Source organism: Staurois parvus, unplaced genomic scaffold (genome assembly GCF_062004578.1).
Source record: "Staurois parvus isolate SC_StPar_1 unplaced genomic scaffold, SC_StPar_1.0 ptg000698l, whole genome shotgun sequence".
Taxonomy (NCBI): Eukaryota; Metazoa; Chordata; class Amphibia; order Anura; family Ranidae; genus Staurois; species Staurois parvus.
The window spans coordinates 1,016,244-1,160,422 of NW_028318494.1; positions in this window are offsets into that span (position 1 = coordinate 1,016,244).

Genomic DNA, 144,179 nt, shown 5'->3' on the forward strand with positions numbered 1-144,179 from the left:
GCATAGATGCTTATACATCAATAGCAACAGCCACCGTACTGAGAAGAGCTGCATTTTCAAACATCTGCATATTCAATTACATTTATGAGGGTTGTACTGAATGAATCAACTAATGGAAAGTGGGCATAACTTTTTTACTAACTTACATAAGTTGTTCAAATTCTACATGTTGGTAGAGTAACTCTTCCTCTATGGTAACTCTGCTTTTTCTATTTCATTGCAGGTAAATAATGGATTCCAAGCAGAAGCAACATGTCCTCATTGAGTTCTTGATGAAGGAGGGGGTGCAGGCTGTCCAACATCCACAGAAGTCTACAGAATGTTTACGGAGATGATATTATTGACAAGAGTCACCATTGACAAGATATTGCTCCTGTCAATGGTGCCGTCTCTGTAAACATTCTGTAGCCTTCTGTGGATATCAGACAGCCTGCACCCCTCCTTCATCAAGAACTAAATGATGGCACGTTGCTTTTGCTTGGAATTCATTATTTACCTGCAATAAAAAAGAAGAAGTAGAGTTACTATAGAGGAAGAGCTATTCTACCAATGTGAATCTATGTAAAATTTAAACAACTTTGTAAACATGTAACTTCAGTGCATCTCACAAGTATAGCAAAGCAGTCTCATTTGTCTGCCTGTGGTTTGTAAGTGACGAAATACAGAAAGGAGCTCCAGTCCATAACCAATGAAAGAGTCCGAAATCATTTTGATTGTTGGTTACAAAAATATATGTAAACATGCAACGTGTTTCAGGAGCAACAACACTTTCCCTTCATCTGGGCTACTGTTCCTCTCATTGATGCAAAGCACTACTTTCACTGACACCAACAATGAGGCATTATGCTTTCCTCTAACACCAACTGTAGGGTATAATAACTCCTAATGAAAACAACAATGGAGCAGTATTCTTCTCACTGAAAACAATGATGGGGCAGTATTCTTCTCACTGAAACCAATGAAGGGGCAGTATTCTTCCCACTGAAACCAATGATGGGGCAGTATTCTTCTCACTGAAACCAATGAAGGGGCACTATTCCTCCCAACAATACCAATGATGGGGCACTATTCCTCCCAACAATACCAATGATGAGGCACTATTCCTCCCAACAATACCAATGATAGGGCACTATTCCTCTCAACAATACCAATGATGAGGCACTATTCCTCCCACCAATACCAATGATAGCATACTATTCCTCCCAACAATACCAATGTTGAGACACTATTCCTCCCAACAATACCAATGATAGCATACTATTCCTCCCAACAATACCAATGATGGGGCACTATTCCTCCCAACAATACCAATGATGGGGCACTATTCCTCCCAACGATGTCAATAATGAGGCACAATTCCTCCCAACAATACCAATGATGGGGCACTGTTCCTCCCAACAATACCAATGAAGGGACACTATTCCTCCCAACAATACCAATGAAGGGACACTATTCATCCCAACAATACCAATGATGAAGCACTATTCCTCCCAACAATACCAATGATGGGGCACTATTCCTCCCAACAATACCAAAGAAGGGGCACTATTCCTGCCATTGATACCAATGATGGGGCACTATTCCTCCCAACAATACCAAAGAAGGGGCACTATTCCTCCCATTGATACCAATGATGGGGCACTATTCCTCTCAACAATACCAATGAAGGGGCACTATTCCTCCCATTGATACCAATGATGGGGCACTATTCCTCCCAACAATACCAACTGACCACCATGCCTGAGGCATTGCTTCCACTGATGCTGGGGCATTTTCTACTCTCACTGGTCTCAGTCAGTCTGACGAAAGTAAACTGGCCCTTTGTTTAGAAAGATCTGATCTAGAATATAACGTAATAACAAACACTTGTCACATAAACTACCTACTACTACTACTACTCTCTTGACTGAATTAAAGAACGTTAAAACATACAAGAGATATATGTTGAAACATCAAATAAATAAAGTACATAATTTAAAAAAAATTTATATTTAATTGCATCAAAGGGAAAATATTCAAAACATACTGAAAAATCACATACAAATCAAGCTGCTAAAATAGAAATAATTCATTTGGTTTTGATCTGGCATTCCTTTCTGTATCTTTATGGTCAGAGCTACCGTTGGGTGCCCATTAAGGTAAGCCTTTCAGTGTGGGAGCAACCTCACCAGAGCTATAGAGTTTTTTCCTTCCCATGACTACACTTGCAAGACTAAAAGTTCCCAGTGCTTGTTTTAATATGGTGTTCTGTTTTGATGCATGGCTGACATTCACTTTTTCTCATTTTCCTTTAAAGGAGAACTAGAGGCATTTTTTTTTTCATTTTGGACAGACTAAGGGAGTGTTGTAACCAGGGGCGGACTAACCATTTGGAAACTCGGGCACTGCCTGAGGGCCCGGGGTCAGTAGGGGGCCCCATGAGATGTCCCTGGTACCTTTTTCATAGGCTTTTTTGAGTTTGGGCAAGGACACAGGAGCCCCATGATCCCCTATTGCCCAGGGACCCCATGAGTTGTCAGTCCGCCCCTGGTTGTAACTTGTGAGGTTTCTTTGCCATCTTTGTCCCATTTTGGAGATTTACCTTCATTTCTTGTCCCATAGCCAAAACAAGAAATAAGAGGAAATCCCTCCTAAGTGAGGGAATACTGGTTATCACCAGTATTACCAGAACTAGTGTCCCCATTGGAAGATTTCCCCTCTATTCCTAGTCAGGGAACAAACCAAAATGTGGTATTTTCTTTCACGCTTGATGATATTAGTGAACATGACAAATAGAGAGGGTGAAGCTTCCTGACAAGGACACAACAAAAACTTGACAGGTGTTCTAATCCATCTCCACTCTATCCAAAACTAAAAAAAAAGGTTGACCTTTATATTTTAAGCGTGCCTTTCTGACATAGATAGCAGGATATCCAATAAGGTGGACCTTTCTTGAAGGGCAATAGAATAACAGTAATGAGGTTGATTTACTAAATGGAGAGTGCAAAATCTGGTGCAGCTGTGCATGGTAGCCAATCAGCTTCTAACTTCAGCTTGTTTAGTTAAGCTTTGACAATAAAAATTGGAAACTGATTGGTTTCTATGCAGAGCTGCACCAGAATTAGCATTCTCCAGTTTTAGTAAATCAACCCCAATATCTCATTGTTGGTCTCCAGGTCCAAGGTGAAGATAGTATTGAAGCCACAGAGTTTACCCCAATTCTCTTACCAAAACACACCTTACAACATTTTCACCTGGAGTCAGGACACAGGTCTAGATCTGTAGATGGGTCAAAAAGGGTGATATTTTTGGGAAGTTAATAGGGGCCTTTGCTATGATTTTTCACAAAAAACATTGCTAAAAATACACTTCATGAAACTATGTGGAGTTTTCCTCCGAAAATTGTATTGATTGTTGGTATTTATACAGAGCCAACAATTTACGCAGCGGTCTCTCCCCATATATATATATATATATATATAAAATATATATTATGATGTCCTGAGGATCGCTGCTGATCTCAGATCATTAGTGGTTAAGGAAACAGAGATGATCTCCACTGATCATCTCAGCAAACAGATGGCCAGTGTATGAAGGAGCGATGTCAGCCCTTCACTGGCGATCTGTGTTCTCCATCCAGATTCTCCAGCCTGGAGGTGGAGAATTGGGGGAACCACAAAAGAAGCTGCTTGAGCTGCTTTCTAGCGCTCAAAGCATTTGTAGATCGCTTCTCTCATCATTAGGAGAAGCGATCTACACCAGGGGCGGACTGACCATTTGGGAATTTGGGCACTGCCTGAGGGCCCGGGGTCAGTAGGGGGCCCCATGAGATGCCCCTGCTACCTTTCATAGGCTTTTTTAGGTGTGGTTTGAGTGTGGGCAAGGACACAGGGGCCCCATGATCCCCTATTGCCCGGGGGCCCCATGAGTTGTCAGCCCGCCCCTGATCTACACTGCTTCATAAAAAAGCCTTCAGAGGAGAGCTGTCTCCTCTGAAAATGCCAGAGCACTGAGCAGCGGTCATTTACCACTGCTTGATAAAAGGACACCTATATGTACTGTACATTCACATCAGTCCTTGCCCTCGAAGAGCTTACAGTCTAAGACCCCAAACTCAGATTCATACATCCACATACTAGGGACGATTTAGACTGGAGTCAATTACCCTACCAGCGTGTCTTTGGAGTGTGGGAGGAAACCAAGCTACCAGAGAAAACCCACGCAGGCACAAGTCGACCATGCAAACTCCATGCAGGTAGCGTCATGGTTGGGATTCAAACCAATGACCCCCCGTAAATGATCCTAGAGGCAGACTGGACAGCTCACCAGTGAAACAGTTCATCCTTTCCTTTTCATTAAATCACAGCTCTTTTATACTAATCAGTTCTCCAAACTTAGTGTAATTAACAATTAACCCTTTAAAGCAAGCAAGCTATTTAATATGTGCACCTGACTGTGAACTGGTTAACTGATCAATTAACCTAACTGTAATTGTCACTAAAACAAGTTAGGTAGGTGTGTTGCCCTGGAAACCTGACCAGTCGGTCACCCTCACGGACAGGAGCAGAGATGCCTTGTTTGATAATTATACACACTAGTTTGCATGCTAGACAGAGAATCGCAACCCTTGGCTCTAGTCTGGTAACATGATGGAATGCTACAGCATTGACAGGGGCCACGGTTTAATTTGTAAAGAGCTGTAACTGTGCTATGGAGCACTTGAGTTCAAGGCTTCCCTTCAGCAACACTAGCTTTCTGCATTATTTACCTGCCTGATTATCAACAGCCTCAAGGATACCAGCAGACCGTATTTTTTAAAGAAACTCTTTTAATACACAGTGCCACTAAATTTAAAGTGTATGTAAAGACAAATGCTATTTTTCAATATGTTTGGCATTATGTCTCACTGTACACAGTTTTCCTAAAGAAGAATTGAAGGCTAAACTTTGTTTTTCATTTTGGATAGAGTAAGTGAGGGTTACAACCCCTGTAAAAAAATGTAAAAAATGTGATTGTGCTGAAAATGCGATAAACTATAGCTGTGAGCATACCAACAAATACAAATAAATCATTTAAAAAAAAGGGCTGCGCTTCAACACACACACACACATATATATATATATATATATATATATATATATATATATACAGGGTGCAGCAACATAACTTCCTTTTTTGAAATGCGTGCCATTCAGGCTGTAGCGGCCATAGCGGGACGGGAGTGGTCTCAGGCGACAGGCGTAGTTCTAAAGTTTTTGTTCTCTTCCAGGTCAGTCATCATCATGCATTGGAACAGTGAGCAGCGTGCGTTTGCCGTAGAGGCCTACTTTTCGAACGGATTTTCTGTGATCGCAACCCAACGCGCCTTCCGACATCGCTTCAATGTAGCCCGTTGGGCCGTGTCCCGGACCAGAAATCAATTGTTACGTGGGTCACTACGTTCAGACAAACCGCGAGTACGACAAAACGAAGAGCTGGAGTCCCTCGACCCATCAGATCACCTGAGAACACCTGAGAGCTTACAAGCTAAGAGTTGCATTTCAACTCAACTATATATATATATTTTATTATTATACAGGATTTATATAGCGCCAACAGTTTGCTCAGCGCTGTACATTATAATGGGAGACAGTACAGTAACAATACAATTCAATACACAAGGGGTTCGAGGGCCCTGCTCCTTGGAGCTTACAATCTAGGAGATATATATATATATATAAATTAAAGGAACACTTTGGGCCGTGTCCCGGACCGGAAATCAATTGTTACGTGGGTCACTACGTTCAGACAAACCACGAGTACGACAAGACGAAGAGCTGGAGTCCCTCGACCCATCAGATCACCTGAGAACATCGAAGCAGTGAGAGCTTCAATCTTGCGATTCCCGCAGCGTTCTGCGCGCAGGGACCCTACAAGACCTGAAGGCCAACATCCGCGCAGAAATTGCCAACATACCCGCTGCTATGCTGGTAAGGGTCATGAAAAATGCCAGAAATCGGCTTATTCAGTGTATGGACAATGGGGGGCGTCACCTACCTGATATGATTTTCAAAACTGTGTAAAACAGAACTTTAGATATGTACCTACATTATTAAAGACAATAAAAACAATTCTGATTCATAAAATGGGTTTTATTGCGTTTTGAAAAAAGGAAGTTATGTTGCCGCACCCTGTATATATATATATATATATATATATATATGTACACACACAAATAAATAGAAATATATATAAAAAACAAAACACATATGCTGGTTGTGGCCGCTCCCAGGAACAGGGTGGGCAACTACCGGGCTCCGAGAGTGTGATGATGTCACAAAACAAAGCCTCCTTCCTACGCATTTCATCACAAATGACATTCTCCGATTGTGCTGAAAGTGCGATAAAATATGCAAGCACGCCAACAGATACAAATTGGCCAAATAAATCATATAAAAAAGTGCTGCATTTAATATTATTATTATTATATGGGATTTATATAGCTCCAACAGTTTGCTCAGCATTTTACAAAATAACGGGAGACAATAGAGCAACAATACAGTTCAATACAAGACGGTTAGGAGGGCCTGATCCTGGGAGCTTCCAATCTAAGAGTTGCATTTCAACTCAACTGTATATATATATTTTATTATTATACAGGATTTATATAGCGCCAACAGTTTGCTCAGCACTGTACATTATAATGGGAGACAGTAAACGAGACAGTACAGTAACAATACAATTCAATACACGAGGGGTTTGAGGGCCCTGCTCCTTGGAGCTTACAATCTAGGAGATATATATATACAGTATATACTGCTCAAAAAAATTAAAGGAACACTTTGAAAACACATCAGATCTCAATGGGCAAAAATATCTTGCTGGATATCTATACTGATATTGACTTGGTAATGTGTTAGGAACGTAAGGATGCCTCTTTGTTTGATGGAAATGAAAATTATCAACCTACAGAGGACTGAATTCAAAGACACATCAAAAATCAAAGTGAAAAAATTATGCAGCAGGCGAGTCCATTTTGCTGAAATTTCATTACAGCAACTCAGAATGATCCTCAGTAGTTTGTATGGCCCCCAAGTGCTTGTATGCATGCATGACAACGTCGAGGCATGCTCCTATTGTGACAACAAATGGTATCCTTGGGTATTTCCTCCCAGATCTGGACAAGGGCATCAGTGAGCTCCTGGACAGTCTGAGGTGCAACCTGGCGTCGACTAAAACATGATATCCTAGAGGTGTTCTATTGGATTTAGGTCAGGCGAGCATGGGGGCCATTCAATGGTAGCAGTTCCTTCATCCTCCAGGAACTTCCTGCATACTCTTGCCACATGAAGCCAAGTATTATCATGCACCAAGAGGGACCCAGGACCCACTGCACCAGCGTTGGGTCTGACAATGGGTCCAAGGATTTAATCCGGGTACCTAATGGAAGTCAGGGTGCCATTGTCTAGCCTGTAGAGGTCTGTGCGTCCCTCCATAGATATGTCTCCCCATTCCATCACTGACCCACCACCAAAATGGTCATGTTTAAGGATGTTACAGGAAGCAAAACATTCTTTATGGCTTCTCTAGACCCTTTCACGTCTGTCACATGTGCTCAGGGTGAACCTGCTCTCATCTGTGAAAAGCACAGGGCGCCAGTGGTGGACCTGCCAATTCTGGTGTTCAAAAGCAAATGCCAATCGAGCTCTATGGTGCCGGGCAATGAGCACAGAGCCCACTAGAGAACGTCGGGCCCTCAGGCTACCCTCTGGAAGTCTGTTTCTGATTGTTTGGTCAGACACATTCACACCAGTGGCCTGCTGGAGGTCATTTTGTAGGGCTCTGGCAGTGCTCATCCTGTTCCTCCTTACACAAAGGAGCAGATATCGGTCCTGCTGATGAGTTAAGGACCTTCTATGTCCCTGTCCAGCTCTCCTAGAATAACTGCCTGTCTCCTGGAATCTCCTCCATGCTCTTGAAACTGTGCTGGGAGACACAGCAAACCTTCTGGTTATGTCACGTATTGATGTGCCATCCTGGAGAAATTGGACTGCCTGTGCAACCTCTGTAGGGTCCAGGTATCACCTCATGCTACCAGTAGTGACACTGATCCTAGCCAAATGCAACACTAGTGAAAAACAGTCAGAAAAGATTAATAGGGAAAAAAATGTCAGTGGCCTCCACCTGTAAAACCATTCCTGTTTTGGGGGTCATCTCATTGTTGCCCATCTAGTGCCCCTAAAGCTAAAACTGATTAACAACCCCTTCTGCTACTTAACTGACCAGATCAATATCCTAGGAGTTTAATTGACTTGATGCCATACTCTGAATAAAATATGTTCCTGCATTTGAATATCTACACTTTTGCACCTGGCACTTTATTGGAGAGATAAAGTGTTTGGACGGTCTATATAATTTCTTTGGCGGACTTTTCTCCCATTGGACTGTATTTTTTTGTTGCAGATATTATTACTTATTTGTATGTATATATATAACATCTATATGTGAAATTTCCGACCTATAAATGTGCTAAAAATAAAAAGCAACACAACGTGTAATTGAAATATATCAAGGCAGCTGCCCCTTTTAAGTGCACCCTCTACTTATACTCTGTAAAAAAATATTGGAAAGAAGGCGCTTAAATATGTGTGCAAATATATATGATTACTGTATATATAAAACACGAATTACTAAATCTAGTGTTCCCATTGGAAAGTTTCCCCTATATTGCTTTTCTGGACTCCATTCAAAATTTGCGATTTTCCTTCAATTTCACTTAATATTATTATATTATTATACAGGATTTTTAAAGCACCAACAGATACACAGCGCTTTACAATATAAAGGGAAACAGTTCAATACAGAATGAATAGAAGGGTCTGCTTATGGAGCTTACAATCTAAAAAATCTGTCCCTATTGTACAGCGCTGAGCAAACCCTTTGGCGCTATATAAACTCGTAGTAATAATAATAATAATAACAGGAGGGGGAAATTATATAAAAAGTAATAGCTGTGGGGGGTCTGATGGAGATGGCCAAAGTACAGTTTTTAGAAGATGGGGTAGGCTTCCCGAAAAATGAGTTTTTAAGAATTGCCTGAAGGCAGAGAGGGTAGTAGCTGACCGGACATACTGTTTAAGGGAGTTGTAGAGGACGGGAGAGGTTCTGGAGAAGTCCTGGAGGCCAGCATGGGAGGAGGTGTATTGGGTTGAGCGGAGTGGGTGATTTGGCAATATCTCAAGATGAGGTTGGTGATGTAGCTGGGGGCAACCTTGCGGATGGCTTTGTATGTTGTAGTTAGTATTTTGAATCTTATACTTTGGGCTAGTGGAAGCCAGTGAAGGGGGAAAGGGGCAGCTGCTATGGATAACAGTTATCAGCACATACAGAGAGGGTTGAATCTTCCTAACAGGGACACAGACAGTAATAAATCCCTGCAACATGCTCTACTCCCTCTCTACTCTAAAATGAAGACAAACAAATTTTCTTTCAGTTGTACTTTAAACAAATCTTTTTTGTGAATCCGTTACAAACTATCTTACCGGGAGATCCTGCCAGCAGAAGTACTATTTCAGGCTGAAAATGACTGTCCACTGCCTAGCAATTAGCAACAGCATTGTCAGCCTTGCATGTATTCTCCTACAATTGGCCATTGCATTGCCTATCAGATCTAACATCTAAATAAAGAAGTTTGCATGACTACAGCTTATGCAGGCCATAGACGGGTCGAACATTGGCCGATTTTTCGAACGATAAACGAAATGTCGGTCGTTCGTTCATTCGGCTGACGTTACCACCAACGAATAAAAAAATCATCTGACTAAATCATAAAGTTCACAGCTCATGCGCAGATTTTTTATTGTAAAACAATTGTCCGATGTGGCCATCATTGCTGGGAAAATCAGCCGATCGTCCAAATCGGCCACAAATTTCCCAAGATAACCGATAATCTGAAAGTGCAAAATACACGAAAAATGGCCGACGAACTAATCCACTAACGGTACAAAAATCGGCCGATTTTTCTTTCGGATGAAAAATCGGACGATTAACAACCCATCTATGGCCTGCATTAGAGTTGTCATCCTGCAACTGAAGGTTAGAAACTTTGCAACAGATTCACAAAAAATTATTTGCTTAACCACTTATCTACCATCGTATGTTCATAATGGCGAAATGGTGGACACTTATTTCTGCAGCGCCCAGGAGCAGACTGACAATTCATGGGGCCCCTGGGCAATAGGGGATCATTGTGTCCTTGCCCAAACTCAGAAAAGCCTATGAAAAAGGTACCAAGGGGCATCTCATGGTGCCCCCTACTGACCCTGGGTCCTCAGGCAGTGCCCGAGTTTCCAAATGGTCAGTCCGCCCCTGGCAGCGCCGCTTATTAACAACAGAAATCAGATGCAAAATGTGTTGGTAGGGGGTAGTGTCCCTTTACGTTTTTCCCTTCTTGCAGTGATATCATTGGTGAAGTTAGTGTCCATATGCACTCACCAGCCACTTTATTAGGTACACCTGTTCAATTGCTTGGTAACACAATTTGCAAATCAGCCAATCACATGGCAGCAAATCAATGCATTTAGGCATATAGGCGTGATGGAGATGACTTGCTGAAGTTCAAAGCATCGGAATGGGGAAGAAATGGGATTTAAGTGACTTTGAACGTGGCATGGTTGTTGGTGCCAGACGGGCTGGTCTGAGTATTTCAAAAACTGCTGATCTACTGGGATTTTCACACACATCCATCTCTATGGTTTACAGAGAATGGTCCAAAAAGAGAAAATAATTTGTGTGCGGCAGTTGTATAAACAAAAAATGCCTTGTTGATGTCAGAGGTCAGAGGAGAATGGGCAGACTGATTGCTGCAACATTCAGATGGTAGGGTCAAAATTTGGCAAAAACAACATGAAAGCATGGATCCATCCTGCCTTGTATCAATGGTTCAGGCTGGTGGTGGTGGTGTCATGGTGTGGTGGATCCATCCTGCCTTGTATCAACAGTTCGGGTTGGTGGTGGTGGTGCAATGGTGTGGAGGATATTTTTTGCCACTAGCAAGGTGTACCTAATAAAGTGGCCGGTGAGTGTAAATGTTATCTGTGTGTGAGGCCAGAGAGAGTGTGGTATGGGAACAGAACACCTCTGTACAGCACCTATCCAGAAATAATGAGAGTGCCTGGCTGGGAAGGACTGTGAGTTTGACATCTTGAGAGTAGGCAGAAGGCCAAAGGTGAGCCCTTGCTACACCTGACTCTGAGCTGCGAGTTTGTGGCTTGGTATGGAAGGGCCTTGAGGCCCAGGATTGAGCTTCCCTAGGGTGAGCTGATCCATTTCGGTGATGCTTCCTAGAAGGAAGATGGCTGCAAGTAGGTATCTAGTGCTCTGCACTGTCTCAGACTGCTGTTAGGGTGTTACACTATACCACCAAGTGTTCTGCACTGCAAGATCCTATCAGTATGTCAAGTGTGATGTATGTCAGAAGAGTTTACTGAATGCAATAAAGTTTTGAAAACACAAATGGAGTGGACATTCCTTTATTTTGAGTATTTGTCCTCTGACCGGGAATGTACATTTTAGTGAGTGGGCTTATGGGTGGGAGAAATGTGTACAATATGGTGGACCAAAGACAAGTATGTTGTTGTTCTATCCCAAGACGAGGGGTAGAACTAGAGATAGGAAGGCCTGGAAAAAAACACTGAAAAACTGTAAAACAAACAGGTTTTTTGTTCCCAAAACCATTTTAGTTTCTTTTCCTGGGAAAACTGGGAAAGTTAAAAAAAGAGTGCAGAATATGTTCTTTTAAAATGATAACTAATATATCTATGACATGGTATTTAAACTATGTACCATGAAGACCAATGAAAGATTTCTGAGACTTTATGCAAAGTTTTCTCAACTGAAGACAAGCAAATCCTGGAATACAATTCAAGTAACACTGTACTTCTCAATGCAGGTCTCATAAAAGAGAAATCTGCATTTCTGCCACTAGGGGGCACTGCAGAGGAAAGGCTCCAATTTAGTTTGCATGTGGGCTTCATCTTGTACCTCCTACAGTTGGGTGATGGTTGGGATACAGTAGATGATGGTTTTATCCTCCTTTCATGCCTTAATTGACTGGTAAGACAAATTAGTTTATCCTTACAACCTTTAAAACATCATATTGATGTTCTCCTCCATCACAGCATAATTTTTACCCATAGTCTGGTCAGTAAATTGTTTTTTCTTTTCCTCCTCTCAGGAAAATGGTGAAACCCACATCTAGAGCAGCATTTCTCAACCTGGGTTCCACCACGATTTGCCCGTCCATCACAAGCAGAAGACAGGTACATACTGCTCTGTTTCAGGAAATAAAATAATTTTTTTTAGATTTTGGTATTTTTTTATTTTAAAACATAAAAAAAATCAGTGGTTTTTAATCTCCACGCATTTTTTATTTTTTGCTATACAAACGAAAAAAGAAGTCCACCTGGAACAGCAGTGCTCCTGCTCGGCCATCATTTGTGTGTAGGCTGGGCGGGAAGCAGTTAAATGCCACCAAAAGAAAGTTCTATCTGTCTAAAAAATGGTATAAAATTAATCTGGATAAAGCCTTGCATGATTCAGTGTGATTGTCAGACAAACCATCACAACATGAAAAAAATAATAATAAATGGGTATTACAGGCTACTATTGAAGTGGTTAAGATAAACGTATAGTCTGAAGCATCATGCCACATATTAGAAATACTTACACCAGGGAGCTCTCTGCCATCACAGAGATGATAGCAGGTTATAGAAGACAGAGAACTGTGAAGGACACACCGTTGAACCTCATCTGTGAAAACTGTAGTAAACACCAATTAAACCTTTCAACCACACCCATTCATATTACCACACATAACATTTCAAATTATTAAATACTTGTAATATATTTGCATACATTTTAATAATTTAGAAGGTGTTAAAAGATGACTAAAATATTGAGCTATCATAACAAGTCACACTTCCATGATCCCTTCCCTTTAGACAACTGTCAAGTACATTTGACTCTCAGGGTCCAAGTCCTACAGTATGAGGAAAGACAAAACAGAGGGCGCACAGGTCTAGTGCATTACCATAAAAAATGTTTAATAAAAAATAAAGTAGGTGTTGTACTCACAAACGAGAATATAGTCAAGGCACATCATAAAGAACAGCTGGATCAACACCGCGCTGAGTAACAGTCCGCAATAGGGAGTTTAGACATCCAAAAGGCTGACGTGTTTCGAGGACTTGCCTCTTCCTCAGAGCTATCATAACAAGTCACACTTCCATGATCCCTTCCCTTTAGACAACTGTCAAGTACATTTGACTCTCAGGGTCCAAGTCCTACAGTGTCCTCTAGAACTGCTGGTTGCAGTGGCGTCACTTGGGAGGTGCGGAGGGTGTGGGCTGCACCAGGTGACACCATCACAGGGGATGACACCAAAAGGAAAAGAAGAGCTGTCAGTGGCTGTCATCCATCCAGTAGGAGTGTCCCCTGTCCTCTCCCCGGGTATCGGGCTCCTCATCCCTCCTGCAGCCTCAGGAACAGCCATGCCATGCAGGGGGTGAGATGTTCGGTCCCGACGGGGGGGGGGGGGGGGTTGGTGTCCGATCCCCGGGAGGCCAATTCACACCCAGGCTGTCCCCTGTACACCGAAGTGGAGCCAGTCCTCTGCATAACACATCACTGGCCGGTCCCTGCACAGATTATCCTTCCATCTCCCAACACAGAGCCCAGGACCTGGGTGACACCATGTGTTACCACACCGGTTGACACCAAACCTAGTGATGCCTCTGGCCGGTTGGCTTTAAGTAAAGAGCAGATCACCAGCTTCACCTCATTTGCAAAAGAGGGGTTTCCAAAAAGAGCTAATACTTCTAACATCATTTTTGCAGAAGTACGGCTCCATTTATGTCCATAGGGCATATCTATAGAAGAAGTTTTAGTGGAACTTGATGTGCTTTACATCCCGTGCATCTAACCCACTGGATAAGAAAATATAAATGTAAACCTTTATTGTATGATTTTAAAGCTTTTTGTTCTTGCAATTTTTTGGTTTCTTGTATTTTTTTTTATTTCTCAATAAGCCGCTTTTCTACACCTAGGTGTACCATAACAAGATGGTTGTGTTGTATACTATTTCTCATACCTTTCTCTCTGAGCTATGCCTCCTCTCTTTTCTCAGTCTTGTCTGTGTTGGCTTCCTAATACTGTCTGTAGAATGGACCTAGTAGCTATTCGTCTTTGTTGACTGCGCTCTGTCTTTTTCTACCTTTCTGTTGAACAGCTTGTTGCATGCTGTCTTCTGTCTTAATATTGTTCAGTAGCCTACTAGGATACATTTATTCTTGGATCTACTACATCATAGAATCTTGGAGCCTTCTGTCTCATTGCTACCGATTTATACTATTTTGTCTTTCTTATACTGTTGTAACTAGCTGACTACAGTTCTGTCATCCTCCTATTCACTCAAACCTTACATTGCTAGAGTACACCCTTTTTAATCATTTTAGGGTGCACTAGTGCATAGTGCTCATTCCATAAAAGCGCAATGTGCTCCACCAGACAGACTCGACGTCAGACCCCAACCACTTTCACCAACTTATGACAAATGGCTGGTCAAAAATTACAAAAATGTTTTAAGAATGAAAATGTATAACAGGGCCCTGGTTCTGTGCCTTCAGCAGAGTCCAATCAAACTCATTCTATTAGGAAGAGGGATGCCTGTTAAGCTTCTTGCTTCTCTTATGACTGCCCATGGTCTGAAATGTATATTGGGTTTGATTCTGCGAATCCTATCAAAGTATTGCTGAGGGCGTTAAAATGCAGCTAAAAGCTTGGAGACTATATACACTCTCTGGCCACTTTATTGGGTACACCTTGCAATTGCCAAGAAAATCTCCCCCACACCATGACACCACCACCACCAGCCTGAACCAATGATACAAGGAAGGATGGATCCACCACACCATGACACCACCACCAGCCTGAACCAATGATACAAGGCAGGATGGATCCAACACACCATGACACCACCACCACCACCAGCCTGAACCAATGTTACAAGGCAGGATGGATCCACCACATTATGACACCACCACCACTAGCCTGAACCAATGATACAAGGCAGGATGGATCCACCACACCATGGCATCACCACCACTAGCCTGAACCAGGGGCAGACTGACCATTTGGAAACTTGGGCACTGCCCAAGGGCCCGGGGTCAGTAGTGGGCCCCATTAGATGCCCCTGGTATGTTTTTCATAAGCTTTTTTGAGTTTGGGCAAGGACACAGGGGCCCCATGATCCCCTATTGCCCGGGGGCCCCATAAGTTGTCAGTCCGCCCCTGGCCTGAACCATTGATACAAGGCAGGATGGATCCACCACACCATGACACCACAAGCCAGAACCAATGATACAAGGCAGGATGGATCCACCACACCATGACACCACCACCACCAGCCTGAACCAATGATACAAGGCAGGATGGATCCATGCTTTCATGTTGTTTACGTCAATTCTGACCCTACCATCTGAATGTTGCAGCAACCAGTCTGCCCATTCTCCTCTGACCTCTGACATCAACAAGGCACTTTCATCCACACAATGGCAGATCACTGGATATTTTTTCTTTTCCTGAGCATTCTCTGTAAATCCAAGAGATGGCTGTGCATGAAAATCCCAGTCACGGCACCCCAGTATTCTGTAGTTCCTAACTCTCCAATTTTAAGAGCCCCCATAGTAGAGGCACACGTATTTAATGGATAGACCAAGGGCAGATAGACCTGTGGGAGCCCAGACCAAGGGCAGATAGACCTGTGGGAGCCCACCCTCCCTAAAGGTACAGGAGTGCAATGGACACCCAGCATGTAGCACAATGGCAGCTAAGGTGTCCAGTGCGCCCCCTCGACCAACAATTCAACAGTACAAAGAATGGCCTCTACCCCAGTCCATAACTGGCCTTCATAGCAAGGAGCACATGGAAGGGTGATGCATGTCAAACTACAAAAGAGAAACGTTCCCAGCTCTAACCTACCAGCCAGCCTGCAAACAAACCAAATTAACTTAACAGAATGCGATAAAAACGGGTTTAGCTAGCACACATTTGCAAATACATGCGTAAGCTACAGAGCCTCATCACGGCACCCCGATATTCTGTAGTTCCTAACTCTCCAATTTTAAAAGCCCCCATAGTAGAGGAACATGCATTTAATGGATAGACCAGGGGCAGATGGACATGCTGGGTGTCCAGTGCACTCCTGTACCTGGGATGGGCTCCCTCAGGTCCATCTGCCCTTGAAATGAGTTGAAGCTCTGCTGATTTCTTTCATCCAATCATGTGCAAGCAAAACTCCTGTTTTTTTTTAATTTTCCTTACATGTTCCCCTCAGATCTAGAACAAATGCACTTTCAGTGCACTTGCAGTGTACTTGGAGTGCACTTGCAGTGCACAGCCTATTTCCCTTTAGTAAATCAAACCCATAGGCTAACATGGAGGGGCATTTAGAGGCTGAAAATACAAATGGCGTTTATGAGCTTAAAGTGTTACTGAACCCTGGACCGTGCATTCACTATATCTGCTCTCCCTGGACCCTGCATTCACTATATCTGGTCTCCCTGGACCCTGCATTCACTATATCTGCTCTCCCTGGACCCTGCATTCACTATATCTGGTCTCCTCGGACCCTGCATTCATTATATCCGGTCTCCCCGGACCCTGTATTCACGATATCCGGTCTCCCCGGACCCTGCATTCACTATATCCGGTCTCCCCGGACCCTGCATTCACTATATCTGGTCTCCCCAGACCCTGCATTCACTATATCTGGTCTCCCTGGACCCTGCATCCACTATATCTGGTCTCCCTGGACCCTGCATTCACTATATCCGGTCTCTCCGGACCCTGCATTCACTATATCCGCTCTCCCCGGACCCTGCATTCACTATATCTGGTCTCCCCGGACCCTGCATCCTCTATATCTGGTCTCCCCGGACCCTGCATTCACTATATCTGGTCTCCCCGGACCCTGCATTCACTATATCCGGTCTCCCCGTACCCTGCATTCACTATATCCGGTCTCCCCGGACCCTGCATTCACTATATCTGGTCTCCCCAAATCCTGCATTCACTATATCTGGTCTCCTGGGACCCTGCATTCACTATATCTGGTCTCCCCGGACCCTGCATTCACTATATCTGATCTCCCTGGACCCTGCATTCACTATATCTGTTCTCCCAGGACGCTGCATTCACTATATCTGGTCTCCCCGGACCCTGCATTCACTATATCTGCTCTCCCCGGACCCTGCATTCACTATATCTGGTCTCCCCGGACCCTGCATTCACTATATCTGCTCTCCCCGGACCCTGCATTCACTATATCCGGTCTCCCCGGACCCTGCATTCACTATATCTGCTCTCCCTGGACCCTGCATTCACTATATCCGCTCTCCCCGGACCCTGCATTTATATTTATTTTATTTATTTCAGGTACTCACATACAGCCTCCGAAGAAAAGAAAAATCTCTCTAGCAACACACACCAAACTGAGCATGTGCAGCTTGCCCCCAAGTCTCTGTTCAGTAGCTGGATTTGAGACAATAGAAGAAGGGAAGGATCAGAGAAGACAGGATCAAACATCCTTTTTACACAATATGAAGGATTAACCCCTTAGGTTCCACAGTGAGTATAACCAACTGTGATCAATCAGCGCAAACACTCACCCCACTTCAATCCAAAATAAATGAATACTTACAAATACCCTTTATTGGTTGCTGAACACAAAAACAGTGGATCACACCTCACTATCCTAACATATTCACAAATTAATAGTGCAGCGCGACTCTCTAAATTTATTTATTTTTTTAGAAAACATGAACACTCCTGTGAAAAACATATGTAAGTGACCCCTAAACTAAAAAGTCCATATACAATCCCCTCAGTGACGTGTATCAATTCAAATGAATCAATAGGTCCAGCCACCTGCCTGGAGTTTGTATGTTCTCCCTGTGCCTGCGTGGGTTTCCTCCGGGTACTCCGCTTTCCTCCCACACTCCAAAGACATGCTGGTAGGTGAATTGGTTCCCGTCTAAATTGGCCCTAATATGTGTATGTATGGATGTGAGTTAGGGACCTTAGATTGTACACCCCTTGAGGCAGGGGCAGACTGACAACTCATGGGGCCCCCGGGCAATAGGGGATCATGGGGCCCCTGTGTCCTTGCCCAAACTCAAAAAAGCCTATGAAAAAAGTACCAGGGGCATCTCATGGGGCCCCCTACTGACCCCGGGCCCTCGGGCAGTGCCCGAGTTTCCAAATGGTCAGTCTGCCCCTGCCTTGAGGGTTAGGGACTGATGTGAATGTACAATATATATGTAAAGTGCTGTGTAAACTGACGGCACTATATAAGTACCTGAAATAAATAGGTCCTACTGAGGAAGCCCTGAGAGGGGACGCAACGCGTCTAGGAAGGAGGAGCCGGTATTGTGTTGTGACGCCGCCACTATCTTGCTAGCGGAGCGGTGAGCTGGATGTGGATACACATTTTATGCCTTTTATGCTTTTATATCTGTAAGTGTCATTTTATTGGTTGATACAATAAAGTGTTATGCAGAGAGCACTGTGTTTCGGTCTATCTGTTGCATGAGATCAATGGAAGGCGAGAGGAGATAAGAAGATATGTCACTGCACGGGCGGACTGACAACTCATGGGGCCCCCGGGCAATAGGGGATCATGGGGCCCCTGTGTCCTTGCCCAAACTCAAAAAAGCCTATGAAAAAGGTACCAGGGGCATCTCATGGGGCCTCCTACTGACCCCAGGCCCTCGGGCAGTGCCAGAGTTTCCAAATGGTCAGTCCGCCCCGGGTCACTGTGATTGAGGAGTGGAATACACCCAGATGAGTGGATCATTTGTTTTCTTGAGGTGAGCAGGTTTTTCACCTGGTGTGGTGGAGGATCACTGAATATCACCAAAGAAGATATTCACAGAAGTGATACACGTCACTGAGGGATTTGTATATGGACTTTTTAGTTTTGGGGTCACAGAAGGGTTTATGTTTTCTAAAAAAAAATTACTAACCACAGAAATACTGCTACAGGGCAGCAGGAGTGCGTAAATTGTGTGTGTGTGTATATATATATATATATATGTGTGATTTTGCAATTCCGGGTAGGGACGCACGCGACCCATGCACACGCCCTACCCACACCCGCATTCGCGGCCTCAACTGTCAATCACTGGGTCCCGGCTGGTGATTACTTGCCAGCACCCTGTGATCCCCGAGTATTACTGACAGGGGAGAGACCTGTGTATAAACAACACAGATCTCTCCCCTGTCTGCTCCTGCACTCTGCTTTATATGGCTCTGCATGGCACAGCCATACAAAGCAGTGTGCTTACAGTGTAAATCACACACACAGCACATAATGTGAAACAGCACACAGTTAATCCTTTGATTGCCCCAGATGTTAACCCCTTCCTGCCCAGTGCCATTAGTACAGTGACAGTGCTTTTTATTAGCACTGATCACTGTATTGGTGTCACTGGGGATGTCAGTGACACCAAGTCACTTCCCCCCAGTGTCAGAATGCCCGCCGCAGTCATGCTATAAATCACTGATTGCTGCCATTGCTAGTAAGAAGAATAAAAAATCCAGTATACAGGTGAAACTCAAAAAATTAGAATATTGTGCAAAAGTTCATTTATTTCAGTAATGCAACTTAAAAGGTGAAACTAATATATGAGACTCATTACATGCAAAGCAAGATAGTTCAAGCCGTGATTTGTCATCATTGTGATGATTATGGCTTACAGCTCATGAAAAGCCCAAATCCACAATCTCAGAAAATGAGAATATTGTGAAAAGGTGCAATATTCTCGGCTCAAAGTGTCCCACTCTAATCAGCTAATTAAGCCATAACACCTGCAAAGGGTTCCTGAGCCTTTAAATGGTCTCTCAGTCTGGTTCAGTAGGAATCACAATCATGGGAAAGACTGCTGACCTGCCAGTTGTGCAGAAAACTATCATTGACACCCTCCATAAGGAGGGAAAGCCTCAAAAGGTAATTGCAAAAGAAGTCGGATGTTCCCAAAGTGCTGTATCAAAGCACATTAATAGAAAGTTATGTGGAAGGGAAAAGTGTGGAAGAAAAAGGTGCACAAGCAGCAGGGATGACCGCAGCCTGGAGAGGATTGTCAGGAAAAGGCCATTGAAAAGTGTTGGGGACTTTCACAAGGAGTGGACTGAGGTTGGAGTCAGTGCATCAAGAGCCACCGCACATAGACGGATCCTGGACATGGGCTTCAAATGTCATATTCCTCTTGTCAAGCCGCTCCTGAACAACAAACAACGTCAGAAGCGTCTTACCTGGGCTAAAGAAAAACAGACCTGGTCTGTTGCTCAGTGGTCCAAATTCCTCTTTTCTGATGAGGCAACTTTTGCATCTCATTTGGAAACCAAGGACCCCGAGTATGGAAGAAGAATGGAGAGGCACAAGGACCCCGAGTATGGAGGAAGAATGGAGAGGCACAAGGACCCCGAGTATGGAGGAAGAATGGAGAGGCCCAAGGACCCCGAGTATGGAGGAAGAATGGAGAGGCACACACTGCGAGATGCTTGAAGTCCAGTGTGGTTTCCACAGTCTGTGTTGATTTGGGGAGCCATGTCATCTGCTGGTGTTGGTCCACTGTGCTTCATTAAGTCCAGGGTCAATGCAGCCGTCTACCAGGAGATTTTGGAGCACTTCATGCTTCCTTCCGCAGACCAGCTTTATGGGGATGCTGACTTCATTTTCCAGCAGGACTTGGCACCTACCCACACTGCCAAAAGCACCAAAACCTGGTTCAATGACCGTGGGATTACTGTGCTTGATTCGCCAGCAAACTCGCCTGACCTAAACCCCATAGAGAATCTATGGGGCATTGCCAAGAGAAAGATGAGAGACATGAGACCGAACAATGCAGAAGAGCTGAAGGCCGCTATTGAAGCATCCTGGTCTTCCATAACACCTCAGCAGTGCCACAGGCTGATAGCTTCCATGCCACGCCGCATTGAGGCAGTAATTGCTGCAAAAGGGGCCCAAACCAAGTGCTGAGTACATATGCATGCTTCTACTTTTCAGAGGTCCGATATTGTTCTATGTACAATCCTTGTTTTATTGATTGCATGTAATATTCTCATTTTCTGAGATTGTGGATTTGGGGTTTTCATGAGCTGTAAGCCATAATCATCACAATTATGACAAATCACGGCTTGAACTATCTTGCTTTGCATGTAATGAGTCTATCTCATATATTAGTTTCACCTTTTAAGTTGCATTACTGAAATAAATGAACTTTTTCACGATATTCAAATTTTTCGAGTTTCACCTGCATATACAGCCATTTGTAGACGCTATAAGTTTCACATAAACCAATTAATTTACACAAATTGGGATTTTTTTTAGCAAAGACATGGAGCAGAATACATTTCGGCTGAAATTTATGACGAAATTTGATTTTTTAAATTTTTTTTACTGGACATGTTTAACCACTTCCAGTTCGGACACTTTCACCCCCTTCCTGCCCAGGCCAATTTTCAGCTTTCAGTGCTATCACACTTTGAATGACAATTGTGCGGTCATACAACACTGTACCCATATGAATTATTTAGCATTTTTTGCGACAGATAACACTTTATTTTGGTGGTATTTATTCACCACTGGGATTTTTATTTTTTTTTGCTATATAAATGAAAAAGTCCATAAATTTTGAAAAAAAGTGTTTTTCTTATAAAGTTTTGCAAATAAATAATATTTCATCATAAATCTTGGCCAAAATTTATTCACTTATCTTTTTAGTAAAAAAAAAAATAACCCAAATTAGTTTATAACCAAATATTATAATTTGTAAAACATTTTTACATTTTTATTTTATTTTTTTATATTATTATTTATGTTTATTTTTTTAACATACTGTCACCCTAGCAGTACAGTGTCATCATAGTGACACTGTACTATTTGTGGGGGGTGATGAATATTTTTTTTTTACACTGATTGCTTTTACACCCATAAAGGCTGTAAAAGCAACCATTTCTCCTTCTCTCTGGCTGCATTCTTGCAGCCATTGAGAAATACTGTGTGAGCTGTGATTGGTCACAGCTTGTCACATGGTACAAGGCTGTTGTGAATAGCCTTGTACCATGTGATCTCTGTGATCATTCACAGAATTCACTAGTTTTCAACATCTTGCTTACACCTATTTATGTGATCATTGATTGTCCAATCAGTGATCACATGACCAGGACCTCACACAGAGGTCCCGTACAATGATCGGTGTTCGCTGTACAGCGATCGTTGCCGTGCTCCCAGGGAGTGCGCACAGGCAGGGAAGCAGGGAGGACGTTTATAAACGCTCACCCCCCCTGCACTGCTCCTGTCTGGCCGTTTATATACATTTGTTTATAGCACAGAAAATAAAAAACGATCAAATACCAACAAAAGAAAGATCTATTCGTGGAAAAAAAGGATGTAAATTTAATTTGGGTGCAGCTTTGCATGACTGCGCAATTGTCAGTTAAAGTAACGCAGCTCTGTAACGCAAAAAAAAATGGCGTGGTCAGGAAGGGGGGTAAATCCTCTGGAGGGCAAGGGGTTAATTTAGAGGGTTGCGCTGCACTAGTAATTTGTGAATCCACAGTGAGTATAACAAGCATGCTTTACTGCATATACAGGCTGAGTCTACCGTTGTGGGTTTAGTAACACTTTAAGCTTTTTTTCTGGCTGAACGTTCCTCTAAACCAGTGTTTCCCAACCTTTTTTCAGTCAAGGCACCCTTTAAAATTATGGACAGTCTTGAGGCACCCCATTCTAAAATAGGGTGCCTCAAGTCTGTCCAAAATTTTAAAGGGGCACCCCATTCTAAAATATGAGAAACTATTCTGATAGTTTTTATAATGCAGCAACATCCACACTTGTAGGACACCCAACGTTAGAGGTGATTTATTAACGAAAAGGCAGGCCTGTCCACCCACTGGCTTGTATACACGTTTTGGGCAATTTTTAGACATTTTGCCAAGGCACCCCTGAAGAAACCTCAAGGCACCCCAGGGTGCCTGGGCACCCTGGTTGAAGAAGGCTGCTCTAAACAACGCAATTCTGAAGGTTTTTTTTTTTCTGCCTCTAAACGCTCCTCTGAAATTCTACCTGTAAACTCCCAGATGTGCAGGAACGTATAGGGAGTTAATTACTAAAACTGGAGAGTGCAAAATCTGGCGCAGCTCTGTACAGAAACCAATCAGCTTCCAGGTTTTATTGTCAAAGATTAATTAACCTCCCTGGCGGTATTCCCGAGTGTAGCTCGGGGTAAAGTTTCAGTACCAAAAGCGGTAACCCCGAGCTACACTCAGGCTTACCATGCGGCGTTGCTCAGGGAGTCCCTGCAGCGCTTACCTTGTCCTTCGCTCCCGGGATGTGTCCCCTGCAGCGTCCCCGGCCATCTCCTCCGGCCGATGCCGGCATCCGGCTTTCGTGTTCCGGTCCCTGTGACGTCGGGACCAGGGGCGGACTGACAACCCATGGGGCCCCCGGGCAATAGGGGATCATGGGGCCCCTGTGTCCTTGCCCAAACTCAAAAAAGCCTATGAAAAAGGTACCAGGGGCATCTCATGGGGCCCCCTACTGACCCCGGGCCCTCGGGCAGTGCCCGAGTTTCCAAATGGTCAGTCCGCTCCTGGTCGGGACATACGGCGGCAAATTTGAAATTTTTAAAAAAAATTCATTTTTTAAAAAATGATTATTACATAGTAAAACATTGCTATTTCAAAACATTTCACATACATTTTGTCCCGAGTGCTTTGTCCTGTCCCCTGCCTGCATTTTGACTGTTCTTTCTGCCTGGAAACTGAGAAACGTCCATGGCGTCCAAAAAGCGTCCCTTTAGGTCAAAACTGGATTTAGATCAGCTAGAGAACAGCGATAGTAAATCAGAACCACTTGCAGAATTGAGTGATAATGATTTGTGGGGGAAATTCGTCATCAGACACTGAAAACGATTCTGCGACTTTGCTCAGTGATGTGCGAACTTGGCGCTATATTTCAAATTTCAGTGTTTTTGTTTTGATTATATTATTGAATTAAATTTATTATATTATTTTTATGATTATTTATTAAATTATAATGTATGATTTTGTGTTTCAAGTTTTATCATATCCGGGATGTTTATTAGACTCTTGTTCGGACAGATTTCAGTGAGTTATTCCTAAATTACAGCCTACAATAAAAAACTACATATTTCCATGCAAAAAAATGGTACCGCTTTCAGCACCAAAAATCTGAAATAATCATACCGCCAGGGAGGTTAAACAAGCTGAAGTTAGAAGCTGATTGGCTGCCATGCACAGCTGCACCAGATTCTGAGTGCTCATATTTTAGTAAATCTCCCCCCATAGGCTAACATAGAGCTGCTTCTACAGGCTGAGGGAAAAAAATGCCAAACAGCTGTATAAGAAGCATTTTGTGCCCGGTGATCCCCTATTGCCCGGGGCCCCATGAGTTGTCAGTCCGCCCCTCCCTGAAACTGCCTGTTGGATTTTACTTGCCAGTAATCACTATGTTTTCCCGGAGGCGGCGATTCCCCCCTGCCAGGAGAACACAATGGCTTCGCAGGAGGGGCTTCCCCATCAATACTGAATGTGCTGATGGGGGAATAGATAGATTTTCTTTCCTGCAACCCATGGCTGAAGGAAAGCAAATTGCTGCATCTATGGCTGGCATTAGTAAATAGCCCCCATGGTGCTCTTAATTGAGACAAGTACACGCTATAGAGGGATATGCTTTGTTCATATTTCATGTCTGATGTTTACACCCACTTTATTGATTTATTACAAGTACTTATATATCACTGTCAAAATATTCAGTGCTTTACATATAAATTGTGCATTCACATCAGCCCCCAACGGGTGTACAATCTAAGGTCCCTAACTCACATTCATACATACACATACTAGGGCCAATTTAGACAGGAGCCAATTCACCTACTGGCATGTCTTTGGAGTGTGGGGGGAAACTGGAGTACCTGGAGGAAACCCACGCAGGCACAGGGAGAACATGCAAACTCCAGGCAGGTGGTGCCGTGGTTGGGATTTGAACCAACAACCCTGGTACTGCCAGGGGGAAGTGCTAACTATTTAGCCGCTGTGCTGCACATTCATTATAAAGTGCCCTGGACTATTTATTTATTTCAGGTACTTATATAGCGCCATCAATTTATACAGCACTTTACATATATATTGTACATTCACATCAGTCCCTAACCCTCAAGGGGTGTACAATCTAAGGTCCCTAACTCACATTCATACATACACATATTAGGGCCAATTTAGACAGGATCCAATTAACCTAACAGCATGTCTTTGGAGTGTGGGAGAAAACCGGAGTACCCAGAGGAAACCCACGCAGGCACAGGGAGAACATGCAAACTCCAGGCAGGTGGTGCCGTGGTTGGAATTTGAACAAACAACCTTAGTACTGCCAGGCGGAAGTGCTAATTTAAACACTATGCTGCCCTTTCATTGCAAAGTGCCCTGGACTACGTTGGTATTGCTCTTTCGGCAATCCCAGGGGCGGACTGACAACTCATGGGGCCCCTGGGCCATAAGGGATCATGTGTCCTTGCCCAAACTCAAAAAAGCCTATGAAAAAGGTACCAGGGGCATCTCATGGGGCCCCCTACTGACCCCGGGCCCAATTTCCAAATGGTCAGTCCGCCCCTGGGCAATCCTATGCGATTTTTTTTTTTTTTTTTGTTTTTTTAATGCTGATAGAAGATATGCTAGGCAATATCAATGTGTTTTACAAAATAAAAAAAGGCCAGTTTTCGGAATAAAAATGCATTGTCTATCACCATTCACTGGTAAAGAGACTACAAATCTTTAATTCCATAGGAAAGGAGAATTGTGATTTTTTTTTTTTTTTAAAGTGCTCGATATCTATTTGTAACTGAAGAACACTTGGTACCTGTTCATCACCGAAGATCTGGCAAATCCGGGTCCCTGAGCCCCTCCGTTCAGCAGGCTGTGTACATTTGATCTTTCTAGTCTCAGCCTCAGTTTGTGCAGATTCCCTGCCATGAGACAGATGGCAGTGCAAGCAAGCTAGAGCATAGGCCTACATGTTCTCCCTCTAGGTCTATCTTCTATTATACACTTGTAAATTAACCTGTCAATTTATCAATCAACACCATCTTGATTCTCCCCTGTTCCAGTGCTGGCTTTGCAGTGAATTTGCCTCGTAAATAACTGGTAGTCCACTGTTTGTTAGTGTTGTGAATGAGTTTATTATCACTTTGATGATGCCTATGAATCACAGATGCTGCTGGGAGGCAGATAAGAAAAAAGTACATGCACACATTAACAGGGCTGAAACTATTTTTGAGATAAAAGATTGAGTTGCCCTGATAGCAAATAATTTAAATAGAGAAAATGACGAGGAATCCTTGGCTTTCTTTCTGACTTGGATGACTCTTTCCTTTGAGAGTAAAAAAAAAAACAAAAAAACAAAACAAAACACAAAAGAAAAAAAAAAAAAAAAAAGAAAAGAACAAGAAAAAAATAAAAAAGAAAAAGAAAAGGAAAAACAGTCCACAGTATGTCATGATTAACCCTTTAAAATGCAAAATGGCCAGCCTTTATCTCCATACAAGTGAAGGTGTGAAAAGCTTTTAAAGCATTATCTTCAGAATTCATTAGGATGTAGACAGGTCACAGGGAGACAGTAGATGGGAGCAGTTCAATGTCCCATTTAGGATTTTGATTTTTTTTTAGTACTAAGTTTCTCAAGTTTTATGAGAAAATAAAATAAAAAAAAAAAAAACCACACACACACACATATATATATATATATATATATATATATATATATATATATATATATATATATTGTTATATTGTTAAAAACAAGAGTATCTCCTGTATAGATTTAAAAAAAATAATACTATTAATTAAAAAAAATATATATACATATATATAAATATATATATATATATATATATATATTTTATATATATATATATATATATATATATATATATATATATATACCATATTTTTTTTTTTCTTAATTATTAGTATTATTTTTTTTTAATCTATGCAGGAGATACTCTTGATTTTAGTACTAAGTCTCTCAAGTTTATATATATATATATATATATATATATATATATATAAACTTGAGAGACTTAGTACTAAAATATATATATATATATATATATATATATATATACATGTATAAACTTCAGAGCCTTAGTACTAAATACAAGAGTATCGATTTAAAAAAAATAACACTAATAATTAAAAAAAATATGTGTGTGTTTGTGTGTGTATATATATATATATATATATATATATATATAAATTTTTATTTATTTATTTATTCATTTTTTTATCTATACAGGAGAAAAATGGGGATACTCTTTCTTGTACTCTCTCAAGTTTTAGATAGATAGATAGATAGATAGATAGATAGATAGATAGATAGTCAATTATAATTATATATACACACACATTTTTTTTTTCTGCAAGATACTCTTTTATCTTGTTCAGATTCAATATTACTATAGTGTTACCGTTATTATTTATTATTATAATACAGGATGTATATAGCATCAACAGTTTGTGCAGTGCCTTACATTATAGAGGGAGACAGTACAGTTAAAATACAATTCAATACAAGAGGTTTAGGAGAGCCCTGATCCTTGGAGCTTACAATCTAATAGCACTTTATTATAAACATAAATAAAAAGTAAATATTATTATTTATTATGATGATAATGCAGGATGTATACTGCACCAACTGTTTGCGCAGTGCCTTACATTATAAAGCGCTGAGCAAACTGTTGGCGCTATATAAATCCTGTATAATAATAATAATAATCCCCCCCCCCTCTATTGTACAGCGCTGAGTAAACCCTTTGGCGCTATATAAACTCGATATAATAATAATAATAATAATAATAAAGGGAGACAGTACAGTTACAACACAATTCAATACAAGAGGTTTAAAAATAAGTAGGATTTATTCCAGGAGTATTACGATAACATTACACCGCTTACTATATTCCTTCTAGACACTCATACGCAATTATCACAATGCATCAGTGTATAATTAATTTAATTTGGATAATTTTTGTTTAATTAAATAAGACATTTTATTAATTCTGCATATTTAATTCCACACATTTATGAATATTACCATCTGTCTGTCTGTTTTGCATACTGCCTTTTTTATGCAGATAAAGTCTCAAACAAAACAAAAAAGGAAAATTGTTTATAATTTAAATAATATTTAAAAAGAAGATAATGTGTAAATTGCTGGATTTGGAGATGTCATGTATAGTTTAGCATATCATTTAGGATTTAGCCATTGTTATTTTATGCATTATATTATTTACAAAAAAAGGTAACTCTTATAAAGTTTTTTAAGTCGATTGTGGGGGGGGATTTACTAAAAGTGGAGAATCTGGTGCAGCTGTGCACGGTAGCCAATCAGCTTCTAACTTCAGCTTGTTCAATTAAGCTTTGCAAATAAAACCTGGAAGCTGATTGGTTTCTATGCAGAGCTGCGCCAGATATTGCACCATGCAGTTTTAGTAAGTAACCTCCTGTATGTCACCATAGGATGCAGACAAAACCTTCTAACTCTGCAATAAACAAGCAGGAGAACATTTAACACAAAACACTTCTTCATTTCTGTGTATTGTATGTTTAATTGTCTTCAATCAAGTAATTTTTGGCAAAATAAACAAGTAAATAAATGCAGGAATAAAAAGTTTAAACCTCATGCAGTTTCTTATATAAATAATCAATATCAATAAACTAATTCAAATTATTGACTTTTTATGTATACGGTGCTGCAATCCCTCTTTGGAGGTGCAGTGCCACCTAGGTTTTTGTATTACATAAAACTTAATAAAACATATTTTAAAATATTACGAATATTAATATTATAAAATAATAAATATTATTATTATTATATTATTATGCAGTATTTATAAAGCGCCAATAGTTCGCTCAGCGCTGTAAATATTAAATATTGTGGATTGCTCAATAAACAAATTAAAATATTTACTATTTATATATGTGAACCCTTTTTGAAGGTGCATTGACACCCATATTTTTGCATTATGTAAAACTTAATAACATTTGTAAAAAAATAATAATATCAATAATATTATAAAGTAATAAAGCATGTTGATTACTCAAGAAACACATTAACATAATTTACATTTTATGCATATGGGGCTGCATCCTCTTTTGGAGGTGTATTAACACCCAGGCTTTTGCATTGTGTAAAACTTAATAATATGTATTTTTTATTATTATTATTATTATTATTATCATTATTTTTTTATTATTATTATTATCATTATGATTATTATTACTATTATTATCATTATTATTATTATTATAATTATTATTAATATTATTATTATTATTATTATTACTAATGAATAATGTAGATTACTCAATAAACAAATTAAAATAATATACTAAAAAAATAAATATGCAGATTGATCAATAAACTAAAATAAAACAAAATAATAAATAACGTAGATTTCTCAATAAACTAATAGCAATGAGGCTGTTTATCGTACATTCATGGCATCTATGTTATTGTTACAGCAAAAAAGGGGTTAATAGAGAAAACAGTTAATTTTCAACCAGCTGTATTTGTATATCTTGCATTGACCTCCTGTATGAAATGTGCGTAGAGCACAAATAAGTGTCAAATGCGTTCTGATTTCCAGCTCTAATAATTCCATTACAGCCTGAAATTTTTCAGAATCAGAGCACGGGCAGGAGAAAAATGCGCCGATAATAGAAAATACCACAGCGAAATATAGAAAGCGAAATTATTTTGTCAGAATGCAATTTTCAAGAGTGTGATAGACTGTCCATTTTGCTCCCTTTTTCATAATTAAGATAATGTTTAAATTTAAAATGAAATTCTATATATACGTTCAATAGGCTCCGGTGTGACAATAAGACCGGGAATCGCATCTCATTTTAACGTAAATTGTGCAAGAAGCGATAAGGCGAAAAAAAAAATTCCCTTGGAAAAATAGGAAGACGGTGACCTCAATTGGCCCAATTTTATTCAGGACTTCTTTCTTTTTTTTGTTCTTTTTGTTACTTTTTTTTTTTGCTCTTTCTTTGTGTTTTCTTTTCTTAGTTTCATTAGTTGGCATTACCGGCTTGCGCAAGAGTAAATTATCAGGTACAGAGAAAAAGCATGAAGACAACTGTATGGTAGACTCTCTCTCTCTCTGACCAAAAGTTATGCCCGATCCAGTTTTTCTGGAGACGCTGATATGTTTCTATTGGCAATCTTCAACAATGGGGCAGCCTACAATAGAAGACTTCGTATTCCGCCAATGAAGGAGGGGGGGGGGGGAGGGGGTAACACAGGGGGATGCAGATGAGATCCTAATGGTGTAAGCAGAAGGTTAACATCTTATTTAGTATGATAGCCTCAATACTAAAGAAGCTGCAGGAGGATTCTATATGACCACATCAGATAGGAAGAGTCATTATGGGATGTATATTACAATGTTTTTGTGTTTGGGAAAAAGTGTCAAGATGCCTCCAGTCAACATGGCTCATTTAAAGCGTATGAAGGCATGGGGCCATCCTTTATAGAATAAACCTGGAAATGGGGGGAAAAGGGGGTGTACTTGGTGTATTTGATGTGAATTATTGTTACTCGTACTATCTCCTTTTCTAAAGAAAAATTAATAAAATATATAATAATAATAAAAAAAAAAAGAATAAACCTGTTACAGGACCATTTACAGTAGATGGAGCTCTTTGTACTTTTATCTGTACAACTCTTAGAAGATAAACAATATAAAAGCTGATTTTTTTTTTTAAACCCCCCTCGGCTCCAGATTGAGTCCCACTACAAATCTGACACTCATCTGTTGTATTTTAATGTCGGGTGGACCCCAGGAAGACTTTAGGAACACAGCCTGTGCCTTGTTTTCATACATATGCAAAATTAAGTTAAGATCCTGATCTATGGAAGGTGGCTCATCGGCTGCTGTACAAATATTTTATTTTTTTTTTACTATTTTTTTTTTATTACGTGTCAATTTACGCGGCGCTTTATATATATATTGTACAATCATATCAGTCATATCACAACCAGGGGAGGACTGACCATTTAAAAACTCGGGCACTGCCCAAGGGCCCGGGGTCAGTAGGGGGCCCCATGAGATGCCCCTGGTACCTTTTTCATAGGCTTTTTTGAGTTTGGGCAAGGACACAGGGGCCCCATGATCCCCTATTGCCCGGGGGCGCCATGAGTTGTCAGTCCGCCCCTGATCACAACATGCCCATAAATTTTGTAATAGCTAAGTTGAACTTTTTTTTTTTTATACAAATGACACCCTGTACATAGTTACATGGTCACATAGTTAGTCTGGCTGAAAAAAAGACAAAAAGTCCATCCAGTTCAACCACAGAAAAAAAAAAAGTTATAATCCTATATTATTATATTATTATTATTATTATACAGGATTTATATAGCGCCAAACATATTATTATTATTATTATACAGGGTTTATATGGCGCCAACAGTTTGCTCAGCGCTTTACAATATAACGGGAGACAATACAGCAACAATACAGTTCAATACAAGAGGGATAGGAAAGCCCTGATCCTTGGAGCTTACAATCTAAGAGACCCACAGTTGGTCCAGAGGAAGGCAAAAAAAACCCCAGCAAAGCATGATCCAAATTGCACCTTCTGGGAAAAAAATCCATCCTGATCTCCCGAGAGGCAATTGGATATTCCCTGGATCAACTTTACCTATAAATGTTAGTATCCAGTTATATTCTGTGTATCTAAGAAAATGACACTCCGGTGACACCGATCCGACTTTCAAACTTTACTGGAAGTTGCGCGATGTCAAAGACGGATGCAGTGGCGTCCTGAGGCAGGTGTGGGGGGTGACACCGGACCCGCTCCACGAAAAGGTAAGTTGTAAAGCAAGCCGACGATCCCCGCAGGATGGATCAGATCTGCGGATTGGGGAGCATAATGGATCGGAGTCCGGTCCATTATGCTCAATCCTCAGATCCGATTTCAGGTGCGACTTCTGCAACTTGCAAAACACAGATGTCTAAGCAAGTCGCACCTCAAGTCAGAATACCATCTGTCTAGGGCAGGGGCGGACTGACCATTTGGAAACTCGGGCACTGCCCGAGGGCCCGGGGTCAGTAGGGGGCCCCATGAGATGCCCCTGGTACCTTTTTCATAGGCTTTTTTGAGTTTGGGCACGGACACAGGGGCCCCATGATCCCCTATTGCCTGGGGGCCCCATGAGTTGTCAGTCTGCCCCTGGCCACATGTGTTTGGGAAGCATTTTTAACGCTCCTCGAACGATCCCCAAACACCCTATGCGCGGTTTTGAGGCATTAAAACCGCACCACAAACACCTATAATGAAGTTATATGGTCTTAACAATCCGCAAACACCTCGCAACCGCGTCAAAAACGCCTGACAGGCATTTAAGGAGCAGCACCATAGACTTGAACGGGAGGCTTCAACTCCTCCTGACTCCACATGAGGCGTCGGTTTTGCCGGGACGCAATGTGATGCACCGCTAACGCTTCAGTGTAAACAGCACTGTGTGCTGCCATGTGCAGAATTTTCATAGGCGTTTGAGAAGCGTTAAAAATGCTTCCCAAACGCCTGTCTGATGCCTGCTGACAAAGCTAGTGTGAAGGTAGCCTTAACCTCCCTAGCGATCTGATTATGTCCATATTTCTGTGCTCAAAGCGGTACATTTTTTTGCATGGAAATATGTCGTTTTTTATTGCAGGCTTGTAATTTTTAGGAATAACTCACTGAAATCTGTCCGAACAAGTCTAGTAAACATCCCGGGTATGATAAAATTTGAAACACGAAATCATAAATTATAATTTAATAAATAATCATAAAAAATAATAATATAATAATAATACATTTAATTCAATAATATAATCAAACCGAAAACACTGAAATTTGAAATATAGCGCCAAGTTCGTACGTCACTGAGCAAAGTCGCAGAATCATTTTCAGTGTCTGATGAGGAATTTCCCCCACGAATCATTATCACTCAATTCTGCAAGTGGTTCTGATTTACTATCGCTGTTCTCTAGCCGGTCTAAAACCGATTTTGACCTAAAGGGACGCTTTTTGGACGCCATGGACGTTTCTCAGTTTCCAGGCAGAAAGAAGAGTAAAAATGCAGGCAGGGCGCAGGACAAAGCACTCGGGACAAAATGTATGTGAAATGTGGGCAGCACAGTGACTAAATGGTTAGCACTTCCACCTGGCAGTACTTGGGTCGTTGGTTCGAATCTCAGCCATGGCACCAACTGCCTTGCATTTGCATGTTCTCCGTGTGCCTGCGTGGGTTTCCTCCCACACTTCAAAGACATGCTGGTAGGTTAATTGGTTCCTTTATAAGTTGGCCCTAGTATGTGTGAGTTAGGGACCTTAGATTGTACACCCCTTGAGGGTTAGGGACTGATGTGAATGTACAATATATTTAGGTATTTCAGGTACTTATATAGCGCCGTCAATTTACGCAGTGCTTTACATATATATTGTACATTCACATCAGTCCCTAACCCTCAAGGGGTGTACAATCTAAGGTTCCTAACTCACATTCATACATACACATACTAGGGACAATTTAGACAGGAGCCAATTACCCTACCAGCATGTCTTTGGAGTGTGGGAGGAAACCAGAGTACCCAGAGGAAACCCACGCAGGAACAGAGAGAACATGCAAACTCCAGGCAGGTGGTGCCATGGTTGGGATTTGAACCAATGACTCTAGTACTGTCAGACGGAAGTGCTAACCATTTAGCCACTGTGCTGCCCAATATATATGTAAAGTGCTGCATAAAATTGACAGCACTATATAAGTACCTGAAATAAATGCTTTAATACAGTAATGGAATACTATCAGATTTTAGTGTATTATATGTATGTAAAATTTTGTCATTTTTGACTCTACCGCCGGTTCTGTTCCCCGTACGCCCTGTACGTCCCGACGCTCGCAGGGAACGGAACCCGGAAGACGGATGCTGGCATCTGCCGGAGGACATGGCCGGGGACGCTGCAGGAGGATAGCATGGAATCGAGGGATAATGTAAGTGATCCAGGGATCCCAGAGCAACGCTGCAGGGTAATCCCGAGTGTAGCTCGGGGTTACCGCGTCTGGTACTGAAACTTTACCCCGAGCTACACCCGGGAAAACCGCTAAGGAGGTTAATAGAACCCCAAATGTGGTGCGATTTTAACACAATTGTCGCACACCAGAATCGCAACTGAACGGCAACTGCGAAAAAAATGTGTTTTAAAATCTTGTCGACCAAGAAGGACAAAACACGCATAGGGCGGCCCATTCAAGTGAATGCGCGATGCAGGAAGCCATATTTGCTGGTTTGGCATCTCTATAGTACATGCTGCTGTGATTGTTCTTTAGGCTCCCTCTCTCTCAGTACAAGACTATCCGTCTATTTAAACTGGCTGAATACACTACACTCTTCATTAGGTCAATAATCCTGTAATTGGCTTTATCTCAAGAAGGATGACAACTGTACTTGTCTGTTATACAGGAGGTACTGAAGGATGAATCTAAAAATACGCATTTAAAAGATACCTTTATGGAAATGTTAAAATTTGAATGTCACATCAAAAAGTATTTTCAGGCAAACTGCAATAACATGCAAATAGGCTGTTCACTACGCAAAGGGATTTTTACTTTGAAAGCAAAATTTCCCTTAACTTAGTGAATACAGTGAAAATTCTCCTTGCAAAGGATACCCAATCACCTGCAAGGAAAATAAAAAATACATATTAGGAAAGGTTATAGGAAAGATTAGAGGAACTGGATTTATTCTGTCTTGAGAAGAGGAGATTATAGGGGGGATATGATCACCATGTATAATACATAAGGGGGATATCATCTCCATGTATAATACATAAGGGGGATATCATCTCCATGTATAATACATAAGGGGGGATATGATCTCCATGTATAATACATAAGGGGGGATATGATCTCCATGTATAATACATAAGGGGGATATGACCTCCATGTATAATACATAAGGGGGGATATGATCTCCATGTATAATACATAAGGGGAGATATGATCACCATGTATAATACATAAGGGGGGATATGATCTCCATGTATAATACATAAGGGGGGATATGATCACCATGTATAATACATTAGTGGTTCATATAGTGAACTCGGTGTAGGTATTCCCCCTGAGGTCATCACAGAGGACAAGGGGGCACTCTTTACATCTGGAGGAAAAAAAAAATGTAATCTCCAAACACGGAAAGGTTTCTTCACAGTGAGAGCTGTGAAAATGTGGTATAGACTCCCTCAAGAGTTGGATCTGGCCAGCTTAGTGGATTGCTTTAAAAAAGTCCTGGATTCTTTCTTAGATACACAGAATATAACTGGATATAACATTTATAGGTAAAGTTGATCCAGGGAATATCCGATTGCCTCTCGGGAGATCAGGAAGGAATTTTTTCCCCTGCAGGAGCAAATGCTTAACTGTGTGCTGGGTGCTCTGTGTGTTTTACTGTATCAGCACATTGCTTTGTATTGCTCTGCTATGCAATACAAAGCAATGTGCAGGAGCTGACAAGGGAGAGGTCTGTACTGTTTACATACAAGTCTCTCCCTCCTCAGTGATACTTGATGATCACTGGGTGTCGGTCGGGACCCGGTGATCGACAGCTTAGTCCGCCAATGGCGGCACGAGTAGCGTACGCATGTGCTCTCTACTGGGAGATGCAAAATCACATATATACATGATTTTGCGCAGCCCTGCCGCCCTGTAGCAGTATTTCTGCTATAAGGCGGCGGGAAAGTGATTAAACTCTGGTATAGGTGTATAAATGTATCAGGGGAGTATGTTGAAAAATAAATGCAGTTTCCACTCCTTCAAATTTGTTCTTTTATTATATAAACTCAAAAGGTCCGGTTTGACTTGAACACCCCTCATAGCACAGGTTAATCTTTAATGCGATAGTAAATAATAAATCCAGCAGCTCCCCTACTATTTCAAAGTAAATGATGAGATTTGGAGAAATAAATGTATCAATACGCACTGGTGCTTTATTCCAAGATATATGGCATTACATGACAGAGCGTGCATGGCATACCGACAGCTGCTGTATTCCAAGCCATGCTATTGTGTGTCCCATGGTGAGAACCCATATATCAACTTCTGTGCAGTGTATGGGTAATTACACATGTAAATAGTCTCAATCCTCTTTGTATTCCTGAGTCATTAATGTATTATTGATTACACCAATAGAATCTGGAGTAACTTAAAAAAAAGCTTCTAGGCTTTGTTTCATCGGAACGGAAAGCAAGTTAATGAAGTTGCTAGTGGGCGTTGGTGGGTTCATTCAATGGTGATCCCTTTCATCTGTGCAGGCGTAGCCTACATCAATAGTAGGCAAGCCTTAAAGCTTCAAGCCGAGTTCCACTCACTTTTTAAAAAAATAAAAGACAGCAGCTACAAAAACTGTGGCTGCTGACTTCTAAAAAACAGCCACTTACCTGTCCCACGATCCCGCGTTGCCCCCGTCGCAGCTCGTTTCACCGGCCGTCCTGTATTCCAGGTGCCAGCATCTTCAGTGTTGGCACCCGGTTGTGACAGCTTGTGACTTTACTGGCTTGATGCCCACTGCCCATGCGCGAGTAGCGCTGCGCTTCCTGAATGGCCCCGTCATCTTCTGGGACCTGTCACGTATCCCACGAGACTTTGGGGAGGGAGGGTAAGAGGACAACTTCCATTTCCGATTGCCTAGGCAATCGCAGCGGAAGTGGGAGTGGGTACCTTTCAAATTTTGGTAACCGTTCCCCCCCGCTCCCCAAAGGTGCCAGTCCTTAATGCCTTAATGGGGAGTGGGGGACCAATCTTTAAAGCAGAACTTCCCCTTTTGGGTGGAACTCCTCTTTAACTCCAGGCATGAAAACGTTCTTTAAAATATGCTCCTTAACCACTTAGTCACGTACCTGGTTCGTCACCAGTCTTCAAGTGGTTGTACCAGGACCAGGGGCGGACTGACAACTCATGGGGCCCCCCGGGCAATAGGGGATCATGGGGTCCCTGTGTCCTTGCCCAAACTCAAAAAAGCCTATGAAAAAGGTACCATGGGCATCTCATGGGGCCCCCTACTTACCCCAGGCCCTCGGGCAGTGCACGAGTTTCCAAATGGTCAGTCCGCCCCTGGTGCCTACAGCTGCCATTATTTACAGCCGATGGTCTGCTTTCTTGTAATAGCAATCAGAGCGGCTAACTAGCTACTTGATTACTATTACAAGCAGCAGATGGGGACGCCCTCCCTCTCATCACCTTCCCCCCGATTTTACGGGATCTGCTATCCCTCCGGTTAGTCAGGGAGCCAAACGAAGACCTGGTCGGCTTTGTTCGGCTCCGTTAAATAGTGAACCAGAAGCAATGACCTTCCATCACTTCCGATTTACTCAGAAACAATCTGCCCAAATTTTTTAAAATAAAAGCATTCAATCACACCAATCTTGGTGTGATTGAATGCTTTTAGAGGCATTGGAGGGATCTGGGTTCTTATTGACCCCAGATTTCTCCATAAAGAATGCCTGTCATATGCCTATTGCCGTCACAAGAGATATTTATTTATTTATTTCATTAGTTACATACAGAAGTTAAAATTCAATATACATAAACAGTTTTTCCTGAATGTGTTGTCAGGGATCTGTCCACAGCAGAGGTACTTGGAGAACTGACATTCCTGCCAGTACCTTGCATGGCTGCAGAAATGCACTCTGGCGAAAATCTATGCGCCTTGACACGAGCCAGAACACGCACGAACAGTGGCGCATAGTTACGCACGCATTAGCCCAGTTTGGCGCCAGATGGCCTTTATAAGGAAGCCAATCACTCCCTCAAATTGCTGGTTGATCTCTGGCTCCCCAGTACCTTTGTCTGTGTTCCTTTGCTACTGTGATCTACTGTTACCGACTTGGCTTGTTCCTGGACCTGTCTTCTCTTCCTGACCCGGGCTTGGCTAACGGATATTTGCACCTGCTCTCCTGATCTGACCCTGGCTTGGCTAACGGATATTTGCACCTGCTCTCCTGATCTGACCCTGGCTTGGCTAACGGATATTTGCACCTGCTCTCCTGATCTGACCCGGGCTTGGCTAATGGATATTCTTACCTGCTCTCCTGATCTGACCCTGGCTTGGCTAATAGATATTCTTACCTGCTCTCCTGATCTGACCCTGGCTTGGCTAACGGATATTTGCACCTGCTCTCCTGATCTGACCCGGGCTTGGCTAATGGATATTCTTACCTGCTCTCCTGATCTGACCCTGGCTTGGCTAATAGATATTCTTACCTGCTCTCCTGATCTGACCCTGGCTTGGCTAATGGATATTCTAACCTGCTCTCCTAATCTGACCCTGGCTTGGCTGATAGATACTCTCACTCGCTCTCCTGTGTATGACCCCGGATATCCTATTGACTACGTCTGCTCCAATCTCCACCCGGCCTCTGACCTTGGCTCTGAACTAACTACTCTGTGGTCCTCTGCTACCCTAAAGGCCTGCATACCTCTCACGGGCGCCACCTGTCTGCAGACACCATTCCAGTACATCAGCTGTGCTCCTGGGTGTACTCTGGCAAGCACTCCTATCGGCGACCCATGCTACTTTGGGCCTGACTCCTTCTATCCCATATCCAGGGGAGTCTGGAACTTAGCTGCAATAGAAGCCCTCTCTCCATTGGCCTCTAACACCAGGTACGTGATAGTTATGTGTCCTATGATGTACGTCTACGCGTTTCATGGGTACTTACGCTTCTTCAGGACCCAAAGGGTTTAGTAAGAGGACGTACGGTTGTGCATATTGTATAAAAAATATTCTGAAAAGAACTAGAACTCAATCACATCCAATGCAAATAAGTACACATATAAAAACAGTACCTAATATGTGTAATATAGGAATACCAGTCAGAAAAAAAAATATATGCATATATTTATAATTTTACTTCAATCAAGGAAAAATAAATTCTAAATTTTTTCTGATTGGTATTTCTATAATACACATATGAGGTACTTGGTTATATATGTATACGTATTTGTTGAGTTATAGTTCTTTTCTCTTTTCAGAATATTTTTTGTACAATATGCACAACCGTACATCCTCTTAATAAATCTTTGGGTCCTGAAGAAGCAGGAGTTCCTGCAAACCGCATAGACCCAATCATAGGATGCATAACACATTCAGGAAAAACTATTATTGTGTATTGAATTTTAAACTCTGTATGTAACAAATGCAATGAATAAATATTTTGTCATTTTATATACGTATATACAGTAGTTGCTATATGTCAATTTATTTGTGAACGCCAGAGGTATATTTAAAGCCCCATTTATTATCTACCTGAACATTTTCCATCCTGTGGAGAGACAAAGGGGGCCCCCTTCTACAGTTCACAGGACCATAAGGACTGGTGAGAGGGCTCATTGCCCATTATTCACCATCTAGCAGTGACTGAGTTATTGGAAGCAGAACATGCTTGTTATACTCACTTTGGAACCTAAGGGGTTAATCCTCTGCATTGTGTAAAAACACTGTTTGATCCGGGCTTCTCTGATCCTCCCCTTCTTCCAGTGTCCCTGTCTTATCTCCTGATAAGACATATTGTGTGGAGTCACTCCTGATCATTTTGTGTATTGCTTTTTTTTCTTGGGAGAGTGCATGTAATCAGTACAGGGCAAATCAGCACTGTCCAGTCAGAGGTCAGGGGTTCTGCATCCTCCTAGAGCAGCATGAAAACTCCTCCACATTGTGTAAAAAGGACGTTTAATCCCAACTTCTCTGATCCTTCCCTTCTTCTACTGTCTCCAATCCATCTACTGATAGAACAGAACCTTGGGAGCAAGCTGCACATGCTCAGTTTGGTGTGTATTGCTAGAGAGTTTTGTCTTTTCTTGGGAGGTTGCATGTGATCAGCACAGGGCCAATCAGCACGGTCCAGATAGAGGTCAGGGGTTATGCAGCCTCTTAGGACAATCAGGGGAGAATTAAAACTCCACCTACAAGCTTTAACCAGTGCTCTGCTGGACACTGATAGAAGTCACAAGACTGCTATATACTGCTGATGAGAAAAGGTATTTAGCAGTTTATAATTATTATAATAATTGAATTTCCATGTTCTGTGTGCTGTGGGAGACCAGATATAGTGAATGCAGGAAATAAAATAAACACGTAGCTCATATACTGTTGTAGGGCCGCTATATATATAGACAGCACAGTGGCTAAATGGTTAGCACTTCCGCCTGGCAGTACTAAGGTCACTGGTTCGAATCCCAACCCGGTACCACCTGCCTGGAGTTTGCATGTTCTCCCTGTGCCTGCATGGGTTTTCTCTGGTTTCCTCCCACACTCCAAAGACATGCTGGTAGGTTAATTAGCTCCTGTCTACAATGGCCCTAGTATGTGTATGTGAGTTAGGGACCTTAGATTGTACACCCCTTGAGGGTTATGGACTGATGTGAATGTACAATATATATGTAAAGTACTGTGTAAATTGACAGCATTGTATAAGTACCTGAAATAAATAATAAAATGTGAAGTGAATACCACACAATAAATATGACCAAAAACTAATAGACTGTCTGTGATTGACATGATAAAAAATCAATTCAAATTAAAAGTGATCCAAAGTCCATGAAAAAGTATATTAAAGTGATCCAAAGTCCATAAACTCAATTCTTCTCCTTCTCTCTGTGTTATAGACTGACAACCAAGTGCTTCACAGAAATCCCGCACATGGATGTACACTCACCACATATAATTGCCTTCAACTCTTGTGGTTGGCAAACAAGTTTCCAGGGATAATCTTCCCAATTGTAGATGAAACTTATATATTGCATGAGAAAGAGACTCCACTGCCTCGAAATATACCATGTAAACCATAAACAGAAAGACGCTCCAATGGTTTAGTATAAAAAAAACAGATTCTTTAATATAGTGAATGGACCTCACTCACAAGAAAACTAGTAAAACAAGCCCAAATGATTTGACCATAGATATGCCTGAAGTGATCATAGACCAGGTGCTCTCACCACCTTCGGTTTGCTGGTATCTGAAGCCGTCGCATCACTTCCGGCACCACACCATCATGTCTGACGCGTTTCATCGCTTCCGACTTACTCATTTGGGTGACGGTGCGGCGTGCTGCTCTTTATAGAGCCAACAATCAGAGACAAAACTGCTCCGATTGGCCAGCTTCAACAATTACCTCCAAACAGGAAGCGAGGTGGGAACCTGGCAGAAGTTCCCACCATGTAAAAGTGCAATTATGGACATTGTGTATTGTGTTTTGGCCAAAAATACAATTTCAATTTTGCCCATAATTGTACTTTTACATGGTGTGACCGGAAGTGACGTGGCCCGTGACCGGAAGTGACGCGACAGCAAAATGACCAAAATTGTAGTATTTCAAATGTATGCGAAGAATATTTTTAAACTATATTTCAAATATATTTTTCTTCCATATGGGTAGTACTCAGGGGCGGACTGAAAACTCATGGGGCCCCCAGGCAATAGGGGATCATGGGGCCCCTGTGTCATCGCTCACACCCAAAAAAGCCTATGAAAAAGCCAATGAAAGGTACCAGGGGCATCTCATGGGGCCCCCTACTGACCCCGGGCCCACGGGCAGTGCCCGAGTGCTCGAATGGTCAGTCCACCCCTGGTAGTACTACTATTGGTTACCAAGTGTTACTTTCAGCAGTTTTTTGTAATATTGCATGTTTTGTACACTCAACCTAGTGTGTCAGAAGGGCTGAGATTCTTCGGGAGGTCGAGGGAAAGAACAGAGGACCCATCCTAACCAGCGGCTCCTATGGGGTAGCACTAAATAAACAATGGAATTAGCATCTTCTCACTGCTTCTGAGTATAGAAAAGAGGAAAAGATCCAATTTGTTACACAGAGGGGCAAGAATTTGGCAATCACTTCTTTGTATTACCTATATTTTCTTTAGTATATGTAGCAAAGCTTCCCTTAAAAACCAAAAACACCCGGAGACTAACAGAACAACAGCACTCTTCTAGAAACAGAAAAACAAATTAGTCTCCATTATTGATTCTCAGTACGTTAGCTTCATCTTTCCTTTGTTCATACATTTCCATGTTTTGTCAATATCAATATGAAAAGTAGTAGCTTCTGATTATTACTTAAGATAGAAAAAAATATTGAACATTCCATAATGGAAACACAATGTGCACTGACGGAACCTTTTATCTGGAGTACCATTGTCCTGCTCACCTCATTGTTCATTCAGCACTACAGTCTTTCTGGGGGCAGCCAGCCGCTGCGCATTTAATCTGGACGGTATTGCTAAGTGTGTCATATTAAGACATATTATTTTCTTACATTCCTGTACACACATTGTGCTAGTCAGGAGTGACGGTGTGTATATCAGAGCCCTAATAGTGAAACGGGGTCCTACCACATGTGTTCATTTTCACTAACTAGTGAAAATGCTTTGCACATCATGCAAATAAGGGAGCATATAACTAGGGGTGAGATCAGGTTTATTCCAAACCAGGTGCGGTTCGAAACAGGAAATTGGCAGCAATTGCTGGGCCAATGATGTTCAGAGCAGAGGCAGACTGACAACTCATGGGACCCCCGGGCAATAGGGGATCATGGGGCCCCTGTGTCCTTGTCCAAACTCAAAAAAGCCTATGGAAAAGGTACCAGGGGCATCTCATGAGGCCCCCTACTGACCCTGGGCCCTCGGGCAGTGCCCGAGTTTCCAAATGGTCAGTCCACCCCTGGTTCAGAGGGAGGTTTCCTACCCCAAAGCTGCCCGTTAAAGGGTTGAGGATACTCATGACGTCATTGGCCTAATATGGCCACATGCTGTGGTTGACAAGTCTTGGGAGCTGGGAGGAACCAGAAGTGATGTCATTTCCAGAAACAGGAACCGGAAGTTATGTCACATACGGCCAGCCGAGGGAAGTAGCTGGTAGTAGCAGCCATTGTCTATAAGGGACATGTACTCAACTAGTAAATTAGGTAGGAGGTTACATAGTTACATAGTCTGGGTGAAAAAAGACAAAAGTCCATCCAGTTCAACCTTTAAGAAAAAAAAAAAAGTTATAATCCTACACACACAGTTGATCCAGAGGAAGTCAAAAAAACCAGCAAAGCTTGATTCAGTTTGATCCTGCGGGGGAAACAATTCCTTCCTGATCCCCCGAGAGGCAATCGGATATTCCCTGGATCAACGTTACCTATAATTAAGGTTCTATAACCGTTTTGGCGAGAGGTTCATCGGCTTGTGGTGTCCGTGACTACCTTGCCCTTAGTTCTTTCCCCAGCTCAATTTCTCCTTCACCACTCTCCCCTTCCCAGGGGACAATACTTCAAATCCCTGGCCATGCATATGGTCAATGCGGCCAGACTTTGTATTCCTGTTCTGTGGGGCTCCACCCGTCCTCCCTCTATACGTGATTGGCTCACCCGAGTGGGAAAAATAGCGGATATGGAGGAGTTGATTGCAACTGCACACGATACCCCCACGACATTTTCTCACGTATGGGCCTGTTGGACACATTTTCTGACTACTCCTGTATACCGATCTCTTATGGACCAGTCGGTCTGAATTCAATTGCACCCCCTGAGGGCGCTACTCTCTCTTGTTTGACTCTGTGGGGGCAGATTACCCCCGTTTGTCCTCCTCCCCCAACCGACCGATTCTGATGACAGGCTGGAATTTTGTAGGTTTGGCGACTGTATCATCGTATGGATAACAATCACTCTGTTATTCCCTTTCTCATTTGCCCACCCCCTGTGCTGCTCCTTCCCCCCCCCCCTGTTTTGTTTTTATTTTGTTTTGTTTTGTTTTGTTCTTCTCTCTCTTACTCTCCCCCCCCCTTTCTTTTTTTGTTTTTCTCCGCTCTATGGCTTCTTTTCTTCATTTCAGACTAACCTCTGCATGCATTGGTCAACTACCCAAAGGACAATTAGCTATGATGACAGAATCACTTCCCCTTTCATACTAGCAGTATACTTGATCACACATTCTCACATCCGCGCTCAGACGCCTCCACCACTTTCAACTTATAGCACTGACTCTGACTTAGACGTCGTCTGCGCTCTTCTCCCCGCTGCAGATCCACACTTTGTGACGTTATCAGAGGAGGTCTGGGGCCTCCTGGCCTAACGCGTTTCATTACAAGCGTCCTAATGTATTTCAGGCACTACCGTGTCGTGGTTTAGTTACCCCACACTGCTTTGTTTTTGTAATTGTACTTGTTTTCATGCACTCTTGACTGGATGTGTGTGTTGCTAATTGTCTTTCTCACATTTCATATTTATCTTAGCTTATTATGTCAATCTGTATTTCACAATAAACATTATTTTTTTTGGAAAAAAAAAAAAAATTAAGGTTCTATAAGGTTCTTGAGAAAGGGGGCTCTTACATCTTCCAAACGTTGTTTTTTCCTCCTCTCTCTTTTCACCCAGGTCTTGCTCAGCTGTTCTTTTCATTACTCTATTCTGGGTTCTGAACATCAGCTCTTACATGCTCCAAGTGTTGCTCACTGTACCTGCACTCACCGGCCACTTTATTAGGTACGCCTGTTCAACTGCTTGGTAACACAAATTGCTAACTAGCCAATCACATTGCAGCAAGTCAATGCATTTATGCATCCAGACATGGTGAAGATGACTTGCTGTAGTTTAGGCCGAGTATCAGAATGGGGAAGAAAGGAGATTTAAGTGACTTTGAACAAGCCATGGTTGTTGGTGCCAGACGGGCTAGTCTGAGTATTTCAAAAACTGGTGATCTACTGGGATTTTCACGCACAACCAGGGGCGGACTGACCATTTGTAAACTCGGGCAGTGCCCGAGGGCCCAGGGTCAGTAGGGGGCCCCATGAGAAGCCTCTGGTACCTTTTTCATAGGCTTTTTTGAGTTTGGGCAAGGACACAGGGGCCCCATGATCCCCTATTGCCCGGGGGCCCCATAAGTTGTCAGTCCGCCCCTGTGCACAACCATTTCTAGGGCTTAAAGAGAATGGTCTGAAAAAGAGAAAATATCCAGTGAGCAGATGTTATGTGGATGAAAATGCCTTGTTGATGTCAGGGGTCAGAGGAGAATGGGCAGACTGGTTCGAAATGATAGAAAGGCAACAGTAACTCATGTCAATATGGGCCAAAATCTCTGAGGAATGTTTCCAACATCTTGTTGAATCTACGCCATGAAGAATTAAGGCAGTTCTGAAGGCAAAAGGGGGTCCAACCCGATACTAGCAAGGTGGAACTAATAAAGTGGCCAGTGAGTGTATATACATGCATATAATTTTTGCTAGTGTTATTCAACAGTGGAGCAAATATCTATACTGTACTATGCTTAATGTGATAGGACATTCTTGGATATTTGTACTTACTGTATAATTGTATGTATAAAGCATAGCTAAAGCATTTTTGTTATGTGGTGCACTTACTCTATATATATAAAACTAATATGGCCACATGACCATAGTAGGTGATTGACATTGACCTAATATGACCATGTGCTCATATTAGCTCAATGATGTCACAAGCATCTCCACTACTTTGGGGGAAATTTACTAAAACTGGTGCACACAAAATCCAGTGCACCTCTGCACAGTAACCAACCAGCTTCCAGGTTTTATTGCCAAAGCTTAATTGAAGAAGCTGAAGTTGGAGACAGATTAGTTACTAAGCATAGCTACACCAGATTCTGTATGCATCCGTTTTAGTAAGTTTCCCCCTTCGTCTGGGACTAAGGTGATGGTGATCCTCAAAGGTCAGAGGGGTCATACCAAAAAAGTAGATTGAAGACCCATAAAAATATCCAAGGTATCAATCCGAAAAAAAGCCCTTATAGTGTAGCATGTATCTTAAACAGGGTTTCCTAACCGCGGTTCCTCTTTGCAGCTACATGGAGAAGCACAGGATCTGGCAGAGGGGTTCTGTCCTCCTCTCTGTTACCACCTGCTGAGAGGCGGAGATGGGGGGACGGGGTGCGCAGCTGCAAGAGAGATGTGGATGCTACATATAATGTCCTGGCGGGCCAGAGTTTGCCCACGGGCCTTGTGTTTGACACATGTTCTAGAATTTATAACCATGGCAGTCCATCACAATGTGTATAGGTGCAATGTTTCATTAACCACTTCCCAACCGGCTGTTGTATATAAACGGCCGGACGGTGGCAGTGCAGGGTTGGGTGGCCGTTTATAAACGGCCTCCCCGCACCCTGCTTGTGCGCGCTCCCTGGGAGCGTGCAGCACCGCGATCCGGTGCCCGCTGTGTCCTCCGGACACAGTGAAACACTGATCGTCGGACGGGACCTCTGTACGAGGTCCCGCTCATTGGCCAATCAGTGATCACATGCAAAGTAGTAAGCAAGAGCTCACTTGTGACATCATTGCTTACTACGTGTGAATCTGTGAATGATCACAGAGGTCACATGGTACAAGGCTATTCACAACAGCCTTGTACCATGTGACAAGCTGTGACCAATCACAGCTCACTCAGTACTTGTCAATGACTGCAAGAATGCAGCCAGAGAGGAGAAATTATTGCTTTTACATCCTTTATGGGTGTAAAAGCAATCAGTGTAAAAAAAAAAATCTTCATCACCCCCCACAAGTAGTACAGTGTCACCATGGTGACACTGTACTGCTAGGGTGACAGTATGTAAAAAAATAAAAATAAAAAATAATAATATAAAAAAATAAAATAAAAATGTAAACATTTTTTTTTAAAAATTATAATTTTTGGTTACAAACTAATTTGGATTTTTTTTTTTTTTTTTACTAAAAAGATAACGGAATAAATTTTGGCCAAGATTTATGATGAAATATTATTTATTTGCAGAATTTTATAAAAAAACACTTTTTTTTCAAAATTTTTGAATGTTTTCATTTACATAGCAAAAAAAATAAAAAACCCAGCGGTGAATAAATACCACCAAAATAAAACTTTATCTGTCTCAAAAAAATGGTAAAAAATTAATTTGGGTACAGTGTTGTATGACCGTGCAATTGTCATTCAAATTGTGATAGCACTGAAAGCTGAAAACTGCCCTGGTCAGGAAGGGGGTAAAAGCGTCCGGTCTGGAAGTGGTTAAAGCAGGGGCGGACTGACAACTCATGGGGCCCCTGGGCAATAGGGGATCATGGGGCCCCTGCGTCCTTGCCCAAACTCATAAAAGCCTATGAAAAAGGTACCAGGGGCATCTCATGGGGCCCCCTACTGACCCCGGGCCCTCGGGCAGTGCCCGAGTTTCCAAATGGTCAGTCCGCCCCTGGGTTAAAGTAACACTAAAGCTTTTTCTTTTAATAGCAAACATGTCTATACTTATGTGCTCTGTGCAGTGGCTTTGCACAGAGCAGCCCTGATCCTCTCTCTTTTTGGGTCCCCCCCAGTGCTCCTGGCTCCTCCCTCTGGAACATTGTCCCCAGGGGAAGCCACTAACCCTGGGGGCACTGCTGCATGCTTGTTCCTGAACCACTGCTTTATGCATCCATAAGAAACATAGAACAGTGGTTCGGCCCGACCCCCCTACTCTCTCCTCATTGTCTCACTGACTGTAATTAAAAGCAGTGGGAGCCAATGGGCTCCTGCTGCTTTCTCAGTGAATGAGGAAGAAGGGTCCCCAAACAGCAGAGGCTGTCGAGAATGTCACTGGATCGGAGAGGTATCAGGGAAGAATTGGGGGGGCCGCAGCACACAGAAGGTTTTTTACCTTCATGCATAGAATACATGAAGGGAAAAAAACTTGAGCCTTCAAAACCACTTTAAGCATCCAAGTTTATACAACACCTCTACTTGATAGTGCACATCTATAAAAGTACTCATAGGAGAGTTTTATATTTGTCAAATAGCAATGTTAGAGACTCTTTTTTTGTAAGCCAAAAGCCCATTAGTAAGTATCTCACAGATTTGGCGCTCCAAATATATCTATGGCCTAGAAAAATATTGTGGACTTATCTTAGAATTCCAGTTTCTCCAGTAATTATGAGAACATAAAATGTGCAATGTCACATGTATGTTTTATTAGAAGGAGAAATGTTCATTTTTACTTTTTTTTTCTGACAGGTGGGCAGGAAATTGGTTTTATACCTAGAATGAAGACTTAACTGTAGCGCATAATATATTCAGGAGGTATTGTTCTATCATCATTAGAGTTAAATGGATATAGGTATGGTGGCTTTAGCACAAATAAATGACCTTTGATAAGGGTGATCACACCTCAGTCACACACTAATTACTATTGACTTGAATGGCTGCTTAGCAGGGTTATGTGTTATTGTAGTGATTAGTGAATGCTGCTGAATAGTGCTTTGTTATGGGCTCTTTCTTCCTAGAGAAGTTAATGTATGAATCTGTCTAAGATCAGCTGATAATTTCCAACGCATCATGTATTCCTCCTGCTCAGTCTGCTTCACTTTGTTCTCTAAACATTGTGAGATGGTTACCTAGTTCTACACAAATTTGTCACTTCATGTGACATTTTCAAAAATCACAGTTGAGCTCTATATCATGACATCATTTCTCCATGTTGAAAAAAAAGTTCCCCTATATTGCACAGAGATTCTGGTGGAGATTCTATCAAACTCCATGTTCCCTATGTCCTATCAGGCTAATACTTATGGTAAGTTAGAGAAAGTTTAAAAAAAGGCCTGTTGGTTGTCTGATTGGCACCCGTTGTCATATTCTAAGGATAGGTTGGAGTCCTCTGGTTCAATGAAAATCAAACTGCTTTATTTCACAAAAAAAAAGCGTTTCATGGCTTTAAATTGCCACTTCTTCAGTTTGGTATAACTGGTATCTGTGGGTACTTTTGAAAAAGTGGCAATTTAAAGCCACAAAATGCGTTTTATGGTGAAATAAAGCATTTCTACTGTATAGTCTTTAAACCAGATGAGACATCCCTAAACATATGACAACAGGCTCTTCTGCGCTTCAGACCATCGACAGCTCTAGACCTTCTCTAACTCATCAAGTTCAACACCCTCCTGAAAACTTCTCAGAGAATCTAGGATTGGAACCACTGTGACATCATGAGTGATCTTTTTATCCAGTGTGAGGCATGTTTTTTCTCCGCTTGTCCAATAGAAATCCAACTGTCCAGCTTTGACACTCATTGATACACCAGGGGGCGCTGGTGTTTTGTTCAGCTGCTGAAGGTTGACATTGGGAGCATTTGAGCGCTGGTGGACATTTGAATTATTTTCTCCACTTGTGCCTACCCCTTAGGGTGACCACATCATCCTATCATCAAACCACCACCATATTTGAATCAACTAACTACACTATTAAAGGCTTGCCTGCCTCTCTGTTTTCTGGTGGACACTCTGAGCTGCCCCAGGGACTAATATCCAGTCCTTTGCAACTGAACCTCTCAGACATCTGTGGACCATCACATCCTAAAACTACATACTCATGGGCATTTTTATATCTGAGGGTAGCTAACCTCAGAAAATGCACAAAAGCCTGTCATTTTGAGGGTCTTATCAGGGATGAGCTCTGGCTTTGCTTCTTTAGAGGTTAAGCTAATGTCTAAACTAAGTGAGTGTTCGGTCGACCTGAACCTCCAGCTGCAGCAAGAAGTTTTACATTTCGCACTACTAAAAGGGACTAAATGCTAAAAGGGACATCTTCCAGCTCAGCTGGTTGTCAGGGAGTTGGGGACCTCTCTAGCAAAGCACTTTGATCCCATGTTGATGAAGACAAGGGCCTCTTCCCCACAACCCTGGCCCAGTGCTTGTGGGGATCTGCGGGTGGTGGAGCTTATTGGATATGGAATATGGACATGACTGTAATTGGCCAGTGATGCTATGGGTGATCCCATGTCCAATCATTTTACAATTTATTCCTTTACTATGCCTTTATCAAATGTCCATCACTGTAAATATGGCTCAAACATTACATGCGTAAAGCCTAGAAGTACTTTTTATGCAGGATCTTGTCGCCATCTTCTGCCAGCAAGATCTTGTCTACTAGTCATATTTTCAGACTGCCATGTACATGTACCTCAATAGTACCAAACAGACTTATTACCTACTTTTAGTCACATGGAAGCCATAATGGAATAAGCGTCTCCAGCATTCAACACAAAGCTAGTAAGGTGTTCCTCTGCTTTTCCATAGGAGCAGTCTATATTTGTCATTTCTTTCTTTAGCACATTGTTCAGAGTTGCTCTTTTCCCCTATTGAATCTCATATTATCCCAATATTCTATGAAACCTTACTTCAAGACCAGTTGCCTAGTGCCAATCTAAATGCATTTCCAGTCATTGTACATAGTCAATGTATATAGATATTTTCAGCATATAGTTTGTTCATTGGCCGGATAGATCTAGATCAGGTCCCGCAGGTACTTTTTTTCTAAAGGTATCAAAAGATATTATGAATGAAAAGCCAATATTAAGACTCACTAAAGGAACGTCTTTATTCCCGTGAAAAACAACCTTGATCAATGTATTTTATATTTTAAGTTGTCATATTCACCAGACCTGACATTTGTGGCAGCACATGGTTGCAAGGTTAAAAAAAAATCTTTCGTATTATGTTTCGAAGGGACAGACCTAGTCATGTCCTTTCTTATAGATGAATGGGATTAAGAGAGACAAACTAGAGATGAAACATTTTGATTGAGATGAAAATCTCTACTGACCTTATAAAAAAAAAAGAAGCCAGTGATTGTCCTCTTTGTCTTTGTAAAATGGGATAGGTAGAACGCCGCTGGACAAAAAGCACCTTCAACTCTTAAATTGTTCAGACAGGTTGAGATTAGGAGAATAACAGCTTTCATAGACAGATGGAGCTATGAGGCTTATCATGACATTTTAAATAGAAACAAGTTTATTACATCTCACTACAGTAGCTCTTTCCTATGGCAAATATATGTTTCTTTTAGTAGTAATATGGTTGCAATGGGAATATACAATTTTAGATTTTCAGCTAACACCAAATACCAGGACTGTACAGGGGTGGACTGACAACTCATGGGGCCCCCGGGCAACAGGGGATCATGGAGCCCCTGTGTCCTTGCCCAAACTCAAAAAAGCCTATGAAAGAGGTACCAGGGGCATCTCATGGGGCCCCCTACTGAGCCCGGGCCCTCGGGCAGTGCCCGAGTTTCCAAATGCGGGGATCGTCTGCATGCAACCTATACGGGGTGACACCGGACCTGCTCCACGAAAAGGTAAGTTGCAAAGAAAGCCAATGATCCCCACAGGATGGATCGGATCTGCGGATTGGGGAGCGTAATGGACCAGAGTCCGATCCATTATGCTCAATCTGCAGATCCCATCCATCCTGCAGGGATTGTTGGAGGGGGTGTCACCAAGTGTTACAGCACCAGGTGACACCAACCCTAGGGACGCGCCTAGACCAGGGGTGGACTGGCAACTCATGGGGCCCCCGGGCAATAGGGGATCATGGAGCCCCTGTGTCCTTACCCAAACTCAAAAAAGCCTATGAAAAAGGTACCAGGGGCATCTCATGGGGCCCCCTACTGACCCCGAGCCCTCGGGCAGTGCCTGAGTTTCCATATGGTCAGTCCGCCCCTGGGACTGTACCAAACGTAATGCAAAACTGGGCATAAACATTCTAGTGACTTACATAGATTAATTCTAATTTCACATTTGGTAGAGTAACTCTTTCTCTATAGTAATTCTTTTTCTTTTTTATCGCAGGTAAATAATGGATTCCAAGCAGAAGCAATGTGCCGTCATTGAGTTCTTGACAGAGGAGGAAAACAGGCTGTTTGACATCCACAGAAGGCTACAGAATAGTTATGGAGATGACACCATTGACAAGAGTCCCCAATGACAATAGATAAAGAAGTAGTGCGGCACTACACTAATACCATATAATACAATATACACTTGAATAGCCACACAGAGAAAAAAATAACAGTGACTATAAGAGGTACTGGTAACAATAAACGTGCCCCCCTCACTCCCACTCTGTGTAATAGTAAGTGAGGTGGGTAGATAAATAACATGTGAATTCAGTTTACAAACAGCAAGTGGTGGTGCCTGCAATGTAGTACGACTTCATGTAGGGTGCATAAATCAAACTCTGGTGATGGTGAGTGACAATCATCCTCTGGCTGAATTGCCCCCTCACCTTAATGCAGTGACCCAAAGGGCCTTCACGCCTTCAAGATCACAAGTGGGATCTTAACCACACATGCTGGCAGACAAGCTCCTCCAAGACTTGCATCAAATGGAGATGTTACACTGGGTGCCTTGGTTCCTGACCACCACTGGATACGCCACTCGTCAGGAATATAAGGAATATAGAAAACTCTGATAGTGTAGTATTCCAGATAATCAGTGCTTTATTACAAGTGAAAATAGCACTTACATCAGATGAGCACTACCGTGCTTCCTTCCATGATCACATAAGATTCCAAGCGTTCCTCTTCACATGCATGGGTGTACTGCATGGGTGAATTCGCCTCACTAACAGGTGTACCAAGATGGCGGTTTGTACCGGAAGTACGTCACCGCTTGCCGGAAGCTGTGTTTTCATGTATCGACGCGTTGAGTCACCGCACTCGTGACTTCCTCAGGATCTTGTCCATGGTTTCATCTTTGTAAATATTCTGTAGTCATCTGTGAATGTTGGAAAGCCTGCACCCCTCCTTCATCAAGAACTTGATGATGGCACATTGCTCCTGATTGGAAGCCATTATTTACCTGCAAAGAAAATGGCATTTACCTTTTTTGGGGTACAAAGGTCAAATATACTAGACTATCCTAGCTACTTTGACTGGTATTTACAAATTTTCTGAACCCACAAGTTATAATAGTTTTTTTTTAATCTCCCCTATCCCACCACTCTCCTCCCCAATTTTCCCTTTCTCCCTCCCCCCCTTGTCTTCCCCCCCCCCCCTCACCCCTATGGTTCATCCTGTCTTAACCAGATATTGACAAGATTCACCAATGACAAGACATTGCTCTTGTCCATGGTGTCATCTCTGTAAATATTCTGTAGTCATCTGTGAATGTCGAAAAGCCTGCACCCCTCCTTCATCAAGAACTTGATGACGGCATATTACTCCTGATTGGAAGCCATTATTTACCTGCAAGGAAAAAGAAGATGAAGAGTCACTAGAGAGGAAGAGTTGCTCTACCTGCATGTGAAATTTGAACAACCTAAAAATGTAAGTTAATGGCATTTACCTTTTTTGGAGTACAAAGGTCAAATATACTAGACTATCCTAGCTACTTTGACTGGTATTTACAAATTTTCTGAATCCACAAGTTATAATAGTTTTTTTTTCTCTCTCTCCTCCCCCACCCCTCTCCTCCCCAATTTTCCTTCCCTCCCTCCCTCCCCCCCTTGTCTTCCTCCTCCCCCCTCACCCCTATGGTTCATACTGTCTTAACCGGATTGTGATTGTATCTTGTATATTGTATTTTCTTCTTTTTCTACTTTGTCTGCTTATGTACAACTATGAACCTATGGATGTCCATGTTCTTGACTACCCTGTTATATTGAAATCAATAAAAAAAAAGAGTTAACTATAAAAATGTAAGTTAATGAAAAAGTTATGCCCACTTTTGCATTATTTATGGTACAGCCCTGGTATTTCGTGTTAGCTGGAAATCTACAATTGTATATTCCAATTTCAACCATATTAGTGCTAAAAGAAACATAGGTAAAACTAGTAGAATTATTTTTTACATTTTAAAATGGGGTGCTTTGAGACTGTCCATAATTGTAAAGGTTCATTCATGGGTCAGGTAGATCTAGATCAAGTCCCACAGGCACTTTTTTTTCTAAAGGCATCAAAACATTTTATGAATGAAAAGCCAATATTAAGACACTCTAAAGCAGTGGTTCTCAAACTTCCTAATGCCGTGACCCTTTAATACAGTTCCTCATGTTGTGGTGACCCCCAACCATAAAATTATTACCCAGTAATTATAATTCATGAGTGTCGTTTTACCTCCAATACTGCTGCTTTCAACACAGTAGCTGCTTTTAACAGAGTAGCTGCTTTCAACACAGCAGCTGCTTTCTACACAGTAGCTGCTCTTTACACATCGGAAATATGTGTTTTCTGATGGTCTTAGGGGACCCCTGTGAAAGGGTTGTTCGACCCCCAAAGGGGTCGCGACCCACAGGTTGAGAACCACTGCTCTAAAGGAACGTCTTTATTCCCGTGAAAAACAACCTTGATCAATGTATTTTATATTTTAAGTTGTCATGCTCACCAGACTTGACATTTATGGCAGCACATGGTTGCAAGGCTAAAAAATTACTCAACAATGGCACATTGCTCCTGATTGGAAGCCATTATTTACCTGCAAGGAAAAAGAAGAAGAAGAGTTACTATAGAGGAAGAGTTGCTCTACCTGCATGTGAAATTTGAACAACCTAACTAACAATGTAAGTTAATGGAAAAGTTATGCCCACTTTTGCATTACTTTTGGTACAGCCCTGGTATTTTGTGTTAGCTGGAAATCTACGATTGTATATTCCCATTGAAACCATATTAGTGCTAAAAGAAACATAGGTAAAACTATTAGAATTATTTTTTACATTTTAGAATGGGGTGCTTTGAGACTGTCCATAATTTTAAAGGTTGCCTCAAAATTGTTCATAGCTTTAAAGGGTGCCTTGACTGAAAAAAAGGTTGAGAAACACTGTAATAATGGGCCCCATAAATGTTGTTGATTCTCTAAAACTGCAATGGAGTTATTATATAGCCAAGCACTTAGTTCTTCTTTAACCTCCCTGGCGGTATGATTATTTCTGATTTTTGGTGCTGAAAGCGGTACCATTTTTTTGCATAGAAATATGTAGTTTTGTAGGCTGTAATTTTTAGGAATAACTCACTGAAATCTGTCCGAACAAGAGTCTAGTAAACATCCCGGGTATGATAAAACTTGAAACACGAAATCATAAATTATAATTTAATTAATAATCATAAAAGATAATAATATAATAATAATAAATCTAATTCAATAGTATAATCAAACCAAAAACACTGAAATTTGAAATACAGAGGCAAATTCGCACATCGCTGAGCAAAGTCGCAAAATCATTTTCAGTGTCTGATGAGGAATTTCCCCCACGAATCATTATCACTCAATTCTGCAAGTGGTTCTGATTTACTATCACTGTTCTCTAGCCGGTCTAAAATCGCTTTTGACATAAAGGGACGCTTTTTGGACGCCATGGACGTTTCTAAGTTTCCAGGCAGAAAGAACAGTCAAAATGCAGGCAGGGCGCCGGACAAAGCACTCGGGACAAAATGTATGTGAAATGCATTGAAACAGCAATGTTTTATTATATAATAATCATTTTTTAAAAAAATGAAATTTTTTAAAAATTTCAAATTTGCCGCCCCGACATCACAGGGACCGGAACACGGAAGCCGGATGCCGGCATCGGCCGAAGGAGATGGCCGGGGACGCTGCAGGGGACACATCGCGGGAGCGAAGGACAAGGTAAGCGCTGCAGGGAATCCCTGAGCAACGCCGCATGGTAAGCCCGAGTGTAGCTCGGGGTTACCGCTCTTGGTATTGAAATTTTACCCCGAGCTACACTCAGGAATACCACCAGGGAGGGTAAAGCAGAGCTAAACTCACTGAAATACCATTATGTTTAATCCTTATGCTGCTAGCAGTAGTAAATAGATAAAAAGGTATATTATATTTACTTGTTTTAAACTCTTTTTTACATTTGTTCAGTTACTTCCTGGTTTCTGGACTAGGCCAAAATTATATCATACATCCCATGAGTCTTCATGAGCATTTCTTTTTTTCACGGGAAGTAGGGGATTTCTCAGCTAAGCACACCCTCATGCCTGCATTACTGAGCTAAGGGCATTCCAGGAAGTAAATGCTAAAAATGAACTATCTGCCCTTACTCAAGATGGCCACAGCTATAAATGCTAAGGGAGATGTTTTTCAAAGTGATTTCTCAACACATAAAAGCATAGGCAACACAGTGGCTAAGAGGTTAGCATTACTAGGGTCAACAGTTTGAATCTCAACCATGGCCAGGGGCGGACTGACCATTTGGAAACTTGGGCACTACCCGAGGGCCCGGGGTCAGTAGGGGGACCCATGAGATGCCCCAGGTACCTTTTTCATAGGCCTTTTTGAGTTTGGGCAAGGACACAGGGGCCCCATGATCCTCTATTGCCCGGGGGCCCCATGAGTTGTCAGTTCACCCCTGGTAAAGAGTGTGTAAACCCAAAATGTCATATTCCTGATATGTGCCTGCTGGACTGTGCTGGGCATTTACTGATTTACCACGAGAAGCCCCTGGTACCTTTTTCATAGGCTTTTTTGAGTTTGGGCAAGGACACAGGGGCCCCATGATCCCCTATTGCCCGGGGGCCCCATGAGTTATCAGTCCGCCCCTGACCATGGCACTACCTGCCTGGAATTTGCATGTTCTGCCTGTGCCTGTGTGGGTTTCCTCCGGGAAATCTGGTTTCCTCCCACACTCCAAAGACATGCTAATAGCAGGGGCGGACTGACCATTTGGAAACTCGGACACTGCCCGAGGGCCCGGGGTCTGTAGGAGGCCCCATGAGATGCCCCTGGTACCTTTTTCATAGGCTTTTTTGAGTTTGGGCAAGGACACAGGGGCCCCATGATCCCCTATTGCCCGGGGGTCCCATGAGTTGTCAGTCCGCCCCTGGCTAGTAGGTTAATTTTCTCCTGTTGAAATTGGCCCTAGCATGTGTGTGTATGAATGTGATTTAGGGACCTTAGACTGTGCGCTTCTTGAGGGCAGGGGCTGATGTGAATGTACACTATATATGTAAATTGCTATACAAGTACCATAAATAAATAAATAAGAGACATGGATAGATGAGGGAGTTTCCTTTGAATAATATAAATGAATTAAATATAATTTTCAGTTTGTCATGTTCAAATACAGTTAAGTTCCACTTTTAATCCTTAGATATATTTCTGTGTTTTAGGGCAATTATACTATAAGCTCAACCGGAGAGAGAAGACTGAGAATTGGCATTTGACTGCATAGCGTTGAAAAATGTATCCATTCTTGGTATCTACAGTATTGCTATTTCATGTTAAAATTAGCAATAAAAAAAAGGTTTATTAAACTCAAAGAATTAATTTGCACTTAGAATTTTTAACGAAAGATAATATGAGCTCTAAATTGGTGTAAGCTTCTTTTTTGCATGTATTAATAAGACGATGCACGGCGTATGTGGACAGAAGCATGAATAAGTGATATCCTGCACGATGTGAGATTCATCCCTTCCGCAGAGGAGATCATTTACTATTTAATCAAGAAGCTACAAGTAAATCCATTCTTTCATATCTAATTAAATCAGAAAGAAAAGGTGGGTACATACTGCAATATTCCATCATCATCAACTATCATTTTCTAGTATGTGGAAAAAACTTTCTTTTTTTTTCCCCCTTTTTCATTTTTCCACTCACCGCAAAATGTCTGGCATAATAGACTCACACAACAGGCACAGCAGAAATCGGAAATTAAGTGGTTTGAAGGGGTGCTTTGTGGTCACATTAAATGGCTTCAGGTGTGAAACCCTTGTTGTCAAGAGCATAGCACTGAATGTATAGCTCCTTTCAGGTCGTTCCTTCTGTCCTCTGTGAGGGGAGACAAGGACGCAAGGGACACTCAAAAAGCAAGTTGTTTGTCAGGCTGTGAAAGAGGCAAGCTATTCAGACTCTCCGTTGTGTTACTGGTAAGGGGTGCAGATTGCACTGACACAAACATTTTTGGTCACAATAGTCAGAAGGAGAAAGAGGCTGAGAATAAGATGTACAGAGAGATGTCTGGATGTAAGGATAGGCCAATTGTTCATTGTGGAATAATGCGTTTCAAGAGCAAAAAAGGTTTATAGGCAATTTTCATCCATACCCAAGATGAGAGATGCTCCATTCTTCTTAAAGCTTCTGTATCACACCTGTCCCACTGAGAATAGAATTGAAGGAAAGGCACATTTAAATGAAATTCTCTTGAATATGTGTACAAAAAAGATGTAGACGATTATAAACAAAATATCTAGTTATAATTTATTAAGGCAATTATAAATAAGTATTTTGATACAAGGTGTGGACAAAAAATGGCAACATTCCAAATCGAAAACCTACTAAGGAAAAGGGCAAGCCTTTAATTTCAACTTTGGTGCCTCTTGGGAAGTCATATGGGTCATGATTTGTGTTGAGCAAATTGTTCACCATCCTAGAAAACTTACACATCTGAAGATTATGAAAGTCTATTTCCTATCCCGAGACCCATAATTTCCAATAAAGGTTCTGTGGTGGTTAGGCCTGGTGATCGCAAAAGCCATGGAAGGTGCTTCATCCTTGTGGTTATGAAAACACTACTGAACTTCTTGTACAATGTTTTTGGAGAAGTTATAATACTGGAATATGGAAACATCGTAAAGGAAAAATATTGTGACATATTCTTCAGCCATTTATGATCATGCAATTGGCCATTATTATGAAATCCACATGATCACTGCATATATCACAATGGATAAGCCTCCATCTTTATGTTTGGCAGATACAATATGGGCTGATGCTTTAAATGTAAATTACATTTAAATAAATTAAGATAATGTAAATTATAAGAAAATGTTGGATTTCTCTACATGTATGCCTGTTTGAACATCGAAAACAGAACCTTCAGCTCTCTTAGAAAGTTTTATAATACGCACAGTGTCCAGCTAGGATAGAGCTGCAGGTTTGGCCCACACTCTGGTTAAGACTGAATTTCAGTTCTTTAAAGGTTTAGATTTATCTAAAACTACCAACGCTGGCCAAAGTCTTGCACTGACTTCTTGTTGGTTTTTGAGTAAAGTCCCAGCCCACACTATAAAAGACTGCTCTCCTTAAAGCACTTTGATATTGTGTGAGTGACAAAAACAAAAAAGTCCCTCAATGTAAATTCACCATCAATCACATCATCCACCATTGTAGAACCATGATCATGATGATCGATGCCTTCTGAGACGTTGGGAGCAGAACGTGTTTGCAGTTGGTATGCTTTTGTTTTTCTGGGTTGGCAGGCATTGTTTAACATTATTTACATGGATCTACATTGCTGAATGATGTAATAGACAAGGTATTTAGATTGCAGGACTTGTCAAAGTGCATCATTTGTTTATTTACCCTTTCCATTTTTGTTTGTGAATGAGTATGGGTATTACATACCCCTTTGTCATTAATGTGGTAGGGGGGCAAGATATCCAGGGGTCTCATTATTTTAAAGGGGACCTTCAAATTCTTATAAGTTCCTCACCTGAAGACCTGCACAACCCTGTCTCAGAGGCCCTTGTGCTCATTAACATAGGGCAAAGGTGCTTTGCTAGGGGGGATGATTCCCATGTTGTTGAGGGAATGTGGCCTGGTATGGTTCAGGAGAAAGTAGGGCGCATGCTCAGAAACAGGTCTAGTATGGATTTTGGACAGACTCCACATTGGGTTTTTTAGGGGGGTCCCCGTTAACATCCATGTCAGACCCTCATCAAAAATAAGGGTCTAGTATGTATTTTTTGGTATTTTTAAGGAAAGCCCCAAATCTAAATGTCAGTTTGCTGAAGTAGGTGTGCCAGATGTGCAACTTCAGTCGGTTTGAGGCATCCTCCAAGCATGGTACTTTACGCATTATTTAAACCGCTGTTCCCTACTAAACAGAACTAAAAAGCATTTTTTTTGCATTGAAACGTGAATGGGAACATGTAACAAATATAGAGTCCAATCCAATGAAGAAACGGACATCATTTAAACCAGCCCAATGTGCCAGATGTGTGAGATGGACTCAGCCGCTGCTCTAGCCACACCTCCTGACACGTTTCACCCTGCCCTGTCCACCGGGGGCTTGGTCAGAGAGGTGGAAAGGACACAAAAAGCCAGACAATATGTATGCATCTTCGGTTGTGATGAGGGTAAATGTGATACACTTTAGGGATAGTAGTTGACAATCACAAATGTCAGTGCTAAAGTCATACTAGAACATGATGAACTTTGGTTGTTTGCTTTAGTTTCTTTTTCTCTTATTTTGAATGAAGCCAACCTGGATTTCCAAGCCCTATTCAATAGCAGCCATAGTTTCCACATATTGCACAGGTAATGGCCAACTAGCCAAAATAAATAAAGGGTCCTTTATTATTTGACTTTATCTGTGTTTAAAACCAGCAGTTCTAGATGCACAGTTGGCACACGGGCACAAAACAATAACTTGCATTTATCTACCAGCCATCCTAAAATCAGGAAAACAACTTTATTTATGGATATATGATGTAACTGAGAAATGAAAAAAAAAAACTGTAGACAATTTATTTTACCACGCCTTTATGATGTGATTGTAAAATGCAGAAGCAGCACACCAATAGGGTCACACCTGTAATTCTATTCCTTGTAAGTGATAAGTGTCTAAATCAGCCGTTCTCAACCTTTCTAACACAAAGGAACCCATACATTAATGTTCCGTTCTCAAAGGAACCCTTACTTAAAGCAATTAATTGGGAGTCAATTGCTACTTACATTTGTGGTTTGTAGGAATAATGCAATCCTTACAAACTGCTAAAAAAAGATAATTGGTGTCATTCTGCTGGCCGTGCCAAGTGTTTGTTGGTCCTGGAACTATGCAGGTACCATCAAATGGAAGGTCAACCAGAAATTGCTCAAGCAACTGTTAACGTCTGTAGGAACCCTAGGGTTCTACGCAACCCTGATTAAGAAATGGTGGTCTAAACTGACTGCTGACCTTCCCTATCTCAAGTAAGCTGACTACGGTAAGCACTGAATTACAGGAGAGTAATTTTGAATCTTGACTTCATTCTTCACATGACTGGGCCATTAATATTTCTGGCTATGTTCTCTTTCAGAGAGACATGGTAAATAGGAAAGGTGGTGGTGTCTGTCTCTATGTGAGAATTGATCTCAGAGCGAGTGTGAAAGAGGAACTAGTTGATGGAGAGTGTGATGAGGCTAAAGCATTATGGGTGGAGCTGCACATGGGGGTGCGTACTACAAAGATCATTGGAGATTGTTATAGGCCACCCAGTGTTAATGAGGAGATGGAGACTCAGCTCCTTGCACAGATCAAAAGGGCTGGGATAGTGATAATAATGGGGGATTATAACTACCCAGAAATTGACTGGAGTAATGGTACTGCAGGAACAGTTAAAGGACAAACATTTATAAACCTACTACAGGACAATTTTATGGTACAGTTCATAGAGGCCCCAACTAGGAATGATGGTCTGCTGGACCTGGTAATCTCAACCATGCAGAGCTTATTATGAATGTCCATATAAAAGAACATCTGGGTAGCAGTGACCATAACAATTTCATTTATTGTTAGTTGTAAACAGAAAGCACACACGGGAAAAATAAAAATGCTCAATTTTAAGAGAGCTAATTTTCTAAAGCTAAGAGCTGCTCTCCAAGACTTAGACTGGGATGGAATATTGGCATCAATGAACACAACACAGAAATGGGAGTTCTTCAAAAAGACTGCATGTGAACACACTGCAAAATATATTCCCATGGGCAACAAGTTTAAAAGGCTAAAAATCAGACCTATGTGGCTTACAGCCAAAGTTAAAAAAGCTATAAATAATAAGAAAAGAGGATTTTTAAATTTAAAAATTAAGGAACTCTATCATCGTTTAAACATTACAAAGAGTGTAACAGAATATGCAAAAAGGAAATAGAGGCCACAAAAATTGAAAACAAACAACAAAGATAGCAGGACCAACCCAAAAAAGTCTTTAAATATATTAATAGTAAAAAGGTCCAGTCTGAGCATGTAGGCCCTTTACAAAATCATCTAGAGTGGGTGACTGGGGACAAAGAGAAGGCAAATTTATTAAATAACTTATTCAGCTCTTTGTATACAAAGGAGCACGGGGGAGCTCTTGTCCATAATGGGCATGGTATTGACACAGCTCCAGATGATCCACATTGGCTCACAATTGATATGATCCAGAAATATTTAGACAGAATAAAGGTGATAAAGCAACTGGACTGGATGGCATACACCCACAAATCCTTAAAGAATTGAGCTCTGTCAATTCAAAGACATTGTTTCTAATATTTAGGGACTCTTTAATGACTGGCATAGTACCACTGGATTGGCATAAGGCCAATGGGGTGCCAATATTTAAAAAGGGGTCAAAATCTTTACCAAGTAATTATAGACCTGTTAGTTTAACTTCTATAGTTGGGAAGATACTGGAGAGTTTACTAAAAGACCACATAGATGAGTTCTTGCTGGAAAAAAATATTTTAAGCAACAGACAGCATGGATTCATGAAAGACAGAAGTTGTCAAACAAATCTTCATTTAATGAGGAGGTGAGCAAATCATTGGACAGAGGGGTGGCGGATGACATGGTATACTTGGACAGAGGGGTGGTGGTGGACGTGGTATATTTGGACAGAGGGGTGGCAGTGGACGTGGTATACTTAGACAGAGGGGTGGCGGTGGACGTGGTATATTTGGACAGAAGGGTGGCGGTGGACGTGGTATACTTGGATTTTGCAAAAGCGTTTGACACAGTTCCCCACACACGGCTAATGTGTAAGGTAAAGTTTACAGGCTTGGAAAAATTTGTATGTAAATGGATAGAAAACTGGCTAAAAGATCATATTCAGAGAGTAGTGTTTAATGATTCAAACTCTGAATGGTCTAGGGTTGTCAGTGGTGTACCCCAAGGTTCAGTGTTGGGACCCTTACTTTTTAATATATTTATAAACAATATAGGGTTTGGGATTACAAATCCCATTTCAGTCTTTGCAGATGACACCAAGCTGTGCCGTGGAATAACGTCCTTACAGGTTGTCTCCAATTTACAAGCCGACCTCAATGCTCTGTGTAATTGGCAACTATGTGGCAAATGATGTTTAATGTTGATAAATGTAAGGTTCTGCACTTGGGGGCTAAGAATATACATGCATCATATACTAGGGGGGTACAACTGGGGGAATCAATGGTGGAGAAGAAGGATCTGGTAGATCACAAGCTTAATAATGGCATGCAATGCCAAGCTGCGGTTTCTAAAGCGAGCAAAATCCTCTCTTGTATTAGGAGAAGTATAGACTCCAAAGAGAGAGATATAATTCCCCCGGTAAAAATAATTAGTAACACCTCATCTGGAATATGCAGTCAATTGTGGGCACCAATTCACAAAAAGAACATTGGGGAACTGGAGAAAGTAGAGGGAAGGACAACCAAACTGATAAGAGGCATGGAGGAGCTCAGCTATGAGGAAAGATTAGAGGAACTGAATGTGTTCTCTCTTGAGAAGAGGAGATTAAGGGGGGATATGATCACCATGTATAATACATAAGGGGGGATATGATCTCCATGTATAATACATAAGGGGGGATATGATCTCCATGTATAATACATAAGGGGGGATATGATCTCCATGTATAATACATAAGGGGGGATATGATCTCCATGTATAATACATAAGGGGGGATATGATCTCCATGTATAATACATAAGGGGGGATATGATCTCCATGTATAATACATAAGGGGGGATATGATCTCCATGTATAATACATAAGGGGGATATGATCTCCATGTATAATACATAAGGGGGGATATGATCACCATGTATAATACATAAGGGGGGATATGATCTCCATGTATAATACATAAGGGGGATATGATCTCCATGTATAATACATAAGGGGGGATATGATCTCCATGTATAATACATAAGGGGGGGTATGATCTCCATGTATAATACATAAGGGGGATATGATCTCCATGTATAATACATAAGGGGGATATGATCTCCATGTATAATACATAAGGGGGGATATGATCTCCATGTATAATACATAAGGGGGGGTATGATCTCCATGTATAATACATAAGGGGGATATGATCTCCATGTATAATACATAAGGGGGGATATGATCTCCATATATAAATACATCAGTGGTTCATATAGTGAACGCGGTGTAGAGTTATTCACCCTGAGGTCATCACAGAGGACAAGGGGGCAATCTTTACATCTGGAGGAAAAGAAATTTAATCTCCAAACAAGGAAAGGTTTTTTCACAGTAAGAGCTGTGAAAATGTGGAATAGACTCCCTCAAGAGTTGGTTCTGGCCAGCTCAGTGGATTGCTTTAAGAAAGGCCTGGATTCTTTCTTAGATACACAGAATATAACTGGATACTATCATTTATAGATAAAGTTGATCCAAGGAATATGCGATTGCCTCTCAGGGGATCAGGAAGGAATTTTTTCCCCTGCAGGAGCAAATTGGGTCACGCTTTGCTGGTTTTTTTTGCCTTCCTCTGGATCAACTGTGAGTGTAGGATTATAACTTTTTTTCTTTTTTAATGGTTGAACTGGAAGGACCTTTGTCTTTTTTCAGCCAGACTAACTATGTAATTTTAATTGCTATCCAAATAGTTATGATAGTTCTATGTAAAAACACATTTAGTAATTTTTTAGGAAATTCCCCCTCTCAAATGCATTATTTTCCTCCCACTTACCTGGTGCTCATTTTCTGCTATAAGCACAAACAATCAAGCCCAACACTTCCAGCATTGTCACCCTGTTCACCTCACAGAGGTCCTGTCCCATGCCTCCATGTAATTTCTGTACACCATGGGTCACCCACTATCTCTTCTGGTTTCTTAAGCCAGCCCCCGAGTGATGGAGCATCAGATCTCATACATGCAAAAGGAGTGATTTTCCGCCATGACTGTTTACATACTGTTCTTTGAATGGAGGATAGCAATGCCTCCTGGGATACAATTACATATCCCAGGAGGCATTATTTTTCCTCCATTCATAGAACAGTATGTAAACAGTCATGACACCAGGTGCCTCTCTGTGCATACGTGAGATCTATGCCAGGTCTATTTACTTTATTGGGAAGGGTTCTCTTCATTCATCCTCATGTGATATGTGTCATAGGTATGCCAAGAGGCTGCAGGAAAAGAGTAAAGTGTCATTCTTCCCTAGGTGACAATGGTGGTGGGGGGTGGGGCCAGCACAAAAAATAAAAGGTAAATTAACAAAATAAAGAATGCTCTGCCTTTATTAACAGAGAAGGGTGGAGGGCTACATTGCCGCAAAATTTGAGCGAAGGCCCGTTTTTAGTTACTTTTGTGTAAAGACACATTTAGCCATTTTAATGAACATATAATTAGATTAAATTGTATTTTTTAATATCTGCCTGTTTTAATGAAAGCGTTGTGCGTAGCAGCAAATGAAAATATCTGTTTCTGGTTTGATTTCATTTAAAGTTTTGTTCATTATTTTAGGTCATGAGCTCATTTTGCAGAAGATAGTAATGCTTTTAATTATTCTTTTCATTTTTCAATACTGCTGTGTAAATATGCGTCTCTTTCTTTCAGTTTGAGTTGCCTGAACGCAGGTCTGTCTTCTAAACGTAGGTACCCTGCTTTTCTTTTTAAAATTCCCATCCGCTAATGTTGTAATGGGAAACCGTAAGTTTTCCCGTGGTCACACACGCTTCTGGCCTGCTGCGGAACATTTTGGAAACCGGGGTACCTAAGTAGCAACCAATGCACCACCAGGTTAAAAACAAATGCTCTACAAGGCACATCTGTATTATTTCCCTAACAATGGGTTGAGAGCTTTTTGGTGCCATTGTCACACACATTCTTGCCTGGAACAAGATGGCATGGGATCACTCAATCTGCCTCTTAAGGAGCTGAAAAAATCTTTGGCTTAGTGTGACTCCTATGCCCAGGAATACCAGCTGCAAAACAGCATGGTAGCATTTTGTCTGTGCCTTTATATATAGGCACATAGTCACCTGGGGGGAATGGTGGGTCTGATAAGTCACTGGATGAGGCCATTGAGAATGAAGTGGTATAGGTAAGGGACACTGGACACCTTCAGCTGCAGTGGTGTAAACAGTCCAAGCCAGGGGCGGACTGACCATTCGAGCACTTGGGCACTGCCCAAGGGCCCGGGGTCAGTAGGGGGCCCCATAAAATGACCCTGGTACCTTTTATAGGCTTTTTAGGTGTGTTTTGAGTGTGGGCAAGGACACAGGGGCCCCATGATCCCCAGTTGCCTGGGGGCCCCATGAGTTGTCAGTCCGCCCGGGGTCCAAGCCATAGTTACCTCCAAGACCGATAAGCTGTCAGTGCCCACGTAGCTGGTGAAATGGATTTGAAATCCCTGCTCTTCCCTTTCTTTTCCTTCTGTCTCTTCTGTTCCAAAGCTGACAAATCAGATTTGTTCTGATAAGGGGCGGACTGACCATTTGGAAACTCAGGCACTGCCTGAGGGCCCAGGGTCAGTAGGGGGCCCTATGAGATGCCCCTGGTATCTTTTTAATAGGCTTTTTTGAGTTTGGGCAAGGACACAGGAGCCCCATGATCCCCTATTGCCCGGGGGGGCCCCATAGGTTGTCAGTCTGCCCCTGCAGGGGATAAACATGACTAGGGGTGGACTGACCATTTGGAAACTCAGGCACTGCCCGAGGACCCAGGGTCAGTAGGGGGCCCTATGAGATGCCCCTGGTACCTTTTTAATAGGCTTTTTTGAGTTTGGGCAAGGACACAGGGGCCCCATGATCCCCTATTGCCCGGGGGGGCCCCATGAGTTGTCAGTCCGCCCCTGCAGGGGATAAACATGACCAGGGGTGGACTGACCATTTGGAAACTCAGGCACTGCCCGAGGACCCAGGGTCAGTAGGGGGCCCTATGAGATGCCCCTGGTACCTTTTTAATAGGCTTTTTTGAGTTTGGGCAAGGACACAGGGGCCCCATGATCCCCTATTGCCTGGGGGCCCCATGAGTTGTCAGTCCGCCCCTGGTTCTGATCCATCCCGAAAGTGCTGCAGAGAAAAAAGGGAGAAGGGGAATTGCAAATCCCCAGAAAGCTACATGGGCAGCGTGGGCACTGACAACATAGCACCCAAGTAGGTAAGATAAGTGGGAACCAGGGAATGGGGGGTGGGTAGTGTGTAGGATGCTAGTTTACCTTTTCTTTTGTTTTTTTTTAAAGGGGAACTAATTCTTGAAGGTTGAAGCCAACATGGGAGTAGGACCACAATGTGAAGATGTAAAGAATGAACTAGGTAGTAATCATGCTGTTAGATAAGAAAAGAAGAGATGAAAAAATATTCCAATGGCACATTTTGAAGGGAAAAAAATAAATAAATAAATAAATAAACAAATAAATAATAAAACTTTTTTATATATATATATTTATATATGTGCATAATGTAAAGCGCTGAGCAAACTGTCGGCGCTATATAAGTCCTGTATAATAATAATATGTGTGTGTGTTGTATATACACACATATAGATACTCACCAATGGTGTTGTACCTCGGCTAAAAGAAACATGCTCCTTTTTGGTTCATATATCATGAGACTGTCAGGTGTGAAAGCAAATAAATGGCTTATGTTTATCTAAGCTACACTGTACCGTTCTCCAAAAGATTCACTTCATGTAGCTTTATTCAGCCATAAATAAATTGACCAAGTCAGGGCCTGCAGCTGATAATGAAATGCTGTCGGAAGCGGATTCTCTGCGTTTAGATTCTAACCTCCTTTTATCAGCTCCTGATTGGGAAAAACCCTTTTGCAAAAGATGAAGTAGGTAGGAATCAAAATAAATGGATCCTATTAAAACCAGCAATGCATCACCTGCCTGATAAAGTGATTAATATACAGCTTTGGATGGTGATTGATTAAACTCTTTAATCAAAGAGCTAAACTGACTTAATATTGATAGTTTCGGAGTGCTCAGACTATATATTTTCTTTTGCCATTTTGCTCAGTGCTTCTTGTGCCTGCGTTCATTCTCCAGCCAGTTCAGTTTGGGACCACTCATGGGGAAATAGTTTCAGGCAGGCAATAAATAACTTATCAATTGAAACTGGATTTTAAAGGCCAATTGCACCCTCTTTATGTATTAATTTATTGCAGTCAATCTCCATATACAATAATAAATATACTTCTTTTTAGGTTTTTCTTTTTTTAGTTGCTTTGTATGGAAGCAAGGATTAGGATACCCTGTGTTGGCACATTTTATGGTGGGACTGCTGTTTGAAGGGATTAGCCTCTTAGCTTAATGTACTGCCATTTTGTTCTCTGATTAGCCTAAGTTCTGCCATCTTAGGATGAGTATCCATTTTATACTTAATCAGTATTTTAAAAGAATTAATCTTTGTTTTAAGATTCTGTACTTCTGACAAGAGTTTAAAGTTCCTCTTTTTCTACCAGCTCCAATTTCCCTTATTTCCACTAGCCAGCATAAAGGTGAAAGTCTGCGGTTGAATATATCCTGTCGCAAGATTATAAATAATTATAGACAATGATAAAAGGAGAAATTGGCTACTTTCTATTCTGAATAAAAGGTCATGGTTGACGCATTTAATAATAATTAACATACATGCCAAATGATTGGTCTTGATTGACGTATTTGAAATTTGATTGGCTTATACATATCTGATTTTTGATTGGTTTCTATACTTTTATGCATTGTTTGAAGTTTCATATAAAAGTTTGAACACGGAAGAATAAATTCAGTTCAGTCTGAGATACCACCTTGTGTCTGTATCCGTTTCCTGTGTCTCAGAGTGAGCTCCAGATCTGAAGGGCAGTCGCTGATCAAGCCAGGGACAGACGGGGGTCATTGTATCTGGGAAGGAACGTGAGCCATTCCTTTCACTGGTCTCGCATACAAGCAATGGCCCAGGTCCCAAGCAGTCCTACACACCTGCCCTTCACACTAAGTATAAGCTAAGGTACAGGCCAAAACTCAGTTCAGCCCAAACCCATTGGAAACTGTCACATGATAGGGGCCCATGGCCCAATCAGCTGTGACCGTGAAAGTCACCACCCCACAACTGCAAGTATTATTAACCTAATATGGCCGCATGGTCATATCTGAATAATGTCTTTGACCATGTGTCCATATTAATTAAATTATGTCACTAGCATCCCTGTTCTTTGTTATGTGTTGCTGCAGAACAGGGAATTCCACAGCCTCAGCTGGCTTCAAGCCAAACTGAGTTTGTTCTGAAGCTTGGCTTATTCCTACTTCACACCAACAGTGCTACTCATAGAGCTGTCTAACACCTTCCCTTGACACCAAGGATCAGCCAAGATATGGGCCAAATTGAGTTCAGCTCTAGCCCATGGGAAACTGTCACATGATAGGGGGCTCATAGCCCAACTAGCTGTTGCAGTGGAACTCACAACCCCACAACCACAAGTAACAAAGGGGAGAGGATGCTGGTTACATCATTGACCTAATATGGCCACATGGTCATATTTGAACATATTTTGTTTTTTAGTTCTTTTGTACAGAAGCAAGGAATAGGATAGCCTGTGTTGGCACACTATAGAGTGGGATTGCTGATCTCACGTGCAAGCAGTGGTCTGGGTCTCAAGCAGTTCAACACCTGCCCTTCACACTAAGTATGAGCTAAGGCACTGGCCAAACTAATTTCAGTCCAAACCCGTAGGAAGCTCTCATGTGATAGAGGACCACTGTCCCAATCAGCTGTGGTAATGGAAGTCACCACTCCACAAACACACGTAACAAAGGGGTGAGGATGCTGGTGAGATCATTGACCCAATATGGCCACATGGTCATATCAGGTCAATGTCATTGACCATGTTGCTATATTAGGTCAATGATATCACCAGCATCTCCATTCTTTTGTTATGTGTGGCTGCAGGAGAGGGAATTCCACAGCCTCAATTGATTGGATCAGCGGTCTGCTATCATGTGACAGTTTCCAATGGGTTCAACCCAAACTGAAGTTGATTTGGAGCTTAGCTCATTCCTACTTCACACCAATCTGATCAATAGTGCTATGCATGGAGCTGCCCAACACATTTCCTTCATACAAGGGATGAGCCAAGGTATGGGCCAAACTAAGCTCAGCTCTAACCCATGAGAAACTCTCACATGATAGAGGGCCCATGGTCCAATCAGCTGTGGCTATGGAAGTCACCATCCCACAACCTCATGTAGCAAAGGGGCGAAGATGCTGGTGACATCAATATGGCCACATGGTATTATTTGAACAATGTCATTGACCAAATATGGTAGTGTGGCCAAATTAGGTCAGTGATGTCACCAGCATCCTCATTCTCTATGATGTGGGGCTATAGGGCAGGGCTTTCCTTGGCCTCAGCTGATTGGGACAGTCAGTCAATCATGTGACAGTTTCCCATGGGTTTAAGTCAAACTGAGTTTGTCTGTAGCTTAGCTCATTCCTACTTCACACCACTCCAATCAACTGTGCTACTCATAGAGTTGGAGCACCATTGATGGAAGTAGTGTGTAGGCAGGTGGGAGGGCTCATGTCAGATCACTGGAGAGCAGTAGTCCAACACTCCAATATGCTGCCAGGACAGGAAAGTACTGAAGCCAATGGATCAATATAACAGCCAGGGAATTAGCATTTTTAGAAGAAAAGGGCAACAATGGCAATCTTGATATTCTCACATCCTTTCAAAGTTCATCAGTGCTGTTAGTAAATGGTTAAACTTACCTATAAACTGATGCACCTCTAAAAATGGATCCACATTCAGATCCCTTTTTGGAGGTGTTTGACTGGCAATGAAGAGCTTGTTTTAACCCTGTAAATGACACACTAACACACCAAAGCCTCATGCATTGCTTGTGGTTGTGAGGTGTTTGCAACTCATCACCATTTACATGAATGGGTCATGTTTAGTGGTGGTGCTGCCCTCCAAACACGACGAGGGTGATAGTTTTTTTTCCTGGATGCACTGTGGCTGGCGCATGTGTGAACATTCCCATCTACTACCTTCGCAGCTTAAGAAGGGGGGGGGGGTTGCGGTTGACATATTCCTTTCTAAAGAAAAGAAAGTGTCAGAGTTTTAAGGGCTCATTTAGACTTTGGAAGGCAAAAAAACTGCATGGTTGAGCTAAGTTTTGGCGGACCCCCTAACCACAAGTCTAAATCATCCCTTATTACCTGCATAGGTAATGGACGGGGATGTTCACAAGCCATGGCCACAATGCTTTGCCTTGCTGAGTAGGAAAGTAGCTGAGTAATCCGACAAACATTGCTTCAGAGGCTGAACGTTATTGTACTGGTACTTAAATGGCTGCTTCCATCATAGGTGTCTCACACAGTTAGTTATTTTACTATGACAGGTGTCCATTTAATAAATAATTGCATTTTAATGGCTTAGATGTATTTCTTTAGACACTTCTGTGATTTATGAATTGCAAGATTCTTTCATTTGTAAGTCACCAGGAGTACGGTTATCTGGCATAGAAGATTATTCATCTTTTTTTTTAAATCCCTATACAGAAAATATGATTAGCTGAAGGTATTGGTAGTAATTATGTGCTGATTTATTGCCAAAAAAAAAAAAAAACTTTTCTACCACATATGGTTCATCCTCCTGGACGTTTTTTTTTCTGATCTTATACCAACTGCTGTTATGGAGGCAGGCATTAATTTCAAATGACCCATGATACATTGTATTTAAAGTGGAACTATAAATGATATTTCATTAATTTTTACTGTTCAATTCAAACTCCCCCATCCATCCATGTCTCCATACTTTGTTTTGTTTAGAAATCACTTTGAAAAACACCCCCACAGCATTTCTAGCTGCGGCCCTCATGTGTGAGGGCAGATGATTCATGTAGCATTTACTTCCTGGAATCCATCTTCCCTTAGCTCAGGCATGCAGGCAGGAAGGTGTGCTTAGCTGAGAAAGCCCCTCCTCCCATGAAGACTCCTGGAATGACATCATTTTGGCCAAGGCCTGAAACCCGGAAGCAACTGAAGAAATTAAAAAAAAACCCCAAGAACTAAATATAATCCCTCCTAGTTATCTATTGGGAGCTAGACTCAAACTGTTAGATAGGGGCTGAGTAGCAGCCCAGGTGCAACAGTCAGATGGAGGTTAAATTCAGGTCAGAGCTGAGAGGCTCTGCAGGTCAGCTCTCTGAGACTTCCCCCAGCCCTAGAACTTTGGAGAAAGTTGTAGAAGCAGTGTGCAGATGTAGGGAATGGCTGGTCTGAATTCTTGAGGGATCCTGACAACTTCCCAACAGGAGGCTTGGCATGGGATCAGGACTGCTCTTAAAAGTGAGAGAGCCTGCCCATCTGCAGAGGAGTTGTTGGAGGAGAGTTGGGGTGGAAGAGGAAGATGTGAGGCTGAAGGGCAGGAGCCTGGGAGATAGCCCAGATGTAGAGGGGAACACCTACATACAGAAGGACGTGGGAAAGCTTAACGCTTGAAAATTCACTGGCCACCTGAGAGAGGACCACCTGTGTGGCAGGGAAAGAGTGGCCCAGCTAGAAGGCCTGGTAGCAGCTACCAACCAACCAGCAACATAGGAGAAGGACTAAGTGAGTAAGCCTGTACCAGGGGCGGACTGACCATTTGTAAACTAGGGCACTGCCCAAGGGCCCGGGGTCAGTAGGGGGCCCCATGAGATGCCCCTGGTACCCTTTTCATAGGCTTTTTTGAGTTTGGGCAAGGACACAGGGGCCCCATGATCCCCATGAGTTGTCAGTCCACCCCTGTATATATACCTATTTGGAAAGATTCCTTTCCCTTCCTGTGCTGAAGAAATATTAGGAAAGAGAAACCATCTCCTGCTTATCAAACTTGCAACTGTAATCTTTTGTATATTCCATCACTTTTTGTCTCATTGATAATGGACACAATAACAAATAAAGTAGTTTAAAAATGGCCAGAAACAGGACACTTTTAGTTAGCAATCTAGACCCAAATTTACTAGAGACAAAGAGCACTGACTGGGGTTTTATTGCAAGGGCTACCCCCTGGGCCATACAAGGGAAGGAGGCACTTTAGTAGGAAACTGGATTAGCCTGCCACCAGAACTGTTCCACCCTTTTTATGTGACAGACACTTGTACCCCCTGTCCAGGGTTTCCCCCAGGCAGCCACATAGAGGAACTTATGGGTCTGGGGTGGTACTACAGGAGACGCTGGCTAGCTCTCCAGAAGAGACTGCTTTCTGTAACCACTTGTACATAGTTCAGTGGTTGCCAAAAAGCAAACATTTATTAATTTGCAGCTTACCAATACTTAGATGTGATGGCTGCATTAGACAAACCATTTAACACTGACAATGCTCAGCTTTTATTCATTTATGTAAAACCTTTATCCCTAAAAGAAAACAAACTGTTGTAGCTCTGTATAAGGTGTTAGCTGGTGTTCGGCTTTAATTTGTTAGTCAAGTTCACCTTGACTAAGCTCATATAATACTACCCCCTATGACTAACAATGCTGCTGTCCAAAGGTGTCTGCTTTACTACTTCATCCAGAATTATTATTATTATTATTATTATTATACAGTATTTATAAAGCGCCAACGGTTCACTCAGCGCTGTACATTTCAATGGGGGACAGTACATGAGACAGTACAATAACAATACAATGTGATACACGAGGGTTCGAGGGCCCTGCTTCTTGGAGCGTACAGACAGGTAGTGTGTCAATGGCAGGATCACCAGATTTAGTACTCATGCACACTGGACATTTTTACAGCGGCTCTCTTTGACTTTTGACATGTTTTTCTACAGCCAGTAAACTCCCCAGCATGTTATCCTATGTGTCCATGCACACATAGACTGTAATCAACGTTTAGAGGAGTTTTTTTAAGCTGTAAAAAAGCTCTAACGCTGAAAACCGTGGCAATGCGGTAAGTTGCGGCAAACCAGTGTTTTTGGACTTTGTTTTACTAAAAAAATATGTTTTTGTAAAAAAATGGAATTTAGCTTTAATACCTGGTTATGCTGTATATGGAAGTATGCAGAGGCCTAGCTAGGATATTTTGCGCCCGGGGACGAACTATAAAATTTGGTGCCCCAGCCCCCCTCCCCGTTTAATCACATCAGTGACACCAATGATGGGGCACTATTCCTCCCACTGACACCAATGACACTTACTTTGCTGACCACTGCTCCAGCCTAGGCTCCTTCCCTCTCCCATCCACAGCCAGCATACCTGGTTGCAGCAGCACCATCTGCACGGCACACTTACCAGTCAGCTGTCTTCTTCACTTGCTCCTGCCGCTCACTCACTCGATTTTCACACTGCCGCTCAGCTCCTCATCTCCAAGCTCCGCCTCCTCACAGGTGATTGGCCACCTGTGTACCTTTCCTGAGCTACAGTTCTGGCGCCCAATCACCGGTGAGGAGGTGGAACTTGCAGAGGGAGGTACAAGCTGCCATAGGCTGTCCAGTGATCCCGAAGGTGTGGCCAGATGACAGGGGCGGCATGTCATCACGCCCACACATCGTATCCGGGGAAAAGAAGACACCGGACCTGCGGACCTCTCTACCCCTCCTCCAGCAGCGCCTCCTGGACTGGATCGTCGTGGGACTGGGACACGGAGCCAGGTAAGACACAGTAGCCCTCTGCCCGCCCCTGTACTAAGTGTCCCTCCCGTCGGAAGGGGGGGCAGCGCCCCCCTAAAAAGTGCCGCCCTAGGCAAACGCCTTGTTTGCCTCGCGGCAAATACGCCCCTGGTTGTAAGCCTCATTTTGGCTCCCCTGTACCTTGGCGCCCGGGTACATATGTACCCCCCCCTAGCTACGCCTCTGGAAGGATGGTAGGTGCTGCTAAATTATTAGGTAGCCATAAATGATTTAAAAGTGCCCCTGTGACAATAGTATGGGCACTCTGGGACTGTGCTCCCCAAATTCTGTGTGGCTGATGCTTCAAAAGCCCACTGCTATTGCCTGCCTCATGGACTTCATTATGATGTACTGCACTGCTATTGTTTGCCAGGAAAACATTGGTGCTGGATACAGTTAGCATGACTGGTAAAACTGCAATTGGCTGTGATCAGTAACACTGGAAACACTGGCTGGCTTCAAGAACACAGGTAACACTGGCACTGGCTGTGATCAGCAACACTGGAAACACTGGCAATGGATGTAATCAGCAATACTGGAAACACTGGCAATGCATATGATCAGCAACACTGGAAACACTGGCAATGCATATGATCAGCAACACTGGAAACACTGGCAATGGATATGATCAGCAACACTGGAAACATTGACAATTGATGTGTTCAGCAACACAGGAAACACTGATCTTGGCTGTGATCAGCAACACAGAAAACACTGACACTAGCTTTAATCAGCAAGCAGAAAACACGGGTCCTGGCCATGATCAACATCAATGAAAACACTAGCACTGACTGCAATCAGCATCACTGAAAACACTGGCACTAGCCATGATCAACAGCATTGAAAACACAAGCTGCGATCAGTAACACTGAAAATACCAGTGCCGGCCGTGATCAACAACGAAAACACTGGCACTGGGCTGCCATCAGTAATACTGAAAATACCGGTACTGGCCGTGATCAACAACAATGAAAACACTGGCACTGGGCTGCGATCAGTAATACTGGAAATACTGGTACTGGGCTGCAGTCAGCAGCACTGGAAACACTGGCACTGACTGTAATCAGCAGCACTGAAAACACTGGCACTAGCCATGATCACCAACATTGAAAACACAGGCTGCGATCAGTAGCACTGAACATACCGGTACTGGCCGTGATCAACAACAATGAAAACACTGGCGCTGGGCTGCCATCAGTAACACTGAAAATACCGGTACTGGCCGTGATCAACAACAATGAAAACACTGGCGCTGGGCTGCGATCAATAACACTGGAAATACTGGTACTGGCCGTGATCAACAACAATGAAAACACTGGCACCTGGCTGCCATCAGTAACACTGAAAATACCGATACTGGCCGTGATCAACAACAATGAAAACACTGGTACTGTTCATGATCAACAACGATGAAAACACTGGCACTGGGCTGCGATCAGTAACACTGAAAATACCGGTACTGGTCGTGATCAACAACAATGAAAACACTGGCACTGGGCTGCGATCAGTAACACTGGAAATACTGGTACTGGGCTGCAGTCAGCAACACTGGAAACACTGGCACTGACTGCAATCAGCAGCATTGAAAACACTGGCACTAGCCATGATCACCAACATTGAAAACACAGGCTGCAATCAGTAACACTGAACATACCATTACTGGCCGTGATCAACAACAATGAAAACACTGGCACTGGGCTGCCATCAGTAACACTGGAAATACCGGTACTGGCCGTGATCAACAACAATGAAAACACTGGCGCTGGGCTGCGATCAATAACACTGGAAATACCGGTACTGGCCGTGATCAACAACAATGAAAACACTGGCACTGGGCTGCGATCAGAAACACTGGAAATACCGGTACTGGCCGTGATCAACAACAATGAAACCACTGGCACTGGGCTGCGATCAGTAACACTGTAAATACCGGTACTGGCCGTGATCAACAACAATGAAAACACTGGCACTGGGCTGCGATCAGAAACACTGGAAATACCGGTACTGGCCGTGATCAACAACAATGAAAACACTGGCACTGGGCTGCCATCAGTAACACTGGAAACACTGGTTCTGGCACTGGCCATGGTCAACAACAATGAAAACACTGGCCCTGACTGTGATCAGCAACACTGGAAACACTGGCGCTGGGTGCAATCAGCAAGCTGTTAACAACAGCAGCTGGTTTTGGGGTGGTAATCTGTATAATGAACATTTTTTTTTACCACCTGGGAGGTTTGACTTCAATACAGAATAGATCACTGGGGAATCACAAGTAAAAGACAAATTCCAAACATTCCCAGTAGCTGAGCAGTAGCACTCCCAGTATTGGAAAGCCAGGCAGTACTGGTTACACCATAATATATCTTCCTATAGTGATACGGCACCTTCTTGTATTCTTTATTCATTCTTTTTTACTCTATGAAGCAGAATATAAAGAATATAACATAAGACATCATATATAAAGCGCAGCGCTAAACACCATATTCAAAATAGTGACAGTCCACCACAGGGGCGGACTGACAACTTATGGGGCCCCCGGGCAATAGGAGATCATGGGGCCCCTGTGTCCTCGCCCACACTCAAAGCACACCCAAAAAAGCCTATAAAAAAGGTACCAGGAGCATTCGGTGCCTGCTGTGTCCGGAGGAACACCGATTGCTGTACAGGACCTCTGTGTGAGGTCCCGATCATGTGATCACTGATTGGCCTATCAGTGATCACATGAATAGTAGTAAGCAAGATGTCACTTGCGGACATCATTGCTTACTACGTGTGAAATCTGTGAATGATCACAGAGATCACATGGTATAAGGCTATTCACAACAGCCTTGTACAATGTGACAAGCTGTGACCAATTACAACTCTCACAGTATTTCTCAATGGCTGCAAAAATACAGCCAGAAAGAAGGAGAATTGATTGTTTTTACAGCCTTTATGGGTGTAAAAGCAATCAGTGTAAAAAAAGGAAAAAAATCTTCATCACCCCCCACAAGTAGTCCAGTGTCACTGTACTGCTAGGGTGACAGTATGTTAAAAAAAAACAAAACATAAATAAATATAAATACAAAAAAATAAAATAAGAATGTAAAAAATGTTTGGGAAAAATTATAATTTTTGGTTATAAACTAATTTGGGTTATTTTTTTTTTTTTACTAAAAAGATAGCTGAATACATTTTGACCACGATTTATGAAGAAAGATTGTTTATTTGCAAAATTTTATAAGTAAAACACTTTTTTGCAAAATGTTTGAACCTTTTCACTTAGATAGCAAAAAAATTAAATAAAAATCCCAGTGGTGAATAAATACCACCAAAATAAAGTTTTATCTGTCTCAAAAAATGCTAAAAAATTCATATGGGTACAGTGTTGCATGACCGTGCAATTGTCATTCAAAATGTCACAGCGCTGAAAGCTGAAAATTGGCCTGGACGGAAAGGGGGTGAAAGTGTCCGGACTTGAAGTGGTTAAGTCATTATTCTGGGCATTTCTTGAAGTGGACATCCATTTGAATTTGGTGGACCATCACTGTTTTGAATATGGTATTTAGCGTTGCACTGTATATATTCTGTTTATTGTGGTTTAGTATCTTATGTGTGGGCAGCACAGTGGCTAAATGGTTAGCACCTCCACCTGGCAGTACTAGCAGTTGTTGGTTCGAATCCCAGCCACAGCACCACCTGCCTGGAGTTTGCATGTTCTCCCTGTCCCTTTGTGGGTTTCCTCCGGGTACTCTGGTTTCCTCCCACACTCTAAAGACATGCTGGTAGGTGAATTGGCTCCTGTCTAAATTGGCCCTAGTATGTGTATGTATGTGAGTTAGGGACCTTAGATTGTACACCCCTTGAGGGTTAGGGACTGATGTGAATGTACAATATATATTACAGAACGAATGATGTTTTTGATTTTCGATCGAAAAATCATTCGGAATTCGACCCATGGGCAGCACAGTGGCTAAATGGTTAGCACTTCCGCCTGGCAGTACTAGGGTCACTGGTTCAAATCTCAACCATGGCATCACCTGCCTGGAGTTTGCATGTTCTCCCTGTGCCAGCGTGAGTTTCCTCCGGGTACTCCGGTTTCCTCCTACACTCCAAAGACATGCTGGTAGGTTAATTGGCTCCTGTCTAAATTGTCCCTAGTATGTGTATGTATGAATGTAGGTTAGGGACCTTAGATTGTACACCCCTTGAGGGTTAGGGACTGATGTGAATGTACAATATATATGTAAAGCGCTGCGTGAATTGACGGCGCTATATAAGTACCTGAAATAAATAATAATACCTTCGTTAGCTGCTTTTGTTTTATATTTTTATCTAAGCGCAGAATTACATTGGGTTTGAATATAACATAAAGACATATTTATCCTGTTTTGTGTCTAACTCGGTACGCAGAACAAAAACTAATTTTGTCATCACAGTTGGGCAACCATTTTGGCCCTGAAGAAGTAACTCATCGCTGTATATACATGGATTGAGCTCAGCCAAACAGTATGAACATAAAAGAAAGTATTTCAAAAGTAGACATTCGAACTTCGCCAAGCAAACCTGCACAGCATTTCTATCGAATGTGGGAGAGAAAGCGCTTTTTATTTTAAGGACAAACCATTTAATTATTTCATTCTAGCTAAGCTGTGAATCTGCCTCTAAAAATAGGCCATTATGGCTTTGTGTGATAGGCTAAAAACAATACTTCCAAGTGTATATGTTCAGGGCTAACGAGTGATACCATCTGCAGTACTGGAATATTTTCACACTCCTCTCCATTATCCAAAACAATAAAGTCTCTCCAGCTGATTTTTCTCATTGTGGGACGCAAATTGCCAATAAAAGACCTCGGGGTGTGAGAAGACACTTATCAAATAGACATTACACATTCTTCCCTCCTAGCTACTCTATGTAGGCAAGAAATAGAATGCTTAGAGGGAAAGCTACCTGCAAATCAGCCTTTGTGAGCAACTCTAACTAACCCTTTCAAGGCACTACTCTCATTAGGCCAGCCGAAAACACATAGACACAAAATAAATAAATAAATAAAGGACACAGTACTTAATTAGAGCTTTTCATGTCACTTGTGTCCTTCAACTGTATTGTGTCAGAATCCCTGAAATATGTCTTTATTAGAATGCAGGATTTTTTTTATGTTTAAAATGCAAGAACATTAAAATGATAAGGAATGTATCATTCATTATTAATATTATTAATAATAATAATAATTCTCAAATATTGTTTTTAAAAAAAATATATACAATTGCTACACATGCCATATCGTAATTAAAGTGATTGCAAAGTCTAGATTTTTCTTTATTAAAATAGCAAATATGTTATACTTCTATGCTCTGTGCAATGGTTTTGCACAGAGTAGCCGCAAAACTCCTCTTCTGGGGTCCCCGGACGGCGCACATGGGACATTAAAATTATAAGGAATATGTCATTAAATAATAATAATAATATTTCTCAAATATAAATTTAAAGGGTAACTGCACTTTCTTTGGGAAAAAAAAATCAAATTAAAAAAAATATATTGTTTGTATATTATATACAAAAAATATATACAATTGCTACACTTACCATATTGTAATTAAAGTGATTGCAAAGTCTAGATTTTTCTTTATTAAAATAGCAAATATGTTATACTTATATGCTCTGTGCAATGGTTTTGCACAGAGTGGCCCCAAAACTCCTTTTCTGGGGTCCCCGGACTACGCACATGGAACATTAAAATTATAAGAATATGTCATTAATTAATAATAATGATAATAATATTTCTCAAATATACATTTAAAGGGCAACTGCACTTTCTGTGGGAAAAAAATCAAATAAAAAAAAAATATTGTTTGTATATTATATACAAAAATATATACAATTGCTACACATGCATTATTGTAATTAAAGTGATTGTAAAGTCTAGATTTTTCTTTATTAAAATAGCAAATATGTTATACTTATATGATCTGTGCAATGGTTTTGCACCGAGTGACCCCAAAACTCCTTTTCTGGGGTCCCCGGACTACGCACATAAAACATTAAAGTTATAAGGAATATGTCATTAATTAGATTGTAAGCTCCACGAGCCGGGCCCTCACGTTCCTTCTGTACTGAAATGTATTGTAATTGTACTGTCTCCGGTTATATTGTAAAGCGCTGCGCAAACTGTTGGCGCTGTATAAATCCTGTATAATAATAATTAATTGATAATAATAATAATTCTCAAATATTGTTTGTATATTATATACAAAAAATATATACAATTGCTACACATGCCATATTGTAATTAAAGTGATTGCAAAGTCTAGATTTTTTCTTTATTAAAATAGCAAATATGTTATACTTATATGCTCTGTGCAATGGTTTTGCACAGAGTGGCCCCAAAACTCCTTTTCTGGGGTCCCTGGACTACGCACATGGAACATTAAAATTATAAGAATATGTCATTAATTAATAATAATGATAATAATATTTCTCAAATATACATTTAAAGGGCAACTGCACTTTCTGTGGGAAAAAAATCAAATAAAAAAAAAATATTGTTTGTATTTTATATACAAAAATATATACAATTGCTACACATGCCATATTGTAATTAAAGTGATTGTAAAGTCTAGATTTTTCTTTATTAAAATAGCAAATATGTTATACTTATATGCTCTGTGCAATGGTTTTGCACAGAGTGGCCCCAAAACTCCTTTTCTGGGGTCCCCGGACTACGCACATAAAACATTAAAGTTATAAGGAATATGTCATTAATTAGATTGTAAGCTCCACGAGCCGGGCCCTCACATTCCTTCTGTACTGAAATGTATTGTAATTGTACTGTCTCCCGTTATATTGTAAAGTGCTGAGCAAACTGTTGGCGCTATATAAATCCTGTATAATAATAATAATAATTAATTGATAATAATAATAATTCTCAAATATTGTTTGGATATTATATACAAAAATATATACAATTGCTACACATGCCATATTGTAATTAAAGTGATTGTAAAGCAGGGGCGGACTGACCATTCGAGCACTCGGGCACTGCCCGAGGGCCCTGGGTCAGTAGGGGGCCCCATGAAATGCCCCTGGTACCTTTTTATAGGCTTTTTGGGTGTGCTTTGAGTGTGGGCAAGGACACAGGGGCCCCATGATCCCCTATTGCCCGGGGGCCCCATGAGTTGTCAGTCCGCCCCTGTTGTAAAGTCTAGATTTTTCTTTATTAAAATAGCAAATATGTTATACTTATATGCTCTGTGCAATATTTTTGCACAGAGTGGCCCCAAAACTCCTCTTCTGGGGTCCCCGGACTACGCACAGAAAACATTAAAATTATAAGGAATATGTTATTAATTAATAATAATGATGATAATAATAATAATATTAATTCCCAAATATTGTTTGTATATTATATGCAAAAATATATACAATTGCTACACATGCCATATTGTAATTAAAATGTTTGTAACGTCTAGATTTTTCTTAATTAAAATAGCAAATATGTTACACTTATATGCTCTGTGAAATGGTTTTGCACAGAGGGGCCCCAAAACTCCTCTTCTGGGGTCCCTGGACAGCGCACATGGAACATTAAAATTATAAGGAATATGTAATTAATTGATAATAATAATTCTCAAATATTGTTTGTATATTATATACAAAAAATATATTCAATTGCTACACATGCCATATTGTAATAAAAGTGATTGTAAAGTGTAGATTTTTCTTTATTAAAATAGCAAATATGTTATACTTATATGCTCTGTGCAATGGTTTTACACAGAGTGGCCCCAAAACTCCTCTTCTGGGGTCTCCGGATGGCGCACATGGAACATTAAAATTATAAGGAATATGTCATTAAATAATAATAATAATATTAATAATATTTCTCAAATATAAATTTAAAGGGTAACTGCACTTTCTTTGGAAAAAAAAAATCTAATGAAAAAAAATATATACCGTAGTTTGTATATTATATACAAAAATATATACAATTACTACGCACACCATATTGTAATTAAAGTGATTGTAAAGTCTAGAGTTTTCTTTATTAAAATAGCAAATATGTTATACTTATATGCTCTGTGCAATGGTTTTGCAGAGTGGCCCCAAAGCTCCTCTTCTGGGGTCATCGGATGGCGCACATGGAACATTAAAATTATAAGGAATATGTCATTAATTAATAATAATGATGATAATAATAGTAATAATTCTCAAATATTGTTTGTAAAAAAGTATATATACAATTGCTACACATGCCATATTGTAATTAAAGTGATTGTAAAGTCTAGATTCTTCTTTATGAAAATGGCAAATATGTTACACTTATATGCTCTGTGCAATGGTTTTGCACAGAGTGGCCCCAAAATTCCTCTTCTGGGGTCCCCAGACAGCACACATGGAACATTAAAATTATAAGGAATATGTCATTAATTAATAATACTGATAATAATAATATTTCTCAAATATAAATTTAAAGGGTAACTGCACTTTCTTTGAAAAAAAAAAACGAATTATATATATATATTGTTTGTATATTATATACAATAATATATACAATTACTACACTTACCATATTGTAATTAAAGTGATTGCAAAGTCTAGATTTTTCTTTATTAAAATAGCAAATATGTTATACTTATATGCTCTGTGCAATGGTTTTGCACAGAGTGGCCCCAAAACTCCTCTTCTGGGGTCCCTGGACGGTGCATAGGGAACATTAAAATGATAAGGAATATGTCATTAATTAATAATAATGATAATAATAATATTTCTCAAATATACATTTAAAGGGTAACTGCACTTTCTTTGGGAAAAAAAATCAAATTAAAAAAAATATATATATATATTGTTTGTATATTATATACAATTGCTACACACAACATATTGTAATTAAAGTGATTTAAAGTCTAGATTTTTCTTTATAAAAATAGCAAATATGTTATAATTATATGTTCTGTGCAATGGTTTTGCACAGAGTAACCCCAAAACTTCTCTTCTGGAGTCCCCGGACAGCTCACATGAAACATTAAAATGATAAGGAATACGTCATTAATTATTATTGATAATAATAATAATAATATTTCTCAAATATAAATTTAAAGGGTAACTGCACTTTCTTTGGGAAAAAAAATCTAATTAAAAAAAAATATTGTTTGTATATTATATACAAAAAAATATATACAATTACTACGCACACCATATTGTAATTAAAGTTCTTGTAAAGTCTAGAGTTTTCGTTAATAAAATAGCAAATATGTTATATGCCCCAAAACTCCTCTTCTGGGGTCTCCGTACAGCGCCCCTGGCTCCTCCTCTTCTCTGTGCGCACTCATAGCAAGCTGCTTGCTATGGGGGTACACATGCGTGCTCGCTCCTGACTTGTGTGTGTCTATGGAGCCGCACTCCATAGACACACATAGAGCAGTTCGACCCTGCCCCCAGTCAGCCCTCACAGCATTTGATTGCCACTGGCTCCTGCTATTGCTCTGCCCAGGTCCCTGTGATAAGAGGAAGAGAAGGGAAAGAAGACTGTCGCTGGGCAAAGCGCTGGATCCCTGACAAGCTCAGCTAAGTGTTTGGAGGAGGGGGGGTATAGTTAGTGGGGCGCAGGGGCGGACTGACAACTCATGGGGCCCCCGGGCAATAGGGGATCATGGGGCCCCTGTGTCCTTGCCCAAACTCAAAAAAGCCTATGAAAAAGGTACCAAGGGCATCTCATGGGGCCCCCTACTGACCCCAGGCCCTCGGGCACTGCCCGTGTCTCCAAATGGTCAGTCCGCCCCTGGTGGGGCGTCTTTCACTTTAATGCAGGGAATTCATTAAGGTAAAAAAAACCAGCCTTTAGAACTACTTTAACTATTATAAAAAAGTACCTTTCCTTTTCAAAATGTTAAAAAAAATTACCTTTCCTTTTCAAAATGTTAGAGAGAAATTACCTTTCCTTTTCAATCTGCACACCCTCCGTAATCTTCCGGTATGTTTAATCTACTATGGCTACCTGGAGGCCTCCTGTAGACAGTTGGTATACAGAACTTCCCCAGAAATGTCAATTCCTGCTTGTGTGATTGCCTTATTTTTCCAGAAGTCTGCATTAAAACACGAGTCGGATTTTAGGCATCCTCTGCAACAAAAATTTAATTCACTCAAAAATGTTATTAACCCAAAGAGTTACTCACTTATAAAGGGATGCAAACTGCAAAATTCCTCATTGGAAAATTGCAAGTACATCAACTGATTGATAATGAAAAAGTCACTCTGCACATTGACATAATAAAACAGGTAGAAATCTGCAAATAAGTTTTTTATGGAACTGTTGAGAAAAATGTACATATACAATTGTTTGGCATTTTACTTACTTGTTTTGCTGTTGTCTTAAAAGATTTTTTAACCTTAATGCATTCTATGCATTAGGGCGGGTGTCGGCAACCCGCGGCTCCAGAGCCGCATGCGGCTCTTTTTCATCTTTGCTGCGGCTCCGGAGCACACTGCCCACCAGGTGGTCGGCAAGCCGCAGATCGCGAGCCACATGCGGCTCTTCTGTGTGCCGGGCGCCCGCTCCCCTCCCTCCTCAAAAATCCGGCCCGCGGAGTCCGCCCTGAAGACCAGAACGGCGCGGGAACACAGCGAGAGGAACGCGCGGAGCAAAGGTAAGTGAATTGAGACAATATGGGGGATGAATTACTATGTGGGGGATGAATTACTGTGTGGGGGATGAATTACTATGTGGGGGATGAATTACTATGTGGGGGATGAATTACTATGGGGGATGAATTACTATGGGGAATGAATTACTATGTGGGGGATGAATTACTATGGGGGAAGAATTACTATATGGGGGATGAATTACTATGGGGGAAGAATTACTATATGGGGGATGAATTACTATGGGGAAGAATTACTATATGGGGGATGAATTACTATATGGGGATGAATTACTATGGGGGATGAATTACTATGGGGGATGAATTACTATGTGGGGGATGAATTACTATGGGGGATGAATTACTATATGGGGGATGAATTACTATATGGGGGATGAATTACTATGGGGGATGAATTACTATATGGGGGATGAATTACTATGGGGGAAGAATTACTATGTGGGGGATGAATTACTATATGGGGGATGAATTACTATGGGGGAAGAATTACTATATGGGGGATGAATTACTATATGGGGGATGAATTACTATGGGGGATGAATTACTATGTGGGGGATGAATTACTATGGGGGATGAATTACTATATGGGGGATGAATTACTATATGGGGGATGAATTACTATGGGGGATGAATTACTATATGGGGGATGAATTACTATGGGGGATGAATTACTATATGGGGGATGTATTTTCAGTTTTAAAAATGTGGCTGTCAAAATAAATTTCAATCGTGGTTTTGGCGAGATTTGGCTCAGTTGAAAAAAAAGGTTGCCCACCACTGACCTAAGGCTATGATTGTGATTATGAAGATACACTGTGGCCCTGATTAACCCTTTGCTTACTGGGCCCTTAAACCCCCTTCATGACCAGAGTGCTTTTTGCAATATATGCAGTGTCGGATTTGTTATAAATGTTGCAATGGTTTTGCGGCTCCCAGTCTTTTTTTTCCCTTCGGAAACGGGTCCAAGTGGCTCTTTATGTCTTAAAGGTTGCAGACCCCTGCATTAGGGTAAAAAAAAAACCCCTCCAATAAATGTTCCCGCCCCAAGTCCCATCCCTAAACACTTACCTGAAACCTCTCATGCTCCATCACTCAGGATACACTGAGAACAGTTGGAGCCATTAGCCCCTTTCAGCTGTGATGGACCACTTGACACCCTGCCCGGGTGCTTCCATCAGAGAACTGCTTCCTCACCTCTGGGACACACAACCAAGGTATTATAGCTGGGCATTGCACCCAAGGACTATACGATCCTAGCTTAGGTGCAACTGGAATTGTTTATTGAACAGAAATACAGGTTTTTTTACACATGAGATATAGGGGCAATCCCCACGTGAGCAAAAAAACAAACATTACACATTGGGATAAACATCCCACCCTGATTAGGTAATGAGGTCAAGTTGACACAAGACTAATCCCATCATGTAGGAACCTCCAGGAGGACTAGCCAACAGACAGAAGCCATTGGTGAATCAATTAACTCAACAATGGGACAAAAACACTTTGGGTGGGGGGCCCATGGAACACAGCTCATTTTGGAAAGGTGGGGAGACCCGTGTCTCAGCTCCCCATATCCCTATTATGTGTAAGTCACCCTGTGCCTGTTAGGGATACAGGGTGATCTGTCCTGATATTGTGTAGACATGTATAGGTGGGGTGGGGGGTTGTGAATTGTTTGGTGTTATGTGGTTGCATCCCATTGTTCTATTGTGTGTCTTTCTTGGGAACAAACTATTATGGGATGTATGTGTTTATGTGTATTGGCTTGGTGGGGGGGTGTCTCCAGCAGCCCTTCTTCCTGATGGGCCTGTCTGCTGGTGTGTCTCTTGTTACTAAATGTAGATTGCCCCGCCTTGTGTCATTACACAGGGAGGGGGTGTATTCCCTTAAATATATATATCTTGTATCTGTGTTAAAATAAAGTAGTCTGTTTCCTTGTTTTACATCAAGACTGGTGTCGTCTAGTCTTGTTTGGTGGAATGTGGTGTCTGTGGTCGGTGTTCAGACGGGGAAGTGGTATTATAATGGAAGTACCCAAGCGCAGTCTGGGGTCGGTTCCGTTACATTGGTGGCAAGCAGTGGGGTTGTGCTTCCTGGCTGTGAACACGTCCAAACCACCACCGGGATTCAAGATCAGGAAAGTAGACCTCGTTCACCCCAGTGGAGATATGGACCTGGCATCAGAGTACCCGGGGCCGCTGCGGATCATTCTTGCAACATACCCCAGGAATGTTCTTGTGAATGAGTACCTGGAGCTCAGGCAGAAGATTCGGGTGGTGCTATTGTGTGTCTTGCTTGGGAACAAACTATTATGGGATGTATGTGTCTATTTCCTGTTACTTCATGACTGGTGTCGTCTAGTCTTGTATGGTCAGCTGTGGTGTCTGTTGTCGGTGTTCGGACGGGGAAGCGGTATTCTAACGGGAGTACCCAAGCGCAGTCTGGGGACAGTCCCATCACAACATCACATCTTAATAAACAGATTACAGCAAGAGACTTCAGCATCAGGTTGATTTGAGCTGATTATATTAACATCTGCCAGGAGGGGGTTGAAGCAGTCAATGCTTTTTTGGGTAGAGAGAACCCAAATCTGTATCCTGGTCTTCTAGTTTTCAGAGTCTGTGTGTTTTGGAGAGACATGGACTTGAATCCAAAGTAAAACTACTCCAAAAGGTCCCCCAGGCACACACCTCAAATGACAGGGCCCATAGTCAGGAGGCAAGAGGCTAACCTGCAGTCTCCTCCAAAATCCCCTGTCCAGATTGGGTCTGTTACAGTCAAATCCTGTGAGTGGGGGGGGGGGGACTGGGCCACACTGTGTGTGTCTATGGACTTATACAGCCCAACTCAGGAGTGCTCTCACACAAGTACTCCCTCAACACATGGGTTGCCGAGGGGGCACTCGTAAGAAGAAGGAGAAGACAGAGCCAATGGGAGACTCCCGAAAAGGAGGCAAAGGACCGTTCTTTACAATACCATTGCACAGAGCAGTAAAGTATAACATCCTTTTTTATTTTACATTTTAAAAAGGATATTTACAGTATATCCTTTACATTCACTTTAAGTGCTGATTCATTTGGTACAACCTTTGCATAGTGTGTTGAACTATAGACATCACTCCTTACCCTTGAAAGAGCTTACACCCCTTGCAATCTTCTCACATGTGCATAGTATTATCAATTTGCTAAGTAATCTACCAGTGTGTTTTTTTTGGTTAATATTGTAAATTTTTATTAAAGGCCAAAGCCCATTTGTTCAGAACAAAGTTACAACAACACTTTATGTGTGAACGTAAAAGAAATCCACAATCAATATAAAAGAGAACAGAAACAAAAGAAATGTGAAAATAATTAGACAGCTGTACAATACAAGAACACAAAACAACATAAACCTGCACATTGTTGGGTTACATTAGTTGTCAGAGGCTTGGTAAGTAAAGAGCAGGGGTGGACTGACCATTTGGAAACTCTGGTACTGCCCGAGGGCCGGGGTCAGTAGGGGGCCCCATGAGATGCCCCTGGTACCTTTTTCATAGGCTTTTTTGAGTTTGGGCAAGGACACAGGGGCCCCAAGATCCCCTATTGCCCGGGGGCCCCATGAGTTGTCAGTCCGCCCCTGGTAAAGAGGTGTCTGAGCTAAATAGGGGGGGGGAGGGGAAGAGGAAGGAAGTCTACCAAAGGGAAAATGATTTCATTGTTCCCAAATAGATGGAGTAATAACCCACTAGAGCTGTAAGGTATTCCATTTCTCTGACTAGCTTTTTTTTTTTTTTTCATCTCTTCTAACATTCTGCTAAAACTTTGTGATTTGTATAGTACTGCTTGGACCTTGAAGAAGGGGACACTCCCTGAAAGCTTGTCCTCAAAATTGTATGTAGTGCAAATAAAAAAAAAGTATCACAGACAGTACTCAATTGTTTCTGATTTCAGAGATCACTCTTAAAAGATGATTTCGTGTGGGGACATCAACTGATTTCCAGAATCGTGGTATCTGTCTAGCAGCCATCAGAATATGTTTTCCAAACCTCTAAGATTGCTTAGAAATACCCCTAAAGATTAGCCCCAAAAGATAGTGTAGCGGGTCTAGGGGAAGGGGAAGGGTAACATTGAGTACTTGCTCCATTCCATTCTAACTGTAGCTCAATAACCCGCAATCTGGGACAGAACCAAAAAATGTGTGCCAAGGTGCCTACTCCTCCTATGCACCTCCAGCAGACAGACTTGGGTTACCAGTGTGTTTTTGATATGGGGGTGGAACCCCATGCAGACTCGAATATACTGTAAAAAAACTCTGTGAGGATTAAATTAAGCACTGCAGTACAACACAGCAAATTATTTAGACAACCATATACTGTATGTAACTGTTCTTTCAAATAAAATCTCTGTTTATTAAGGTTTTACATCATGGAACTTGAAAAATGGATCCATTACGTGTTGAAACCAAATATATCATAAGGAGAAATTAAAGGTTTGGCCCCTTGTTCTGGTTCAATGGCCAGTACGGCAGAAGTCTTCATTTTTAACAGCCAGCTGATGGGGAAGATTCTCATGCTTGCCCTGTAGTGGAGTATCTTCACCTTCTTTTGTGCTATGAAATTTGAATATTGTGGATATTCTCAAACAAGGACTAGGCTAGTAATGCTTACACAGACCTAAGTCAATACCTGAGGTGTAATTTACCTGTGCAAAAGAGTAAAAATAAAGATGGTTGATGTCAAGCCAAGTTTAAAACCAGAACAGATATAGTGCCTCGGAGTACAGTGTAGGAGTATTTAAGATCAAACCAAAGTTCAGTCCTAGAAGGTTCAATGGCTGAATATTGGAGCTGGAATGAGAAACAAGACTTCAGGTTGAGAACCATATTAGGTTAGGGTAGGTGGAATGAATTTAGAGTCAAACTGTAAAGGTCAGCAATGGGAAACAGCAATGGTACTCCTAGGGCATAAATAATATACAGGTCTGCACCTGTTTCAGGATACATGGCAAGTGCCAAGGTGCTTATAAGCAACAGGAACAGGGGCTGCTATTGGAGGGGGGGGGGGTCTAGAATGAGGAGCCAGCAACCTCACAACATCCCAACCTCCCAACCACCAGACGGCTGACTGCAAAAGAAGGTGAGTAGCAAGTTCTTTACATACAGTTGTGTTTATTATTATTATTATTGTTATTATTATTATTACATTGAGTTTATATAGCGCCAAAGGGTTTGCTCAGCGCTGTACAATAGAGGGGGGGACAATACATGAAACATTACAGTAACTACAAACAGCACACGAGGGGTTATAGGGCCCTACTCTTTCGAGCTTACAGTCTAGGAGGGAGGGGGTAGTGGTACAGGAGGAAGTGGCTGTGGGGGATGGAGTGGTAGGAGGAATGAAGGAGAGCAGCAGTTAGGTGAGGGTGGGGTAGGCTTCCCTGAAGAGGTGGGTTTTCAGGGAGCGCCTGAAGGTGAGGAGGGAAGGTGACAGTCTGATGGATTGGGGTAGTGAGTTCCAGAGGATGGGGGAGGACCTGGAGAAGTCTTGCAGACGTGCGTGTGAGGAGGAGACCAGGGAGCAAGATAGAAGGAGGTCCTGTGAAGAGCGAAGGGTACGGGTAGGGTGGTACTTGGGAATCAGGTTGGTGAGGTAGTTAGGGGCAGTGTTGTGAATGGCTTTGTAGGTCAGAGTGAGTAGTTTGAATTTGATGCGTTGGGCGATAGGGAGCCAGTGGAGGGAGAGGCAGAGGGGGGTGGCAGAGGTGGAGCGGGTGGTGAGGTGGATGAGTCTAGCCGCTGAGTTGAGGATGGTCTGAAGCGGGGAGAGCCTGCACTGGGGTAGGCCGGTGAGGAGGGAGTTGCAGTAGTCAAGGCGTGAGATAATCAGGGAGTGCACAAGTAGTTTAGTGGTGTCTGGGGTAAGGAAGGAGCGTATTTTGGCGATATTGCGGAGGTGGAGTCTGCATGTGTTTGTGAGTGATTTGACATGAGGTTGGAAGGAAAGGTTTGAGTACAAGGACTTTGGCTTGCGGGGCGGGATTGATGGTGGTGATGTTAGTAGTGATGGATAGGATGGGGGTGGGGGCGCGGGCAGGAGGGAAAACGAGAAGCTCGGTTTTGGAGAGGTTGAGTTTAAGGAAATGGAGCGACATCCAGTCAGAGATGTCGTTTAGGAGGTGAGTGATGCGGGCGGAGAAAGTGGAGGTGAGGTGAGGGGTGGAGAGGTAAATTTGAGTGTCATCAGCATAGAGATGGTAGTTGAAGCCGTGGGAGTGTATGAGTTTGCCAAGGGAGGAGGTGTAGATGGAGAAGAGAAGGGGTCCAAGGACAGAGCCCTGGGGGACCCCTACAGAGAGGGGGAGTGAGGGGGAGGTGGCACCATTGTAGGTGACACTGAAGGAGCGTCGGGATAGGTACGAGGAGAACCAGGAGAGAGCGGTGTCTCTGATGCCAAGGGAGAGTAGTTTATTAAGGAGGAGGGGGTGGTCAACTGTGTCGAAGGCCGCGGAGAGGTCCAGGAGGAGGAGGACAGAGTAGTCGCCTTTGGCTTTGGCGGTTAGTAGGTCGTTGGTGATTTTGAGGAGGGCGGTTTCAGTGGAGTGTAGGGGACGGAAGCCGGACTGTAGTGAATCAAGGAGGTTGTTGTCAGTTAGGTGGGCGCTTAGGCGGTTGTAGACTAAGCGCTCCAGGAGTTTGGAAGTGAGTGGCAGCAGGGAGATGGGTCTGAGGTTGTTTGGGTCAGAGGGGTCCAGGGAGGGCTTTTTGAGTATGGGGGTGATGTGCGCATGCTTTAGGGGGGAGGGGAATACGCCGGTAGAGAGGGAGAGATTGAAGATGTGGGTGAGGGAGCAGATGAGGGAAGAGGGGGGTTTAAAATAATAGCAGTGTGTTGAAAAAAGTGAATAAAGCTCAAAATCCTTCTAATAGCTTTTATTTCCATACACACAAATGCATTGGGAACACGACACATTCAAAAAATTAAGAAAAAATTAAGAAAAGTGAATATCAGACTGTTCAAAAAATAGCAGTGTTTGTATTCTTCTTTACAAACTCAAACATTCACTATATAAACTGAAAAATGTTTGAAGATTTTGCTTTCCTTTGAATGACTTCATGAATATTTGGTTGTAGTCGCACTGTTTCTGAGAACTGCTGTACATCTGTGTTACATGGAGTCACCCAACTTCTGGCCCCTGTGATCAGGTATTCCAGCCCAGGATGATTGGACGACATTCCACAGTTCTTCTCTATTTCTTGGTTTTGCCTCAGAAACTGCATTTTTGATGTCACTCCACAAGTTTTCTAATGGATTAAGATCCGGGGATTGGGCTGGCCACTCCATAACGTCAATCTTGTTGGTCTGGAACCAAGATGTTGCACGTTTACTGGTGTGTTTGGGGTCGTTGTCTTGTTGGAACACCCATTTCAAGGGCATTTCCTCTTCAGCATAAGGCTGCATGACCTCTTCAAGTATTCTGATGTATTCAAACTGATCCATGATCCCTGGTATGCGATAAATAGGCCCAACACCGTAGTATGAGAAACATCCCCATATCATGATGCTTGCACCACCATGCTTCACTGTCTTCACAGTGTACTGTAGCTTGAATTCAGTGTTTGGGGGTCATCTGACGAATTGTCTCCGGCCACTAGACCCAAAAAGAACAATCTTACTTTCATCAGTCCACAAAATGTTGCGCCATTTCTCTTTAGGCCAGTCAATGTGCTCTTTGACAGATTGTAACCTCTTCAGTCTTTTTTCCAACAGTGGGACTTTGCGGGGGCTTCTTGCAGATAGCTTGGCTTCACATAGGCCTCTTCTAATTGTAACAGTACTCACAGGGAACTTTACACCTTCTTTCATCTTCCTGGAGCTGATTGTTGGCTGAATCCTTGCCATTTTGGCTATTCTATCCATTCGAATGGTAGTTTTTCGCTTTCTTCCATGTCTTTCAGGTTTTGGTTGCCATTTTAAAGCATTTGCGATCATTTTAGCTGAGCAGCCTATCATTTTCTGCACTTCTTTATATGTTTTCCCCTCTCCAATCAACTTTTTAATCAAGGTATGCTGTTCTTCTGAACAATGTCTGGAACGACCCATTTTCCTCAGAATTTCAGAGAGAAATGCACTGTAACTAGCATGTACAACATTTGCTGCCTTCCTTCCTTAAATAAGGGCAATAATTGCCACCTGATTTTCAAAGAATGAATGACCTCACTAATAGAACTCCACACTGCTATTATTTTGAACATGCCCCTTTCAATTAGTGATTCAATGACACAGAATCAGCAGCATGCATGTCATGACTGTTGGATCTGTTGGATTTCTATTACTCTACTACACCTGCTAGTAAAATATTTGCCATGTAGAAATATCATTTCTACCAAAAACAGTGATTTATCAGGTTAGTCATGTCTCACTGCTATTATTTTGAACACAACTGTATATTGATCAATGATTGGTAGGAAAATCTGTGTAGATTGAAAACTGTTTTAAAGCATTTGTAATCATGTGAGTGCAAAAAGCAGAACACAGCTGTAAAATACCTTTGCTTTCTAAATTTATCTTACCACTAAAAAAAAAAAAAAAACTCAATTGAGAAAAAGTAGTCATTTTGTCATCTTTTCTTTACTCTAAATACAGTATCATATTCATTGACAGAGTGGTCAGCACTTCTATAAACCTTGACATGGTAGATAATTGGCAGAGCAACTCTTCCTCTTCTCTTTGATTGCAGTTAAATAATGGATTCCAAGCAGAAGCAATATGTCATTACTGAGTTCCTGAAGAAGGAGGTTGCAGGTTGTCCGACCCCCACAGAAGGCTACAAAATGTTTACGGAGATGACACCATTGACAAAAGCATTGTGCACAGCTGGATGAAAAAGTTTAAAGGAGAAACCAGCATGGAAGACAAGCCACGCAGTGGGAGACCATCAATATTGGACAGCCTGCACCCATCCTTCATCAAGAACTCAGTGACTGCATGTTGCTTTTGCTTGGAATCCATTATTTATCTGCAATAAAAAAAAAAAGAATAGTTACTATAGAAGGAGAGTTGCTCAACCAACATGTGACATTTGAACCACCTATGTAAGTTAAAAAAAAAATAAAATTAACTTTTGCATTACTTTTGGCACTGTCAGAGGCGGACTGACCATTTGGAAACTCGGGCACTGCCCGAGTGCCCGGGGTCAGTAGGGGGCCCCATGAGATGCCCCTGGTACCTTTTTCATAGGCTTTTTTGAGTTTGGGCAAGGACACAGGGGCCCCATGATCCCCTATTGCCCGGGGGCCCCATAAGTTGTCAATCCGCCCCTGGGTACAGCCTTCAGTATTTAACACCTTCCCGCCTGGCCTATAGCATATGATGCCCAGTCACAACGGCGAGTGTCCGCCAGGCCATCAATTTGCTATATTCCGGGCAGGACACTCGCCGTTGTGACTGGGCATCATATGACATCCTGTCAAAATGAGCCGCTCACGCGGGCTGCACAGTGGCTTGATCTGCCCAGGGCTATGTCCAGGGGACACAGCCGCTGACATATCACTACATCGGCCCGTTACCAGTGTCATGTGACCGCTCTGACCAATCACAGCAGATCACATGTCCATTGTATACAATGGATGGCTTCCTGTCATGCCATCCATTGTATACAATTATGTTGTTAGCTGTGACTGGTCAAGGCAGTCACATGATACAAACAGGGCCAATCATAGCCCATCTGTATCATGTGATCAGCTTTGCCCAATCACAGCTAATCACAACAAAAGACTGAATTAATCACTTTCATTCAGTAACAATGATTGCAAATATCAATGAAATACATTGGTATTAGCAAACATAATGTGTAAAAAAAAAATCCTGATCACTTGCCCAGAGTAGTTCAATGTTATTGTGGTAACATTGTATTGCTTTGGTCACAGTGTGCTGAAAAATAAAATAGTAAAAAAAAAGAATAAAATTAATAAAAAATAATAGAAACATTAAAAAAAAAATACAAATTCAATTATTATTATTATTTTCACCAAAGAAATGTAGCAGAATACATTTTGAACTAAATTTATGAAGAAATGTTATTTATTTGCAAAATTTTATAACAGAAACAAAGAAAAGTGTGTTTTTTTTTCAAAAGTTTCAATTGTTTTTTGTTTTATTTAGCAAAAAATAAAAAGCTATGTGGTGATTAAATACCTCCAAAAGAAATCTCTATTTGTGTGAAAAAAATGCTAAAATTTGCATATGGGTACAGTGTTGCATGACCGCGCAATTGTCATTCAAAGTGCGACAGCACTGAAAGCTGAAAATTGACCTGGGCAGGAAGCGGGAATAAGTGCCCGGTATTGAAGTGGTTAAGATGGCTGTGCCTATAGTAAGTGTTTATATTATACTGAATACTGAAACATTACTCTGAACACTGATACTGTTGGTGGAAAAGTATTTATTGTTTTTTTTTGTATAACACCAACAATATCTGCAGTGTCTCATTGCCAGTGGCGTTCGGTGGCAGGTGCGGGGGGTGCGCTCCACACTGCGTGACACCTACCGCGCGGGGTGACACCGGACCCCCTCCACAAAAAGGTAAGTTGTAAAGCAAGCCGACGATCCCCTCAGGATGGATCCGATCCATCCTGTGGGGATCGTCGGCTTTCTTTACAACTTACCTTTTCGTGGAGCGGGTCCGGTGTCATCCTGTATATGTTGCATGCTGATGATCCCTGCAGGATGGATCGGATCTGCGGGTTGGGGAGCATAATGGATCGGACTCCGATCCATTATGCTAAATTCACAGATCCGAACCATCTTGCGGGGATTGTCGGCATGCAACCTATACGGGGTGACCAGGGGCGGACTGACCATTTGGAAACTCGGGCACTGCCCGAGGGCCCGGGGTCAGTAGGGGGCCCCATGAGATGCCCCTGGTACCTTTTTCATAGGCTTTTTTGAGTTTGGGCAAGGACACAGGGGCCCCACGATCCCCTATTGCCTGGGGGCCCCATGAGTTGTCAGTCCGCCCCTGCTTAAGGGACTACTGGTAGGGTTCAGGTTTAGATTTGCCACTATTTTGGGGGTTCAAGTAAATCCTGGAGTTTCTGAGATTCACAATGCCGGGAAAAGTTATGTGCAGATTTTTCCAGGAGTTTTTTTTTAAGTCACAATGCACTGAATAGCCTTTGAACTATAGCCAACAGGATTAGAAAGACCAGTTTGGGGGCTTCTGGGAAAAGAAGACTACGATATACAAAAGGGAGGGCACAGAGCAGTATTGTAAGTGAATTGGAGCTGTTGCAGGAAAAGCATAGGGAAACTGCATAGAAGGAGATTAGGATCAGTTAGGAAACTGTACTTTAAAGTAACACTAAAGCTTTGATTTTTTAAATAAAAAACATGTCTATACTTACCTGCTCTGTGCAGTGATTTTGCATAGAGTAGTCCGATCCTCTTCTTTTCAGGTCCTTGCTGGTACTCATGGCTCCTCCCCTTCAAGCTTTGCCCCCAGGGAAAGCCGCTCGCCTTGGAGGCATTACTGCATGCTCGTCCCCAAGCCACTGCTCTATGCAACCATTAGACACATAGAGCTGTGGCTCATCCCCTGCTCTCTCTTCATTGGCTTACTGGCTGTGATTGACAGGAGTGGGAGCCAATGAGCTCCCACTGCTGTCTCAGCCAGTGGAGAGGAAGAGTCCCCAGACAGCAGAGGCTGTCGAGAATGTCACTGGATCGGAGGGGACTCAAGTAAGGATCGGGGGCTTACAGAAGGTTTTTTTTACCTTCATGCATAGAAACCTTGAGCCTTTAGAACCACTAATTTCAAGCTCTTTAGAAAATCAGCCCCTTTTCTGCCCTTTTTTGTTCTTATTATTGAAGGCTTTGTGTCTTTTTTTTATTTCCTGGTTTTGAAGTTCCTTTTAGTTGCTATCTCGTCCATTGCAAACAGTGGGTATTTTTATTTTATACTGATAGGATTTTTTATATGTTTGGGGTTCTCATTCACTTATTACTGACCATCTGTTCTTGGGGCTCCTTATTGTTCACAGCACACTGTTGCATCATTTGGAAGAAAAGAAAAAAGTGCAAGAACAGTGTTCACCTGAACCACCTCTTTTTACATCATTCACATTCACTGCACCGTTACCATAGATTCAATAAAAGTTAGGCATACAGCAGTTAGGCCTAATACCTCTAATTTAAATCTTCTGGAGTATTCTAGTCCTTGCAATAAAACCCCAGTCAGTGCTCTTTGTCTCTAGTAAATTGGGTCTAGATTGCTAATTAAAAGTGTCCTGCTTCTGGCCATTTTTAAACTACTTTATTTGTTATTGTGTCTATTATCAATGAGACAAAAAGTGATGGAATATACAAAAGATTACAGTTGCAAGTTTGATAAGGAGGAGATGGTTTCTCTTTCCTAATATTTCTTCAGCACAGGAAGAGAAAGAAATCTTTCCAAATAGGGATATATAGTTACGTAGTTACATAGTTAGTCTGGCTGAAAAAAGACAAAAGTCCATCCAGTTCAACCATTAAAAAATGTATAATCCTACACACACAGATCCAGAGGAAGGCAAAAATACCAGCAAAGCATGATCCAATTTTCTCCTGCTGGGAAACAAATTCCTTCCGGATCCCCTGAGAGGCAATCGGATATTCCCTGGATCAACTTTACCTATAAATGTTATATCCAGTTATATTCTGTGTATCTAAGAAAGAATCCAGGACTTTTTTAAAGCAATCCACTGAGCTGGCCAAAACTAACTCTTGAGGGAGTCTATTCCACATTCTCACAGCTCTCACTGTGAAGAAACCTTTCTGTATTTGGAGATTAAATCTCTTTTCCTACAGAAGTAAAGAGTGCCTCCTTGTCCTCTGTGATGACCTCAGGGTGAATAACTCTACACCGAGTTCACTATATGAACCACTGATGTATTTATACATTTATTTAAAAATGCACAAATGATCAAATACCACCAAAAGAAAGGTCAATTTGTGGAAATAAAAAGGACGTACATTTAATTTGGGTGCAGCGTTGCATGACCGCACAATTGCCAGTTTATTTAACGCAGCGCAGTAATGCAAAAAATGTCCTAGTCAGGAAGGGGAGTAAATCCTCAGGAGGGCAAGTGGTTAACTGAATAAGCCCCTTCTCTAGATGAAAGAAAAATAATGCCCATGAAGACTTTTTGGATGTATGACATCATTTTGGCCTAGAAGAGAAACCAGGAAAGAACTGAAAAAGCAAAAAAGATTTAAAACAAGTAAATATAATATACCTTCCTATCTATTTACTAATGTTAGCAGCATAAGGACTAAACATAGTGTTGATTGAGAGAGTTTAGTTCTGCTTTAACTAGGAAGGGAATTTATTTTCCAATATGCCTTGTGTAGCAGCTTGTTGTATTTTTGGGTGTAATGTCTTAAAAATAATAAAAATAACAAAAAAAAAAAGAAAAGAAAAGAAAAACAGAATGGATTAGTTCAGGCAGATAGTCAACCGACATTGACAGCTATCTTCTAAATGAAAATCTCAATTGCTAATAATAATAATAACAAGAATACTTGCAGTAATATTATTCTGCCTTTGTGATATCCTTCTTAGAATGCCTAGACAGTTAATTCTCCCTTGCCAAAGGCTATGTTGGCTATGGAGAAGCATACATAAATGCTTACCAGATGAAAGAAAAACATGCCCATGAAGGCTCCTGGGAGGTATGACATGATTTTAGCCTAGGCCAGAAATCAGGAAGCAACTGAAGAAATATAAAAATAAAGTTTAAAACAAGTAACTATAACAATCCTTTCTGTTTACTAAGGCCAGCAACACAAGAATTAAAAATAGTGTTGTTTGAGAGTTTAGTTCTTCTTTAACTAGGAAGGCTATTTACTTGCCAATATGCCTTGTGCAGCGAATTGGTATATTTTTGGGGTGGACTGGCTAACATAAAAAAAAGAAAAAAGAAAACCAGAATGGGTTAGTTCAGGCTTATAGTCTACCAGCATTCATAGCTATCTTCTAAATTAATATCTCAAATGCAGATTGACTAACTCAAAATATTATTATTAATATTTTTTATTATTATTTTTTATTTTTTTTTATTATTATTATTATCATCATTATTATTAATAATATTAACGATAACAATAACAACAATATTGTTTGCACTTATAATTTTATGCTTTTGTTCACAGCTATCTTCTAAATTAAATTCTCAAATGCTACAGATTGACTAATAATATTAATATTAATAACAATACTTGTACTGACCATATTATGCCTTTGTGATATCCTTCTTAGAATGCCTAGACAGTAAATTCTCCTTAGCCAAAGGCTACGTTGGCTATAGGGAAGCAATGGAGTCTTACATACTTACCAGAAGAAAGAAAAAAACTGCCCATGAAGACTCCTGTGAGGTATGACACCATTATGGCCTAGGCCAGAAAGCAAAAGGAAACAAAAAAAAAAAAAAAGTTTCAAATAAAAAATATAATATACCTTCCTATCTACTGTATTTACTAAAGCTAGCAGCATAAGGATTACAAATAGTGTTGATTGAGAGAGTTTAGTTCTGCTTTAACTGGGAAGGACAATTAGTTGCCAAAATACCTTTCTAGCAATTTGGTATATTTCGGGGAGCAATGCCTAAAAAAATTTAAAAAATAAATAATAATAATAAAAAAAAAAAGAATGGATTAGTTCAGGCAGATAGTCAACTGTCGATCACAGCTATCTTCTAAATTAAAGTCTCAAATGCAGATTGACTAACTCATAATATTATTATTATTATTATTATTAATAATAATAATAATAATAATAATAATAATAACAACAATAATATTTGCACTTATAATTTTAGGCTTTTGTAATATCCTTCTTAGAATGCCTAGATAGTAAATTCTCCTTAGCCAAAGGCTACGTTGGCTATAGGGAAGCAATGGAGTCTTACATACTTACTAGAAGAAAGAAATAAAATGCCCATGAAGACTTCTGTGAGGTATGGCACCATTTTGGCCTAGCCCAGAAAGCAAGAAGCAACTGAAAAAAATGTAAAAAAAAAAGTTTCAAATAAAAAAAATATAACATACCTTCCTATCTACTGTATTTACTAAAGCTAGCAGCATAAGGATTACAAATAGTGTTGATTGAGAGAGTTTAGTTCTGCTTTAACTGGGAAGGACAATTAGTTGCCAAAATGCCTTGTGTAGCAATTTAGTATATTTCGGGGGGCAATGTCTAAAAAAAAAAATAGAAAAAAAAAATAATATTATTAACCTCCCTGGCGGTATTCCCGAGTGTAGCTCGGGGTAAAGTTTCAGTACCAAAAGCGGTAACCCTGAGCTACACTCGGGCTTACCATGCGGCGCTGCTCAGGGGGTCCCTGCAGCACTTACCTTGTCCTTCGGTCCCGCGATGTGTCCCCTGCAGTGTCCCCGGCCATCTCCTCCGGCCGATGCCAGCATCCGGCTTCTGTGTTCCGGTCACTGTGACGCCAGGACGTACGGGCGCCGGAACCGGCGGCAAATTTGAAAATTTAAAAAAAATGACTTTTTTTTAAAACGATTATTTCATAGCAAAACATTCCTGTATCAAAGCATTTCACATACATTTTGTCTGCATTTTGACTGTTCTTTCTGCCTGGAAACTTAGAAAAGTCCACAGCGTCCAAAAAGCGTCCCTTTAGTTCAAAATCGGTTTTAGACCGGCTAGAGAACAGCGATAGTAAATCAGAACCACTTGCAGAATTGAGTGATAATGATTCGTGGGGGAAATTCCTCATCAGACACTGAAAACGATTCTGCGACTTTGCTCAGTGATGTGCGAACTTGGCGCTATATTTCAAATTTCAGTGTTTTTGTTTTGATTATATTATTGAATTAAATTTATTATTATTATATTATTATTTTTTATGAGTATTTATTAAATTATAATTTATGATTTCGTGTTTCAAGTTTTATCATATCCGCAATGTTTACTAGACTTTCGTTCGGACAGATTTCAGGGAGTTATTCCTAAAAATTACAGCCTACAATAAAAAAAATACATATTTCCATGCAAAAAATGGTACCGCTTTCAGCACCAAAAATCTGAAATAATCATACCGCCAGGGAGGTTAATAATAATAATAAAAAAAGGGTCAACTGTCGTTCACAGCTATCTTCTAAATTAAATTCTCAAATGCTACAGATTGACTAATAATAATAATAATAAAAAAAAAAAAAAGAGTCAACTGTACTTCACAGCTATTTTCTAAATTAAATTCTCAAATGCTACAGATTGAATAATAATAATAATAATAATAATAAAAAAAAAAAGAGTCAACTGTACTTCACAGCTATTTTCTAAATTAAATTCTCAAATGCTACAGATTGACTAATAATATTAATATTAATAACAATACTTGTACTGACCATATTATGCCTTTGTGATATCCTTCCTAGGATGCCTAGGCAGTTAATTCTCCCTAGCCAAAGGCTACGTTGGCTATAGGGAAGCAATGGAGTCTTACTAAATGCAAGCATACATCAGCTACAATTGTCATTGAACAAACACCAAGCAGAACAACAATTAAGATCAAATTAATTTGTGGAGTTGCAAGACGAAGGCTTTCAGATGTTTACAGGATCTCCATGATGGATGAATTATCTGCTGCACTTCCACAAATTACAGCTAGTGGTGGTTTCAAAACATACAGAGAGATGGGAAATTCCGGGAGGTTTCTAGGTAACAAGAATTGAGACAAACACTAAGGATTTCAGATGGGGCATTTCTAGACAATCTTACGGGTTGTCAGAATCACGCTGCAGTGACATGTCAATTTGATCCCTTTTGTGTATTCAGCTAGAGTGTCTCCAAGTATTCTTCTGTACTTTGATTTTTTTTCTCTCTCTTCTTTTGTCCCAACAGACCGTCTCCCAGTGGTGCTTGACAGTGAATGATCTTTCACACCCCCTGACTGCCCTATAACTTTCCAGACATAACCTTTGACATCACATTTGACAGTTTAATTTATTGTCCGGTGTTATGATTTATAGGGAGCTCCTTAGAATAATTAACAGAAAACAGGTGGTAGCACAATATTTTTTGATTACGCAGCAAAATAATACAATGTCGATTTCTTTCTTTTCTTCATTCGACTGAAAAAGACATCAAAACAATTAGAGATTCGGCACAGCAAATCTATTATAACCCTCTGTCTGGCTCTTGTGAATTGTCTTGGGAAGTAAGGCTGGATCAGTTGCAAAAAAAAAAAAAAAATCTTTTTTCTTTGTTATTTTTGAAAATATATATTTATAAGACATATATATTTTTAAAAAAGCAAATATGTATTTATTTTTATGTGTTAATTACTTTATTATTTATTATGCGTTTATTATTTTATTATTTATTTATGCATTTTATGTAGTCATTTATTTATTTATTTATTTTCACAATAGCTTGTGATGAAGATTTAATATTTTACTTCCTTATCAAGTAACGAAGGCACGAATTGGAACAAATATAGATATATATTTAGACAAAAATAAGCAAAAACAAACTAAAAAAAACTTGATGGGCTATTTATTATTTATTTATCTATTAAATAGCTTGGGATAAAGATTTAATATTTCATCTACTTATCAAGTAACAATAGCAAAATCTGGGACAAATATAGATCTATACTCAGACAAAAAAGTATAAAAAAAAAGGAAAAAAAATCACACATAAAAAAGGGGGCATGCTTGATGGACCACTTGTTCTTTTTTGTTGTTGTCACCCTATGATTCTATGTTTTCAACTAAAACTTTCAGCTTCATAAACCATTTAATATGGCTATGGTGCAGGGGCGGACTGACAACTCATGGGGCCCCCGGGTAATAGGGGATCATGGGGCCCCTGTGTCCTTGCCCAAACTCAAAAAAGCCTATGAAAAAGGTACCAGGGGCATCTCATTGGGCCCCCTACTGACCCCGGGCCCTCGGGCAGTGCCTGAGTTTCCAAATGGTCAGTCCGCCCCTGGCTATGGTAAGATATATAATTTTTTGCAAAGATCTATTTTGCTAAATTTTCAGACCAGAACTTGGCTCTGCAAGAAAGTATTAGGTAACAAATCACTGTAAACTAAAGCATTGCTGGTTTATACCTAACTTCATATTTAGGACCAAGTTGGGCTAGAATGAAAATGTCCAGGACTTCACTCAATGCAGTATTATATCTGACCAGAAATTGTCAGTTGAAATTAATTGTTTGACATATGTATACGTATACTGACACTTCAACACAGATTATAATTGTGGGGGAATTTTATTATTCATCAGACTTTAAAATGACTTTAAAACATGACTGGGTTAAAAATAAAATTTCCAACATCTAATTCAGGTCAGTATTTAATCTGCCCAGAATCTACAAATTGTTGGTTGAAATTAACTGAATAATACACAGTATGTATACTGTCACTTTAACACAGATTATAATTTTGGGGGATTTTAATATAAATCAGACTTTAAAATGACTTTGAAACTGATTAAAATTACCAATGAACACACAAGGGAAGGCCAGCACTTTACATGTATATAATTAGGACAACTCTTAATTTTGTAAATTAATTAACAGATATACTTCCAAAAGAAACTCAAATTCCATGAGGATGACTATGAAGACTGACAAATTACCTTGTTAAATGGTATTTGTCCCTTACCTACTGGAGTCGTTGGATTACCATTACATCATGATCAGACTAGTTTAAATCCAATTTCTAGTGTTTTAGTTTCCCATCAATTCTTAAATTAATTATCTGCAAGCAAGCATGGCTTAATTTTTCTATAGAGGTTTTGATTAGAGGCTGTGACCCCTACCATCCTCTGTACAATACCGGTGACTCCTGCTGACCTCTGACATCTGATTCAACAAAAAGGAACGGCAGCACTAGATCTTCCATATTCAGCAATCTTTTTTGTCTTCAAATGAATAATTAACCTTGTCTACATCTTAATCAGAATTTTTTTTTAAATCTCCATACTGATTGTTATCATATTTCATGCAGCAGAAAACCAAATGTGTCAAGTGAACTGGCATCTTCTTTCCTAACAATATGAAACTACTAATCAAAATAGTTGCCTGTTGAACAATACAAGGGATGGGTTTCCATCTTACAGTCATACAGCACACTTATAGAAGATAACTTTGGAGCATATCTTTTGAAATTTTAAATTGCATTTGGAAATTGACCATTTTTTCTGTAGCTCTCACAAACTGTTTTTTGTATGTATTATTTTTCATAATTATCCAACTGTAGTTAATGCAGTACAGGCAGGGGCAGACTGACCATTTGGAAACTCGGGCACTGTCCGAGGGCCCGGGGTCAGTAGGGGGCCCCATGAGATGCCCCTGGTACCTTTTTCATAGGCTTTTTTGAGTTTGGGCAAGGACACAGGGGCCCCATGATCCCCTATCACTCAGGGGCCCCATGAGTTGTCAGTCCGCCCCTGACCATAGCCATATTAAATGGTTTATGAAGCTGAAAGTTTTAGTTGAAAACATAGAACCATAGGGTGACAACAACAAAAAAGACCAAGTGGTCCATCAAGCATGCCTCCTTTTTTATGTGTGATTTTTTTTCTTTTTTTTTTTTATACTTTTTGGTCTGAGTATAGATCTATATTTGTCCCAGATCTTGCTATTGTTACTTGATAAGTAGATGAAATATTAAATCTTTATCCCAAGCTATTTAATAGATAAATAAATAATAAATAGCCCATCAAGTTTTTTTTTGTTTGTTTTTGCTTATTTTTGTCTAAATATATATCTATATTTGTTCCAATTTGTGCCTTCGTTACTTGATAAGGAAGTAAAATGTTAAATCTTCATCACAAGCCATTGTGAAAATAAATAAATAAATGACTACATAAAATGCATAAATAAATAATAAAATAATAAACGCATAATAAATAATAAAGTAATTAACACATAAAAATAAATACATAATACATATTTTCTTTTTTTAAAATATATATGTCTTATAAATATATATAAATATATATATTTTCAAAAATAACAAAGAAAAAAGATTTTTATTTTTTTTTTGCAACTGATCCAGCCTTACTTCCCAAGACAATTCACAAGAGCCAGACAGAGGGTTATAATAGATTTGCTGTGCCAAATCTCTATCTCATGAGATGCCCCTGGTACCTTTTTCATAGCCTTTTTTGAGTTTGAGCAAGGAAACAGGGGCCCCATGACCCCTTATTGCCCGGGGGCCCCATGAGTTGTCAGTCCGCCCCTGAGTACAGGCAGGGGTGTCCCTAGGCAGGTGCGGGGGTGCACGCTGCACCAGGTGACACCGGACCCGCTCCACCAGGGGCGGACTGATCGGGGCCCAGGGTCACTAGAGGGCCCCATGGGAGGCTCAGTCTGTCCTTGTATGTGCCACTGCTGAAATAAGCAAGCATTGAGGGGACGGACAGTGAGGCAGGCACTTTGGACACCTTTCCTCCTCGGAGTTTCAGCAGAGGGGCCGGTCCACATTCCTGCCATGGGTGCTGAAGTCGGAGAGCTGGAGAGGCAGGCAGAGTATGCAGCAGGTCAGTGAGTAATCGCCGGACCCTAGTGAGAGCACTGCAGCTTTATGTAGTAGGTAGGGGGGAGAGAGAGAGGGGGGGGGTGAAAGAGGGCAGAGAGAGAGAGAGAGGGGGTGTCACCAAGTGTTTTTGCAACGGGTGACACCAACCCTAGGGATGCCACTGAGTACAGGTCTAATTATGAGCCGGTTATATGATGTTGGTATCTCAAATCAGTACTTAATGGGATATCTAGTGTCTCGTAAGAGCAGCACGATTCAGCTGCAGGTGGTTGCGGGTGCGATTCCCGCATTCGTAACCAGCCCACATAGTGTGAACCAGGGCTTATACATGCACATACTAGGGCCAGTTTAGACAGGAGCCAATTATCTACCGGCATTGTGCATATATGTATCAGCGCTTAAATATCTGTGTCCATAACGGGCGGACTGACAACTCATGGGGCCCCTGGGCAATAGGGGATCATGGGGCCCCTGTGTCCTTGCCCAAACTCAAAAAAGCCTATGAAAAAGGTACCAGGGGCATCTCATGGGGCCCTCGGGCAGTGCCCGAGTTTCCAAACGGTGAGTCTGCCCCTGGTCCATAATACAATCCCAAACCTTTAATCTTATCTACCTTCTTTGTTCAATAAAAATCCTAAACTCTCCCCAGATTGTATGCCCTTTAAAGTGATATTAAGCCCTCATGCACGTGGGACGTTTTGATAACGCTGGTAACGTTAGCTGCGTAAAGTCAGGTTAAAAACCGCATTTTGCCGCGATTAGTGGCGTTTTCCCGCCTTTGCATTTTTTAGTGGGTTTTTTTGGTGAAAAAAGGTCCAAAAACGCCGGTTTATGATGTTCTACCGCATTTTGCTACGTTTTTCAGCATTAGAGCATTTTAACAGCTAAAAAACTCCTCTAGTCCTGGGTTTTTTTCCAGCCAAACAACTTCCCAGCCAAAAAATGTTGATTACAGTCTATGTGTGTATGGACACATAGGATAACATGCTGGGGGGTTTACTGGCTGTGGAAAAAAAATTCAAAAGCCAGAAACAGCCGCTGTAAAAATATCAAGTGTGCATGAGGGCTAAAGGTTAAAAAAAGGTTAAACAAACATCTTATACTTACCTGCTCTGTGTAATGGTTTTGCACAAAACAGCCACAAACCTCCTCTTCTCAAGTCCCCCACCGGTGCTTCTTGCTCCACCTCTTCTCCTAGTGCCCCCATAGTAAGCCACTTGTGTGTGCTCTCCTTCGAGCTCCACTCTGTGTGTCCACAAGACACACAGAACAGGATTTGGCCCTGTCCCAGCTCCCTTTTCACTGGCTGTGATTGACTGCATTGGGAGCTAATGGCTCCCACTGCTGTCTATCAGCCAATGAGGAGGCAGAGACCTGGGAGAGCAGCCACTCTTGTGTTCATTGCTGGATTGTGATCAGGCTCAGGTAAGTATTAGGAGGGGCTGCAGGGGGACCTGCATACTGAAGGATTTTAACCTTCATGCATAGAATGCAACCTTTAGAACCGCTTTAATTTATGTGGGTCTAACAAAGCTTGAATGACAAACTCCAAGTATCTATGATGACTGCTTTTCACTCTGTGTTCTTCAACTTTTTCTCCAAAGTTATATAAAAAAAAAGGAAAACTTTATAGTGTGGCATGCTCAAAACCAAACAACATACAAATAATTACTATATACCAGTAATTAATGTGTCTAAAAACATGCAGAATCCACTTATCACCAAGTGCTTTCCTCATATCCACTCCCACCTGCCGATTTACTCTTACGGAAAATTATTATCCTCCAATCACATGTCATTAAATACTCCTCCTCCGCTCCTCTTTCTTTAGATCTTCACAGCCTTCAATTCTTCATAGTGTTAATATTCCAAAAGAAAAAGAAAACCAAAAACCTCTATAGTGTAATATGTAGTCTCAACAACATATATCAAATACATGCAATTGTGCTTCCGTATATTTGTGACTTATTAACCACTTCCAGTCCGGACACTTTTACCCCCTTCCTGTCCAGGGCAATTTTCAGCTTTCAGCGCTATCACACTTTGACAATTGCGTGGTCATGCAACACTGTACCCATATTAATTTTTTACCATTTTTTTGAGACAGATAAAGCTTTATTTTGGTGGTATTTATTCACCGCTGGGATTTTTATTTTTTTTGCTATATAAATGAAAAAGTCCAAAGATTTTGAAAAAAGTGTTTTTCTTATACAATTTTGCAAATAAATAATATTTCATCATAAACCTTGGCCAAAATGTATTCCGTTATCTTTTTAGTAAAAAAAAAAAATACGCCAAATTAGTTTATAACCAAAAATTATAATTTTTAAACATTTGTTTTACATTTCTTTTTTTTTTTTTTTTTTATTTATGTTTTTTTTTTTTTTTACATACCGTCACCCTAGCAGTACAGTGTGACCATGGTGACACTGTACTACTTGTGGGGGGTGATGAATATTTTTTTTTTTTTTTTTACAGTGATTGCTTTTACACCCATATAGGATGTAAAAGCAATCATTTCTCTTTCTCTCTGTCTGCATTCTTGCACTCATTGAGAAGTACTGAGTGAGCTGTGATTGGTCACAGCTTGTCACATGGTACAAGGCTGTTGTGAATAGCCTTGTACCACGTGACCTCTGTGATCATTCACAGATTTCACACGTAGTAAGCAATGATGTCACAAGTGACATCTTGCTTACTACTTTGCATGTGATCACTGATTGTACGAGGTCCCGATCATGTGATCACTGATTGGCCAGAGGTCCCGTCCGACGATCGGTGTTTCACTGTGTCCGGAGGACACAGCGGGCACCGGATCGAGGTGCTGCGCACTCCCAGGGAGCGCGCACAACTAGAAATAGCGGATGCCGTTTATGAACGGCAACCCGCCCCTGGAGTGCCACCGCCCTGCCGTTTAAAAACAGCAGGCGGACGGTAAGTGGTTAAAGTGCAAACTTTCCACTTATCACCATGTGCCTTTATCACCATGTGTCTTGTCTCACATACCAGATCAGTTTCCCTTACGTTCCAGGGCCAAATGCCAAATGTTTATTTATTTATGTATTTATTACAGGTACTGATATAACTCTTTACATATACTAATCACAATGTACAAGGCCATCCACAACATCACCCCCAGCAACATCACCAACCTCATCTGCAGATATCACCCAAACCATCCTTTCTGCTTCTCCCAAGACCTCCTGCTTTCTAGTTCCCTTGTTATCTCCTCTCAATCTCGCCTCCAGGACTACTCCAGAGCCTCTCCCATCCTCTGGAACTCCCTGCCCCAGTATGTCTGGTTAGCTCCTACCCTGTCCACCTTTAGGCGATCCTTGAAAACTCGCTTATTCGGGGAGGCCTACCCCATGTCCACCTAAAAACTGTACTTGAGTCACCTCCATCAAATCATCCCCTGCAGCCATGACCTTTTGTACCACCTCCCTTTAGATTGTAAGCTCCATGAACAAGGCCCTCCTATTCCTTCTGTATTGAACTTTATTGTAATTGTACTGTCCCTCTTCATATTGTAAAGCGCTCCGTAAAATGTTGGCGCTATATAAATCCTGTATAGTAATAATATTAATAACAATCTCTGCCCTCAAAGAGCTTACAATCTAAGGTTCCTTACTAACATTCATACATATACATACTAGGGTCAATTTAGACCGGAGCCTATTAACCTACCAGCATGTCCTTAGTGTGTGGGAGGAAATCGGGGTACTTGGAGGAAACCCATACAATCTCACAGGGAGAACATGCAAACTCCAGGCATGTTATAAAATCTTCCATGTACTCCAGATTTCTTCAGGCCAGGCACTCTCTCCAAAATAAATCAGAGCGTTCACAAAGAAAAAATACATAAAAGAACAACCACAGAGCAGGAAATTCATAAAACAGCCATTTATTACATAGAAAAATACTCATGTAAACAGAGAAGCATAATTACCAGATTTTAAGATGGCAGAATAGGTATATCTGGTTCTGGTGTGCGTCTCACATCATACTGACGCATTTCATCATACAACTTTATCAAAGAATCCTTAAAGCCTCTGAATTTATCATTGTGGAATGTAATGGAATCACCAGTGATGAGTGGACCAGGCAAAACTCGGTTTGCAGTAGGTCATGTGAGTTCTAAAACTTCTTAAAAATGTTAAGATTTGAAGATATTGCAGTCTACAGTAGCTGAATCTTGTTATTTTTCCAAAGCCAATTTCAAAACTTTTGTTTAAAATAAGGGTATGGTTGCTTCATTGCCCCAAACCGGGCCTCTTGGCTCACCAGCAGAAGTTGGCTTCCTATCTGTTTTTATCCGCCACTAGAACAATTGCTCAGACCTGGAAGAGTCCGTTTGTCCCTCTTCAGGGGGTGCAGGATCGTATGACCACTATGATGCTCAACGAACAGATGTCGAGTATCCGCAACGACTCCCAACGTAAATTTTTGAAAATATGGGAGCCGTGGTTGCAATATGCCTTTCCCTCACTCCCCCCCGGCTAGTCTGGGGATGTAATGGTGTTCGGTATTGGCGCTCTTGGACCCCTGCTCTCTGCCCCCCCCCCCCTTTTTTTTTTCCCCTCTTTCTTCCTTTTTCTCTCTCTCTCTGTTTTTGGTGTGACTGGACAGCTGCATTTAGTTGTTATAGTCAGTTACATTAATGTTTTGTACCTTATGTGCCATTGATAGCCCCTGCGTAGGCGTAACTTTTGCCCTGTTGGCGTTAGAGCACTGTTTTTCCCCCTTTCTTTTATTTTGCATTTTTTTTTTTTTATCTGTGCAATTGATAGCCCCTGCGTGGGCGTGTTTTATTGTCTCTGTTTTATACTGTTTAAAAAATTAATAAAAATCATTGAAATATAAAATAAGGGTATGGGCAGCTGGGCCCTACCATAAAGGATATGTCCAAATGCAAAAAAACGCTGTGGATATAGATCCACATCCATCACAATGAGCAATGTCTGACAATGTAGACCCACCGCTATGGTGAGGCTGCCCCGCCATTACTCTCGTTGTAAATCACAGCACATCCATGCTGTTGGAAAGCAAGCAGAACCCTGGAAAACCTAAATGACATAATTGACCAAATATGGTCAATGATCATGACCATATTTGGTCACGACTATACTTGGTCAATGAAGCTACCCAAGGATCCCCACCAGCTACTTTGCAATTTCAAACAGAAGCCAGTGGAGAGTCAGTATTGATAAATGATGGACATAGCTAAAGGTCCAAGCAGGGTGGACTGGTCAAATACGACCACTTTGTTCAACTGATCACTGACTGAGAACAAGAAGGGCATTCCTTAAACCCAAAGATCTTTCCTAATATTTACTAAACAAGCATTATAGCATCACAGTGACAGAGGTGACAATATAACGGCTGATTTAAGCTTTCGGCTTACAGTTGATAATTGCGAATAAACTGACTCTTGATTGATTGTTTAAATGTTTCTTTTAGCCTAAAAGCCAAGAACCTGTCCCCTTTACCGATTCTAAATGTAGGTAGGGCAGCACAATGTGATGTTCTGTGCACTGACCCCTATGATAACCGAAAATGCCAGCTCTGTGCCTGTAGCCCAAATGTTTTTGCAGTACACAAGGAGGTTTCTCTGATGCTAATTATAAATTTAATTTGCATTTTAATTGGAATGGTAGCAAACTAAAAGCAAGGCAGCTGGAGAATTTTGAACGCTTTGCAGTGATTTCTTGCTTGTATCTCCCAGTGTCCTTTGCTGTCCTCCAGCTCACTTCCATTTCCATGCCTGTTGTTTTACATTTTCTCTTTTGCTCCAGTCAAACAACATTACTACGTTTAAAAGAACATTAAGCAAAAAATAAACGTGTGGGAGAGGTGCAGCTCCACTCAATCTCTGCCAGTAGCTGCCATTTTCATTGGTTAGGAAAATTGTAGACATCCCTTCCTTTCTTTATTTTATTTTGATCTCTTTCCGTGTTTGTGTGTGTACATTAATGTGATGTCACTTTTAAAATGACCTTAAAGGTCCCTACGAGTGAAGAGCTAATATACTCACCTCTCAGGCAACCTGCGTCTCCTACCTCCCCTCTGTTCCAGCTCTACAGCCTCCATTAGTCTCTTCAATGTTTGACACTTCCAGAATGCCATGGTTTCATCCTTCAGTCCCTACATCACTACAAGACTCATTATTTACCTAAACCAACATGACAAGGCTAGGGATAAACTTCACCCATGTATAGGAAAATTAAAAGTCAGCAGCTTCTCGGAGTTCCTTTTCCTCTACACTGTCATCTTGATTTCTGAATTCGGCTATCACTTCCTGGTGACTCACAACCAGGGGCGGAATGACAACTCATGGGGCCCCCGGGCAATAAGGGATCATGGGGCCCCTGTGTCCTTGCCCAAACTCAAAAAAGCCTATGAAAAAGGTACCAGGGGCATCTCATGGGGCCCCCTACTGACCCCGGGCCCTTGGCAATATCCAACTATGTATGAAATGCATTAATATGGATTTATTACAAATCAGCTTGTTAGCAGTTTATCCTCTTTTTGTATGCAATGAGAAGTTTATTCATTTATTAAAAATGAATGCTGGAAACTAGTTATTCGTTGGTTGTGTGTGCTGTGCCTCATTTAAAGTCCCAGGACAAATAAATTGGTTGTAAAGATGAGAAACTGTACCCCCCCCCCCTTTTTAGGAGGCAAAAGGGACAGTGCCAATAGCAGCATGCTCTGCTTGCTGCGTCAACGGGTATGTGTTGTTTGTAGCATGCAGCAATAGTTTCAATAGCTTTGGTACACTGCAGCGAACGGAAGAGTTTCAAATCAATACACAAATGTGGGGATAACAGTGGCAAAGGAAAAAAATGTCCCTACCTCAGTGGTATCCCTGAAAAGAAAAAATGTCCTTATGTTAGTGGTGTCATTGGAAGGACTTGAAATTTTGTTCTGGGAAAAGGATGAGAACCGCATGGAGAAAAGTAGTACCGGATAAAAGTTAGTACAAGATTGTTAGATTAAGCTTCCATAATTAAGCTCATCCTCAGTTATTACATACGCATCAATCCAGGCCGACCGTATTTTGTAACATTTTGGTGGAAATTTCTACTCTCCTAGGTGATTTTAGACAGAGTTTGAAATATCTATGAGACTCTATATCATCCATACAACCCAGAATACATACGTACATCGCCTACAATGGCTGCAGAGCCTGTGCAATGACGTTACCCATAGATTTACAATGAGTCATCTGTTTTCGGATGTCCCTCCTCTACACTGAAGCTGGAGCTGGAGAGATCATGTGACCATATCAGAGCGACTTCAGAATAGGTAAGTATAGGCATCTTTCCTTTTAGAGGGTAAATAGAATAGGCTTAGAATGGGGGTGGAAGTAGATTTAAGCTTAGTTAGGGATATAACAGAGCAGGGATACACTTGACATCATTGACCTAATATGGCCGTTTGGCCATATTAGGCCAATGAGATGGCCTTGCTAGTTTTTGTACACTTTTCTGACACTCATATTTGTTCTTGACCGGCAATTAAAAAATTCTAACACCACACAGCCAGGTAACTTGCATTTAAAGTGGAAGGCAAGTCAAAACTTAACCAAGCTTAAATCTACTCCCACCCCCATTGTAAGTCTATCTATCTACCCTGTAAAAGATGCCTATACCTACCACTGTACCTATTCTGAAGTTGCTCTGGTCCGGTCACATGATCTCTCCAGCCCTGGCTTCAATTTAAAGGAGAGATCGCCTACAATGGCTGCAGAGCCTGTGCAATGACATTACCCACAGATTTACAATGAGGCATCTGTTTTCAGATGTCCCTCCTCTACAGTGAAGATGGAGGTGGAGAGATCATGTGACCGGACCAGAGCAACTTCAGAATAGGTAAGTATGGGCATCTTTCCTTTTAGAGGGTAAATAGAATAGGCTTAGAATGGGGGTGGGACTAGATTTAAGCTTAGTTAGGTTTTGATTTGCCATCCACTTTAAAGAATGGGGCTAGCAATACATCTATATTTCTCTAATGTGTACTTCAGGAAACTTCCAAGTAATCATATTTATGGTAGCTGTAAATTACTATTCAGTACGGTTATTTTGAAATTACTCACAAATAGATTTGTAAATTAAAACGAAGGATTGCAAGTTGCTTAGCTTTTGCGGGATGTGGGTTAACATCCACCTAAAAGAATCAGATTGAAGGATTTCCCGTCTTTTAATCTCACAGTCACTCAGTGATATTCCATCACTTACTCTATAACTTGGCTTGACCCCAGGTCCACCTATGGACAGATCTGTCGTTTTCTCTATAAAGTGTCTCCTTGGTCATTTTAATTTCTTCTGCTTACTTTCCTCATGGTATCTTTGCTCAATAATTTTTCATTAACAGATTGACAATGACGAGAGACCCCGCTGAACCCTATCTTACTTCCTTGTATGTTTTAAATAATAAGTGCTTGTATGTCCAATAACCTTGTCGCCTCATCAGCAATCAGAAAATGAGCATGCAGATGTATGTAGAAAGTGATTAGGAGCAGAACCATTAAAATTGCCCTGGATTTACCACGCAGGTGTCAGAGGATAGATTCATTTCAGGACTGACGGCATCTCTTCTTTTCACCTAACTAGCAAACTCATTTTTCAGATAAAACTTGATAAATTAGTTTGTTTAATATAATACTCTGTGAAATGAGTAACTGAAAGATAAGATTCTTCAAGTTATTATAAGAGCTAGTAATTGTAAGGAAAAAAAAAAGATAAAATAAAACTTTAATGATATTAGTGCGTTAAACTGATACGCACAATTAGGGGTACTTAAAGTGAACCTGTGGAAAGCAGCTTTAGTAGAAAGGAGCCAGCAAATGTTGTTTAGACATATCTTTTATTTTATTATCCATTGCTTAGGGCCAGGAGCCCCCTGGAAGCACCTATGCAAATACTGACTTTTTTCAAAGAGGATCTCACTTTGCGAGGGATCAAAGGTAAGTCCTGACAGCTAATACTGTCAACGCTCTACTAAAGCTCTTAGTTTTATATCTTTCATTTTTCCCATGGGCCTTATACTTGAACACAACTTTGAACAATTTATTTATGAATTGTGCATTGGAACACACACATCAGAAATTTGCAACCATTGGTTAGAAAGCCTCATAGTACCCTTAGTATGGCTCTAAGCATCACTTTAGTGGGTTTTCAGTACTTGACTATCTGAACACTTTCTGCATTCTGTGCTTTCCATAAGCATGATGTCGAGCAATGGATGTCTAATTTGGAGGATTTCATTAAAATATTTAAGATTGTTAAAACTCAACCTCAACACTGGAATATCATGCTTTGATGCAAATCCCAGGTGATTAAGTTGAAGTTTAGGTATGGTAAAGACATGCCTATCTCTTGCTGGGCCATTCCTGGGACAGGATACATTCTGTTAATATTTTCTGCAATATTTTTTTTTTCTTTTGTGGCAGTGCAAGGTTACGCCATGGTGAAAATGTAGGAAGAAGTGACAGAGGGTCTCTAACCCAATGTCTGGGTCTTGCCAGTAATAAGTGTGCAGGTGTTTGCAGCCCTTATAATCTAGGACCTGACAATAGTTCAGAGCTTCTCCGCCCCCGAGGAGTCCATGTATGGTTGCCGGGGAGCAGCCGGAGATGTGTATGTGTCTGCATGCTGTAGTGCAGGACAGGACAGACAGAGCCTGAGAGATGAAGCAGCAGGGAACTGCAGGAAGTTTGTAAGAATGCCCAGGAGTACTGGATTAGACAATCAGGAGGACCAAGGCACGAGGCTTGAGCAGCAGGACAGTTAAAGAGATCCAGGAGGATGAATATTGTTAAAGAACAGGGGAGGACTGACCATTTGGAAACTCTGGTACTGCCCGAGGGCCCGGGGTCAGTAGGGGGCCCCATGAGATGCCCCTGGTACCTTTTTCATAAGCTTTTTTGAGTTTGGGCAAGGACACAGGGGCCCCATGATCCCCTATTGCCCGGGGGCCCCATGAGTTGTCAGTCCGCCCCTGTTAAAGAGTGTGCAAACCCAAAATTTCATATTCCTGATAAGTGCCTGCTGGACTGTGCTGGGCATTTCTTGCTTCTCCACTGGAACAATCCAGGCATGGTTCCTTTGTCATTTCCGTGGAGAGTGCAAAATCTGATGCAGCTGTTATAGAAACCAGTCAGCTTCCAGGTTTTATTGTCAAACCTTATTTGAACAAGCTGAAGTTAGAAGCGGATACCATGCATAGCTGTACCAAATTCTTAGGGCACCAGATTTAGTATAGTTCCCTCAGTGTGTGAGTATGTGTGCTTATTGTACAACATCTCTTGTCCTAACTAATATACTATGGTTTTTTTTTTTTAAATAGACAATTTACGAAAAATTCAACCTGTGTTTTTAGTTTTTTTACAATTGCTCAGCATTTTAATAAAATCTAGCTCAAATACTTACTCTATCTTTTGCATTGACTCCAACAGCCTCACCCTCTTCTCCAGGCTGAATTGTGTCCAGCTTTCCCATCCCCGGTGTTACAGGAAAATTCTGCAGAGAGCAAGAATATGTATTATTAGGGATGAGTTTGGGTTCGGTCCAAAGCCAGAAGGAAGCTGCCAGTGCTGGACCATTCACCTGTGGCTGGGTCATTCTCCTCAATGAAGATGCTTGTGACATCATTGACCTAATATGGCTGCATGGGAACTGCCCACCAAATATGACCCATTCAAGCAGACGGGGAGGCTCCACAGACAACCCACATTTGTGTGCAATGCATGTGGATATGGCACATTGGTCAGCCATTTATGGGTTTAAAACAAGCAGGAGGCATCATATCACTTCCTCAACCCACCAAACTCTTCTGACAGGTTATTTGACCAGGGATCACTTTTTAGAGGTATGGCAATTTAGCAGTACATCTGAACTTACCCTAACGGGTTGATATGAAGTTTTTATGTTAGGTACTTGAGTCACCCGCCATAAGTTCTACATTTCTTGTTTTAGGGAGTCCACTAGAGCAGGGTTTCTTAACTAAGTTACTGTGGAACCCTAAGGTTCCTTCAAAGGTTGCTAGGTGTTCCTTGGGCGATGAGCAATTTCTGCCTCTTAGATAAGTTCCCACTGACACCATTGTTCTTTTTAGCTATCTGTAAGGGGGGAATTCTTCCCAAAGAGGAACATTCTTCCCACTGACCATCACACTAATGTATCATGTAGCTCTAGTGATTTTTTTTTGCGGGGGTTCCCTGAGACTGAAAGTAATTTCAAGGGTTCTTCTGTGTTGAAAAGGTAAAGAAAGGCTACACTAGAGGGTACACGAGATGATGATTTCTGTGTCTTATATCCTCTTGTAGACTTTGTATAGATATATGGATAGAATGCGCTCTGACATCAGTACTTGCAACGCTGAGCTCAGCATGTTACCTGTTGGGATAAAAAATACCTGCAAGGGTCAATGCTAGCCATTGAGATCCACAGACCTACATAATCAAACAAAGAAAATGCATTTTTGGGTGATGTTGCTTATTGAATACACCTAATTTGAAATAAACCTTAAATTAAAAATTCTAGTTTTAGTAAATAATAGAGCTCATTGTTGATGAATACAATGGGGTGGATTTACTAAAGGCAAATAGACTGGGCACTTTGCAAGTGCAGTTGCACTCATTTCCCCCAGAGCTTGGTGTAAGTGTTAAGGCTTCACTTTGTAAAGAATACCCAATCAGGTGCAAGAAAAACCAAGAAAGAACATTTTTTTCTTGCACATGACTAATCTAAATCAGACCTTTACCACATTTACCAAGCTTTGGGGAAAATGAGTGCAACTGTACTTGCAAAGTGCACAGTCTATTTGCCTTTAGTAAATCCAGCCGTGACTCTTCATAGACGTCAGGTAGCATGCGCAAAAAGTGTAGTGTTATTTTACTTTACATTCCAACATAGTTCCTAAACCAGACTTTCCCAGCCAGGGTTTTTCCAGAGGTCGCTAGGGGGTTCCTTGAGCAATGAACAGCTTCTGCCTCTTAGACGAGTTGACAGCAACACTACATGCTGGCCTAGGGACATCCTACTGTAACCTCATGGAACTCAAGGTGAGCTTGCAGACTATCCTACCTTATGGGGAGGATCCACCATGATGTCGTCATCCATACATAACAGGCCCCAGAATCCAAATCCCTCTTCCCAATAATGATTGTCCAGTCAGATCTTGTTTTTGTAAAATGTATGCAGGTGCAGTCTGTACTCCCTACTGTAGGTGGCTCATTACCCGAAATGGCAATGCAACAGGGGAAGGATGTCCTGGGGAATTTAGTTCCTCTATGATTTCCTGGGGTCATAGACGTCAGGTAGCATGTGTATAAAATGTAGTGTTATTTTACTTTACATTCCAACATAGTTCCTAAACCAAACTTTCCCAGCCAGGGTTCTTCCAGAGGTTGCTATGGGGGTTCCTTGAGCAATGAACGGCTTCTGCCTCTTAGGTGAGTAACCATTGAGAACAATGATATTTTCAACTATATGTACAATAAATGTAAGAAACATTCTTCCCTGTACCTTCACACTAATGTACAATGAGCTGTAGATATAGAATTTTAATAATTTACTGTATTACGGGCACTTATATAGAGCCAACAAATGTATGCAGTGCTTTACATACTGTATATTTTGTACATTCACATCAGTCCCTACCCTCAAGGAGCATAAAATCTAAGGTCCCTAGCTCACGTTCATACATACACATACTAGGGCCAATTTAGACGGGAACCAACAAACCTACCAACATGTCTTTGGAGAAAACTGTACCCAAAGTACCCAGCAGGGGCAGACTGACAACTCATGGGGCCCCCGGGCAATAGGGGATCATGGGGCCCCTGTGTCCTTACCCAAATTCAAAAAAGCCTATGAAAAAGGTACCAGGGGCATCTCATGGGGCCCCCTACTGACCCCAGGCCCTTGGGCAGTGCCTGAGTTTCCAAATGGTCATTCCGCCCCTGGTACCCAGAGAACCCAAAGGAAACCCATGCAGTCACAGGAAGAACTTTCCAACTCCAGGCAGGTTGTGCCATGGTTGGTATTTGAGCTGACCACTCTAGTCCTGTTAGGCAGAAGTGCTAACCACTTAGCCACTGTGCTGCCCAAGCAGGAGAATTCTGAGCCCCAAAAGGTATTTTGAAGGGTTCCTCCATGTTACGGAGGTTGAGAAAGACTCCTCTAAATTATAACTCGAAGAGTTTGACTACCATTCACAGCCTATTTTCCAGGAACATCATTTTTGCTGTGTTAATTGAATCCTCATTTCACTGACAGACAAGTCTTTTGGAAAATAGAAGCATGCAATAATTTTAATCAAGTTATTGTTCTTTAAGGTTGTTACCAGATATCAGCCTATCAGAAAATGAGATGGACCGTGCTATTAATATCTGAGACCTCTTGGTGGCTGCTCATTAAAAGAAATTAAATATGACGTTTGTAGTTGTTGTAAGTCCACTATAGTGGCTGACAATAACGCCAAAATTACATTCTAGCCAAAGAATGGAAATAGTGTTAAATACTATTATTTGCCTTCCTTTGATGCCTAAGAGTCATTACTGGAGCAATTACAGCACTTTCTCTATCTGTATGTCTACTGGGTATTTATCTTGTTCTGTCTGAACACACAACCAGGTGGGGAATATGTACACGGCATAGCAAAGAGGAATTCAAGCTCACTTATCAGCCTTGGGACAGAATATGTACAGCTATAGTTAAAAGGGGAAGAAATATTAATATTTTCTTTTTCACAAAGTTGATTACAGATATCCATATGTTGCAAGAATTGAAGAGCGTTCAATACATAATTAAGGGCTCGTTCTACCTTTTCTAAAAATGAGTAAATGCAGCAACATTGATTTCATGATCAGTGTGCATTTACTAATTGTTTGCACTGAAGTCTGCATGCTAGCAGGTCCCCCAATTGTTGACAGCAACACCACATGCTGGCCTAGGGACACCTCCCTGTAACCTCATGGAACTCAAGGTGAGTTAGCCAACTCTCCTACCTTCTGGGGAGGTTCCACCATGTTGTCGTCATCCATACATAACAGGCCCAAGGATCCAAATTCCTCTTTCCAATAATGATTGTCCAGTCAGATCTTGTTTTTGTAAAATGTATGCAGGTGCAATCTGTACTCCCCACTGTAGGTGGCGCATTACCCGAAGCGGCAATGCAGCAGGGGAAGGATGTCCTGCGGAATTTAGTTCCTCTATGATTTCCTGGGGTCATAGACGTCAGGTAGCATGTGCATAAAGTGTAGTGTTATTTTATTTTACATTCCAACATAGTTCCTAAACCAAACCTTCCTGTAACCTCATGGAACTCAAGGTGAGTTTGCCAACTCTCCTACCTTCTGGGGAGGTTCCACCATGTTGTCGTCATCCATACATAACAGGCCCAAGGATCCAAATTCCTCTTTCCAATAACGATTGTCCAGTCAGATCTTGTTTTTGTAAAATGTATGCAGGTGCAATCTGTACTCCCCACTGTAGGTGGCGCATTACCCGAAGCGGCAATGCAGCAGGGGAAGGATGTCCTGGGGAATTTAGTTCCTCTATGATTTCCTGGGGTCATAGACGTCAGGTAGCATGTGCATAAAGTGTAGTGTTATTTTATTTTACATTCCAACATAGTTCCTAAACCAAACCTTCCTGTAACCTCATGGAACTCAAGGTGAGTTTGCCAACTCTCCTACCTTCTGGGGAGGTTCCACCATGTTGTCGTCATCCATACATAACAGGCCCAAGGATCCAAATTCCTCTTTCCAATAACGATTGTCCAGTCAGATCTTGTTTTTGTAAAATGTATGCAGGTGCAGTCAGTACTCCCCACTGTAGGTGGCGCATTACCCGAAACGGCAATGCAGCAGGGGAAGGATGTCCTGGGGAATTTAGTTCCTCTATGATTTCCTGGGGTCATCTGGGATCAGCTGTCTGATGAGACACTGGTTCCCTGGTGACCCCTGTGGTCATCTTGGGTGGGGGCAGAGTTTATTTAAAGTGGAGCTCCACCCAAAAGGGGAAGTTCCGCTTCAAGGCTTTTTCCCCCACTCCCCATTAAGGATTGGCACCCTTGGGGAGGGGGTACCCAAATTTGACATGTACCTGCTCCCACTTCCGCTGAGATCGCCTAAGGTGATCGGAAGCGGAAGTTGTCCTCCCCATAGTCTTCTGGGACACATGACAGGTCCCAGAAGACTACGGGACCATTCACAAAGCACAGCACTAATTACACATATGCAGTGGGCACCCGGCTGTGAAGCCACAAGCTATCACAGCCGGGTGCCCACACTGAAGTTGCCAGCACCGGGGAGAGAAGACGGCCGGTGAAACCAGCCATGGTGAGCACATTGCTGGACCAAGGGACAGGTAAGTGTCTGTATTTTAAAAGTCAGCAGCTACAGTTTTTGTTGCTGACTTCTATTTTTTTTTATTCACCTGGAACTCCGATTTAAGTCCCTGTCTCCTTCAATTGGCGGCATTTTACGAGTTTGGATAGGGAAACAGGTCAGTTTTTTTTCCCATTCAACCTACTGGCTGAACACAAACAAACTGACCTATGTATGGCTAATTTTACATTTTTTTCATGTAAAAGAAGAAATTCTGGTTGGCTGCACTTGCAAAGAAATCTTCATTAACCCCCCTGGCGGTATTCCCGAGTGTAGCTCGGGGTAAAGTTTCAGTACCACAAGTGGTAACCCCGAGCTACACTCAGGCTTACCATGCTGCGTTGCTCTGGGATCCCTGGATCACTTACCTTGTCCTGCGCTCCCGCGATGTCCCTCCTGCAGTGTCCCTGGCAATGTAATCTGGTGGATGCCGGCATCTGTCTTCTGGGTTCCGTTCCCTACGAGCGCCGGGACATACGGGGGACGGAACGGCGGGAAATTTGAAAATGACAAAAAGTGACATTCACTAAAATCACATAGTAAAACATTACTGTATCAAACCATTTCACATACATTTTGTCCCGAGTGCTTTGTCCTGCGCCCTGCCTGCATTTTACTGTTCTTTCTGCCTGGAAACTGAGAAACGTCCATGGTGTCCAAAAAGCGTCCCTTTAGGTCAAAAGCGGTTTTAGACCGGCTAGAGAACAGCGATAGTAAATCAGAACCACTTGCAGAATTGAGTGATAATGATTCGTGGGGGAAATTCCTCATCAGACACTGAAAACGATTCTGCGACTTTGCTCAGTGATGTGCGAACTTGGCGCTATATTTCACATTTCAGTGTTTTTGGTTTGATTACATTTTTAAATTAATGTATTATTATTATATTATTATTTTTTATTAAATTATAATTTATGATTTCGTGTCTCAAATTTTATCATACCCGGGATGTTTACTAGACTCTTGTTCGGACAGATTTCAGTGAGTTATTCCTAAAAATTACAGGCCTACAATAAAAAAAATACATATTTCCATGCAAAAAAATGTATTGCTTTGAGCACAGAAATATGGACATAATCAGACCGCTAGGGAGGTTAATCACTTCAGCTTCAGAACATTTTACCCCTGTCATGACAGGCCATTTTGTGATATTCAGCACTGTACTATTTTAACGGGCAATTGCACGGTCATGCAACACTGTACCCAAATGAAATTTATATAATTTTTACCACACAAATAGAGCTTTCCTTTGGTGGTATTTGATCACCACTGGATTTTTCATTTTTTTAATACATAAACAAAAAAAACCCAAACTTTTTGAAAAAAATAAATATTTTTTAACTTTCTGCTATAAAAAAATGCAATACAACTTTTTAAAAAATCACATTTGTTCATAAATTTAGGCCAAAATGTATTATTCTACATGTCTTTGGTACAAAAAAACAAGTGTATGTTAATTGGTTTGTGTGAAAGCTAGAGCTCTGAGGAAGAAGGGACCCCCTTCGAAACAAGTCAGCTTGACCCTGAGAATCTCTCTCCCCTCTTGATGGGATTCACACATGTCTCCTAACCCAGTGTTTTGTACTTGGATGTTATATGCCTTTTTTATTGCTACTCTTGTGAGTATATCTCTTTATTAATACATTTATCTATTGCCTACTGAGGTAATGCGCAAGGTTGGTGCTCTCTGTTTTTGTTCTCTACCTTGACCCATTGCCTGCCAGAGCCTGTCTCCCTGTTGTGTGCCCCCTGGACTTAACCCATTGCCTGCCAGAGGCTGACTCCTTGCTGCGTGCCAACCTGGATTTAATACTGGCCCGCCTTCCTGTTGGGGGCCCAGACAGTGCTATGGACTAACCCCCCTTGTTGCCTACCAGAACTCAGTGATCCTTGTTGTGTGCCCCACTCTGTGGTACAGATTTAACTATTGTTTTGCCAGATCCTTGCTATACCCATCTTGTGCTCTCAAATTCACTCATTAAAAGCCTTGTGTGTCCCACTGCTCTACATGTGTGTTCTGTCCCACCTACACCTCCATCACAGAGCTATTTTTGTAGCTTGTTTCAGGCAGATTGATGTGTTTCTTAATACATTTTTTCTCCGTAGAGATGCATTGAAACGGTCAAAAATTTTCACATTTTGACATGCATTTTTGAGCCTTTTTTGCTCAAATGTAATAATAATAATAATAGTAATAATAATAACCATCATCAAAATTTAATAAATAAATATGAAATAAGATAAATAAATAATAATATTTATAAAATATATAAATAAATAATATATAATAATAAATAAATAATATATAAATTAATTAACCCCAACAAAATAAATACACAAATAAATAATACATAAATAAAATTAACCCCTAACCCTAACCAAAAAGAAATTAAAATAATAATAAATTAAATAAATAAATATACCAATACCCTAAAACCCAACCCCTAACCTTAACATGTAACTCTAACCCTAACCCCAACCCCTAACCTAAGCCTAATCTCTGACCCTAACAAAAAAAATAAAAACAAAAATTATTACATAATAACAGCATTATTATTTATGTATTTTAATACATTGATAATACATAAATAAAGTAATTAATTAATTAATTAACCCCTTCACCCATAACTCTAATCCTAACCCATAATCCTAACCCTACTCTAACCCTAACTCTACCACTCAACCCGAACCCTAACAAAAAATAAAAACAAAAATGAACAAAAATAATAATAATAATCAAGATTATAAAGATAAAGAAGCTGATGAAAAAGCTAAAAGAGCTGAAATACATTGCAACAAACAGATGATATTTTTTTCCTTTGGCTACTAAAAAAACAACAAAACTCAAAAAAGCTTTAAAAATGCTGTACAAAAGTACTTAAAAATGCACATAAAAAAGTGCGACAAAATGCCCCAAAAAACGTGATGCTTTGGTGTGAATGCAGCCAAAGAATAGAAAATAAAGCTATGGCAGCCTAATATTGAGTTGTGGCTTATGAATAGTTAAATTGTCCATTTCTGTAACCTGGACTGGAAAAATAAGATCAGACTAGGAACCTGCCAGTGTCCTCTGTTAGATGCTATTGGTTAAGACATAGAGAGTAGAGTAGGACAGCATACAGCCTCCTAATAATAATGAATGTTGTTTAAAGTATATGTGATTACTCACCTTGTAAAACAACCCATTCAGTTTAAAATACACTGCTCAAAAAATTAAAGGAACACTTTGAAAACACATCAGATCTCAATGGGGAAAAATATCATGCTGGATAACTATACTGATAAGGACGGGGTCATGTGTTAGGAACGTAAGAATGGCCCATTGTTTGATAGAGATGAAAATGATCGACCTACAGAGGATTGAATTCAAAGACATCCCGAAAATCAAAGTGAAAAAATGATGCAGCAGGCTAGTCCATTTTTCTGAAATTTCATTGCAGCAACTCATAATGGTCCTCAGTAGTCTGTATGGCCCCCATGTGCTTGTATGCATGCCTGACAACGTGGGGGCACACTCCTAATGAGACTACGGATGGTGTCCTGGGGTATTTCCTCCCAGATCTGGACCAGGGCATCACTAAGCTCCTGGACAGTCTGAGGTGCAACCTGGCAGTGTCGGATGGACCAAAACATGATATCCCAGACGTGTTCTATTGGATTTAGGTCAGGCAAGCGTGGGGGCCATTCAATGGTATCAATTGCTTTATCCTGCATACACTCGCCATATGAGGCTGGGCATTAATGTGCACCAGGAGGAACCCAGGACCCACTGCACTAGAGTAGGGTCTGACAATGGCTCCAAGGATTTCATCCCAATACCTAATGGCAGTCAGGGTGCCATTGTCTAGCCTGTAGAGCTCTGTGCGTTCCTCTATGGATATGCCTCCCCAGACCATCACTGACCCACCACCAAAACGGTCATGCTGAACGATGGTACAGACAGCATAACAGTCTCCACAGCTTCTCCAGACCCTTTCATGTCTGTCACATGTGCTCAGGGTGAACCTGCTCTCATCTGTGAAAAGCACAGGGCGCCAGTGGTGGACCTGCCAATTCTGGTGTTTAATGGCAAATCCCAATCGAGCTCTATAGTTTTGCGCCCACAAGAGGACATCGGGCCCTCAGGCCACCCTCATGAAGTCTGTTTCTGATTGTTTGGTCAGAGACATTCACACCAGTGGCCTGCTGGAGGTCATTTTGTAGGGCTCTGGCAGTGCTCATCCTGTTCCTCCTTGCAAAAAGGAGCAGATATGGGTCCTGCTGATGGGTTAATGTCCTTCTATGGCCCTGTCCAGCTCTCCTAGAGTAACTGCCTGTCTCCTGGAATCTCCTCCATGCTCTTGAGACTGTGTTATGAGACACAGCAAACCTTCTGGCAATGGTACGTATTGATGTGCCATCCTGTAGGAGTTGGACTGCCTGTGCAACCTCTCTAGGGTCCAGGTAATGCCTCATGCTACCAGTAGTGACACTGACCCTAGCCCAATGGAAAACTAGCGAAAAGCAGTCAGAAAAGATGAGTAGGAAAAAAATGTAAGTGGCCTCCACCTGTAAAACCATTCCTGTTTTGGGGGTCATCTCATTGTTGCCCATGTAGTGCACCTGTTCTTAATTTCATTAACACAAAAGCAACTGAAACTGATTAACAACCCCCTCTGTTACTTATATGACCAGATCAATATCCCAGGAGTTTATTTGCCTTGATGTTATACTCTGATTAAAAAATGTTCCTTTAATTTTTTTTAGCAGTGTAGAAATGAAAGGCACAACAGTTGTATAGATATAAAAAAACCATTATAAACATTTTCCCCCTCTGTTCTGTTCTCAGCTGCATAAGAAGCTCAGAGAGCTGGGGGGAGAGAAACAGCAGTACATTGGTCTTCCCAGTCAATGGCTGTGAGCGGGGAAGGGGGGGGGGGGCATGTCAGCACAAGTCTGATCATTGGAGGAGTGTAGGCTGAGTTCCCAGCACAGCTAGAAAACTGACCATGCTGTGCTCTAATGCCTAGTGTGGTAAGTTTTTACTAGTAAACCAGAGGGATTGGTAGGGACACCAGAGATTTCCCACAAAGGAGGCAATACAAAGAGAAGAGATTACTTTTTCATACAAGCACATGGTACAGCAGGCACATATCAAGAATATAAAATTTTAGCTTTATATATTAGTTAATGTTCATGTCTCTTCTGTTTCCAACAATTGAACAACTTGGAAAACCAAAACCTCTTTATTACAACGTGCTGCAGTTTTTTATGTGACCTAACATTCTAGCCCCTTAAAAAATAATATATTGTTTACCATGAAATTGATATCAGACTCCTAATTCACATAATGCATTGCCACCAAAAAACATGTTCCTGTGTATAGTGCTACATATATAATTGTGTTACAAAGCCAATTGGATATGGTATTATGAGAATAATCTCCACTGCACTGAATATGTCCACAAGGCTTAGTTTTCTCAGAAAAAAAATATTAATTTTCTTTTCTCAATGTGCATGTGTGTCTTGCTGAATAATATACTGTTTAGAGAAAAAAAATTAAAAGGCATAGATTGATAGTCATGCATGAAGGACTGGCAAGTCTTGTTTGAAACTTAAATAAAAGAAATGCTCTCCATCAAATGGCATACTCCAATCCCTTGTTTACCAGTTTCTTAAAAAATATCTTAATATTATTATTATTATTATTATTATTAATAATAATAATCTTAAGTGGTCTTTTATCTTCATCTGTCCTACATGGGTCTCCATTTTCTTCACAAGATCCTTTCAAGACTTATATTTTGGAAAGAAAGTAAATAGAATCAGCAATTAGCTTTTTTTTATTTTTGTTTAATTTTGTTTGCAAAATTACTTTTTTTCACCTGACTATATTTATGTAGATCTGCTTGATTCTCTAAAAATCACATAATTCGGGAACTAAATTATTACCATTAAATTAATTCAAATTATGACAAAAATAACTAATAAAAAAGTGTATAAATACCAAAAAATATTTAAATAGATAATTTCAACTAATCAATCTCCTCCAAATAAATATCAAAATAATTCCACATGAAATACTCCTCTAAAAAAATATTTTACCAAGTGCTCATAAATCATCTATTAGTGACATGATGTACTTACTAATACCCTCAATTTCATTTATATTCATAATACCCTCATTTAATATAATAAAAATAGTAAACCAACTAATAACCCTCAACTAAAACGCATTTAAATGATCCCCCATAAATAAAGATAACCAAATGCTCATAAATAATTAGTAGTATGAGCATTTGGTTATCTTTATTTATGGGGGATCATTTAAATGCGTTTTAGTTGAGGGTTATTAGTTGGTTTACTATTATCTATTTAAATATTTTTTGGTATTTATACACTTTTATTAGTTGTTTGTATCATAATTTGAATTAATTTAATGGTAATAATTTAATTATTATTTATTGAGAAGTATTTAGGAGCGCAACATATATTTGTAGATATTTCCAACACAGTTGTAGTTGTGTGTTTCATGTTTGCGATCCTCTAGTAATTATCACACCTGTGGCTCGCAAGTCACTCTGATTCATAATTCAGGAACTGATTTAGACCAATCAAAAACGTTTTAATGCACTAATTTGAAAATCATTTTGAGTTAATATACAGCGCTGAGCGAACTATTGGCGCTTTATAAATACTGTATAATAATAATAATAATATTCACCGCAACTTTAGTCTGAAACGTCAGAGTGACTAAATCTCAACAAAGACCCAGATATCCCAGTGTATATGCACCACATCCCATCTAGACTAGTCCAAGAACATTTAAGGAGATTTTTGAGTGTTGGTCATGCAGATATTCTACCACATTTGATTGGATTGGATTGGGTGGTTTAATATGGGAGCAGTGTATATAAGGATGTGTCTAGGTATGTGGTCCCTGATGACGTCAGATGTTGCTGACGAAATACATTGGGAGGGACTTCCAGGACACATTACTTCCAATGTTTGGACTGCACTTGGGACGCAAACTGGCATTTTTAGTTTCTTTTTCAAAGCCTGATCAGTTACACCTGATGTTTGTGCAATTTTCCTCTATCTGACTGAGATATATGTGGAGTCTCTTAAAGGTGCAGGAGCGCTAATAAGCATATGGTAGTGTCCATTTGTCCACGTGCACACGGTTCCTTGTTGGATAGAACAAAGGGCTGCATTCCATGGTTTGGTGTGAGAGATGCCAGTTGGGGACATATAAGGCACTCTGTGACTTCCTTTGAGCAAAGCAAGCTTCAGGTGAGTGTGCTGTGAACATATCTGGCGCAGAAGGAGAGCCCGACCTTTTTGATGTCACTTTTCTTTCTTCACTTTTTGGACTTTATTTACACTGAGTGCCATATTTGGATGGTTTATGGACTTTTATTCATATTTATATATTTGAGGATGATATTTTTATAGGTTTATAGGAGCTCGGTCAATATATTTTTTGATTATTTATTCTACCACAAGTGTCTAAAAAAACATACTTTTATTCACACTTAACCATTAGCCGCCCGGCCTATAGCCGTTTGGCGGCCGCAAAAATGCTCTAGCTTTCCGGGTGCACGCCATTTGGCATCCTCCCGCACATGCGCAGTTCGCGCGGTTGCAGAGTACCGGCCCCCCTTGCTGGTACCATGTGACCTGCTGTGACCAATCACAGCAGGTCACATGACAGTTGTATACAATGGATGGCTTCATTCATGCCATCCATTGTATACTAGTGTCTAGCTGTGAATGGTCACAGCTAATCACATGCACATGTCATGTGATTAGCTGTGGCCAAATCACAGCTAAACACAAAAAAAAAAAAAAAAAACCCTGAATGAATCGATTTCATTCAGGTAAATGCTTGCTTATAGCAAAGTAATTCTTTGCTATAAGCAAATTGTGTAAAAAAAAAAAAGAAATACTGATCACTTCCCAAAAGTAGTACAATGTTACTATGGTAACATTTTACTACTTTGGTCATAGTAAAATATGAAACAAAAACTTAAAAAAATGAAAAAAAGTAATAAAAAATTAAAAATAATGAAAAAAATAAAAAAAATTAAAAAAATATATATATTTTTTTTTTTCATACTGTCACCAGTCAGTGTCCCTTTTCACCGCCATGTCAGTTATATGATGATGCTGTACTGCACTGGTGACAGTATGTAAAAAAAAAAATAGTGAAAATAATTTATTTAATTTTTTCATTTTCCAAAAAATTATGACAAAAAAAATACAACTTCAAAAAACTCGCCATTCCTCTCATGAAGTACGTCGGACTGTCTACTTTGCAAAAAGGGGTCATTTGGGGGATATCTGTACTGTTCTGACATTCTTGGACCTCAAGAAATTGGATAGAATAGATTGGCTGTCAGTACTTCAGGATTGATCAATTTTCAGATCTATACCACAGTTTGTGAACTCTATAACTTTCCTACAAACTAAATAATACATCCTAATTTGGGTTCCTTTCACCAAAGACATGTAGCAGAATACATCTCGGCCTAAATTTATGAAGAACAATTATTTATTTGTAAACTTTTATAACAGAAACAAAGAAAAACGTGTTTTGTTTTAAAAATATTTGGTCTTTTTTTGTTAATTTAGCAAAAAATGAAAACCCCAGCGGTGATTAAATACCACCAATAGAAAGCTCTAGTTGTGTGAAGAAAATGATAAAATTTTAGTTTGGGTACAATGTTGTATGACCGTGCAATTGTCATTCAAAGTGTGAGAGCGCTGAAACATGAAAAATGGCCTGGGCAGGAAGGTGTAAAATTGCCCGGTATTTAAATGGTTAAATAACAACAGTCTCATATTAAATGAGGAATATTTTAAGTATGCCTCCAAAAATTGCCTCTTCTAACGTTTTCATATACATAAATGCCTTGAACCAAATGTCTAATGGTTTTGATAGATCTGATATGGCCTCTATATAGGATTACCTATCACAGATGATATTGCATCTTTATAGGATTAACTATCACAGATTAAACCAACATTTTTCATAGACATATGGCCACTAAATCTGCTGAAATTAAGTTAAAAACAAATTAGTACCCTTCAAAAATCCCATTAAATGGTATTGGGTTATATCTCAACAAAGATATCAGAGTAACTATAGCATGGCACTCTAGGCAACGCCTAGGTAGTTCCAGTTGCCACCATGTCATTAATTACTTCATTTATTCTACAGAAATATTGTACTAAACTAATTTTTAAAGATTCACTTGCAACTCAAATGTTTAATATAATGCTTAAAGTGTATCTAAAGCAAAACATTTTTTAATGTTTTGAGTAGAAAATTGTTACAACCCCTGTCAGGTTTTTTTTTTAACCATCCATAGTTCCACTCAGGAGAATTAATTTCACTTAATAGGGTTGACTTACTAAAACTGGAGAGTGCAAAATCTTGGACAGCTGTGCATGGTAGCCAATTAGCTTCTAACTTCAGCGTTGACAAAAAATCTGGAAGCTGATTGGTTTCTATGCTGCACCAGATTTTGCACTCTTCAATTTTAGTAAATCAACCCCCTTTTCTCATAGACACAACAGGAAGAAAATGGAAATCTCTCCAAAATGAGAGAAACCCCTCCCTCCCCCATCCCTTAAACAACTATCTCAATGGAAGACTTCACCTTCATTCATTATCCAGTGATAGCTCAAAATTTTGGATTCCACTCCATTTCAGTCCTGATGCTAACAGTTGGTACTATTTCCACTGCACAATTATGTCTTTATCTGTGATATACACCATCTTGATACACAGATAAAAGAAGCAAAAAGAATATAGCATGGCTCTGTCCACTTACTCGTGAGCAGGGACAGAGTTCCATGTTTTGGGTTTTATGCTGGAATTGAAGGTGTAAAAACATTCTGTTATAAGAAGGCAATGCTGTATCTCTCAGTACTCTAGAGGTGGTCTTTTTGGTCTCTTTTGTACCACCTCACTGTGATTTTAATGGTTGTATTGTTACTAGAACAAATACGAAAAGTTAATATCCCCAGTAGGATGAGCTCTGGGCTTGGCCTGAACCCAGCTCACCTTATTAGGAGGTTTGGGAAATGACCAAATTAAATGGGTGTTCATCTGACCAACAAAGAAGCTGTCTAAGCCATGGTATATAGTGGTCAAGGTATGTGGTCCCGGTAAAGGAGGCAAGGGTCTGGGAAAAGGTGCTAAACACCACAGGAAGGGTCTCTAGGACAACATCCAGGGCATCACCAAACTTACCTTGCAAAGTTTGGAGAGGTGGTGTTAATGGCATCTCCTGACTCATCTTTGAAGAGACACATGGAGTGGTTAAGGTTTTCCTCTAAAATGTAATCCACAATGCCATCACCTGCACCGAGCATGCCAAGAAGAAGATTGTCACCACCATGGATGTTGTCTAGTCTGTTAAATGACAGGGATGCACTCTCTATGGATTCAGAGGATATACCATAACTTTCTGATACACCTTTCAGTTGAGCTGAACCTCCAGCTCCAGCTGAAGCAGGAAGTGAAATACTTAGCAGTCTACTCAGGCTGGTTCAAAGGGAGTTGGAGGCTGGTGGTTGTGCCCCTAGCCAGTCTATTCAGCTGTCAAGTGGGTATACTCAGCTGACAGGTGAATGTATTTGAAGGGTATAGGGGGACAAAAACAAACCACCTCTCTGGTCTGTAAAGGATTTTAAGTATAGAATCCTCCTAGTGTGAGTTGCTAGGTAAATTTAGTTTTTGGATGCTTCTGTAATTAAGGGATCAGTGATTGTTTGTCCTGGTCTGCTCAGAGTTTCACAGGCTGGGGGTATGGTTGCTTCCCCCTGCCTCTGTAAAAATCTTCCAGCTTAAGGAGGGGGATTTGAATAACCAGCCAGCATATTTATCATGCTCCAGCCAGTTCCTGGAGAGGAGTGTCCAGAAGACTGGAAATCTGAGTTATCTCTCCCCTGGATGGATCAAAAGTGTCTACAGCCCTTAGGCAGTCCATGGGCTGTGTTGCTGATCTGGAGGTCTCAGCAGTGTCAGGGCTGAAGGCCTGTATGGAATTTCAGAGAAGCTAATTGTAGGACCTCAACACAAAGGATCTGGTCTGGAGAAAGACTGTCTCCCTCACTGGACCATGTTCTGAGGAAGCTGGAAGGTGGCAGAGGTCCTGGAGACTTGTGAGTAAAGACCCTAAAATGATCCCAATTACTGTGCAGTGTTCTAGAGATTGTATTGAGCACCAATAGTTATGCCATGGCGCAAAGTAACCAGATGCCAAACAGAATTGACTTATGGACTTCAGCTACGAGGCCTTAGATTGTTCAGAAAGTTGCCCCATGGTCTTCAGCTGTGAAGGCTTACACTCTCCAATATTCACATTTACGTATGGAGAAGATTGTCCTCTCATAGCTATTTGATAATCGTTCTTTGGACTATCCTATGAGCTAACCCCTCTCCTGTTAAAGTTCTTTGAGCAAATAAATGTCAAAAAGACATCCCCTAGACTGTGTACTTGGAGCCAGTGTGAATGGACTGGTGCTTGCAATGGTGGGCAGCTGTACTATTGGGGAAGAACCAGTTATTACCAGTGGCCCCTACAGGAGTAGTGCTATACAAGGCAGACCCACAAAAAAAAGAAAAAAAAAAACAGTGTTACGTTCCCCCCAAATTCCATACCAGACCCTTTTTGTCTTTTTGCATCGTTACTCATTTTGTAAGGCTGTTACTATAATATGCAAATGTACCAATCAGATAATGACTGTCATCCTTATGCTACTATTATGAATTATATAGCAGACAGCAAAAATCCTTTCTATAAAAAAATGGAGGGCAGAAAGGTGTCCTAGACAGTCCTCAGCAGCCAATCAGATCCTGTTCTCTTTTAACTTGCTTTTAATGACTGTTGTACCATAATTGGGTATCAGGGGCAATCCAGACATTTTTCTGTCTTTTTATAAATGATCCAATGTCTGGTTGCTAAATAAGATCCATTACATTTATCTGTCATACCATGAGTTCATAAGTAGCTGTGAAATCTGTACTGAGAACATTATTTTACATTATTAAACAGGAAAGTGCCTAAAAGGTAGTGTTCATAAACCTGCCGCACAGCACACTGAATCATGTTAATTCATTCAACAATTAAAAACTACATTCCTCAATCATTTCAAAATATTTCATTACTTTACATTAATCTGCGGCTTGTGTAAAACATTCCACTTGGTAAGATTTCCAATAGCTTACCCTAATTAACTCATTTTTTTTACCCTTTCGGTAGAAATCAATTACAATTAAAATATAGTTTGCTAAATCACAAAAGAGTATGGCTTTATGTTAAAACATTTTTGCCCAAGAGATCAAGTGTGATTAATTTCAGGGGAAGGTTAAAAGTTCATTAGTCTGTTCGCGAGGGGAATCATACCCGATCTTCAGAGTCATTTATGAATATGTATCTCTATGAATGCATCTGTCTATAATAAAATTTAAAAAAAAATGAACATAATCTACTTAAAAATATTGCTGAAGATAACATAATACTGATCTGGAAGAGCTGGAACAAATGTAGACCAGTTGCTGGTTGTGAACAATTTCCATTGAATTGATCATATGTAAAAGGATATTTTATTGGATACTCTTGGTCAGCCATTCTCAACCAGGGTTCCTCCAGTGGTTGCTAGGGGTTTGTTGTGTTCTGGTTAACTGACCTCCCATCTGATGATGCCAGCAAAGTGCCAGGCCCAACACCACTTGGCATAGCCAGAAGCATGACTGCATAGATGTCGTTCTAGACAACTAGGGGTATTCTCCCCACTCCCACCACCAGTGCAAGTGGCATTCTCCCGATGACCCCCAAATGACTAATCTTACCAGGGGTTTCCTTCGACTCAAAATTATTTTAAGGGTTCTTCTGGGGTAAAAAGTTTGAGAATGGCTGCTCTAGGTAATACAATGCTCTCTTTGTTACAGGTCTCCATATATGCACACAGCACTGAGTGAACTATTGGTGCTTTAGAAATACTGTATAATAATAATAATAATATGCAGTATTTATTTCAGCAATGGTTGTATGGTATTTGTCATACGATTTTCTGATGGTGACAACAGTGGACCATTTCTGTGTTATGTGCGTTTAAATGGCCACTTATAGTCTTGTCTGAAGCCCATGTGATAGGGCAGCCTTTCTCAACTTCTTTTCCTACAACCACTAAAATCATTTTCAGGCCTTAAGGAACCCCTAGTTTAAGCATTTCACTGGAGGTCAGTACGAAAAATAGTCCCTACATTGGTGATTAATGGAAATCCAAAATCTACCCTTGCAGTGGGACCTCCTGCACTTCTGGGGTTAACTGCTTGTTAGGTCTAAGGGTGCATGAACAAGGGGTTTACTTACTTTAGTCCATGTTCTGGCAGGTTTCCTGTGACCGTCCAGTGCTGTCTCCTCTCTAAGGCAGCCCATAGATGAGTCAGTTATTTTAATTCAACCATTGGGGTGAATGGAAAAAACTGACTAGATTCCTGATCCACACACCCCACAGTCAATGTGGATGGGTGAATCCTCCGCACTGAGCTATTGTATTCTAACAGTAGGGAGACTTCCTGCCTTAAGAATGCTCTGATCAGCGTTGCAGGCTATAGCCTGCACCACTGATTGAGCGGTGAAAATCCAACAGGCCGGTTGTACAGAAATTGATGAGTATATTGAATTCGGTACAACCTCCCTGTTAATAAATGGATTGAAAATCAGCTCCCTGCTGACCCGGGCAAGTTTCAATCAACGTATAGCCAACTTAAGCGTTCCAGCCAAGATTGCACTTCAACCTCCTTCATGTACAATGCAGGGATAGTAGTCTTGTACTACATGCTGTGATGCTGAGGAACTTCCCACAGGCTGGAGTTTCAGGGAGAAGAAGGGGAGCACCAGAGCTGGCCAAAGTGGGTATAAAGTAAGTAATACAGTTGCAAGAAAAAGTATGTGAACCCCTTGGGATTACGTGGAGTTTTGCATGAATTGGGCATAAATGTGCTCTGAACGTCATCTAAGTCACACCAATAGAAGAACACAGTCTGCTGAACATAATACTACACAAACATTAGATGTTGCCATGGTTTAATTGCACATAACATGTAAACATTCACAGTGCAGGGAGGAAAAAGTATGTGAACCTTTGGACTTAATAACTGGTTGACCCTCCTTTGGCAGCAATAACCTCAACCAAATGTTTCTTGTAGTTGCAGATCAGACCTGCACAACGATCTGGAGTAATTTTGGACCACTCCTCTTCACAAAACTGTTTCAGTGTAGCAATATTCTTGGGGTGTCTGGTGTGAATCGCTCTCTTAAGGTCATGCCACAGCATTTCAATCAGGTTGAGGTCAGGACTCTGACTGGGCCACTCCAGAAGGCGTATTCTGTGCTGTTGCAGCCATTGTTTTGTTGAACTACTTGTATGCTTTGGGTCATTGTCCTGTTGCATCACCCATCCTCTGCGGAGCTTCAGTTGGCGGATAGATGGTCGTACGTTTTCCTGCAAAATGTCTTGATAAACTCTGGAATTCATTTTCCCATCAATGACAACAATCCGTCCAGGCCCTGAGGCAGCAAAGCAGCCCCAAACCATGATGCTCCCTCCGCCATGTTTTACAGTGGGGATGAGGTTTTGATGTTGGTGTGCTGTGCCTTTTTTTCTCCACACATAGTGTTGTGTGTTCTTCCCAAACAACTCAATCTTGGTTTCATCTGTCCACAGTATATTTTGCCAGTAGTGCTGTGGAACATCCAGGTGCTCTTTTGCAAACTTCAAACGTGCTGCAATATTCTTTTTGGACAGCAATGGCTTCCTCTGTGGTGTCCTCCCATGTACTCCATTCTTGTTTAATGTTTTCCTTATTGTAGATGTGTCAACAAAAATGTTAGCATGTGCCAGAGATTTCTGTAGGTCTTTAGCTGACACTCTGGGATTCTTCTTTACCTCATGCAGCATTCTGCGCTGTGCTCCTGCAGTCATTTTTACAGGACGACCATGCCTAGGGAGAGTAGCAACAGTGCTAAACTTTCTCCATTTGTAGACAGTCTGTCTTACCGTGGACACATGAACATCAAGGCTTTTGGAGATACTTTTGTAACCCTTTCCAGCTTCATGCAAGTCAACAATTCTTGATCGTAGGTCTTCTGAAAGCTCTTTTCTGCGAGGCATGGTTCACATCAGACAGTGCTTCTTGAAACCAGTAAACCCAAAACAGGTGTGTGTTTTTTAAGGGCAGGACAGCTGTCAGCAACACATCCAATATCATCACACTGATTGGAGTCAAGGTTGGCTCACTCCTGGCTCCAATTAGCTCTGGGAGAAGTCATTAAGCTAGGGCCTCGCATACTTTTTCCTCCCTGCACTGTGAATGTTTACACGTTATGTGCAATTAAACCATGGCAACATCTAATGTTTGTGTAGTATTATGTTTAGCAGACTGTGTTCTTCTATTGTTGTGACTTAGATGACGTTCAGAGCACATTTTATGCCCAATTCATGCAAAACTCCACGTGATCCCAAGGGGTTCACATACTTTTTCTTGCAACTGCACATACTATTCATCTTCCCATTGATTCAATGAGCTATTAACTCTTGCAGTGTGTGTGTGTGTGTGGGGGGGGGGGACAAAGGCCACTTCAATGGTACCAAAAAATGAGGAGTTGTCCAGGTTGACACGGTTGTACAGGTCCATGTGCATACAGCATAGTACATGTCACTATGTAAAGGAATGATCACAATGAGCCTCGAAGCATACATTTATTTTTATTTATTTTGGGTACTTATATAGCGCCGTCAATTTATGCAGCGCTTTACATATTGTATATATTAAACATTCACATCAGTCCCTGACCTTCAAGGGGCATACAATCTAAGGTCCCTAACTCACATTCATGCATACACATACTAGGGCCAATTTAGACAGGAGCCAATTCACCTACCAGCATGTCTTTAGAGTGTGGGAGGAAACCGGAGTACCCAGAGGAAACCCACGCAGGCACAGGGAGAACATGCACACTCAAGGCAGGTGGTGCCATGGTTGGGATTCAAACCAACAAGCCTAATACTGCCATACGGAAGTGCTAACCATTTAGCCATTGTGCTGCCATTTGCACATGCTGGAATATAGTCGCAGTGGGGCACTATCTTGCTTTGTAAACTGAACGTATACAAGGGTAGGCCAGATAAATGGATATCCAATCCAGACTGAGCTCTCAGACTTGTGAACTATGTTGGGAAGGAATCTGTCAGCATACTTTCATGGCCACCCATTGATTATAATGTTTAAATATGACCTAGCAAGATTAGAATGGTTTGAGATTTGCATTAAAAAACCTTTTATTTGTGTATTAGCAAACTGGAATCATCACAGAATTTTAGGATGTACTGATCTCCAACTGTGGAGCCAAGGTGGCCATTATGTATTGTATCATTTTTCCTTTCACATTAATAAAATATAGTGCTATTCACTGAATAGGATCATTTTGGCAAATTAGACCGTGATGATGTCAGACAGTGTCTAAAAATGTTATAGAGGACTGATTTCAAGCAAAATGCAAATCCTGGTACAATTACTGTATATTTAAGCTTTTCTATCTTAGACATAATTTGGCAGTGATTAGTATTTTATCGTATGGCAAGTTTCTTAACCTCCCTGGCGGTATGATTATTTCAGATTTTTGGTGCTGAAAGCGGTACCATTTTTTTGCATGGAAATATGTATTTTTTTTTATTGTAGGCCTGTAATTTAGGAATAACTCACTGAAATCTGTACGAACAAGAGTCTAGTAAACATCCCGGGTATGATAAAACTTGAAAACACACAAAATCATAAGTTATAATTTAATAAATAATCACAAAAAATAATAATATAATAATAATAAATTTAATTCAATAATATAATCAAACCAAAAACACTGAAATTTGAAATATAGCGCCAAGTTCGCACATCGCTGAGCAAAGTCGCAAAATCGTTTTCAGTGTCTGATGATGAATTTCCCCCACGAATCATTATCACTCAATTCTGCAAGTGGTTCTGATTTACTATCGCTGTTCTCTAGCCGGTCTAAACCCGCTTTTGACCTAAAGGGACGCTTTTTGGACGTCATGGACTTTTCTAAGTTTCCAGGCAGAAAGAACAGTCAAAATGTAGGCAGGGCACAGGACAAAGCAGTAGGGACAAAATGTATGTGAAATGTTTTGAAATAGCAATGTTTTACTATGTAATAATCATTTTTAAAAAAATGAAATTTTTTAAAAAATTTAAAATTTGCCGCCGATTCCGGCGCCCGTACGTCCCAACGTCACAGGGACCGGAACACAGAAGCCGGATGCTGGCATCGGCCGGAGGAGATGGCCGGGGACACTGCAGGGGACGCATCGCGGGAGCGAAGGACAAGGTAAGTGCTGCAGGGACTCCCTGAGCAACGCCACATGGTAAGCCCGAGTGTAGCTCGGGGTTACCGCTTTTAGTACTGAAACTTTACCCCGAGCTACACTCAGGAATACCGCCAGGGAGGTTAAAGTAAGACTTAAAGTAGTTGTAAACTCTTACATATACAGTGAAGTAAATGTATATAAATATATAAAAAATATATATATGAAAAAAATCATCAAATCATAAGTCCAGAAAAAATATATATGCCAATACCACAAAAAAGTGCAAAAAAACTTTTAAGTGCAAAAAAACGTATCCATGGGGGGAAATGCTACGCGTTTCGTCATCGACGCCCTCACGGAGCTCCGCTGACGAAACGCGTAGGGCGGAGTTTGATTGATGTGACGTCATTACGTTTTTGGCTGCCAGCTACTGCGCATGTGCTGAGTAGCCAGGCTCGTTTATGTGATTGCTGTTATGCTGTTGATGCTGGTGTCGGCTGGGACACCTCTTGAGTAAGTGCAATGAGTACCTAATAAAGGAATTGGTTTTTATAATATTGCACCATGAAGTCTTTCTGTTTCTCCCGAGTGCTTGGCATTTCCCCCCATGGATACGATTGAAGGTGGTCTTTTCTTTTGGAGAAGTGGATTTCCGATTAAATTACAAAGTTTCTGATCCTGTTATTTGATCGATGAGGATCGGTGTGTTGCTGAGTTTTCGCTTCTGAAAATTTATTTATGGATGATCTGCCATCATATTATCAAGGTTTTTGGTGAAATTCTTCAAGTTTAGACACTTTTTTTGCACAAAAAGTTTTTTTGCACTTAAAAGTTTTTTTGCACTTTTTTGTGGTATTGGCATATATATTTTTTCTGGACTTATGATTTGATGATTTTTTTCATATATATATATTTTATATATTTATATACATTTACTAGCGCAAATTATTTATTAATTGGTACACTTTATATATGGTGGTTTTTTGCAGCTGGTACACTATAAGTAAGTCATATAATTTTGACCATAGGCGCTATTATTAATTTTTCTTATATACAGTGAAGTGACTGGCCTCAGGTGATACACAGAGATGAAACAAATCCTCCCATGTAAGTTGTACCTATTTATCTACAATTTTCTCTTCTCTACATCCATCCAAAGTGCAAAAAAATTACACAGGATCTCTTAGCCCTGGGAAGCAGGGGGCAGGGAGCTGAGTTACTACACTCAACAGAGCTCAGTGAGGAGAGCTCTGAGCCCTGCCTGGAGGGAAAGGACACCCCCCCCCCTCCACACAGCACACAAGAACAGAGCTGAGGCTGTCAAACTGCTAGAGATCCCTTTCCTGTCACCTTTTTTTTCTTGGTGTCAGGAAAACTTGTTAGATAACCAAAGCAACAGACAGAAATGACAAATCAATCTCTGGATTGAGACAAGTACACACTATAGAGGGATATGCTTCGTTCATATTTCATGTCTGAGGTTTAGTATCACTTTAACAAAAAAAGAAAATGTTTTAGTCTTGGATTAAGTGGGTGTCTACTATGTCAGATTTTTATTGATTTCTGCCAAAGACAGGAAATGAGGCAAATTCCTCAGTAGGGAATCACTTCAGCTCTTCAGCTTCGATTGGAATACATTGGGTTTCTTGTGTGTCCCGGCACCTTTAAGGAGGGATAGGCTAACTCCAGACAAGCCTGCCCTCAATTTATTCATTGCTATATACAGTGCTCAGCATAAATGAGTACACCCCAACAGGTTTGCCAGAAAATCCTTTACTTTCCTTTCAGAATCAACAATTAATGTGGGATACTGTACTACAAAATACTCCCACAAATGTGGGCCATTGATTGCAAACAAGATGTTGTTAATTTGCACACACAAAAAAGTTTTTTTCCTAACAAATTCATTCACCATGTTGCAAAAATGAATACACCCCAATGAAAGTCTTAGGAGCAAAGCTAAATTTTAGACAACAAAATCCTAATTAAGAAGAATTCAACTACAGGTGATAGTAATTATTCATTAAACAGGTGTCCAGCAAACAGTTGATTATAAAAGAACGTTACTTAACAAAGAAAACCCCTCCCATTTCATGCTGTCAGTAATGGCACCACCTGGAAGAGAAATGTCACAAGACCTGAGAAAGAAAATAATGTCTTTACACAAGAAAGATGAAGGCTACAAGAAGACCAGCAAAGCTTTACTTATCAGTCAGAATACTGTAGCTAAAGTGATACAAAAATTTAACAAAGATGGAACTGCAACCATCTCACAGAGACGTCCAGGCCATCCACGGAAGTTAACACCTCAACAGGAGTGTCTTCTAATGAGAAGGGTTGAGGAAAATCACCATGCAAGTTCACTGCAGTTAGCTAAAGAAGTAGAAAGTCAAACTGGGGTGACTGTTTCCCGTGACACAATACAGCGGGTGTTGTCCATGAAGGAAGCCTATCCTAAAGCCCATGCACAAAAAAGCCCGCCTGGAATTTGCCAGGGCCCATGCTGAAAAAGAAGGTGACTACTGGGACTCTGTACTCTGGAGTGATGAGACCAAGATAAATGTTTTTAGAACTGATGGCTTAAAAACTGTATAATATTGCAAAGGTGAGGAGTACAATGAAAAATGCATGGTGCCTACAGTGAAACATGGTGGTAGCAGTGTCCTTCTGTGGGGCTGCATGAGTGCTGCTGGTGTCGGGGAGCTGCATTTCATTGATGGTATCATGAATTCACAGATGTACTGCTCTAAATGAAAAGAGAAGGTGCTACCATCACTCCATGCCCTTGGTCGTCGTGCACTTTTCCAACATGACAATGATCCAACACACACATCTAAGGCCACTGTTGCATTTTTGCAGAACAGGGTGAAAGTGGTGGTGGTGGCTGCCAAGTATGTCTCCTGGTCTGAGCCCAATCGAACACATATGGGTAATTCTGAAGAGAAAAGTTGGGCATCACTCTCCATCCAGCATCCAGGCTCTAAAAGAGCTTGTTCTTAACCTCCTTGGCGGTATTCCCGAGTGTAGCTCGGGGTAAAATTTGAGTACAAAGAGCGGTAACCCCGAGCTACACTCGGGCTTACCATGCGGCGTTGCTCAGGGAGTCCCTACAGCACTTACCTTGTCCTTCACTCCCGCGATGTGTCCCCTGCGGCGTCCCCGACCATCTCCTCCGGCCGATGCCGGCATCTGGCTTCCGTGTTCCGGTCCCTGTGACGTCGGGACATACGGGCGCTGGAACCGGCGGGAAATTTGAAATTTTTAAAACGTCATTTTTTTTAAAATGATTATTACATAGTAAAACATTGCTGTTTCAATGCATTTCACATACATTTTGTCCCGAGTGCTTTGTCCTGCGCCCTGCCTGCATTTTGACTGTTCTTTCTGCCTGGAAACTTAGAAAAGTCCATGGCGTCCAAAAAGCGTCCCTTTACGTCAAAAGTGGTTTTAGACCGGCTAGAGAACAGCGATAGTAAATCAGAACCACTTGCAGAATTGAGTGATAATGATTTGTGGGGAAATTCGTCATCAGACACTGAAAACGATTTTGTGACTTTGCTCAGCGATGTGCGAACTTGGCGCTATATTTCAAATTTCAGTGTTTTTGGTTTGATTATATTATTTAAATAAATTTATTATTATTATATTATTACTTTTTATGATTATTTATTAAATTATAATTTATGATTTCGTGTTTCAAGTTTTATCATATCCGAAATGTTTAATAGACTCTTGTTCGGACAGATTTCAGTGAGTTATTCCTAAAAATTACAGCCTACAATAAAAAACTACCTATTTCCATGCAAAAAAATGGTACCGCTTTCAGCACAAAAAAACGAAATAATCATACCGCCGAGGAAGTTAAAGAACGGGAAACTATAGATGTTGTAATATGTCGCCAACTTGTTCATTCCATGCCTAGAAGACTCGGTTCTGTCTTTACAAATCATGAAGGTCATACAAAATACTAGATGTAGTAGTTTTTGTTGTGGGGTGGATTAAATTTTGCATCAACTCATTTGAGTAAAAATTAAGATTTTGTAATCAAAGTTATATTATTAACCTTACTTTCATGTAATGAGCTAAAAAAATGTTTTATAAAACTCAGTTTTGTTAAAATGTTGGAAATTGTTCTTGTGTTCATTGAGATATTGATTCAAATCTTACTTTTCAAAAGAGGTGTACTCATGTATGCTGAGCACTGTATCTCCTAAGAAGGGAGCTCTATTAGGCTAGAGTAAGGGACCACACTACACAGAGGGGCCTTAATGACACAGTGGAACTTCACATATATTTGCAGATTTCTACACTAAAAACCTCTGCATTTAGGCAAATTGCTAGAGAGTATAATTTTTTTCTTTTTTTGCTGGCTAGTTGGTAAGTGTGCTGAGAAATTTTTATGTTGTATTGTTCTATATAATTCCCTTTCTTTGTGCATCTTACTTTAAAGAGTTGATTGAAGCGGTTATAAGCACCTATAAGCACCAGACAGCGCTTCCAACATCTTCTATTTGAAACATAAAACTAGCTTGGGTTGGATCTCCACTTTAATGATGGGTGTCAGATTTTTTTGGTCGTACTTGATGTGTTATTGGAGCATTATTGGTCATTGTAGGACCTAGAGCACATTTAAAAAAAGGATTGGTTTACAATTTCATTAATTTTTTTTATTTTATGGAGAGATATGATTGTATTAATAGCAGCAGTAGTAACTAGAATAGCTACAATTTCTGGGGAAATTGTGTGAAACATTCTTGCCTCCACCAGTAGTCTACAACTCACACTCTAGCTTTTGTCACTCTGCTGTCTGCTCACACACCTGGGTTCCTATGGCAACTCACTCTACAGCAAGGGCAGAGAAGAGCGGTTAAAAACAAACTGCTCCAACTTGCTCACTTCACTGGCGGTTGCCATCTTCAAACGGTTGTAGTTTAAAAATGATAAATCCTACACTGAAGAGCTTTATATTGTGAAAATCACAAGACCCAGACCTACATTTTGATGCATAGTATGTCTCTGAAATATTAAAAATGAAGGCACAGTCGCAGTTTAGAAATTGCCCTTCAAATTTGAGGTGGCTAGAGTTGAGTTTCAATGAATGTCAATGGGCAGCGTGAGTTGCAAACAATTGATCATATTGTGAAAACTATCAGGACTATGGCTTAGCCGTGGACATTTTTAGTGGCAACAGGGATAGCTGGTCGTTTTGATATAAGATTTGTGTAGGTGGGCTTGAAAATGAGGGAGTGATGGCAGTTTACAAAACATGTCCTGATTTTTCAGCTCACACTCTAGCTTTTGTCAGCTCCCACTCTAGTTTTGAACATTCCGCCATTCATTCCTATGGGACCAATTTCACCACAAAAACGCCGATATTTTGTGAAACATTCTGCGAAACGTTCCACAAAGTAATAGCACACCAATCGGGAACAATCCGCACGTTTCGGTATATTACTGTCTATGTAGTGTAAAAAGTGTGGGAGGAGTTAGGGGGGTAAATTTGGCTATAATAATAAGAATATATATGTGAGATAACAGTAAGTGGTCGCCATGCAAGAACACTTAATAATAGGAAGATTTAGAAAGGCATCCATACGCAAGTTTTAGAATCTTTTCAGATACTTATGTAGTGCCATCAATTTACACAGCACTTGTACATTTACATCAGTCCCTACATCTGGAGTGTACAATCTAAGGCACCCAGCTCATATTCATACATACACATAATAGGGCCAATTTGCACAGGAGCCAATTCACCTACCAGCATGTC